Source organism: Ursus maritimus, unplaced genomic scaffold (assembly GCF_017311325.1).
Source record: "Ursus maritimus isolate PB19 unplaced genomic scaffold, ASM1731132v1 scaffold_4, whole genome shotgun sequence".
NCBI classification, from domain to species: domain Eukaryota; kingdom Metazoa; phylum Chordata; class Mammalia; order Carnivora; family Ursidae; genus Ursus; species Ursus maritimus.
The window spans coordinates 82,134,654-82,258,800 of record NW_024426552.1 but is presented as its reverse complement, the minus strand read 5'-3'; the positions used below and the strand labels follow the sequence as shown (position 1 = coordinate 82,258,800).

The 124,147-nt window shown below is 36.8% G+C and overlaps 2 protein-coding genes and 2 pseudogenes across 6 annotated transcripts; 1 reads left to right on the top strand and 3 right to left on the bottom strand.

Moving 5' to 3' along the window:
• Positions 1-14,419: 14,419 nt before the first annotated feature.
• FXR1 (FMR1 autosomal homolog 1) lies at positions 14,420-73,615 on the top strand. 4 transcript variants are annotated; one of them, XM_040621559.1, is made up of 18 exons: positions 14,420-14,488; positions 33,580-33,632; positions 35,367-35,460; positions 46,027-46,098; positions 46,513-46,661; positions 46,891-46,984; positions 47,436-47,552; positions 48,689-48,859; positions 50,885-50,963; positions 54,623-54,732; positions 59,554-59,640; positions 61,040-61,097; positions 61,185-61,247; positions 65,796-65,999; positions 67,798-67,998; positions 68,719-68,799; positions 72,331-72,422; positions 73,198-73,615. In XM_040621559.1, exons 1-18 carry the CDS (start codon positions 14,438-14,440, stop codon positions 73,366-73,368), a joined length of 1,947 nt encoding a protein of 648 aa, XP_040477493.1. In that variant the 5' UTR covers positions 14,420-14,437; the 3' UTR covers positions 73,369-73,615. The 4 variants fall into 4 exon arrangements, with proteins under 4 accessions (XP_040477493.1, XP_008703513.2, XP_008703512.2 ...); XM_008705291.2 differs by lacking the exon at positions 68,719-68,799; XM_008705290.2 differs by lacking the exon at positions 68,719-68,799 and having other exon boundaries at positions 61,040-61,247.
• An 8,738-nt stretch (positions 73,616-82,353) lies between these two features.
• DNAJC19 (DnaJ heat shock protein family (Hsp40) member C19) lies at positions 82,354-87,341 on the bottom strand. 2 transcript variants are annotated; one of them, XM_040621560.1, is made up of 7 exons: positions 87,171-87,341; positions 86,895-86,973; positions 86,283-86,334; positions 86,130-86,203; positions 84,842-84,921; positions 83,874-83,944; positions 82,354-82,503 (listed from the first exon to the last, which is right to left on the bottom strand). In XM_040621560.1, exons 4-7 carry the CDS (start codon positions 86,181-86,183, stop codon positions 82,433-82,435), a joined length of 276 nt encoding a protein of 91 aa, XP_040477494.1. In that variant the 5' UTR covers positions 86,184-86,203; positions 86,283-86,334; positions 86,895-86,973; positions 87,171-87,341; the 3' UTR covers positions 82,354-82,432. The 2 variants fall into 2 exon arrangements, with proteins under 2 accessions (XP_040477494.1, XP_008703507.2); XM_008705285.2 differs by lacking the exon at positions 86,895-86,973 and having other exon boundaries at positions 87,171-87,340.
• Positions 87,342-92,345: 5,004 nt separating this feature from the next.
• Positions 92,346-93,429, bottom strand: LOC103676107 (annotated as a pseudogene).
• A 775-nt stretch (positions 93,430-94,204) lies between these two features.
• LOC121100503 lies at positions 94,205-98,819 on the bottom strand (annotated as a pseudogene).
• Between the last annotated feature and the right edge of the window lie 25,328 nt (positions 98,820-124,147).

The window sequence follows — 124,147 nt, the reverse complement described above, 5'->3', positions numbered from 1 at the left end:
ATTTATTTATTTATTTATTTATTTATTTATTTTTTTATTTTTATTTATTTATTTTTTTTAAGATTTTATTTATTTGACAGAGATAGAGACAGCCAGCGAGAGAGGGAACACAAGCAGGGGGAGTGGGAGAGGAAGAAGCAGGCTTCTGGCGGAGGAGCCTGATGTGGGGCTCGATCCCAGAACGCCGGGATCACGCCCTGAGCCGAAGGCAGGGCTTAACCGCTGTGCCACCCAGGAGCCCCTCTCCTCAATTTTTTTAAAGATAATATTCTTCCTTGCTTCCTCAGAAAGAACATGGGGAAGTAGCATTTTTTATATTTTTCTGTATCTTAAGTATTTTTATTCTACTTCATAGGTGATGATAGTTTGGCTGGCTATGGAGTTCTAAGGAAATCATATTCCTTCAGACATTTAAAATGCACTTCTCAAGTATTTTCTTGTTTCTAATATTACTTTTAAAAAGCCTAAAGCAATCCTAATCTTCTCTCTTTTGTACGGGATCATTCTTATAGTTATGGAAGCTTGTAGTATCTTACTTTTGTCTCGAGTGTTCTGGAATGTCTTGATGTTGTGCTTTAGTGTGAGTCTATTTACATCTATGTTTGGGCAATAGGTAAGGTCTTTCAGTCTGGCACTGCATGTCTTCCTTTTGGGGCCACGCTCCAGAATTATTTCACTGATGATTTCTCCCGTTCCTTTTTCTTTTCTTGCTTTTTAAAGGGACTACTATTTAGTCATTACCAGTCATTCTGGTTTTCTTTTCTTTCTATCTTAGTGTTCATTTCTTAATCTTTTTGTTCTATTTCTGTGAATATTCCCTCAACTTTTCTACTGAGTTTATCATTTTTGCAATCATATATATTTTTAAAAGATTTCTGTATTTATTTGAGAGAGAGAGAGAGAGAGAGAAAGCACAAACACACAAGTGGGGTAGGGGGAGGGGATGAGGAAGAGGGAGAGAGAGAGAGAATCCCAGCAGGCTCCATGCTCAGTGTAGAACTCAATGCTGGACTGATCTCAAGACCCTGAGATCATGGAGTGCCTGGGTGGCTCAGTTGGTTAAGCATCTGCCTTTGGCTCAGGTCATGATCCTGGGGTCCTGGGATCAAGTCCCATGTCTGGCTCCCTGCTCAGTGGGGAGTCTGCTTCTCCCTCTTACCTCCCTACCTTGTATTCTCTCTGTCTCTTTCCCTCTCAGATAAATAAAATCTTTAAAAAAAAAAAAAAAAAGACCCTGAGATCATGACCTGACCAAAACCAAAAGTTAGTCCCTCAACTGTCTGTGCCACCCAGGTACCCCTAGAATCAGTATTTTAATTTAAGCATGAGACTAATTTATGTGAAATCACTATGGGCTCTTTGTGTTTTTTAAAACTGATTCATTATTGGATTATGGAATCAATTCGGTGAATCATTATCAACATTTAAAAACAAAAACAAAGTAGTAATTCATAAACCAGAGTACTTTGCACTAATAGGGTTTATTTAAATGTTTCAGAAACATGGGGTGTTGATGGGAGTGAAGAATGCTATTTGAAGGTAGTGGCGGTTCTCTCCTTTCAGGTAAAAGCACAGTCACAGAAAAATAGGTTAAAGGTGTTACAAATAATTGTGTTTTTTAAAGTTTTTGCTGCAATAGTAAGTTATAATAAAATCTAAAGTCAAGTCCAAAAGCTAACTCCTAGTTTTCAAAACTACCAAAGTCCAAAAAGGTGCTTTTTGGAGTCCATTGCATCCTAATTCATCTTGCATGCCTAAGAATAAAATTCTGACGTCTTATAAATAAATTTAGTTTATACAAGTGTCTTTGATAAAATTTCATATTTTAAAAGAAGCAGGTATATATTTATCATCCAGACCTTGGTTTCCAGATCCAATTCCACGATAAAAGAATCAGGGCTCTCTAGAGAAACGGCTATTTCCATACCAGAGGGTAGAAAAGTATAAAATGAACTTGGAACATACTGTTGTTCAAGAAAGTACATATTGTTTAAATAGTGATGAGCCATGTTAAAAGAACTTGCTAGCCAATTTGAAGAGATTCCTGCTGGCCAAATCTTTGACAAATTGTGAATCAAAAGAAATGTTTAGAAAAATATTGGGCTGAGGTAGGGAAAATACAAAATGAACCTGGGTCATCTTATAGTAACAGAAAACAAGTAAATACACACAAAAAATGAAACAATGGAAGTTTATCAAAAGACATAGAAGCTAACCTAAAGAGCTTCTAATGGCCAAAGCTGGAACAATTTGAACAAAATAAAGTAGTATTGGATTATATCCAAAGTATAAAATAAATAACCATGATTCCATACCTATATAATTAAGTGATTGAACAAATAAATAAATGAGAGTGAAGGAACAAATTTCCCTTACTAAAGGATTTCAAAAAACATAAGTAGATACTCTTTCCTTCTAGAAATGGCGCTTAATCCCATTTCCCCTCTCCATTCCCCACTACTCCTTGCCTTGAGTGTGGTTTGGATTTTTTTTTTAAAAGAGAGTGAGAGAGAGTGCCCATGCTTGCATGCACACACGTGGGGGTGGAGCGGTGGGCAGAGGGAGAGAGAGAATCTTAAGCTGGGCATGGAGCCCCATGTGGGGCTTGATCTCACAACCCTAAGATAATGACCTGAGCTGAAATCAAGAGTTGGACACTTAACCAATTGAGCCACCCAGGCACCGCAGTTTGGATTTGTCGACTTCCAAAGAATACAGTATAGGTAAGGAAAAATTGCAGTGGAAAGATCTGAAAGACACTAGCTTACCAAAGTGATCGAGGTTAATATCATTAATAACAAGTCATATCACCTCTGTGATATGATGTGATGAAGACACTTCACCTCTGTGGTATTCTTTTCCCAAATTCATAACTCCAGTCTAATCATGAGAAAACCATCAGATAACACAAAACTGAGGGACATTGTAAGAAATATCTGACCAGTATGTCCTAAAACCATCAAGGTCTTGAAAAACAAAGACTAAGAAACTGTCACAGACCAGAGGAAACAAGGAGACATGACAACTATATGCAGTCTGGTATCCAGAATTGGATCCTAGAACAGTGAAAGAGTATTAGTGGAAAAACTGTTGAAATTTAAGTAAAGTCTGGAGTTTAGTTAATACCAATATTCCAATGTCAGTCTTTTGGTTTTAACAAATCTATGATGATAACGTAAGATATTAACACTAGGGGGAAATCGATGAGGGATATATGGGAACTCTCTGTACTAACCTTGTCATTTATCTGTAAATTTAAAATTATTCCAGGGACACCTGGCTGTCTCAGTCAGTAGAGCATGCAACTCTTGATCTCAGGGTTGTAAGTTCAAGACCCACATTGGGTGTGGAGCCTACTGTAAAACAAACAAACAAAAAAATCATTCTAAAATAAAATGTTTTTAAAGAGAAGCAAATATAATTTAACAACAAATGTTAACAAAGAACTGAAAGCAAAGAACGCTAGTATAAGGAGGCACATAATGTTTCATGCAAGTTCGTGTAAAATATGCATAGAAAGGTGGAGGTGAGCAAGTTTTAAGAAGGTGATCACAGCCCCCAGATGATAAGAATTTGAAATCACCTATTTTCAGTCTTTCATATTTAGAGAGTTTGAGAATTTTCCTAAGGTTACCTGGCCCAGCAAGTCATGTGAAGAGCCATTTTGTGATAGTCTCTGCTCTAAGCTCCACGTTTTGATGAAACCATATTCTTTCTTGCATGAGCTTTCTGGCCTGGTAGAGCCACATCTTTGCTTTCTTTTACCTTTAGTGGGTTCCTGTTGTTCTCAGTATAAAATTTAAACCACTGGGTGCCTGGGTGGCTCAGTCAGTTAAGCATCTGCCTTGGGCTCAGGTCATGATCCTGGGGTCCTAGGATCACCCTGCATCAGGCTCCCTGCTCAGTGGGGAGTCTGCCTCTCCCTCTGCCTCTCCACCAGCTTGTGCTCTCTCTCTCTCCCTCTCTCTCAATCTCAAATAAATAAATATAATTTAAAAAATTTAAACCCCTTAATTGTTTGCCAAGAATCTCTAGTTAGGTTCATCTCTTGTCATATCTCCCCCATACTCTATGCTCCAGCCATTCTACCCTTTGGGAGCCTTCACGAAATCTTTTTCCTCTGACTAGAATATTGTGCCCTTTACTACTGTCCCCATTCTACATGGCTAAATCAGGAGTCATCTTTCTCACGTTTCTGCATAAAGGCGCTCCTTCAGAGAGGTGAACTGACTGCCCTAAGGTAACCACAATGGAATTGGGCCTGCCAAAGAAAGCAGTTCTCTCACCTTCTGGTCAAATATGCTTGAACATTAAATTACATTATGAATGGAACTCCAAATAAATGTGGGAAAAAAGCAGCATTCTAATCATACTAACAAATCAAATTTTTTTCAGTTGTCCAAGTGCTTATTCTTATCTATTTGCGGATGTAAATTTTACATAGTTATAATCATTATGCAGATTGACTTTCATATTCTGCTTTATTTTTTATTCACGTATTGTTAAGCATTTGCCATATTATTACATAGATTAGGTGGTTATTTTTATTATTCCTAGCTCATACATTCATTCATATTTAGAACTTACAATATTTGGAGTTCTAGGCAAGATAATGTTGTACAGAAGAAGAAATAAATCTTGGCTCTAGAGGAGTTTATATCTAGGTTACATTAGTCAACACTTTGTTTTCTATCTTTAATTAATATTGTTATTATTAAATGCTATAGCCTATATTAATAAGATAATATTATCTTGTGTTCTGTAAGTTATACTATGTACCCTCTTTTTCCAAATAGTCCCATCTATAAATTGCATTTGCTCTTATTTTAGTTTCTCCTCATAAGCTTTCCCCAGAAAATCTCGTCTGCTTTCTGGATCTTTTTTTTTAAAGATTTATTTATTTATTTATTTATTTGAGAGAGAGAGAACAGCAGGAAGGGCAAGGAGAGGAAGAAAGAATCCCAAGCAGACTCCACACTGAGTGCAGAACCCAATGGAGGGACCTGAGTTGAAACCAAGAGTCCGACGCTTAACCAACTGAGCCACCAGGTGCCCGTTTTCCTGATCTTAAATGCTAAATATTCACCATAGACTCCCAAAACTTCATCTCTACCCTATACCTCTACTAAAACTTCACAGAATGTTTTGAAAATATCTCAAAGGTAATATTCCCCAAATAGAACTTCTTATCTGCCCCCACTAATCTTCCTTTATGTTCTAAACTTACAGCGTCATTATGTGCCCAATTGCTCAAATAAAAGCTAACACTTATCCTTGAGTCTCTCATTTCTCATCATATCTCTAGCTATTAGATCCCATTGCCTCATCATTTTAAATATCTCAATTTTATCTCTTTTTCTTCATTCTTATTGCTTTTATTTGGGTTCTACTCATCTCTTATCTAGCTTGCAATAGACTTTTAACTGGTTTCTGTCTTCACTACTGTGATTTTAAAATCGTTCTTCCTCTCTACTGATAAAAATTCTCTTCCTTAAGACCCAAACGCAGTTGGGGTGCTGGGTGGCTCAGTCGTTAAGCATCTGCCTTTGGCTCAGGGTGTGATCCTGGAGTTCTGGGATCGAGCCCCACATCAGGCTCTTCCACTGGGAGCCTGCTTCTTTCTCTCCCACTCCTCCTGCTTGTGTTCCCTCTCTCACTGGCTGTCTCTCTCTCTGTCAAATGAATAAATAAAATCTTAAAAAAAAAAAAAAAGACCCAAACGCAGTTAAGTGATGTCCTTACTTCTGAACTGGTGATGGCTTGTTCATTATCTAACTCCATCCTCACCATTTATTGAACATCTAATTTATACCAGCCATTCTTCTAAGTTCTTTATACATATTATTTCATATAATCCTTACTCAAGGTTGCAGCTAGCAAGTGGCAGAGCCAGCACTTTGACTGTAGTGTTACTCTTGTATTACATTACAACTGCCTTTCAGAAATATAATAATTCTAAACCTCTTAACATGGCTTATAGTATTCATCCCAATTGGGTCCAAATTCCATCCATCCATTTACCAAATATTTACTAAATACCAAGTACAGTTGAGTACAAACAGAAACTTCTGGGGCACCTGGGTGGCTCAGTAGGTTAAGCATTTGCCTTCGGCTCAGGTCATGATCCCAGGGTCTTGGGATCAAGCCCCACTCCAGGCTCTCTGCTCTGCGGGTAGTCTTCTTTTCCCTCTCACTCCCCCTCTGTGCTCCCTCTCTCTCTCAAACAAGTAAATAAAAATCTTAAAAAACAAGAACAACAACAACCAGAAACTTCCTTCAAAGTGCTTATAGTTTGGTAGAAAATAATATGAGTGCAATATGTTTCAATTAAGTGGCATAATACAATAAGATAGAAATATTCCCAAATTCTATGTGAACAGACTAAAAACCTTCAGCTGGACTAAATTTTCCTATTTCATACATTTGGTCATTTTTCATGCTGTTCTGGGGTTTGGAATGTCTCCTTCCTTGACTACATGACAACTACAGTGTCTGCAAGGTGCCACTAAATAGTCTTTTGCTTTGTGGAGGCACACTGACTTCTCAGCACAGAATTGACATTTCTCCTTGGAATATCCATTTTACATGGAGCAAAGTTCTAATACAGTATGTTCTATTGAATTGTACTGCTTATTTATGGAGCTATCCTTTACTCGGCCCTAAACTATAAACAGAGATCCGACTGATTTTTCTTTATTTTTTTAAAAGATTTTATTAATTTGAGAAAGAGAGAGAGAGAGCATGAGCTGGGAGAGAGGGAGAGGAGAGGGAGAGGGAGATGGAGAGGCAGACTTCCCTGCTGAGCAGGGAGCCCAATGCAGGGCTTGATCCCAGGACCTGGGATCATGCCCTGAGCTGAAGGCAGACACTTAATTGACTGAGGCACCCAAGAGCCCCAGTCTGATTTTTCTGTATATTCCCTTCTATCACACACTTTGGTCATACACTATCAATAAGTGCTTAAAACTAAAAAATGTCACCACTTTACTGTTTACTATGTATTTGGCTTCCCTTTAAGTGTTTTAGATAAATCAGATGAATAAATTGATAAATGAACGAATGAATAAATAAGAGTCTAGAGAGAGGTTGGCTGGTTGAGGCTGTGCTTCACAGATTCTCAGAGTCACTGGTAAGTTCTGCTCTCTTTATACTGTGGTAGGTAGAATTCTAATATAGCTCTCCTGATGCTTGCTCCCTAGGTACCCATGTTTTTGTGTGGGAAGAATATGGAACTTGGTTCCAACCAATAGAATAGGGGAAGGTGAAGAAGTTTTAGTTCCTAATAAATTGATTCCAAGTTACTTAAAAAGGAGATGATCCTGGGTGGCACTGACCTAATCAGGTGAGACTTTAGAAGAGCGTCTAGAAGTCAGAGACCATGATGGTTAGTTTTGTCAGCTTGGCTAGGCTATTGTGCCCAGTTGTTTGGTCAGACACTACTGTAGATGTTGCTGTGAAGGTATTTTGAAGATGTATTAACTTTTACATCAGCAGCGTTTGTTTTGAGTAAAGTAGATTGCTCTCCCTTTTGTGTTTTTTCCAATACCACCCAACAATTCTCTAATTCTCAGCAGACACTAACTGGGTGTTCTACAAATTTAACTCAAATTTGACATTGTCTACCTAGAGATAGCATCAGATCCCACAATTTAAGGGACCAGTCCCATAAGACTTCACCTACTGCAGAGGCCAATAGCCAAGTCCAGGTTGTCCTGTGCTTCTGACTAGCCTACAAATTGGAGTTTTCCATGACCTCTCCCTTGGGTTTAACTAATTTGCTAGAGTAGTTCACAGAAACATTTACTTATGCTTACCGGTTAGTTATAACGAAATTATAAATGATACAGATGAAGTGGTGCATAGTGTGAGGTCAGGAAAGATAGTGAGCATAGGAGTTTCTGTCCCTAGAGAACTAGGCTGCATCACCCTCCCAATGTGTGGACGTGTCATCTTATCTCCTGGTTCAAGAGTTTTTACAGAGCTTTAATTTCCAGCCACTCACCCGTTTTCATTACTAGAGGTCAGGAGTGGGGCTGAAAGTTCCAACTCTCTAATCCCTTGGTTTTTCTGGTGACCAGCCCAATCCTGGCCCCACCCTAAAACACCTCATTAGCATAAACTCAAGAGTGTTCAAAAAGCCTCCATATGATTAACAAAAGACACTTCTATCACTTAGGAAATTCCAAGGGTGAGAGAGCCTAAAGGAATTGCCTCTTACAACTGTGAGGGCTGGCAAATCTGAAATCTTCAGAGTACGCCAACAGGGTGGAAGTTCTGCAACAGTTGTTGTAGTCTTGAGTCTAAAGTCCTTATCCCACTCCTTTCAGTGGGTATATATTATTCAATTTTATGGATAAGTTTGCGCTAATTACTGCTCCCTGAAGGGTTAAGTTAGGCTCTGATTTTTATTTTCTTTCCTCTTTTATTTTTTGTTCTTAATTGTGACTGTGAGTTCCTTCCACCAATAAAAAATCCTTATGAACAACCTTGGAAATTTCTTCAGTAGATCTGTAAAATAAAGTCCTACAATTTGAATTGCTGGCTTAAATAGTATGGTTAATGTAAACATTGATACCATTTAAAAATGTCTCCACGGAGGTTGAACCAATTTACACATTTGTGTACCAATATGACACTTTTCCAAATTTTTTCTAACACTTGTTTCATCAAACTTCATATATTTCTATATATTTATTATTTTTATATATCTATATTATTTATAAATCTTTATTTTTCAGAGAGGGAAAAAGGGGTATCTAGATGTATTTCTTTTGTTGAGACACATTTTAGTTGTGTTTTTAATATGTTTATTGACCACTTACATTTAGTATTATGTCAACTGTTCATGTTCTTTATCCATTTTTCTTTAGGATTATTTGTGTTTCCTTGTGATTTGCAAGAGATCTTTGTTTGGTAAAGAATATAGTAACCCCCACCCCCCGGGGGCTATCTTTTGAATTTCTTTATGGTAATTTTTTTCCTTTGAGAAGTTTTAAATGTTCATGTATTCAAATTTACAAGTCTTTCCCCATTGGCTTCTAGGTATTGTGTTTTGGCAGAATCAACGAAACATAATTTGAAAGGTATCCATACTTACCTGTATTATTTTCATGGTTATTTTTACACTTGGTTTTGTTTCAATAGGAATTTATTTTGAAGCAAGTAGTAAAAATTTTAGTAGCCTAAAATCATTGTCTTCACACTAATAAAATTTTCTTTCTCATTTACACATCATTCAAACTAGAAAATGACAGAGCTGAACTTGAAAAGGGCAATCCACGTTCAGAGCCCATGCTCTTAATTCTATTAATTATTCTCCAAGTGGACATATGATCTAGTCCTTTTTGCTTTAAGTTCAACTTCACATTTGGTTAGGGCCTTGGGGAGGAAGGAGATTCAATTTCTGGCTTGCAAAATAAAACGAATATGACTTCTTTATTCTTTCACCTTGATTTTCTGATGGCATAAGAAATAGATTGAGGGACTTACTATGATATGAAGATGACTAAACAGAATAGTTAGGTTTAATGTAGTTTTCTTTAATATTAATTCTTATACGCCATGTTTGATAATATCTAGTTATAAAAAAATATCAAAGATGCCTGTAGAACAAAAGCTGAAACATTTTAAACTATGACTCCTGAGTGTTTCATTAGCTGTTTAAAAAATAGGGTACAATTTGTTTTGGAAACTGTTGGTTGAAATATTAAAAGTTAGTTCACACTTTTTTTAAAGTTTATTATTCCTTTTAGTAATTCTACACCCAACATGGGGCTCACACTCACAACCTCAAGATCAAGAGTTACATGCTCTTCCAACTGAGCCAGCCAGTCATCCATATTTCACACTTTTTAAATCTTTGTTTCTTCAGGAAGGAAACTCATAGTCTCAATTTTGTCAAGTTAAATTTATTTTCTAAGGCAGTACTTTGAGAAGATTTAAAATGATGATAGCATGTTTTCATATCACATTTCATTAATAGGACTCAAACTAAATATAGTGCCACAAAATTGATAAAAATCTTGAATTCTTAGTGTTTCAGTAGCTGTGTATACAGTTTCATTACGCACATGTTTAATTCCATCTTTAAAGAACACTTCCTTTTTTTCTAAAGATTTATTTAGTTATTTTAGGAGGTAGGGAGGGGCAAAGAGAGAGGCAGTAAGAGAATCTCAAGCAGACTTCCCCTGAGCACCAAGCCCAATGTGGGGGCTTGATCTCATGACCCTGAGATCATGACCCCAGCTGAAATCAAATCAAGAGTCAGACACTTAACCAACAGAGCCACCCAGGCCCCCCAAGAACACTTTCTTATTTAATTTATAATTTTTAAAAATTAGAAATAGTACTATTTATCAAGGCAGAAAACTTAGAAAACAGAAAACAGGGAGAAAACTGATCATTCATAATGCTACTGCCTTAAGATAACCATTGTTAATATTTTGGTAGAAGTCTTTACAATGTATTTTCATGCAATATATGTATATATTTTCTGTACAAAATTGATTCCACATATAGTATTTAACCATCTTCTTTCTTTTTTTTTTTTTTTTAAAGATTTCATTTATTTGACAGAGACAGAGAAAGAGAGAGCGAGGGCATGCACAAGCAGGGGAATGGCAGGCAGAGGGAGAAGCAGGCTCCCCCATAGAGCAAGGAGCCCGGACTCGATCCCAGGACCCTGGGATCATGACCTAAGCCCACGGCAGATGCTTAACCAACTGAGCCACGCAGGCATCACAAACCATCTTCTTTTTATAGGTATATTATAAACATTTTCTCATATCAATAAATATTATTCTAAAACTTCATCTCTAATGACTGCAGAATAGTCCATGGCATAGCGTTTAAAACATGATAATACTTTTTAATGTGAGAATCAAGAGATTTGCTCATTCCAAAAAATCCAAACAGTGCAAAAAATGTAACAATTATAAAATTTATGTCAACCATAAGTCCCCCTTCTGGAACTATACACTATTAATACACACACTATTTTAAATGTGATTATGCATGCTGTTTTGTGCCTTTCTTTTCCTTTACAATTTTTTTTTACTTTTACTGTTTTCTAATTTTATTGAGATATAATTGACATTTTTTCTTTTTAATAACAAACATCTTTTCAAGATGATGAAAATAGATCTACATCAAAATTTTAAACTTTGTGTAATATTCCATTATGAATATAACAGGGTCATTGATGGGGGTTTTAGAAATGGAAAGGGGAGGTTCCAAAGGTGGCTCAGTTGGTTAAGTGTCCAACTTTTGATTTTGGCTCAGGTCATGATCTCTGGGTTGTGAGATCGAGCTGTATGGGTGGGGGGTGGGTGTCTGTGCTCAGCAGGGACCCTGTTGGCTGGAGATCCTCTCTCTCTCCTGCTCCCTCTGCCCCTCCTCCTGCTGGCGTATGCTCTTTATCTCTCTCTCAAATAAATAAATCTTAAAAAAAAAAAAGAAATGGAAAGGGGAAGACTTAAATCCTAGTCTGCTACTTAGAACTTGTGTGATCTTTGATAAATGACTGGTTGCTGTGACTCTCAATTGTTTAATGGAAATCATGAGGTCTACCTAGCAGTAGTAGTAAAGTGTTAGTGGGAACGGGTGGGGATGGGGGCAAACTCAAATGTTTTTAGCATGCAAGTCCTGAAGAGGACCAACTTTAATTCTTTGAAGTTTAGATAATATGGAATGCTTAAGTTTGTGTCCAAATGGATTTTTTGCAGCCCTACCCAAAGTCACTCACATTGGGAAGCAGAAGAAAACAATACACTGAAGGCCAAAACAACAAGACAGAAAGAAGGGAAGGAAGGAAGAAACAAAGAAGATGAGAGAAAGAGAGAAAGAGAGGGAAAGCAAGAGAGAGAGAAAGAAAAACCCATGAAGCAAACTAGACCCTTCATCCATTGCTGATGGAAATGCAAATGGTGCAGCCACTTTGGAAAAGAGTCTAGCAATTTCTCAAAAGATTAAATGGAGTTATTACCATATTGAGACAGGGAAACTGAAGGACTCCATAAAAATCTGTTTTTGCTCCTTTTTCCTGCTTCTTTTCTTGCTAGTACCTTCACCTCCACTCCATTTTACACATGCCTTGTAAATAGTGTCTATCCTCCTTGTAAGGGACAAGGAGTTAATGGTTCTCTAGAATAAATAACATCTAAAGAAGAACCAGGTGAGAATGACCAGGGAAGCTATCCTAATGCACATTCCAGACCACTGGAGCTAGATATCTGAACGCAAGATCCCCTGGTTCCAAGGAATGACACCTGGGCCCTTGTCTTTGTTCTGTTTCCTGGATGCCTGAGAGGACCATACACCAGAACTCCGCCCTCAATAAAAACCCCCAGACCCTGAAAAAAGATGAGGCTCCCTCCTTTCCTTTCTGAGTCTCATGGACACTCACTCTGTTAGTTGCTTTCTCTTTATCTTCAATAAATTCTGCTTTCATCTCTTGCTGGCTCACGTTTGATTTCCATCCTGTATGAAGCCAAGGACCCTCTTGGCTGGTCCCAGCCTGCTGGCACCAATATGAGCCAACAATTTCAATTTTAGGTATATACCTAAGAGAAATGAAAACATACATCTGTCTATACAATAACTTATACAGGAATCTTCATTGCAGCATTATTCCTAATAGGCAAAAAAAGTGTAAGCAACTCAAATGTCTATCAAAGGGTGAATGAATTAATACAATGATGTTATATATCCATGCAATGGTATATTTGACAATAAAAAGGAATGAGTAGTGATACATGCTACAACATGGATGAATCTTGAAAACACTATGCTAACTGAAAGAACTGTCATAAAAGACCACATACTGTATGATTTATTCACGTATATGGAATGTCTGGACTAAGCAAATCTATAGACAGAAAGTAGGTTAGTGATTGCATAGCGCTTAGGGCTTGGGTGAAATGGGGGGACTGCCCACAGATACAGGAATTCTTTTTGGGCTGATGAAAATGTTCTAAAATTGATTTTGATGGTAATTGCACAACTCTGTGAATGTACTAAAACCCATTGAATTAGACACTTTAAATGGATGAAATGCTTGGTATGTGAATTATATCTCAATAAAGCTGTTGGAATAAAAAGCAAACGAGGGCGTTGTAATTCTGAAGGATCACAATAAGATGGTATATAAAGTGTTGGACAGATTAAGCCCTTAATAAATGGTGGCCATAACTCATTGAAGGAATTTAGTTTGTTTACATTTTCCTCACCATAATCAACATTTTAAAAAGATCATTTTGTATATAGCAAAACAATAAGGAACACTGTTGCAGACTGTTTTCCTTCTGAACCTTTGGAGACGTAGCTGTGCTGATGAGACGGTATGTACACTATTTTTAGGACCCCCTGTCCTCAGAAGGGCTTGGGCCATGGGCATTTCTCTGAGAGTACAGAGTGCCAGCAAAGCATCCTTTTTAAAGCGTTTTTCTGTCAAAATGCTAATAAAACATACGCATAAAAGAGTCCTAGCATTTTTTCCAAGGGCCTTGCTTTGGGAAAAGGTTTGGTATTGTTAAAATAGATACTCGAACTATCTCCGACATAATGCTTGGTAGAAAGCCATACAAGATGACTCTGCTTTGATCCTTTTTGTGGAAGTTTGCAGGCATTGCCAAAGGGGAAAACGTGGTGTCCCGCTCAGTACCAAGTTTCCCTGACTACTTCTAACAATGGGTATTAACGTAAAGTCTCATGCAGGTTGTAAACACGTCCGACTCAAAATTAACTTCAATACTTAGCCTGACTTTTAACCAGTTGAAATGTTAACAGGTGGGGAGAGGGCTCCAGCGAACTGTGTGAGGAGGCGTGGGACTGTGAATTTGAAGAGAAGGCCACCGATTTAAATAAAAAAGAGCGAGGTAAAAGAATTTGGAGGACATAATATGTACATTTTTAGGCTCCCTCCCCCGCCCAAAGGTTGTGCCAGTGGGAAACTGGAGCCCCCCAAACTTGCTCTTCCCTAGATGAGGAAGCTAGTCCACGGTTACCAGCACTTGCAAGAAGTTTACGGGCTGAATGCCCGAGCCCCGCGGAAAGCAGATCCGTGGGGCAGGCGGCATCCGCGCAGGCAGTTCACGCCGGGGCGGCTGGGGGTACCCACCCGCTGGAGCGGGGAAGCTGTGGGCACTGGAGGGCGGGGACGTAGGGGAGGGTCAGCAAAGGTCTGACAATTGTGTCGGGAGGCGAACGGGGCGTTGGCAGCGGCGGGCGGAGCCCAGGACCAGTGATGTAAGGAGCGGAGGGATCCCGCTGGGAGAGTCAGGGTTGCGCTGTGAGACCCCAGGGGTGTGGGGCGGGGGATCCCAGTCCCCGCCCTGTTTTCCCCGCCCCCTCCCCCCGCCTCCTTTACGCCCCTCCCCCCTCCTCCCCTCTGGTTGGAAAGTTTCTAGAATCTCTTCCCAGCGGCCTTTGCGGTTCCAACATGGCGGAGCTGACGGTGGAGGTTCGCGGCTCCAACGGGGCTTTCTACAAGGTACTGACCCTCTTGCCGCTTTGTCGGGTGTTCTGGGAGCTAAGGCAGGTTTGGGGGAGGGCTGGTGGTCCCGGAGAGTGAGGTTTGGGGTCGAAAAGGGGGGCCAGGCCGAAGCCCGGGGCTGCTGGGTTCATCGCTTTTCCCCCCTCCACCCGCGGTTTAACGGTCTCGGGGGCCAGGGCTCCGTTATGTTTTGAAACAACACGTCGGACACCTCTTGCGTTTTCCTACTTATGAACCTTTTTCTTGGATGCTAGTGCGGCCCTTGGCGGGCCGGTGAGGAGAAGCCGAGTCGCTGCTGGGCGGCGGGGAGCTCCCTGGGAGCAGGCCTGAGCGCCGGGAGGTTGGGGAGTCGTGAAAGGAGGTGGTGGGATTGTGTGGTCACAGCCGCTTCCCCCGCTCCTCGGACTGGGCCGAGCGGGAGCGCATCGGCCCGCTGCTCCGACCCCTCCCCACCCCTTTGGGAGGGGGTTGCGTCGCGGAATCTTAAGAATTCACCTTTGTATTAGGGTCTGGGGCTAATAAACTTTAGTGTCTGACTAGGAAGCGGGTGCCGAATTGAGGGTTAGGATCGAAGAGAAAACTAGGAAACCTTGTAATGTGGCGGGTTGAAATATTTTTGCGGCCTGGGAAATTGGGCGGCGCCTTAGCCCCTTTATTACGGAAGAAAAGGCTAGAGTTACAGGCTTTAAAGTAAGATTGAAAAAATGAAATCGATCAGGGAGACTGGTGGGGAGGTGACTGATTTCTTTATGTTAGTTATCCAGTGTTTTTGGAAAGAACTGTTGATTTTTGTTTCTTCCCCACGAGGTTTTTTGTTTGCACCGGGAGATACATTATTATGAGATGGGGACTGGAAAACAGAAGAGGAATTCGAGAGTAGAGGAATTTAGTGGGGGCTTCCAGTGTAGGGGTCGCATAACTGAAAATGAAATCCTTACAGTTCAGTTTTGCCATTATAACGGTCCCTTGTCCCGATTCTTTCTCCAGAAGTATACCACGATGTTACAAGATCAATACAAAATCTCCCCAGCTGTGTCTGTCAGTCAATCTTACTAAGCCGGGATCTCAAATGTTTGAGAGTCCTGGCTATTTTTATGAAGGGCCTCCTCTTAATACAGGAGTATTGTGTGTACGCAGAATATATTCTCTCTGGGTTTCATTTCAGCGTACCTTTTGTTCCAGGGGATTTTGTTTTATTTGGTGGTCGTAATTTCCTCTGGTTAGCGTTGTTTTCCCTTTTGTAGTTTACTGACAAGCTAGGTGAATTTGGTTTAACTGTCACGTGGTAATAGCATGGTGGGGAATCGCAGTTGGCGTCTAAAGAATCTCCCTAAGCTTTTTACAAGTTTAAGTCGCTTTAGGTGGTCAGCATAAAGTAAAAACTGTGACTGCCCAGTGGAAAGGAGTCTTTTTGCTTGACTGATATATTAGAAGTCTAGATTTAACATTTGGTGTCAAACAAAAGATCTCATTGAAATTTGAGTAGATACTTCATTGACTTCTGTTATTGAAACCTAGTGGTTGCCTTCTCTGACCCCAGATACAGTTGTGGCACAGTGCACAAAGAATGGCCTTGCCATACTTAATCCGGTCAAGAGTAGGTAAGGTTCATCATTTTTGCACACTGCCCCCGTGGAAAAGTTTCACGTTGCCACTGTATGGTGATACAATTGTTGTGTAATGGAGGTATTTTTTTTCCCCCCTGGCAAATTGAAAAATAAAATTTTTTTGCCTTTATTTTGTAGCATGTGGTCGATAGAACATTACTTTTTTAGCTAAGTATTTGTGTTAATTGCTATAGAAAATATTTTTATTTTATAAGATTATGTAAGTTTATCAGTTTGAAAGTTTGAAGATTGTTTACAGTGTTGTTTTTTTTTTTTAAGATTTTATCTATTTTGAGAGCGAGAGAGCATGGGGGGGGGGCGGCAGAGGGAGAGGGAGAAGCAGAGTCCTTGCTGAGCAAGGAGGCTGGCTTGGGGCTCCATCCCAGGATCCTGGGATCTTGACCTAAGCCGAAGGCAGATGCTTAACGGACTGAGCCACCCAGGCGCCTCTGTAGTGTTCGTTTTTCATAGTTTTTTAAAAATCAAATTCACAGTGAATGTCCCCATTGTGGAACTCTGAAGTATTGTTGATCCTTATCCTTACTTTACAGGTCTGCTTGATTTTGCTTAGATTTTGAGTCCATTACTCATTTTTATTTCACAAAGGAAGGTGGTATTTAGGCAAAAGTTGGGAAATATCCTAGCCACAATGTGTGTACTAAAATAATTGCACTTGAACGTTTGGAATTTTATGCCCTACCATAATCCCCCATTGTGGAAACTGGGGTCTTCAGAACTCTGGAATAGAGAGAATGGTGAGGCGGGAGGAGCCTTGGATTTGAAGTTAGTTAATGGTAAACTGAAGTACAGACCTAGAATTCCCATGTGTTTACCCATCCGTGCACTTCTGAGCGTATCTTTTTTATAAAATGAAGGATTTGAGGTAGTTCATATCCCCAGTTTTTTAATCCCACGGAACTGCTCACTTGGAAAAAAATTGGTTTGCTGCACAGTTTATTATTTTTAACTACACGATTTTTTTAGATTACTTTGCATGTGGTAAAATTCACCTTTTCTGGTACATAATTACATGAGTTTTGGTAAATGTTGTGTAACAACTACCAACACGATGGTCTGAGTTCCACTGTTCCCCAAACTTCTCTTATGTGCCTTTGTAGTCACCTTCTCTTTTCACCCCCAGATCCTAGAGGGTTTTCCTGTCCCCATAGTTTTGCCTTTACCAGAATGTCCTATATGTAGATTCATCAGTATGCTAAGTGTTTTGAGTCCGGCTTCTTTCATTTAGCATAGCAGCAATTTAATTTTAAGTAAAATTTTCTAATTTAAACAATAATAGTGGTCAGTGAGGGCATTTTGGAAATAGAAGTTGTCTTCAGATAACAGCTGTTAACATTTTGGTTCTTTCCCTGGTGTTTTTTTCAGTGTGCAGGTGATTCTGGTTTTCCTTTTTCTTCCCTCCCCCCATATGCACACACAGCTGTAAATGCTCATCGCAGTAAATTTCAAAGTCTTGGGTTTAGTAGCCAGTATCATCATGCCTTGAGGCAGTGCTCTGTAGACATTTATTAAAGATTTTCTGGTGGAACTGAAACTTCATCTTACAAATTAATTGGAACCAGTGAAAAGCTAAAAGAAGATGTGACCTAAAATTAGGATCTTTTTTTAAAAAAAAAACACAAAACTATATTTTGCATCTTGCTTTTTTTTGTTTGTTTTTTTAACAACAGTGGATCTGTGGTTTGTTAAGGAGATAAGAACTTGATATGCTTCTCTGCCGCTCTGTAAATCTTTGGGGATTGGGAAGAGTGGGAGATATGTTAAGTACCTAATAGAGGGTATAATTTTATATAAAAATTTGTTCATAGCTTTTTCTACCTAGAGTGAGGCATCTTAGGCTTTATACAACTGGCCATTGAAGGTGCTTTTATTTAAGATAGAATTTACATTTTATGGTTGTTAGTGTATTTATAGAGTTGTGTAACCATTATTACAACCTCACTGTAGAACATTTCAGTTACCCCCCCCCCCAAAAAAAAACCCCTGTGCCCATTTGGAGTCATTAAAATGCTTAACAACTGATGTATATGATACTGAGCTTTGTAATAGCATTGTACCTTGCATAGCCGTAGGCAAAATATAATTTAAATAGAAGTTGAAAGTAAGTCCCTCAATTTCTGGCTGATGTAAAGGAAAGTTTCCATGGTGTTCCAAGGAAATGTGTAATCTCTAAGATGGCTGAATGAAATTTCAGGCCTTCTGTAGAAGACAGAATTACTTTTAGAGCTCTGCAATTTCTGGTTTGATTACAAACCAGAGTGCTATGATATTTCCGAAATTTGCTGTTACTTTACCTTAATATTAAAATGAAATTTGAGAGTAATTACATTTGCAGTAGGTTTATTAGCATTAATGATGACCTATAGAGTTTTAGTAGAGGAGTTTCTTGAGAGAGTACGGACTTCTCAAAGTTAGTATTGAATATTTCCTTGCAGATTAGTAATTGAGGAAAAGATAGATGGTGGCTGTCTTAATATTAGGGACACTGAAATTAAAAAAAACATTTCCAGATATTTTAAAGATAATTCTCAGTTGTACATTTTCTTATTGAAATTTTTTTAGCGAAAGATTTGACTTAATACTGTACATATGGGGAGTCCACACAGATGGAAATTCCAAAGATCCCCCTAATCATACAGGTTTTAAAATGTGTTTTTATAAAAACATAAAAATTAAGATTTAACATAATTTTTTTTTAAGATTTTGTTTATTTATTCAACAGAGATAGAGACAGCCAGCGAGAGAGGGAACACAAGCAGGGGGAGTGGGAGAGGAAGAAGCAGGCTCATAGCGGAGGAGCCTGATGTGGGGCTCGATCCCAGAACACCGGGATCACGCCCTGAGCCGAAGGCAGACGCTTAACTGCTGTGCCACCCAGATGCCCCAAGATTTAACATTATTTTTAATAATTAAATTTACATTTTTGTAAAGTTTTGTTTTTGTGTTACAAGAGCAATATGTAAGTATGAAAAATCTGAGAACAGAAAAGCAGAAAAAGAAAAATTTTTATCTACTTAGAGATACATTGTCAAGGCCTTAGCTTTAGGTACATACAGAAACATACTTTTCCCCATATTTTCACGAGCCTGTATGTTTCTTGTAACATCAGATATTTGTGTGCATTTTGTAAGGTAATAGTTTACTGTGTCTGCCATTTACTAGATAGTCTTTGAAGCTTATACTAGTGTTTTCTGATTTTGTTCCTTCAAAAACTCCATGAGATTTGTGTTTTTATTCCCATTTTATGCACTAGGAAACTGACAATTACAAGTAACTTGTCCATAAATACACTGTAGCTGAAATGAGATTTAACTCTAGGGCTTCTCACTTCCAATGCCTAATTTAGTATAGGTTCTTCAAAGGAAATATTAGAGTAGTGGGCTTTTACTTAAGTATTTTAGTTAGAAAGACAAGGCAGGCCCCCTGGGTTGCTCAGTCCGATAAGTACCTGCGGCTCAGGTCATGATCTCAGGGTCCTGGGATCCAGCCCCTAGTTGGGCTTCCTTCTCAATGGGGAGCCTGCTTCTGTCTCTCTGTCCCTCCCTGCTGCTTGTGCTCTATCTCAAATAAATTAATAAAATCTTAAAAAAAAAAACAAAAAACAACAAAAAACCCAGACAAGGCAAACACTTGATAATTCAAGAAGCAAGTTCTCTACCACAATGGTAAGGATGTAGCAAACTAGTTTTTTTTTTTTTAAGTTTTATTTATTTTTAGTAATCTCTGCACCCAATATGGGGCTCAAACTCATTACCCTGAGGTCAGGAGTTGCATGTTCTTCTGGGGCGCCTGGGTGGCTCAGTCATTAAACGTTTGCCTTTGGCTCAGGGCGTGATCCCGGCGTTCTGGGATTGAACCCCACATCAGGCTCCTTGCTGGGAGCCTGCTTCTTCCTCTCCCACTACCCCTGCTTGTGTTCCCTCTCTCGCTGGCTGTCTATCTCTGTCAAATAAATAAAGTCTTCAAAAAAAAAAAAAAAAAAAAGTTGCATGTTCTTCTGACTGAGCCAGCCAGGTACCCCAAGCTAGCTTGCCTTTTTTTTTTTTTTTTTTTTGGAAGATTTTATTTATTTTTTGAGAGAGAGCTTGTGAGAGAGCACGAGCGGGGAGAGGGAGAAGCAGGATCCCCATCCCAGGACCGTGGGATCATGACTTGAACCAAAGGCATACACTTAACTGACTGAGCCACCCAGGTGTCCTGCCTTTTTAAAATTTTTTTTTTAAATAGTGGGAAGATCGATAGGCATTCCATGAGTGATCCTAATTCTTGTACGAGGTGGTCTTAAGACCCTTTTTTCCCCCTTTCATCTGCAGTATAAGGCAGTTGGATTGCTTTTAACAGTTTATCAAGTGGTGGTCTATGCTAGGTTCTGTTCATTAAGGTCCTATCTAGTTCTAAGAAAGCTATTATTTATTGAACACTGAGGCTGTCTATCAGACTGTGCAGGTGCTTTGTATGAATTTATCTCATTTAGTCTTCTGAATCACAGTGAAGGGGAGATAATGTTAACAGCAACTGAGGAAACTGAGGCCAAGTGAATCTAGATTCATAAAATTAATAGGCTGATTCAGGGTTCAGATTGGTTTTTCAGACTTCAGTAAGGTATAAAAATATTTACAAAAATGAAAAAACAAAATGCAATATTCTAAAAAACTGAAAACTTACTACTGAAACTAATTTCTTCAAGTTTGCTGTGCTACATACAGTACACAAGGCAAGAAATTAAGAAAACTTATTTAGAAACATTTAGCATCAGAAGTGTTAAAATCTAACTGTATATAGGAGCCCTTCAAAAAGTTACAACCTGCATTTTTATTTTTGTTTTTTTGAAGATTTACTTATTTTAGAGAGGGCGTGAGCTATGCGGGAGTGGGAAGGGCAGAGGGAGAGAGAATCTCAAGTGGACTCCCTGCTGAGCAGAACTAGGGGCTAGATCCCAGGACCCTGAGAACGGGACCTGAGCTGAAGCCAAGAGTCAGATGCATAATGACTGCACCACCCAGGTGCCCCAACAACCTGGATTTTTAAAGTATTTTCTCTAAAAAGAATCTTATCAGCTATACAAAAATCTGAGCAGTTTTATACTGAAGCTAATACTGAGCTGTACTTGAATTCACCTTCTTAAAACAGTTGTCTAAGTACACACGCACATTCCTCACATTATTACAGAATACCATTCTTCATCTTCCTTATCATCCTTCTCCTCCTCCTCCTTTGAGCCTGTTGGCCTGACAGGGCCCTTTTTTCCTCCTTCAAAGTGATTTTTTTTTAAAAGTTCAAATATATGGCTTATCAAGTTATTAATTACATACTATTACTAACAAGGTGTTAATACAGTGGGAATCAGGAGAACTAATTGGGAAGATTCCTGGAGAAATGATTTGGTATGTGTCTTGATAAAAATCTGTTCTTTCTAATATGGCAGCCACTAGGAATGGGTGAAATGTGCTAGTGTGAATTGAGATGTGCTTTAATTGTAAAATCTATACCGGATTTCAAAGAATTAGTATGAAAAAAAGAATGTAATACATCGTAATTTTAAAATGGGATTACCTGTTAAAATATTTTGGATATGTTGGATTAAATAAAATTATTATTGAAGTTAATTTACCTGTTTGTTTTTTTTAATTTAAATACGGCTGCTAGAAATCTTAAAACTAGGTGTATGCTTCACATTATAATTTATGCTAGACAGTTTTTTAAATATACTATTCTCAGTTGCTAGTTTCATATTGCTCGTTGTATAAAGTATTTTGGGAAATATTTGAAATGCTTTATGCATATGCAGTTGACCCTTTAACATAGGTTTGAACTACATGCATCCACTTAACATGTATAAATGTATTTTTGTCATTTTTTAACATTTTTTCCAGCTGTATATAATATAAAATACGTGTTGGTAGGTTGTTTATGTAATTGGTAATGCTTCCGATCAACAGTAGGCTATTAGTTTTAAGTTTGGGGGAGGTCACATGTTATATGTGGATTTTCAGTTGTGTTGGGGTGAGTACCTCTATCTCCTGTGTTGTTCAAGTGTCAACTGTACATGAAACTTTTTCAGATTTTCTTACCATGAGGCACCTCTGGGTAATCTTGCCATGTAGTATAGAGTATTAAAGGTTTTGGAATATTATTTGGCAGATATTTATTAATAGTAAGTGACTTTGATCATTCTGTTAAATTTTTTAATATTGAGTCCTCATAAATACCTTGAGCAAAACAAAATGAATACAAAAGATTGCTTTGTTGATTTGAATGTATATATTTATACATACAAAGATGCTGAAAAAAAATGAAAAAAAAAATAAAAGATGCTGAAAGCAGTTGCAAAATTGAGCCAGCATTAAATCTCAGTTAAATATCTGTTATTTTAATTTGTTTCCTTCACTTTAGCCTCAGCATTTCTTGCTTAGCTTTTTTGGGAGAATGAGTAGAGGTCTCCTCCAGTAATAACTGATGAAGTTTGTGGTTATTTTTGGGAGATGAACATGGCATGCATTCCCTGTTGATTTCTTCAGGGTCAGGACTCGCAGGCTTTCTGTATCTCTGCATTTCTTTCAGTGGCTAATTAATCATAGTAAAACTTTTCTACTAAAAATTTTCTTTCCATTTTGTAACTTTCTGCTTTTGTAGTTTTTCAGATTGCAGGATTTTCTCAAGTCTTAAATTTTCCGGTGGCTTTTTAATGTGTGTTTGGTACATAGTAGGGCTTCTGTACGTGTTTGTTGAAGTGGACAGATGATCTCTTATTCTTGGCTTCAGGACACTCTGATTTGTTTTTAATTTTAAGGTAATATAATGGCATACATGCAAAATTAACTTCATTTCTGATTCTGATTCACTCAGTTGTAAATTTTTTAACTGTTACATGTTGATCCTGGTTCAGTTCTGATGTCACAGAACCTAATGGATACATAGAACTATGGGGAGCTTCAACTCTTTCCAACTGGAAAGTCATAATAGTTTCAGGTGGCTGTGGTAATTCCATTTCAAGGAGAACTGTTGGATATGTGAAATTAACAAGCCAAGAACATTGACAGACAAGTGTTAGTAGGTATTTATGCCTTCTAATGAAATCTTTATATCTTCATTGTCATTTTTAAAAACTCAGAATAGTTAAATGTTCAGTACTAATGAATGCTGAAAAGGTTTACTTGGAATAATTTTTTTTCCGTGTTAGAACTTACTTCATAATGCAGTAACTTTTCTAACATAATGTAATCAATGAATTTGTGGACTTTTTTTGTAGAACATGTGTCCATTGATTTGAAATGACTTCCGCTTGTGGATTTAGTTATGTAGGTCTTCAAAAAAAGTACTGCTTGAAGTTAAGAAATTTGATTGCAGTGTTAGTCTTAAATACTTGTGCTTGTTACTGGAATCAAATTACAATTCAAATCATTTAGGTGTTGTAGGCATCAAACCAGTTTATTAGGATCTAGCTTTGTGATCCCTAGGGATGGAAAATATATGTGCTGTATGGAAGAAGTGCTGGTTGACAAAGTGCTTTAGAATATATCTCAGTCCTTTAAAGAATATATATGCATACATATGTATAATTTTACATGTAGGCATTAAGTATTCACGAACTTGCTTTGTTGTAAATCCCCCCCCCTTTTTTTCTTGCTCCCCTTTGCCACATAATCTCCTCTCATTCCCGCTCCATTTCAGGTAGTGTTTATACCCAGGTATATTTCATACTAGATTTTTGTCTACACTCAATAGAATGGTACATAGATACATATACATATGCACCTGTAGGTTTTTTTCAGTATTGCTCTATAAAAATAGGATCCTCTGTATTTTGGCTGTTTTCCCTTGGAGTGTAATTTATTTTTAAATGGTTACATAATATTTCATGGCAAGAATTATGATATCCAGCCATTCCCCAGTTCATAGACACTCACACTTTGTTTTCAGTTTTTTGCACGCCACATACCTGTTTCCATTGGAGAGGTTTCAAAGAATGGGAAGCTTGGTGGAAGGGAACTTTTCTTTTTTTTAGCTCTAATAAATGTTAACATTACTTTCCAAAAGGCTTAACCCTTCCTATTTTCTCTGTTAGTAAATATAAAAGCTTTTCTGAACATCCTTGCCAGAAAGTGGGTTCTATAATCTTTAATTTTGGCCAGTCGTCTGGGTGTAAATGGTTATCTCAGTGGAACTTCTATTTGCAGATTCCCTCTTGTGAATTTTAATGTTTGTTGGGCATTTGGATTTGCTTTTCCATAAATTGTTGTTTGTCTTTTTTCCTATTGGATGTCTTTTGTCACTTTTTGAAATCTCTTATTGTGAGAGTGCCCCTTTCTCATTTAATACCTGTTGACTTTTTGGTATCTCTGGTTATAGAGAAGTTTTATTTTTTACATACTGAACTAATTTTTCCTTATCAGGGCTCCAGGGTTTCCAGTCCTGGTTAAACACAGCCTGTGTCATTTTATATATAGAACTTCTTAAATTTTCTTGTGTTTTTATTCATTTATTTTATCTTCACTACACCAGGAGTTATTTTTGAGTATTCATAGGCAAATGTGCTAGTGCTGTGTATTTTAAAAAAATCATCTGTTTTGGGGTTTTTTGTTTGTTTTTGCATGTGGGGGAATTAGGAGGAGGATGCCCAGCATCCAGGAGAGCTCAGTCTCATTCAGGGTTGCTAGAACCTCTTGAGAATTGCTCCAGAAAGTCTCTGGAGTGCTCCGGGAAGAATGTAAAGACTCCTTGAAGGAGAACATTGTGACTTGCTTTGTGGCAAAAATACAGTTGGGAGTCTTATTACCCTTATCTTACTGCCCTCAGCCCTCTTGTTTTACCTACTGCGGAGTAAAGTAAGTAGTGGATCTGAGACCCAATCTTAACAGTAAAACCATTGTGCTGTAGTGAGATTTTTTTTTTCCTTCCCTTATGAGTTCTTTTTATATCTGTTACCTGAATACACAGTCCTGAAACAAAATGTTTAATTGTAAATTATTTACATTTCTTGATATAAAAACGCCAGGAGGAAGATTTCTCATCGTATTTTTTTTTTAAAGATTTTATTTATTTGACAGCCAGCGAGAGAGGGAACACAAGCAGAGGGGGAGTGGGAGAGGAAGAAGCAGGCTCCCTGCTGGGATTCCAGGACCCTGGGATCACACCCTGAGCCGAAGACGCTTAACGACTGAGCCACCCAGGCGCCCCTCTCATGGTATTTTTGGGGAGAGGAGTAGCTTTAAGTACTTTGGGCACTTGAGTGCCTGGGAATACCTTAGTTTAAGAAGCTTCGATTCTTTGCAAATTGAGACGTGTAAAATTACTTAGGCAATGATGATCACCTGTGCTAGGAGCCTCTAAGTCAGTTTCTCACATAATAGATTGTCTCATCCAGATTATAATACAGAAGCACTATCTTCTTAGTTCTTGTAAGGGTAGTGTATAGCTAGTACCATTCTAGATGAACGGGAGAGAAGTTCAGTACCCATGGTGAATGCCTTAGTGATTGGGCTGTATTCTCTTAGAACCTTGGTTAAAAAATACTGTGTGCTGTATTCAATTTTATTTTATTTTTACTCTTGTAAAATGGATCATAGCATGTAGAGTGTAAAGCAGCACAAGAGATGATTCTGACTGTTGACATGTTGATTTGAGGTATGAAAGTGAGCCAACAGCGGAGGTGTCTGTACAGTTTAAATTAGGGTTTAGAGTCTAAGGAATAGGTTACTTTTTTTTTTTTTTTAAGATTTTATTTATTTATTCGACAGAGATAGAGACAGCCAGCGAGAGAGGGAACACAAGCAGGGGAAGTGGGAGAGGAAGAAGCAGGCTCATAGCGGAAGAGCCTGATGTGGGGCTCGATCCCATAACGCTAGGATCACGCCCTGAGCCGAAGGCAGATGCTTAACCGCTGTGCCACCCAGGCGCCCCAATACGTTACTTTTCTATACACAGATTTGGGAAGTTAGCGGAAGACCCGTATAATTTCATCTAAAATGAGTTGGTTCTGAGAGACACTAAGAAGTGTTGTCAGTTAATCTGTGAGTAGTAGTTCATACTTACTGAAAGATACCCTTATCTTTAAGATCTTTTGAGCGATCTCTACACTCAACGTGGGCTCAAATATACAACCCCGAGATTGAGTCACATGCTCCACCAACTGAGCCAGCCAGGCTCATCTGAAAGATGTCTTTAAATGCTTGCATGCATAAAATGGAAGATAAAAACAAAATAAATTGGTTAAAACATCTTCACAAGCAGGTGATGGTGTTTCTTCTTAAAATATCTTCCTCAGTGTCATGGAGAGCATTGATGTTGCAAGTATACTTTAAAAGAGCTCTCCTCTATTATCTCCAGGGTTTTCTTGAAGGAATTTTCATCCACTCTGCAAGTTTTGGTGCTGTCTTGATTTTATCAGAAGGTGTCAACAGAACAACCTTCTGGTAAGAAATCTTAATCTTTCCTAAAATTGGCCTTCATTGGTTTGCTGAATGAAAAATGTCAAGAGGTTGCAGTCAAGTGCTACAGAAAATTGCAAGCAAACCAGGTTTGAACATGCTCAGACGGTGACATTTATATCCTGATTGCCATGAGGTTATCTGCTAGTCTCTAAGATTTGCCATCAATTGGTAGGATGTATTCTGATTTCAGAGATAATAAATTGTTAGATATAGTATCTAACAAATTGGCCTGGGAAGATAGACTGGGGCCAAACGATGACATCAGTAAATAAACGGATAATTGATCAAAGGATAACAAATGATAATCAAATCTGCAGTGGCAGTTCTTGGGGGGGGGTGCATGGAAGGATCTGAGGTGAATTTTGCACAAACTGTGCTATTAACTTTTCCTTTCTCTTGGGTTGTGTTTTCATAATCATCTTTATCCACAGCAGTAACTGATGCAGCTGGGGAAAATGGAGAGTTAGCCCATTAGAGGAAACACAGAATCTAACAAACTGAGCCTGGTGTCTTTAACATATAATTTATTCTAATCGACGTATTTTTAGAAATACAGTATTTTATCACAAGTTTGCTTCAGTAATTAAGTCCTCAACTGTGATGTTTTAACACATTGGAAAAGGCATTAAAAATGTTATTTGACTGTTGTGGCCAAATAGAAAAATAAAATTTTAAAATTTCAGCAAAGTGGTCCTGAGAAAGACTTTAGAAAGAAAAGCTTTGATAGAAGTATTAAAGGTAGAGTGAATCTTGAATTATATAAGAATATTTTGAAGGAGGCAGTGATGTGAGTGTGAGAACTTTTTACCTTATGCTTAGGAGAATAAATGTGAACTAGAGATTTTTGATATTCCTTTGCTTTTTACCACTTGAGACTGGAGTCTCAAAAAACTTACCCTCCATTTAGGAAGATTGTATGGTTTCTTGCTAGCAGTTTTTGGCTCAGTCTGTTGGCAGTCAGTAAAGTCTTCTAACAAGAATTTTGAGGTTGGGGCGCTTGGGTGGCTCAGTCGATTAAGCGTCTGCCTTTGGCTCAGGTCATGATCCCAGGGTCCTGGGATCGAGTGCTGCATAGGGCTCCCTGCTCCACAGGGAATCTGCTTCCCCCCTCCTACTCTTCCCACCTGCTCGTGATCTCCCTCCCTCCCTCTCTCTGTCAAATAAATAAAATCTTAAAAAAAAAAAAAAAAGAATTTTGAGGTTTAAGAGTTACAACTTTAGGTTATAAATCTTAGGTTTTTGGATCTGGGTTTCCACTCTAAAACCTTACTTCAAATTGAGGATTCAAGTTGTCTGGTTTCTGGGTAGTTTGCTGAGTGTTAAGGTTTTTGAGTTTGTTTTCCCTTGGATAAGGAATGTAAATTTTGTGATGTAATGAGTTGCAATTACAGGCGGTTATGAATGGGTTTTTGAGAAATTTAAAAAAATGGCTGAATTTGAAAGGATAGTTACTTTGTAGTCAAAGGAATTTTTCTGAACTAGGATGTGTTCTTAGTGATTTGGTGGGAATGTTCTCTTAAGGGATTTGTGCGTCTTTTTAGATTTGTAAATCACAGTTGAAGCAAGCCTTTTGATAAATTGGTTTTAAACACTAAAATTTTGTTTTATTTCGAGCCTCTTTTGGGCAAGATAGCTTGCCTTTCCAGTTGTGAAGTATATATTGAGTCCCCCCCCCCCGGAACTTTGCCTTAAATAGGCTTTTTAGGAAAGGTGTTTTATTTCTTCAAATTAGTATTTCTACTAAACCTTTTGGAATTTAAAAATACAAATCAGGAAAAGCATTTTATCATGTGATTGAAGATGAGTTACTGAAAAGAGCTCCAGAGATGAGTGTTTAAATTTAGCATTTATAGCCTCCTAGGGAGTGAATTTTGGGGCTATGTAGCTATATGTGGTTTTAGCTTCCCTTTCACTAAAATGAGGGATCTGTAAGGTTTATAAATGAATTTTTTTTTTTTTTTTAGGTAAGCTTTAAGCCCAGTGTGGGGCTTGAACTCACAGTTCTGAGGTCTAAGAGTGAGTCCCATGCTCTACTGACTGAACCAACCATGTGCCCCAATAGAAATTTTATCTTCAGAATTAGGTAACTTTCCCACAGACAGAGACCCTGCTTTTTGTATTGATTTTTGACTATATTTATAATGTTGGTCTTCCAATTCCTGAAATAATTCATACCATGTTTCTTTCTGCTTAACCAGTAGGATTCCCCCCACCCATGACTGCCCTCATCAAGCTGAAAATCTGTTTTTCAGCTGTAGTATTCTCTGTCATCAAAAATTTATCTTTAAGTTAGGTAGGTAATTCTTTGCACTTTGTTCTTTCTGCAAGCAATTTAAGCTCCCACCTCAAAATTGCTAACCTTAAATGTGAATGTTAAAAAAAATGAGGTTGCTTTTTATATTCTGATAATGGAAGGATATGCAAAAAAGTGGGAGGAGAAAAGCAAAGTTCAGAACAAATAGCAGTAAACATAAGACTTTAAAAATGATTTATATAATTGAAACTACAACTTATTTTTTCTGTAACTATGCATTTACATAGTTCATACTCATTGTTACTTTCGCTTATTAGCTTGTTCACCTGTTAGCTCACCTGAGACAATGGGGATTTAACTCTGCTGTTTCATCTCCCTTTCCTTTCTTTATGTTATGATTATTAACTTTTAGCTTTTAAGTAGTATAAACTTGTCAAACATTTTGTGGCTTTTTTTTTTTTTTTAAGATTTATTTATTTTAAAGAGCATGTGTGCACACTCTTGGGGGGGGCAGAGGGAGAGAGAGATCCTCCAGCAGACTCCCTGCTGAGTGCGTGGAGCCTGATATGGGGCTGGATCTCACAACCCTGAGATCCTGACCTGCGTGGAAATCAAGAGTGAGATGCATAACTGACTGAGCCACCCAGGCGCCCTGTAGCTTTTGTGTTTTGTGTTTTTGGTTAGAAAGGTCTGCTTTAGTCTGAAGTTTTAAGTAACTTACGGTTTCTCTTGGAATCTTTATTGATTTAAAAAACTTTGAATCTTTCATCCATTGATTATATTTTTGGTGAAAATGCCTATTTTCATTTTATTTCAATAATTATTCAGATGTCCCAATACTGTTTAAAAACCATTCTTCCCCCTATTTGTAATTTCCTAAATGACTTAGACCTATTTTTGGAATCTGTTTTGTTCTCTTAAAATGTGTGTGTGTGTCTTGATTGTCGTAGCTTTAAAATAAGCTTTAATATTTGGTAGGGATAGTGTTTTCATTATTCTGTACTCCCACTTAAAGGTTTCGTTTTTGAGTGTTTTAACTTATTTTAAAAATAGACTTTGGTGTAATTTTATTTAAGATGAACCTCTTTTCCCCAAACAGAATCATACACTCCTAGTTATTTTAGTGGAGTCCTATTTAGGGGCATGTTAAATTTTTACAATATCAAGATGATTTAGGGATGTGATATGATTTAATTTTCTTGAATATTCTATATTCATTAGTCCAGTTTCAGATTTCCGCACATAGGTCCTGTACATATTTGTTGTACTTGTTGAGGGCATTCCTAAGATTTTAATTTTTCATTGCTGCTGCCATTAGATTATTTTTTGTCTGTTTTATTTTCAGCTGCTTATTGTTTTATCTAGAGAGCAAGCTGATTATTAATTTGCCACCTTATTCCATTATTGAATTTAAAAAATTTTAGGCTGTATTGCTTTTGAAAATTTCAGTTCTTCAAATAGTACTTCTACAGCTCAGGGATTTTTGCTGTTCTCTTCATCCCCTCCCTTATCTCCATTTTACACATAGTTTGTGGCATTCCTGGGTTTTTACTGTGTAATGTTCTATTTGTTGCTTTCTTGGGGACAACATTCTAAAGACATTTTGACCACATTTTTGATGGTTATACTGCCTTGTTGCTTATTGATGATGATACTTTATAGTTAAGAATTTCGCATATAAAGGGACCATTTTATAATGATGTTTTGGAATTTTCATGTTTGAATATATGTGGGAAGAGGAAAAAAATGTAACAGGTTTTGTTCTGAGAAATACAGGTCCTGGGCCAGATGAATGCTGAATAGGAAGAGAGACAAAATCCCCAAAGGTTGGATTAGAACACAAGGAGGTACAGAAGTTGTGGAGACATAAAGTCATAAGGCCCTGCTATTGTCTTGTGCAGACAGACATGACCATTGTTACTTACTCTCCCCTGACTCAGATTTTGGTAATGACCTAACCCTGCCATTTTGGGGCTTGAGTGTGTAGGGACCTAGCAGCATCATTGTGGTGGCTTCCAAGCATACAGAAATACCGTGAGAAGTGATGTCTGAGTCTTGCATCCAAAGGACACAATTTCTTAGAGATCTGGCCATTAGAAGCACCTTATTCCTAGAATCTGGGGTTTGGGGATTAGAACGTTTGCTAATTAACAGTTCATCCTTTATTTAACCTATGCTTGAAGGATGTTAGTAATTCAAGTAGGTGTCTGGAGTTGTGTTTTTTCTTAAAGTTTGTAGATGATGTGCTCCCAAACAAAGCTGATGGTGATGGTGGAAGTAGAGTGGGGATGAGTTGGAAAGCATTGAATAAACGTTGATTTTTAGGTAGAAAATAGATTTTTATTATAATGAAGGATAGAATTTCCCAGTAGCTTGCAACTCTGACCTGAAGGAACTCATTTTGTGAAGTATACAGAAATGGCAAAGATTTCTTAGCGAAACATTCTAGATAGACTCTGAAAGTTGTTTGTGAAGGACTAGAAAACTTCAGTGAAAGTCGAAAAGGACTAACCTCTAATGATAAGGTATGTTTTACTTCATATTCATGAACTTGGAAACTCTGTTTCTGAAATATTCCTTATAAATGCTAAGCGTATTAATAGAGATAGATTTGTTGGTAACATAACTCTGAAAGTACTGACCAGAATGCTTGCAGAAAGTGATGTGTGGCTGAACCTACTAGAAATAGAGAAACTGGACAGGTTGTCATTATTATACCATGGTCAGATAATCAGAACTGGAATGACAGCTCTTAATTTTTAGCTTTCGGAAAGAAAGGAATAACTAATGTCTCTGGAATTGCATGGCCGGAGCTGCTATAACACTCGTGAAAGGAATGTATCCTGAGTGTAGCCTCAGATGAGGACGTTTGTATTGAAATGTCCCATAGCACACAAATCAGATAATAGACACTTGAAGCTGATGTGAGATCAGGGCCAAATACAAAGTCATGCAAATGAGTAGCAAATGTGAGAGGAGTGCAGTGACTTTAGAATTATCAGTTAACTACGCTTTGTGATTGGTGAATCTGTATTATTAAGGAAAATGATTTTATATTTAGCCACATCTGTTATCCTCTCCTTTCCAAGAGTTTCTGTCTTCGGATTTTTCTGGGGTGATAGTAGTGATTTGCTTACTTTTCAGTTTTTCCACTGCCAGTTTGTTTCAGTTTTTGGTTTGCTGTTTGCTTAGAATACTGTCTGACATATAGTAAGTATTTCAATATTAGTAATTGTTTTTAAAATTACTGATACTTCTGTTTTGTAAATTTCCAAAATTTTGTTGCAAAGTTTTTCTTTTCTCTTTATTGTTTTTATTGTTGATTTATGCCTTAAAGCTCCTTCAGTATTACTAAATGGACTTTTGGGGGAGGAAGATGAGGTAAACCGGAAATGTTCATCCCTGCCTTGTTTTAACCAAGTACTGCAAGTGTGTTGTTTATTTCGCTAGTTTTTAAGGGGATATTATGGAGTCTAGTGTGATAAAGATGTTTTGGAAAGTTATTTACTGAGTATGCTCAGAGTGTGTGTAAGCATTTGTTAAGATTGAGAATTTTGCAGTTCTTCCTGACAGTAATATAAAGTGTCACTTAATGTCATTTGTAATCATACAAATGCCAAGTGGACTGCACTCCCAAGTTATGCAGTGGCAGAGCAAGTATTTGAACACCCTACACCCATGTCCTTTGGTCTTTCTTGAATGTCAGCTCCTACCGTTTCAGCTGTATCAGTCAAATGAAGATAGATTAAAAATACTAGTTTCAAAATTAATTTTAAGACAAGAAAATGACCATCGATGTTTATTGTGAATTTTTTTTTAAAGATTATATTTATTTATTTGATAGCGAGAGACAGCCAGTGAGAAAGGGAACACAAGCAGGGGGAGTGGGAAAGGAAGAAGCAGGCTCCCAGAGGAGAAGCCTGATGTGGGGCTCGATCCCAGTCCCAGAATGCTGGGATCGCACCCTGAGCCCAAGGCAGACGCTTAACGACTGCGCCACCCAGGCTCCCCTATTGTGAATCTTTATATTCATTCCAAAATGGTTTTGAGGCAGTGTACTTACTGTAGTTTAATTTTTTTGTTTTTAAGTGAAGAAGAGAAGTTGGTAGGAAAAATTAAATTAATGGAAGATTAGTATTCAAAATGTAGTTATGCTTTTTACTAATGGTGGAGTATAATATTTATGATATTTGTAGTTTCACCAAGTACTATGATGAACCTTAAATCTCTCAATTTTCATAATTCCATGAGGATGCTGTACTGAACCATTAGGTTAAAATTATGCCCAAGAATGTGTAAATGCTAGAGCTTGGGATATGAACCCTGGCAGCCTGATTCTAAGAGCCTGAATTCCTAGTCATAGTAGTAAAGACGGCCTTGCTCTGTTTGAGTATCGGCTAATACCTCTGATGTTTTAGGGATGTACATTCATTTTTTTCCTAATTCCGGGGTAGATGACACTATGTAGAAAGAGATTCAAAGAGGCTAAGTAACTTCTGAGGTTGTATAGCTCATAAATGGTGGAGATGGAAATCAAACCCACATCTGCCTAATTCCAAGCTTTGTGTTCTTTTAGGTGTTCCATATTTGTATATGTAATACAGGCTTTTGCAGTTAATGTAATTTTTTTTAAGTGTTCTCTCCGCCCAAAGTGGGGCTTGAACTCACAACCCTGGGATCAAAAGTTGCAGGCTCTACTGACCAAGCCAGCGAGGTGCCCCTAATGTAATGTTTAATTGGATATTGACATGGTTTTGATAATATTTTTGTTTTTTGCAGGGATTTATCAAAGATGTTCATGAAGACTCCCTCACAGTTGTTTTTGAGAACAAGTAAGTCATTTTTTATCAATAGATATCGGTTGATATTAAAGATTGGTTGTGCTAAATTCGTGTTTTTTTTCTGGGTGTTCCTATTGCCAGTGGAAAATGATTTTGCTTTTGGGTGGGGGGGGGGGTCTTTGGTTGTTTGAGCATCTTATGAGTTCAAGTAGTTCTAGTTTTGATAACTTTGTTCACCTCTTTTTCTGCCCACAATATACTTAACAAGTATATTTTTTCGTGACCTTTTTTTTTTTTTTGCCAAAACGTATGTGAACATGAATTAGTTAAGTATTTTTTTTTTTGCAAAAATAGATGGCAAAAATGGGATTATACTATGCCTAATTATTAAAATCCCAGAATCCTGAAACGGTGTTGTAGAAGGCCTTCCAAATGGCTACTGGTGTGTATTGGGCCGCCTTTAATTTAAACTTGATATTAATAAGGAATAATATCAGTTTTATAGTTGTTGTAGGGTGTACATCTTGTTTATAAAATGTGAAAGACAGGTGCACCTGGGTGGCTCATTCCGTTAAATGGCTGCCTTTGGCTGGGGTCATGATCCTGGGGTCCTGGGTTTTAGCCCGAGTTGGGATCCCCACTCAGCAGGGATCCTCCTCCTCCCTCTGCCCCTCCCCCTGCTCTCTCTCTCTCTCTCTCTCTCTCAAATAAAATCTTTAAAAAAAAACCGTGAAAGATAGTATGTTGGGCTTAGTTCGGAAGAGTTATAAAGGAGCACTGTATAATTGAAAGTCGGAAAAGAAGTTTTCATCTTTCACTTTTAAGCTGCTTCTGGAACGGCCTGAAGAGATCTGCCCAGCAGCTGTTTCATGTAGAAGCATGTGTTGGGATGATTCCTGTCTGAGCAGCTGCCATTTAGACAGTAATGGTGAAAAGAAAGCACTCAGAAATCTTACTTGTCTCCTGATGTTTTGCCCAGCATCTGCAGTTAGAAGCTGTAGGAATTTATTTGCTATTTGATTTGTTAGTGTACCTCCCAGGCATATGAATGACCTATTGGAACTTAGAATAGGGAAGAATTCTTAATTTTATCAACCCAGTTTATACAGTATGACACAAAAAATGTTATTTAAGTAAAAGCTAAGTTTGTTTTAATTTGGTCATATTTGCTGTAAAGATAAAAGTCAGCTTTTCCCAAGTTTTAATATTAATGTGTGTTGTATTCATTGCAGAAAATGTAAATCCTGTGTAAGAAAATTAAATCTTATAATCCAGCTATGCAAAATAACTGAGTAATTTTCTGCCTTTCTGTGAGCATGAACACAAAAAATTATGCAGTTAGTTTATAAGCTCTGAGATTATTTCTTTGATAGGTCATATAGTTGTAAAATTGTTTGAAATAAGTTGGTTGCACTACTGTTTATTGACAGTGTGTAAATGGGACATTATTTCAGGTCTAAATTATTACTATGAACTTAGCCTATTTCATTTTTAGAAAAATGTATGTACTGTTCCCTTAGGATGAGTAATTTCGATGGCAATACATACATAATTAGTATTAATTATGCTAATTTATAAACTATTAAGAGTCATGTGAAATCTGTTTTACCTCAACAGACTAATTACTTGAAAAAATATAATATGAATGAAACTTGCTTTTCATTAGGGGAAGCTAAATGATTAACTCAAAGTATACACCACTAAGCATAGACTGTATAGCTTCCATATTAGGGGCTTTTAGAATAATTTATTTCAAAATTGTTAATTTATTTTCTGATCTTTCAGCTGGCAGCCAGAACGCCAGGTTCCATTTAATGAAGTTAGATTACCACCACCACCTGACATAAAAAAAGAAATTAGTGAAGGTGATGAAGTAGAGGTATGTATTTTAAGTTTATTTTTTTGTATGACTTTTTTTGTTTTAAATAAATATTCTTTTAGGAAAATCTGTTTAGCTGATAGAGAATAAATCTAATTCCTTTTCTCTAGTCTTTTTGTTAATTGGTGGTATAATATATATAGCAGGGCTTGAGTTTTGGAATCAGAACTGGGATTCATGTCTTAGCTTCACCATTTTTAGCTTTGTGGCCTTGTGTCAAGTTTCTTTACCATGAAAAGGAAGATAATTTTGAAGTTAAGAATGGTAGTATATTTGAATTGGTTTGTATAGAATCTGGCACAGAGAGTTGTGTGGTGTTGGTTGCTGTTTTCTCTTTTGCCAATTACTTTAAAATTTTTCTTGTATTTTTTTTCTTAGTATTTTTGTAATATATTAATAGTTGTCCTTTATTATGGTGATCATTAATATAGTTGATACGTAAAAATGTGAAATATTGTAATTAGCTTACAGCGTTATTGAATAGTTTAGAAATGTCCAGAAAATTTTAAAAGTACAGGGAAAAAAATGACAAGGAATTACACAAGAGGAAAAAAAACCCACTATTCACCGTTTTTGTCATTTCCAGGCTCTCCCTCCCCTATTTTTAAAAATAAAAGTGGGATCATATGGTGCTTTTTTTCACACTTAGTAGAGTTTGGATGTCTATTTTCAATATGTTAGTGGTGTTAAATATACCTGATGTTATGTGAAATGGAACATGGAAATAATTGTCAAATAGAGGTGTTGTGAGTCTGTTGGAGATAGAAAATTCGATTTGTGATTTTCAAGAAATTGATGTAATTCCATCAAGGTGCTCTAATATGCTAAATATATTTTTCTAGTTTATGTAGGGTGAGGTTGGGGAACTGGAGGTATAGGAGAACCTATACGGATGAAATATCTGTTTAAATGTTTTTATAAGCACTTACCAGTACATACTCTGTGCCAGTTGGTGTTCTGAGTACTTGGCACATGAACTCAGTTATCTGCCTCCTTTATTTTTTTGTAATTTTTAATGATAAATTTTGTGTTCCCATTAATTGTAGATGTTATATGCTAGGAAACCAAAGAATGGTGGCTCTTTTAATTTCTGGCAGCCTAAACTCCTTTCCATTCTGAAATTTGGCCTAGATTTTAATTACTTGCTCTAAGTTCACTGGGCACCCTTTTGGTTTTGCTAAATCAAAGCATGTTATAACTTAATTGTGTCAGAGCACCATGAGACCATTCCCTAATGGTATAGCCTTCACTTTACTCACTTTTTTCTTTTATAGTTCACTTCCACCAAAAGTGGGAACTAAGAACTTTTTTCTAAGGATATCTGTAACTAGTCTAGGTGTGGTGTGTATTTGTGTCCTTCAGGGAAATGTCATAGATGGTATGGGAAGACACAGGGAAACAAAGTGGCAAAGTGTTTGCTGTAAATTAAGGAGTGTGAAATAGAGTACTGGTGGGTACTATGAACTGTACCTGTGATGCCGCTGATTAGTACTGTACTTGTTCACTTGGGACTTTAGACTCCAGTGAAAATGTTTTTCTCAATGTTAAATCCTTTTCTAATCAGCATCTTTTTTGTAGGGATGGGTAAAAGAGCTTGATTTGTTTTCATTTTTCAAAATTTATTTCTGTTTTAGAAGTTTTTTCTTCTGGAATTCTCATGATGGGTCAGGTCAAGCAAAGAATGACTTCGTTTTGGAAATGTAGAATTAGAAATGTGTGGTGGTCAATTTTGAGACTAGTGTTTTTCATACTTTTTAAATTGTCCAGATAATGATAGTGTAAAGTCTCAGATTAAAGGACAAACTTGGTGTGCTCATGGTGTTGTTACATTGTGCTTTCCCCTGTCTCAGACTAAGAAGTTCCTGGACCATCTTTTTGCCCTCTCCCCTAGCTGTGTACAAAATATTTGGTGTAAGAGATGGAATGATTTGAAAATTGATGATTGCAGAGTGTTATCTTTCACATTGTGTTTTATGGTTCAGTCTTGGTGAAATTTACTGCTTAAATTGTGAGAATCATTATCTGATATTAAGGTGTCATTTTTCCCCACTTTTGGAAGATTGGAAATTCACATTTAAGTTTCAAATTGAACTTGCTACCCACGGATTTACTGGCTTTTTTTGGGTCCTTTTTTCTTCTTTTGGCCACCGTTAGGAATCTGTATGACCTGGAATGTTTAGGAATTATGGTTGTTAAATTTTGAACCAAATAAATTTTTGAAAACTCCTTACCGTTTTTTAAAATTTAAAAATTTTTTAAAATGTTAATTCTACTGTAGTTAACACAGTGTTTGATTAGTTTCAAGTATACAATATAGTGATTGAATAGGTTCATACATATTCCTCAGTGCATTATCAAGATAAGTGTACTCAAAAATCCCCATCACCTATTTTATTTCACCCATTGCCCCCCCCCCCCAGTCAACCCCCACTTCCCGTCTGGTAACCATCTGTTCTCTGTAGTTAAGTTTGTACTTTGGTTTGTCTCTCTTTTTTCCCCTTTGTTTTATTTCTTAAATTCCACATGAGTGAAGTCATGGCATTTGCCTTTCTCGGACCAGCTTATTTTGCTTAACATTGTTCTCTCTAGCTCCATCCATGTCATTGCAAATGGCAAGATTTCATTCTTTTTTATGGCTGAATAATAATCCTTTGTGTGTGTGTGTGTGTGTGTGTGTGTGTGTGTGTATTCATTTATTAATGCACACTTGGGCTGCTTCCATAGTTTGGCTACTGTAAATAATCCTGCAGTAAACTAGGGGTGCATATATCCCTTCGAATTAGTGTTTTTGTATTCTTTGGGTAAATACCCAGTGGTGTGATTACTGGGTTTTAAGGTAGTTCTCTTTTTAATCTCCTCCCCCTTTAAATTCAAATAAAGTTCATTGTAAAAGATGAAATGATACAGAATTATATAAAATAAAAAGTGAACTTTCCCTCTTAGTGTAGGTATGCTTGTCTGTACACTCTAGCTTAAATCTCATTTCACCAGAGTTGTGGGGTTTTTTTGGATCTTTAAAGAATATTTTTTTTAAGTTACATAAATTGGGAATAGGTTACATATTTGTGATTTCTGTATTCAGTCTGTTGGGATATAATAGACATTTTCATGCTGCACATACAGATTTACCTGATTCTTTCTAACTACCCCATAATATTTTTTAGTACAGATGTATCATAATTAGAAATTAAAATTATTGGCAGATATTTTTTGCTATTGCCAAAAAATAAAACCCAGAGTTAATGTTCTTATGTAAACCATATTCTGGTAGTATGGAATCTAAGTGTTTCACTTGCTTAAATTGGAGGCATGTATATTTAAAATTTTGATGGTACCTAAATGTACCAATTTTGTCCTCCAAAAATGCATTTTGATTTACTACTTCATACTTCTAACACATGAAGGCGTTTGTTTTCTCATAGATTGGCTGGGTTATTAAGCTGTAAAGTTTTATAAACCTGACAAAAGGAAGCTGATGTCTTCGGAGTGTTTATTTCCTTGATCACTAGTGATATGGAGTATCTTTTAAATTAGTTTATTGGCTGTTAGCCCTTTGTTCTGTGAATTTTCTGAGTTTTTTTGGTCTGTGTAGATTTTGATGGAGGAAATCTTTGTATTTTATGGATAATTTTTTATCTGTTGTGCTTTCTCCTAGGCAATTAAAAAGTGTATTTAATGGCTTTTCCCATGAAGTTTAATTTATTCCAATCTGTTAGTTTTTTTTGGTGTGCTCTTCAAGATACTTTTTTCAGTATTTCTACAGGTGTGATCTTTTTTGTTTTAAGGAGTGTAGTTTTTTTTGTTGCTTTTTAAATTTTTTTAATTTTAATTTTTTTTTAAAAAAGATTTTATTTATTTATTCGACAGATAGAGACAGTCAGCGAGAGAGGGAACACAAGCATGGGGAGCGGGAGAGGAAGAAGCAGGCTCATAGCAGAGGAGCCCGATGTGGGACTCGATCCCATAACGCCGGGATCACGCCCTGAGCCGAAGGCAGATGCCTAACCGCTGTGCCACCCAGGCGCCCCTGTTGTTGCTTTTTTTTAAAGATTTATTTTTGAGAGAGAGAGTGGTGTGCATGTTGGTGAGGGGCAGAGGGAGAGTGGGACAGAGAGAATCCCAAACCGGCTCCCTGCTGAGCGTGGAGCCCGTTGTGGGGTTTCATTCCATGACAATGAGATGAGGACCTGAGTTGAAATCAAGAGCCAGACACTCAGCCACCTGAGTCGCCCAGGCACCCCTGAGTATTATGACTTGATACTTTAATGTAGAGTAATTCATTGCACAGTATGTTTTAGTATATTAATTAAGTCATCAGCCGCTGTTTCTGCCAGTCACATGCTATATAGCAGTAATAACAGCTGATGCTTGTATGGTACTAACATATATAATCTATAACTGGCTTTTTTAAAGATTTTATTTATTTGAGAGAGTATATGTGTGCAGGAGCCAGGAGGTGGTGTGGGTTGGGCGGGTAGGATCAGAGGAAAAGGGGCAAACAGACTTTCTACTTAGCGGAGAGCCAGACCCAAGGCTCGATCATAGGACCCATGGAACATGACCTGAGCCAAAGGCTCAATCATAGGACCCATGGAACATGCATGACCTGAGCCAAAGCCAACATGCTTAACCGACTGAGCCACCCAGGCATCCCCTAACTGGCTTTTTAAGCGGATTATCTCAGTTTGACCTAACAGTCTCTTCAGGGCCTCTTCTACAACTCTGTGACTTTATTAAGCTTTTCAAGGTCGTGTAGCCTGAAGGTTGGGAAGCTGAGAACCAGTTCTAGTTTTTGTCTTGAATGTGACTCTCTAATATATTATGCTGTATTCATAGGGTGTTGTCAGTTTTGTGCCATACTGACAACTCTTGTTCTTTTGCACCTCTAGGAACTCTGCCTCTTTTAAGAAGGGAAAGGTGACTTTGATTTGGGCATCAGTAATGGATATAGAACAAAAAAGATACAGGAGAGAGCTTTGTGGTCTAATGTCCTCAAGAAAATAATACATGACTTATCAGAGAAAGATGGGTTTTGAAAGGTTTAAAATTCAAAGCCTTATTTTTAAACCCTCTTAGTGGCTTTTTTTTTCCCTTAGTGGCTTTTTTGACTTTTTAAAAAAGTGGTATATGTTTTAAAATCTTTAACATTTAATGGAATTAAATTTTTTCAGTAAGTATTTGCTTGCTTGGTTGATTTTGCTAACTTTAGATTGCTAAGAAAATGCTTACCTTCTGAAATTGGAAGTAATGGGAAAATGATTTCTTTAGATTTTCTTAAGCCGGATATATAATATAGTATTCTGGGATATTGGAAGTTCAATAGAAAATATTTTTTCCCCCAGTGATTTCACATGTGAAGTGTTTTGTCTTTTATTATAGATAACTGCTTTGTTCAGCAAGTTAGTACATGGGGTCACACACAAACGTTCCATAGAAAGCCTGACATAGTAGCCAGTATATAATTTTAAAAGGTTTTCTAGGTTTTCCTCTTGGGTTTAATATATTAAAAAACTTTTTTTTTTTTTTAATTGTGATGCTTTCTGGTTGAGATAAGAATTGGCAAATTTCTGTTCTTGTGGTGTAATAAACCTTTTTTTTATCTTTTATGGTGGATTGTCAGACATATGTTTTATGTCTATATATTGTTATTATAATGTTGGGATAAATGCCTTGAGAGAAATAAGTGTGGTAATAATTTGAGATATGAGACTCCGTTCCCTGAAAATTTAAGAAAAACTTTTTATTTATCGAGAGGGGGAGAGTGGGAGAGGGAGAATGCTTGCGAGCACATGTAAATTGGGGGGCAGGGCATAGGCTGGAGGGAGAGAGACTCTCAAGCAGACTCCATGCTGAGCGTGGAGCCCAGTGCAGGGCTCAGTCTTATCATGATCTTGAGATCATGCATGACCTGAGCTGAAATCAAGAGTCAGATGCTTAGGGGCGCCTGGGGGGCTCCGTCAGTAAGTGTCTGCCTTCTGCTCAGGTCATGATCCCAGGGTCCTGGGATTGAGCCCTGCATTGGGCTCCCTGCTTAGCGGGGAACCTGTTTCTCCCTCTGCCTGCTGCTCCCCTTGCTTGTGTTCCTGCATGCTCTCTCTATCAAATAAATAAATTAAATCTTAAAAAAAAAAAAAAAAGTTGGATGCTTAACCAACTGAGCCACCCGGGCACCCACCCTTACCTTAAAATTTTTAAAATTCAGTATTTTTTTATACAAAAGTTGCAAGATACATGTAATTTCCATTCTACCTTTAAAATAAAGATTTTATTTGACAGCACAAGCAGGCAGAGTGGCAGGCAGAAGGAGAGGGGGAAGCAGGCTCCCCGCTGAGCAGAGAGCTTGATGCGGGGCTTGATCCCAGAATCCTGGGATCATGACCTGAGCTGAAGGCTGATGCTTACCGACTGGGCCACCCAGGCTTCCCTCCATTCTACCTTTAAAAAATGTCTCCATTTGATTCTTGGAACAAGTCTGAAAATTTTACATATCTGTAATTAGTCTTTCTTATAATGCCAAGTTTATTGTTAGTTCTTTGGGAAATTTGCATATGTTAAAGAAGAGGTAAACATTCTTGTTTATTATATGGGAAATGGCTATTTTCTAGACTGAAGAAACCCATTTGTTAAAAGTATCAGCAGCATACTTGAATGAGAAAATACTATTGTATAGGTAGATAAATCACATCAGTGTGTTTAGATGTTAAACTTGCTTTCCTAATGTACATTTTCCATTTCTTCATAATAAGTTATGATTGTAACAAGATGAAATAGTGAATGTAGAGGAATAGTACTTATAAAACTGGCTGTTATGATTAAGTATTCAGTTTAATGGTTAAAGTTATTTAGAAATTTTCTTTATAGTTAATTTGGTGAAAACTGGTAAAAAAAAAAAGAAATTATTTCTGGTGTTCATATTTGGTTGTGACTTTGAAAAGCATAGTTAAACATTATTAACTTGATTGAAAGGTTGATAACATTAGGATCCAGACTGGAATTCCATTTAAGTAATAGTTTGGTTGTGTGTTAGAATGTAGAGGCCATTTTGTTGTATGGTTTGACTTGGAGTTATTTGGCAGAAAGAGCTCTGAGATAGAATTCTGGAATTTGATTTTTCATGTTCCATCCTCCACTCCATGAAATGAGACTTCTTCAGACTGAGTACTGTTGTGCTTTTAGGTCTCTCACGGGTAGTTTTTTCGTCTTTTTATTTAAAGCTCTTCTTTGGATTTGTAGAATTTAGAATGTTAAAATAATGAGGGCTATTGCTTTAGAGTGTGATTTGCTCCTTGGGAATACTTTGGAAATTTAAAGTCTGAATAAAGGGAATTTTTGTGAGGTGCCCTGCTCCAGCGATGTAGTCATAAATACAGTAATCAACACAGTATACTAGGGCACAATTTTAATGCTGTGTCATTAAAGTGATTTTTTATGGTGTGAGATAAACTGTTCATTTTGGAAAGAATGTGATTTGACCGACTGCACTCAAGTGGAGCCAAATTCAGAGTGTTTGATTCAAGCTCAGGAACTTGGATTTAGTTGGCTTTATGAGAATGACTTTGTCTTTCAGCGGTACAGTTTTTAATGAAGCTTACAGAGGTAGGTGTGAGTATAAAATGGAATCGAGCATTTTAATATTCAGTGAGAGGATAAAGCCTCAAGGCAGTCCAGAATGGTTTATTCTCTTTTTTTGGTGGTAAGCCCACATAGGAAGCCACATTCCTAGAAGATTGTGTTTTGGTGAAAGTAGAATTAGAGCAAAGGGATTTAGATAATTTAAAGACGCACCCCCCCCCCCAGGAAACTTTTAGGCACCTATTCACTAGATCACCAAGAGATACTCCAGTCTGTTTAGCTGAACTGCCTTTCTGAGATAGTACTTGGGATGGGCCCTTTCCCTCCTGTTCTTCGTGTTTTCTTTTAATCTGCGTCATACTCAGAGAAAATGGTCATCAGCACTTACCATTTGGACCCAGTGGGCCATTTAAAAAAAATTTAAGTCTGTTTACATATAATTTCACAGAAGTTAAGAATAAAAGGATGCTGAAGGTCAATGTTAAGTATCCTAACGAGCATTTAAACATAGCAAATATAGGGATGCCTCGCTGGCGTAGTTGGTTAAACATCTGACTTAGTTTTTGCTTAGCTTGTGGTCTCGTGGTGGGATAGAGCCTGTGCTCAGAGCAGAGTCTACTTGAGTTTCTCCTCCCTCTACCCACCCCCCCACATGTGTTTTCTCTCTCCCTCTCTCTCTGGAATAAATATATCTTAAAAAAAAAAAAAGCATAGCAAATACAACTTTTTATTCCATATTTTCCTGGTTTTGATAATACATATACCCAAAATGAGTACAGGTCTCTAAACACTACTGCTCATCAGCTATCATGCATGAATGCAGAATAAATTCATCTTACAAATACTGATCTCAAATTTAAAACACATCTAGTAAGTTCTAGTTTATCATTTCATTCTGGTTCATCTTGTATTTGGATTATCAGAAATACAGTACTTCAAGAATATTTTGGAACTCTTAATGGCTTTTAATTTTATTGAACAGAGTGTAGTCATCTTTGTGCTATCCAGTTGCATTGACTAATCCACTGAATTTTTTGCATGTTTTCATCATGTTTCTTTCTAGTCATCTTTGCATACACAGCTGCCTTTGGCATTTGTCCATTTAGGAGCTGTATGGGGGTACTTTTTGGTGTACAGTCATAAAAGATGAAAGAATATGGTCACGTGACCTTTTAGAAAAACAGAATGGTCCCAAGTCTTGTTGCAGGATTTTGTATGATGAAGTCCCAGTTTGAATGATTAACTGGGTAAGGATACTAATTTCCCATTTCTCCTTAGAAGTATATTATTTGGGAATATTCATCATCTGAAGACTTCATGGTGGGAGATTCTGCTTATAATTTCACATTCATCATTAGAATCTAGAGTGCTGTTGTCTATCTCTGCATCAGTCCTGATTCCTCTAATAATTGTGAAAGCCCTTCCTCTGTAAATTTTGTCTTTGCGGTTATGGGTGGAAAATTAAAAATTCTCAATTCTTAACTGTTCAGTGAAAACCAAAAGCAGACTGCAAGAATGATGTCTCCAGTCTTTTTACACTTTCTTGAAAGACTATGCAGTAAATAAACTACAGGATGATGCAATAGTAATGCTTTATTTCACTGTTGTGTTCTTCCAGGTGATACCATCATTCTTCTCTCTTTTTTTTTTTTAGCCTTTTTTTAAAGCACAGTTGAGAATAATTGATGAATGATGATGAAATAGTAAAGTGTTTCAAGATACAGAAAAAAAACAAGATCACTAGATTTCCCCTTAGATTTATAAGAGGTTCCACTGGATACATAAAATAATTGCAAGATAGAATGAATTTTGTTTTATTCTAAAAAAAGGTAAAATTTATTGTTATTTTGGAGACTGTAAAAAGGATAAAAGTAATGAAATAGATTTGCTCATAAAGAAATACAGAGCTAAAATTGAGTCCACCGGAGCCTGACTGGTATGTAGGTCGTCTTTTTTTCTGATCATGGTGCACAGTGAAGTTGGTTATGATTTTGGCTTATTCAGTTACATTTCCAGTATTCCCCCACTTCCAAGATTACTCTCAGATCGCCTCAGTGAGGCTTCAGGCTTTCTAAAACTATTTGTTTATTATCAATAGTTGTTTGCATTTAACCCAAAGATAGGTGTTAACATATATTGGTAGATTTCTCTGTCGTCCTCTGCAGAGACATCCTCAGTTCATATAATAAAGATTTTTATGGGGTTCTTCTTGGTTGTCTCTTCCCAGAGCCCCTCCCCAATTTTCCACATATTGAAAATATATCAAGATGCTGTACCATAAGAAGTAACTAACCCCAAAGGAAACTTTCCTAATGTGTTACAAAATACCTGACAATTACAAATACAGAGCATATAAAAAAAATTTTTTTTACGGAAGAGGTTTGTAAGATTCTTATGTACCATACTAAATGGGTATAATTTAAATTTTTATTGTTCAGCTGAAAATTTCAGTGCATTTGATTTAGGTTCTTCAGGAAGGAATCTAAATATCATATCCTCGAAGGTTTTAAATTTGGGTTTCTTTTTGAAAACTGTTCTTGATTTCAACATCTTAAAAATATTGTTAACGAGATTTAAAATATGTCTTTAGTAATTTCTAGCTTATCCTTGTGTCTGTTACTTGAATCATGAGAATGCTGCGCTTAAAAATGAACAGTATTGACAGAAACTGTGAAAGAACTCAGTTTTATACTATGTTAAACTGCCTTGTAAAAAGCATTCTTTAAAATAATATTTATGTTTGGAAAACCTCATGAATTTGGAATTAGATTTCCAAAGAGCCAAATTGCCCAAAAAGGGTTCAGTTTTGTTTTTCAACAGTAAAATTTAAGCATGCACGACTCTGTTATTGAATTATTGTTAGCCCATCATTTTTAGTGCAGTGACATTTTTGATTCTAGAGTTTAATGGGATTCGGCATTCATAGTATGTCATTATTTATAATGTTGAAATCTTTTAGGATGAATGGATAAGGGCCTTTTTTTCTCTTCTCAGGTATATTCAAGAGCAAATGACCAAGAACCATGTGGATGGTGGTTGGCTAAAGTTCGAATGATGAAAGGAGAAGTAAGTGATGTTTACACTTGCCTTGTGACTAGTTTCCAAGGAAATACCTCAACTTTTGGCTTTTGTAAATGTTACTTCAATTCTTAGTTTTGTTTCTAACTGCCTAATTTGGAAATAGTTGATCATACATTTAAAAAATTCATTAGACCATTTATTTTTGTTTTCTGAATTTGCAAACCTCAAAGCTTCTCTTCAGGGATGCACTTCAAGCATGTGAGGACCACCAAGGTTCATGCTTGTAAGAGCCTATAATCTAGTTTAGGCAAATCAGATTGATATAACTAAGCTGTGCTTAGTATTTGTGCCACAAAGGGGAGGGTCTACTGGTTAAGCTGAGCAAGGCAATTAGAACTTCATTTAAAGCTCATTAATTTTGTTCAGATGGGATTTTTAAAGTATTTTGATGTCTTTTAGTTTTATGTCATTGAATATGCTGCTTGTGATGCCACTTACAATGAAATAGTCACATTTGAACGACTTCGGCCTGTCAATCAAAATAAAACTGTCAAAAAAAATACCTTCTTTAAATGCACAGTGGATGTTCCTGAGGATTTGAGAGAGGCGTGAGTAATTTTGTTTACTATTGAATTGCTTTGTGAATTAAGAGGATTTTTTAGTGCTACAAAAATCTTTTTTCCCAAACACCCAATCAAAAACTTCTGATAGAAAATCTTTTTAGTAAACAAAAGTTTTAATGGATAGTGTCAAAATGAAATACTTAGTTTGCATTATAATTGCCTTCTGAATTTAATCTATTATTTAGGTTTTAAATATGAATTAATTTCTCCCTAGGTGTGCTAATGAAAATGCACATAAAGATTTTAAGAAAGCAGTAGGAGCATGCAGAATTTTTTACCATCCAGAAACCACACAGCTAATGATACTGGTAAGATAACCACACATTTTAGGGTAGCCAATGGATATTTCACAGATTTTATAATTAAATATTTGAAAAGATAAAAGCTAACTTGGTATGCTGTGAATTTCTTAATACCTATGGAAGAAAAATTTTTTTACAGCTGTAAAATGTAAATTTCTATCTTTTGTGGAGTAAGGAGGAAAAAAACCCTTAATATGGCATTCATAACAACATGAAATTCTGAAGTTGTAGGATCCTGGATCCTCCCCTGCCCCCACCCCCAATCATAATTTGAATAGCAGAACTAAATAATATGGTAATTCAGAAAGGGGAGTGGGGATTACCTGTGGGAGGGGTAATTATGGGTGGGGAGAGAAGTGTAGGAGATGAGGATCAAGGAAGGCTTTATGTGGAAGGTTCCTGTTTGTATTTTCTTGAAAAATAAGATTTTTTGAGTGACTAACTTGTTTGTTTATAGTCTGCCAGCGAAGCAACTGTGAAGAGAGTAAATATTTTAAGTGACATGCATTTGCGAAGTATTCGTACAAAGTTGATGCTTATGTCCAGAAATGAAGAGGCCACTAAGCATTTAGAAGTAAGTGAGTTTATCAGAAGGTTTTTTGTGTGTCTCATTTAGTTTCATAAGTATATTATTCAAATTTCCTTGCTTAAACTACTTGAGTATTAGGTAAGGCAACTTGGGACCTGTTTTGTGGCTAATACCAGGAGTTATTGTGCCCTTCGAACTTATTTTTGTCTGTCACTTTCCCCAGACAGCCTTCGTTTGCTAAATGCCTGTTGAGTTTTTTGTTAGGACTTAGTAACAGGTGCCGAAGAACTTAGAAACTCATTAGGAGTATCCAGTAAAACTGTATTGCTAGTTTTTCTTTACTCTGTCCTTAACCTTTTTTACTACCCTGTCAGCTGTCATTCATGACACACTTCCATTAGTTAATTAGTTCACTATAATCTTACATAAGAGGAGAGGAAGACACATAGCATGTAGGTTTTTAAAAAGAGCCTGTTGTTGCTTTTCTATCCCATTCTAAGATACTCCTCTGTTTTCTCCTATTCTTCATTGCCACACTATTAGAGGAGACACCCCCCCCTCCCCATGCACCACATTCAGATCTTAAGAGAAATTGAGGTATGTTTATCTTTAGGACAAATTTGCAAGTACCGTTACTAATTTAAAAAGTTCCAAACAAGGGATATATCATAAGTGAGTTTTAAGAAACGAATCATCATTCAGATGATTCGTCATTCAGATGATGGAGAACTCCTTGTATCAGTAATTCCAGAAAATTGTTTTAGAATTAACTGTTTTCTGTGATCATGATTAAATAGACCTTATCATACTGTTTTTTTCTCCTTCTATTATATGATCCCAAATGAGTATCCTTTATTTTTTCTTAATTCTTTTTGTTTTTTTTTAAATTATGGTAAAATACAACATAAAATTTACCGCTTAATCATTTTTAAGTGTGCATTCCGTAGTGTTGTCTGTTCATGTTGTTAATCAGCCAATTTCCAGAACTTTTCATTTTGCAAAACTGAAAGTATATCCATAAGACAGCAACTTCCCAAAACCCCCACCCTCTCCCCACTTCAGGCAATCACCATTCTTCTTTTTGTTTCTATAAATTTGACTACGCTAGAAACATGGGTATATGAAAAACTTTTTGTTTTCGATCTTTTGTAATATAAATTCTAATTTATCTCTTTTACTAGTGCACAAAACAACTTGCAGCAGCTTTTCATGAGGAATTTGTTGTGAGAGAAGATTTGATGGGCCTGGCAATAGGAACACATGGTAGTAACATACAGCAAGCTAGGAAGGTTCCTGGAGTTACAGCTATTGAGCTAGATGAAGATACTGGAACATTTAGAATCTATGGAGAGGTAAGTTGTCTGTCCCTCATCTTAGTAACTTTATTTAAAAAAGTTTTTTTGCAGTAACTTTATTATAACTATTGTTCGATCATGTATTATTTGGAATTTCAATTTCCCGGTAAAATAGTTTTAATCAGTCAGCCCCAGTAACCATTACATGTATGCAGGTCGATTGAAGATAATATTGGGGCAATAAAAGATTGAGTATTTAATGTGTACTGTTCTCAGAAGTTTAACCAACTGCTTTGGATTGTAACTCAGTTTTATGTGCATTACAAATAATTTGCTTTTTTTTGAGTGCTTACTGTGTCAGGCACTGGTAGTTGTAAATAGCATATAATTGAGGAGCTTTTGAAGAGCTTGAATTTGGATAATATTTTGTCACTGGTTAATTGTGACATTTGTGTGGACTGGAAAATAACATCTGAAAAATAATTCAGACTTTTCATCAAGACCATGCCTCACATGAGAATAAATGGATGAGGTTTTTGGGGTGATTATTTCAAGTCTTGACTATTTTTTTTTTTTTTAAAGGTATTTATTAGAAGGGCTCCTGGGTGGCTCCTGGGATCAAGTCCCGCCTTGGGCTCTCTGCTTGGCAGGGTCTGCTTCTCCTTCTCACTCTCTCCCTGTGCTCTCCCTCTCTCTTTCTATCAAATAAATAAAAACAACTTTATTTATTTATTTTTTAAAGATTTTATATATTTACTTGACAGCCAGCCAGCGAGAGAGGGAACACAAGCAGAGGGAGTGGGAGAGGAAGAAGCAGGCTCCCAGTGGAGCAGGGAGCCTGATTCGAGGCTCGATCCCAGGACCCTGGGATCACGCCCTGAGCCAAAGGCAGAAGCCTCACGACTCAGCCACCCAGGCGCCCCAATAAAAACAACTTTAAATAAAACTATTTATTAGTGTGTGCGTGTGAGTTAAAGAGCACAAGTGAAGGGGAGAGGGGCAGATGGAGAGGGGCAAGCAGACTCCCTACTGAGCAGGGAGCCCAGTCTGTCGTAGGACCCTGGGATCATGACCTGAGCTGAAGGCCAACACTTAACTGACTGAGCCACCCGGGCGCCCAGTTTTGACTTTTCATATGTAATTCTTCCCATGAAAAGCTGGGTCATATAGTGAATCTGACTAGAAGCCTGATTTTCTTTTTTTTTTTTTTTAAATTTTATTTCTGAAACCTTTAGAAGTGGGCAGTATACAGTAGTTAAGACAAAAGGCTTTAGTGCCACACTGCCTGGATTGAAAACGTCTCTGCCACTTGGAGTGAGCTTTGGAGAAAGTTACTTAACTTCCCTGCATAATTTTCCTCATTTTAAAATGAAAATAGTAGTGCTTACGTTATAGTCTGTGAGTATTAAATACACTGAAAAATTTTCCGTGTTCTATGGTGAGCACACAATACACTTCATCTGTTGTTATAAAAGAACAAACAGTAAAAGTGGTAGGTAACTTCCTGAGAACTAGATTCCCGGTAGAGAGGCTCCCTTCCCCCGTCTTTCAGTCTTTTAAAATTATAACCATTAGAAGTTAGGAATTTTAATGATCTTATTGATAGGTACTTCAAAAAAAAAATGCATCTCCACAAAAACAGCTTTTAAAATAATTTTATGTTGAGAATGAAAATACAATTGCGGACAGTGTAGACAATATGAATAATTTGTATTTAACATTCAACTAGAGAAATTTAACATGGGACTATGAACTTAATATTTAGGATTGGGTTAAAATTTGGCTAACGTAAGTAAGCTAAATTCTTGGTATTTTCTCAACTTAGGGTCCCCCCCTTCCTTTAGACATGTTCTAGTAGTATGTTTTTTCCCTAGCCTTTTAATAATTCTTTTTTTTTTTTTAAGTACTTCATGAATTACTTGACTTGAAATGTCACTTTAGTGGACTGAGCAGAATCTTGTACTAGAGAATAATAATTCAGGATTTCTCATTTCTTGTGTGTGTGTGTGTGTGCGTGGCTTGTGTTTTTGGACTGGAGTTTTCTTCAGGGTTATATTTTACTTTTATTTTCTCCTTCTGTAGAGTGCCGATGCTGTAAAAAAGGCTAGAGGTTTCTTGGAATTTGTGGAGGATTTTATTCAGGTTCCTAGGAATCTTGTTGGTAGGTATTTCTACTAAATGTTAAATAAGTTAAATGTTATTAATTATACAGCAATTTAATTGAAATTTAATCTTGTCCAATACCATATCTTATTTATAGTTACGTGGAGCATTTGATAGCCATACTTGTTTTCATTTTTTAGTAATGTAGTATGTGACTTGTATCTGATTATTATTGTAGTAAAAAGTGAAGATATTTCCTTCTGTACAGGGTGACTCACTAATAAGACCCATGATTTTTATAACAGTTTGTCATTAACGTTTTTTAAAAGTCATTTCACCCCTTGGGCTTGCTCTTCTTATTCCCTTAATGTCTTTTTGTCACTCGTATGTCCATCAGAATTGTCATAGTATTTTTTGAGAAGGTGTTTTGTGATATTTTTTTCTTTAGTGCAGAAGAAAAAGTAAGAGTGGACTAACAATAGGGTAATAAACTTCTACACAGTAGGCCCTGAATAAATAATAATTGGTTGTTGCAAAGGCATAGAATAAGGTAGGAAGTCAAGGGCAGGAGAGAAGGATGGTGATGATGATAGGAGGGGAGGTTTCACTATTAAGTTTCTGACACCACTAACGGAAATTAACCCATAGGCTATAAGTTAAGTGACAGAATTTTGAGTTTGAAGCTGTAGTTAAAGGAGCTTTATAGCTTGGGTTGAATTGTTTAATAGCTTTGTTATTAATATTCTCTATGTTGGTGTAATCTGTCCTTTTATATGCTGTTTGAGACAAATGGAAAAATTTTGGTCATGTATTAAGTAAATAGTGATTATCCTAAACCTTTAATGTAAAAGTAAGCATTAACATAAAGCAGAGACATTTCAGAGGAGGGGCTTGAGTTTTTGTCCACTGCTGTGTCTCATGAGTTTCTTGACATTTTGAAACAGCACGTCTTGGGCTCCCATTTATATATAATTAGGCCTGTTTTGCCTTTTGGAAATGATTTTTTGCTATAGGTGTTCTATTTGTCAAATCCTGTTTAAAAAAAAAAATCATAGAAAAAACCCCAAAATTTCCACTTTAAAAAGATGTTTGTTTTGACCAGTAACAAGTTAGTATACTCTGGGACAATAATATACAGTACAAGAACTTGGACAGTTTCTTGGTTTTCAGCTGTTAGTTTGCCTCTTAACTTTGCCCAAGCATTTGGATAGGTATGACATACTGCCAGATAAGTAAGCTCCATTTTATTGTTTCTTGCTCACTATAGATTGAACTGCTGGAGAGATGTTAAAATTGAGTATAAGCTTGAAGAATTTTTGTATAATTCTAACAAACATTAAGATACAGAGTATTATCAAATGTCATTGTCAAATGAAGTCACCTTTGACAAGCTGTTTTTGAAAATGAATCTGTTATTTTCTTTAAATCACAGTTATTGACACCTGTTGTACTAACATTGTGGTTGCTGCTTTACAGAACGTAATTTAACTTAGGTTTCTTCACTTGTAAAACTGATTTGGAGATAAGAGTGTGAAAGGAAATTGGGGTTCTTTCCAACCCAACAATTCTATAGAAGATGGCCTTGGTCTTACAGAGTTTGTGGTAGTGTTAATTTTGAGTAAAAATTCCTGATATTTTAGAAATAAGGAAGTTGGATATGTTTGTAGTTCTCTGGTTCTTCTTTTTATTCATTTATCTGTGCATTGATGTGAGTACTTGTCGTGTCTCTTTTTTCCTATACTCTGTTTTGGTTTGCTTTGGTGATTGGGTTATTTGGGACTCTTCGGAAAATATACATTAGCAGCAACTATTATATGTTGGTGAAATACTCAGAGGTAGTGTAATGATTTCTTGGTTGTTGTATATAATAATACTACATTTCCCTCCAAAATGTTTTATGGGTGAAGCAGTCTTTTGAAAAATAGTACACTCTTAGTCCAAGTGAAAAAGAAAAAAGTGGACAGAGGAGTAAAAGGGAATGAGGACTACTTGGTGGGTAAGTTCAAGAGAATTCTCTTACACATTCAGGTTCTAAGAGTTGTAGACCCTGACCATTCCCATGCCTCCTAAGTCAAAAGAAAAATATTATGTGAACATTGATTTAAAAATGAATTGAAATTTTTTACCTCCTGGAAGCTTTCCTTAATCACTTCTTTACTCTGTCCCTTCAGCATTTATGCTCAGTGCTCAATTTATACTACAGGTCTGCTTCAGTTTGTCAATATGCTTTGGAATTTAATGGAAATGATCAGTTAAAATATTGACGGTCTCTGGTGGGACTAAATAAAACTTTCAGGTAGGTCCCTGCCACAGACCCCAGAAGGGTGATGGATGTACACTCACCACTGGTATAGTTCATAGAAGGAAGGGGCCAAGATTCTGGGGGAGGGATTATGATAATATCAGTCTGATTTTTGTTTTTTCGAAAAGACATTTGCTTATTTTTAGCAGGGTCAAGGATGGAGTTGCTGCTTGAGCTTCACTGTGTTAACAATGAAGGTTGCTTTTATATACTGCTGCTAGGGCTGCTCAGAGAAGACCTACATCATGTGAATTCCCTGGCCTCTATTTTTTTTTTTTTTTTTTTTACCTGTTCAATTGTGCTGCTTTTAAACAGGGTTATTAATAGGGAAGGAGGTTTGAGAATAGGAATAGAAAATCCTGTAATGGTGTCTTTGCTGTATTGACCCATTTACTCTTGCTGTTGTTCCCTTATTTATTCTTTAATGGAAACTGTTTTGTCAAGCATGTGATAGGAATAACATCCATTTTAACCCCTTTCAACTGAAATTAATTTATTCTGGAAATAGGTTGCTGACTTAGTTAAAAAAAGAATGAGGAATCTGGACTTAATAACCCTTATAAGGGATATGTTTGTCTCATACAGGGAAGGTTACCTGAGTATTTACTTCTGTTACCAGGTAACACCATCTAGTACTGCTTTGCTATTCTATGCATTTGCTGTCTTTGTAAGAAAAAGTTCCTAAGGGGAAGAGAATTTCCTACCCCCCTTTTAGTTTCTCTTTTAGTTATTGGATACTCAATAACTGTTGTTTGACACACTTAAATGTTAAGTGTGGAGAAAGTAAATAATTTGGATTTTATGTCAATATATCGTATTTCATATCTAGGAAGACAGCATACCATATATGTACTATATGTATTTGTATAGCTGTGAAGTACTTAAAAACTTGGTAAAAATGTTAAATGCAAACATTTTATTTCATTGAAGAGAGAGTATTCATTTTAAAAGTATCTTCAAGTTATAAGTGTGTTTTGGACAAATAGCAACTTGAATATGAAAGCAAGATTGAATTTGTTAACTTAAGAAAACAAATTGGTATGATTAGTGCCAAAATAAGCGTTTCTTTTGCCTTTATTTATATGTCCAAAGTTTTGGAATGGGTTGTATTGGTATTTTAAAAATACAGAAACCATGCAGAGCACCTTAAGAAATGTTTTGGACTTGGAAAATGACCTACCTGTGAGCAGCATTGTCAATCCTAGGTAATATGGCCTTAGGCATTCTGAAGAGAAGGAAGTTTAAGAACAAGGATAAAATTCCTCCATAGTCTTCAGGGTGAATATATTGAGAGTGAAAAGATGGAACTTTGCTTGGTTTTTTAATTTGATAACAAGTCAAATTATTTGGGCTGGTGTTGGAAGGATAGCAGTATTGGTTTTAACTTAATGTTTTATTTTTTTCTCTTATTAAAGGAAAAGTAATTGGAAAAAATGGCAAAGTTATTCAGGAAATAGTGGACAAATCTGGTGTGGTTCGGGTGAGAATTGAAGGAGACAATGAAAATAAACTACCTAGAGAAGATGTAAGTATTTAAAATGTAATTTAATTAGCCCTTTTTCTTTCGTTCATTCGTTCGTTCGTTCTTTTTTTAAAAAAACCGTGTTCTGTTCCTGGCTGACTTATATTGTTTTCTATTTTGGAAATCATTTTGGTGAGTTGTATCTAATGAACTACTTACAGTCTGAGGCAGTGGATTTTTTTTTCTTTTTTTAAAGTTTTTTTCCTTACACTGTTGCTTTCCATGCTTAAGAAAACAGTCATCTTTCAATTGTGGGCCTTGGGATCTTGGTTAGTTTTTCATCACTTAGTTAAAAGCCAATTTTTGGTAAAAATGGTTTCAGTTTGAGAATTTGTTAAGTTCTTTTTTGTACTCAACAAAACAGCTTATTATAAAGGAATTCTTAGTAAATAACCGTGTACTTAATCTTTTTTAGAATCTGAAAACACCGATCATTTCTTATTTGAAGTCTTTAACCTTTTATATTGCTATTAATTATGACATGAACTTTCTGAAATTTCTTTCTCCATCCCTTCTCACATGTTCATGTTTAGTCTACAATGCAGTTCTTTACTCCTCATACATAACTTTAAGGATCTCTTACTTTGGTGGCTGCAGTGGCTTAAACTTTGTGTGCCTGCATTCGAATGAATTTAAGGCAAGGATTTTCTCCCAAATTATCTCTCTGGAAACAGCTTCAGTTCTGCACAATAGATTATTGCTTGGAGAGCTCTTTAGCCTCTTGGAAAGAATGTGTCTTCTTTAAAAGAACAAAAGAAAACTGTAGTGAGATTAGCTCAGATAACCTCACATCAAGTATTGGATGTTATAAAGATGCCTGTTAAAGAGCCTCTTCCTTTATTCCTTTTAATTAGAATGTAGAGGCAAAAAACCAAAAAGCACATGACTTAGTATTACAGAAATGAGTATTTGTGGCTGAGATTGCTTTCATCCTGCATTGCTTCCAGAATTGCTATAAATCTCAAATAACTTTTACTTTTAAGCAACTCTCCCTCCCATTGCCTTTGAGAGGAGGATTAAAATGGAGATGTCATTAAAATTCAACTTTCCCCCTTTATACCCCCTAATTTTAATGTATAAAAGAATGTTGATCCATTTGAATACAACCACTCCATAAAATTGGTCTGGATATCAGGATGTTTATTGGTCAGGACCATTATCTGAGTCAACTATAAATTTCTTAGCTTGATACAAGTAACTGCTCTTCTCTTGGCTTGATTTATCCCTAATTGCTTTCCAGTATTTAACATCTTGTTGCAAAGCTTATTCTTCTAAGTCTTTCTTCATAAATAAGAACTTTACTGTACTTTACTATTTGTAGTTTTAGTTATTGTTACCCCTATTTCTGTGCCAGGGTTAAGAAATTTAAATGCTTATGGAAACCCAAGCAGATACTAAATGATGAAGCAGGTTGGAATATACAAGACAGGGACATGAGGGTACATGGTCTCTTTCTATTAAAGAAGCAGATGCTGCTTAGCTTTAATCTGGTTGCTATATCTTTTGATATTCGGAGAAGCTGGAAACCTGTAATAATATACAAAATTAAAAAATTGTCAGAACATTGAATGTTAAAACAAATTTGAAGGTTGGTATTTGCTTATTTGGGGCCACCATTTCATAATTTAAGCTGTCTAAATCCCCTGACAGACTCTTTATAACTTGTTTACTGGTCTTTGGTGACCCACCGTTAGCCTGAGATGACCTTTCCCACCTGTGTATCATAGGAATTACTGTCTATGTAGTTGCGTATTTAATGATTTTCTCTCAGCGGTATATTTTTTGTTATCTCACCAAGCCACATTATGAACTCTGAAATCAAGAAATAAAGTCTGATTTCCCATATTCTGTGTTTTTCTCTAGGCAATGAAGTGTACAGTTAGATGCTTGCTCAGTATTTTCACTCCGTTTTTAAGATTGGATTTGAATTTTTCACTGTAAAAAAAAAAATACTTATGTAAAAGAATAGCACAGAAGGGTATTGTGTGAACAGTAAATGTCCTGTCTGTATCTCTCCTCTCTCCATTGTGTCTAATAGATTTTAGACTGTTGTTGGTTGCCTTTTCATGTCTTTGTTTTGCTACTGAAAAGTGTTGTAGCAAATATCCCTTAACCACTGGAGAGTAAATTCCTGGAAGTAGGTTTTTTAGATCAAAGGGTAAAAGGCATTTAAATTTTTTAGATCTTAGTTTTCCTACACAGTCTTTCTACCAGTGTCGGAAATGGGTCTGTTTTCCACATACTTGCCAATACAGAGTTCTATCAAACTTTTAATTAGTGCCATTCCAGAAGGTGTATATGCTATCTCTCCATATGCTTAAAAGACATTTTAATTTTTCTGTTAAGCAGCTTGTCTTCTGTATATTTTTTGCCTTTATTACTAAGTAGTTAGAACTTTTGCATTTTAAGGAAGCTAGTCTTTTGTCTTTTTATATTTGTAGCAAATACTCTTTCCTTATTTCCCCCAATATAAATTTTGTATGTTGGTATTTTTTTTTTTTTTTTTTTTTTAAAATTTTTTTTTTTGTTTTTTTTTTTTTTTTTTTTTTTTTTAGACTTTTGCTTTATGACTTAAGACTTTTTCATTCTGTGTCCTGCTTGGCAAGATCTTTCCTACATGTAGATCATTTAAAGATCCCATTTATATTTCATTCTCCAGGTTTTTAAAAAGTGTGTAAATTTTTCACTCCAGTGGGAATTTTTTTGGGGGGTGGGTGTAAGGTATGAGAAAGCAGTGATCCGTCTTTATTTTTCCCAAGTGCTAGTTGGTAGTATCAGTGCAATCTACTAAATATAAGAAATCAGTTATTAGCATTTTTTAAAAATCTAGAAATTTCACTGAAATGACTCATAGAAATGAATTTGTATATTCAGTATTAATCATTTACTCTTAAGATTCTTTATTATGGCTGTATAGTAGCCATTAAAATATTTTGTAAAACATGTGTCTTTAAGGTTGTGTTCTTACCTGTCCTTTTCTTTGGAGGTAACTATTGGTGATAGCATCTCAAATTCAGGGTCAGGGCATTGTATATCTCTATATTCCTTGCAGATCATCTGTCTGGAATGACTTTCCCTTTACCTACTTGGTAAAATTCTAATTGTTTTTAACATTTACTTTAATATTCTTAGGGGTTCCCCTAAGTTTCCACATCAGGGGTGGCATACTAAGTTTCCACATCTGGGGTGCCATAATCCACATTCTACTTAATATTCCTGTGTTTTTCATTGATACCACTAATGCTTTGCAGTAGGATTATTGCAGGAATGTTTAGTATCTTTTCTGAAACTGTGATTGCCTGTAGAATACGGACTTTGTTTTACTTATCCTTTTTCATTAGTGTAGATTCGGGCATGTAACAAGTGGTTGTTACTTGGAATTAGGTAACTGGATATACAATTGGCTGGCTCATTTGCTAATTGTATGACTTTGGGCAAATTGCTTTCTCAGCTGAAATTGGAGTATTTTTTTAATTGGAGTATTTCTTAAAGTTACTTTTTAAGGAATATTAAATAAGATACAGGTGTAGAATAATATACTTCTAGAAATACGGGATGTGCTTAAAATACTTTAGATCTTTTTTCACCCCTCTTCCATCTTTTATTCACTTTGCATTCTTTGTTATCTGCCCATGAATTCCTGAGGTTAGGGGCAAGACTTCTTACTTCCTGAGCTTAAGTTATAGCCTTTTTTTTCGTGCCCTCTTAAGCCTATCTGTTTATTTATTCTTTTTTTTTTTTTTTTATAAAGATTTTATTTGTTTGACAGAGAGACAGCCAGCGAGAGAGGGAACACAAGCAGGGGGATGTGGAAGAGGAAGAAAAAGGCTCTCAGTGGAGCAGGGAGCCTGATGCGGGGCTCGATCCCCGGACCCTGGGATCATGCCCTGAGCCGAAGGCAGACCCTTAACGACTGAGCCACCCAGGTGCCCCAAGCCTGTCTGTTTAAAGAGCTGTTAGGAACTCATCTGTAGAATCAAGAAAATGAGAGACACTGAAACTGACTGGGGGAGTTTATTTATGCTTTACTAATTTTTCCTTAGCCAGTAAGAAGCTAGAAGTGTATTTCTTTGTAAATTCAGCAAAGTTAATCCTTTGATTTGCTTTAATATTGGTGACTAAATATTTGCCCATATCAGTAATTCCTTTATTTTACATTGCGTAAATGTTTGTACTCTGTACGTGACACTTCTGTTAATGGTCAGGAAGTACTGAGTCCAGTGCACAACATTGACAGTTCTGTTATGTGAGCACTTATTAAGGATAACCTACCCAATGTGCTTTACCTTTTTAAAGCTATCACTACCAATGTGATCTGTCTGGTCTATAAATTTATACCAGTTTGAAGGAAAATTTCTTTAAAAGGTGGTTTATATTTGGAGAAAGACTGAATTAGAAATTAGAAAATCTGGGGCACCTGGTGGCTCAGTTGTTAGGCGTCTGCCTTCAGCTCAGGTTATGATCCTGGCGTTCTAGGATCGAGCCCTGCATTGGGCTCCCTGCCCAGCGGAAAGCCTGCTTGTCCCTCTCCCACTCCCCTGCTTGTGTTCCCTTTCTCGCTGCCTCTCTCTCTCTCAAAGAAAATAAATAAAATCTTTAAAGAAAAAAAAAATCTGATATAAAAGTAATTTAAATTTTTAGCATACTTAAACTGTAGGGCAAATACAATGAGTTTTTGAAAACCTCAGTATTTAAATTTTGAATTTTAGTAGATGTAAATCGCTGTGTTTTAGAAAAGTTTTCCAAATTATATATTGGTATGTGAAATTTAGGTTGGAACTTTGTTAAAATATGAACTACTGAGGATGCTGTGTTTTCTTACAGGGTATGGTTCCATTTGTATTTGTTGGCACTAAAGAAAGCATCGGAAATGTGCAAGTTCTTTTAGAGTATCATATTGCTTATCTAAAGGTTTGTATACTGTTCACATTCATATTGTTGCTTCATATGTTAAACTTCAAATTACATCAATTTTATATTCATATTAAATTTCAAATCATTAAATATTTTTGTTGATTCAGCTTCAGATTTACCCTGTTTTCCTACATGAGAAGTTAGGAGTAAAAGGTCTGTTGCCGTAATAAAATGATTGGCCTTATGCACATTGTTTCTCTTTTTCTTTGAACTTTTTATATTCTTTCCGTACTGTTTAAGAAATGGTCACACTTGTGTTCCTGTAATTTGACTGTCACCACCTTATGTATATATATATATGTGCTATACTGAAACCATTGTGTTTTTACCTTGATGTTTTAAATGCAAATAGGGCAGGGAGTAAGATGGGCTTTCTTGGTAATTGTGGTATTTGAATCAGAGGCGATACCCCATAGACATCGTTTGATAATTCTTAACCATTGTTTTTCAGATAAACTATTTGAGTTGATAAATAAAGAGCAAAGATTTTAAAAAAGAAATGGGCCATAAATTATTAAAAGTTGCAATTGTCATTTTCTACTTCATCTTTTATTACTAAGTTTCTCTTCTAATACCCTCAACAGCTCTGTCTCTAGTAGGTTTTCCTTTTAGTCACTCATATCATTGCTGTTATGTTAATATTTTGAAAGCACACATGATGATGTCATTCTTTTAAAACTCATGTTTATAAATCTCAATTCAGTCTGGCATTTAAAAGCCCATGCTTTATCTTCCAGTACTCTACTACTGTTAGCCAGGAGCTTTGTCTGGTCACCTTACCTTCACATTCTGTAATGACCTTGGTTTCTGAATGCCTAAGTCTCCTAGTTCATCTAGGCTACAACTCAGGTGTCACCGTTTTGATGGAAAAGTAGGTTAATAGTCCCTCTAATACATGGCACCTGTATCTCACTTATTAGTTTTAATTCCTTGAGGGCTGAATCTGGTAATGTGTAATTATTTGCTATTTAACAAACAGATCGTTCGTTCGTTCGTTCATTCATTCATTCATTCTTAGTGCCAGGAACTAAAACTGTGACTATTGCTCTAGCATAAGAAACATTTATTTTGCCTTGTAAGCACCAACAGATAGTTTATTTTAATGCTTGTCTGTTAAACATACCCTTGAAGGTGGAGAGTCCTTGTCTTTTTCTATTTTGTATGCTTGTAGCACTAAGCATACTTGGTGCTCACTAAGGTATTGAGTAAATGTTCAGTGAATTGAGTGAGCAAATGATACTGTGAATTGTATTTACTAGGTACGCAGTTGTATTTTACCAAATAATTGGCCAAGATCACAGCTTTCATTGATAGGGTGTATAGCTTTAACTGTAGGCTTTAAGAAGGTAAAAATGGTACAACATAGAATATTTACCCTTTTTTGTTTGGCTTATAGGAAGTAGAACAGCTAAGAATGGAACGCCTACAGATTGATGAACAGCTTCGACAGATTGGTATGGGTTTCAGACCTTCTTCCACCAGAGGGCCTGAAAAAGAAAAAGGATATGCCACTGATGAAAGTACCGTCTCTTCTGTACAAGGTTCTAGGTCTTATAGTGGAAGAGGCAGAGGTCGTCGGGGCCCTAATTACACCTCCGGTTATGGTAAAAAAACAATTTTTTTTGTTAGTCATTTTAGTTTAGGCACTTCAAAACTTTTTGCTTAATATTATTCAGTTCATTGCTCTGTCCTGGCTTTGGGGGCAGGAGATAATTTTGAGCTATGTCTATGGTAGCAAAGGCATACTTTACATTAATGACAGTAAAAGGTATATGATGCTCCAGCAGCTATGTAATGAGATCAAACATGGTTTTGTTGAGTTGGCAGTTCATGATCATGTTTATTCTAAATGTTTAGAATAAAGGTAGGTGGCATTTGTATGTACATATTTGTAAACAAAAGTGTTGTATACATATCAAAACGTAGTAATGGTGATTATACTGCTAGGAAACATCTTTTGCCTACTCTCTAGGAAAGATAAAAATGAAAAATAATGCCAATCAGTGTGCCAAGGTTGTGTATAGTACATCTGTACTAGCTTTATAAAATATACTTTATTGGCTCACTTGGCAGTTTTGAATATAAATATTTCACATCTGGAATTATTTTATGAAATAACATTTCACTAAAATGAGGGCTTTAAAAAGCTAGAACCAAATTAACATTTTATAAATGATCATCATTTATTTAATCATGTATTTCAGTGTGAGGATGGGGCCCTAACCCATGTAGGAAGGGGCCAGTGGATGGTGGTGGTCAACAATTTTCTAATCCTAAATTTTCACTTATTCTTCTTCAGCTTTGGAGTTGTTCCATTTTTCTCCATTTGGACTTGGATCTTAGCAGTGATCTGATTTTTGTCTTCCCTCGTTCGCTTCCCTTTCCTTCTCTTTTCTCCATTCCTCTATGCTCACCCTAACTAACTGCTTTAGAAAAATAATTCATAAGCCTTTTCCAAAATAGAAGGCATTTAGGGAGAATGGATAAACATAAAAGTTTACAGTGTGCAGATTTCATGTTTGAAGGATCATCTAATGATGCCAGAATTATGTTAAATTTATCCTTTCGTTTGTTGTAGAGCTGTGAAAGGTTAATTATCCCTTCCCTTTCATATTTTTCCACGTTCTCATTTCTTGATAGTTTTTATTTAAAGTTAACTATTGGAACTTGAAAAGCAAAATTCTAGTAAAGTGAGTGTTTAGCATATGAAGGGCAGAAAATTGTGAAGTACTGTATTTCCTGAAAATACATTTAATACAAAGGACAATTAACCAGTAATTAAAGAGAAATTATATTGAATGATTCTAGAGGCACAGATTACTAGTACAGATAATCAGATTTGGCTTTTTGGATGATAGGATGATGAATTAGTTGAAGACTTTTATAAGTCTCTGTAGGAAGTCAACTAACTGATGAGGCCAGTCTTTTGCAAAATGCCTTTGTTGACAGATAAAATTTTTGTGAGTTAGTAAGTTTTTATGAGTGTTAGAGGAATATCCTCTGGATTGAAGAAAAGTTATGCAAGTTGTTCAGTAGATGGCACTCTTACCTCTGAAACTTTGCAGACTGGTAGTAGCATTGCATTTCTTGAAATAGCTATTGAATTTAAGTGGGCTTGAGAGAAAAAACATTTGAATTTGGTTATAGATACTCTCTTACCTACTTAATATCAGGATATTTAGGTGATAATATATAAGTTGTATAAGAAACATTTGCTCATAATGTCTCTGAAGTTGGTATGATCCTTAGAATGGATGATGTTTTAAAGCTAATGGGCAACATTTTCTTTAATGGCACACAAAATATGTCTTAAAATAAATGGGTGGCATGTTGGAATTGACAAAATATGGTACTTTAGCTATTAAGTTTAGCATACATGAACATTGGAAAGGATGTGAAGTATCTTCAGGAGTGATTTTAGAAGTGTTAGGGGAAAATCTGATTTATAACTCTGTTAAAAACAGGTTTTATTTGTTGGAGTCATTAAAAATCAGATTAGTTTCATGAATCATTTTTAGAGCTATTTAAAAAGTTTATTTGGATTCATGAACTTAATATTTTACAAAATTAAAAGAGTGATGTGCAGTGATTTCAGTGGTGTGCATTCATATGATTAGTAGTGTTAGTTTCCTTTTGATGCTTTAACGAATCTCAAACTTAAAGGCTTAACACAGATTTATTATCTTATAGTTTCCTAGGTCATAAGTCAAACATGAGTCTCAGTGGGCTAAGTTTTTTTTTTTTTTTTTTAAAGATTTTATTTATTTGAGAGAGAAAGTGAAAAGAGCACGAGAGGGGGAAGGGTCAGAGGGAGAAGCAGACTCCCTGCTGAGCAGGGAGCCTGATGCGGGGATTCGATCCTGGGACTCCGGGATCATGACTTGAGTTGAAGGCAGTCGCTTAACCAGCAGAGCCACCTAGGCACCTTCAGTGCGCTAAAATTGTCAGCAGGGCTGTGTGTCCTTTCTTGATGCTGTAACATTCCCAGCTTCTAGAGACGATCTTCATCCCTTTTGCATATGACTCCCTCTTTCAGTCTTCTAAAGCCAGTAGCTGCAGAGTTCTGCTATCTCTTTGGTTCTCTGCAGCTGAGATTCATATGATGAGTTTCGCCTCACCTGGATAATCCATGATAATCTCCCCACTTCAATATCCTTAACCTATCACATCTGCAAAGTCCCTTTTGCCATCCCAGAAACATTTAAGCTTTATTTAATATGACTAAAGCCCGAGCACTAGCCAGTTCATTAGCCCTTTTTCTTTTTGGCTTTAATATCTCTTATCTACTGAAATCTATGTTTTAGATCACCCCCTTTAAGTATTTAGAATACAAGATTAAGGTTCAAGTTTAGGAAGAATTTCCTTGCTTGTGATACTGAGTTAAATACTATGATGTATTTCTGGAGAAAATTCAATAGGGACTTAAGTAAAAATTTTTAAAATGAGATATTCACTTACCTTCAGATTTTGGTATTGTCTTCAGGCAGTGTATAGGCTTGTCAGTAAATTCAGAAATTCTTACACATTCCAAAAGATATTTGACTGATGAAATGATAAATTGCCATTATTCTAACAAACCATGACATCAGTTAGTATATTTTTTTGTTATTTGGAGAAATAAATGTTTAGGAGATTGATTCTCTTTTGTGGGATTCTCAGTCCTAATAAACACTTTTAAGTGTGAATACTAAAAACTTGGCTATAGTTTTTTCTAAAGGATAGTTCCAACGTTTTAATCCATTTTTATATAATTGAGTGGTTACATCAATATTTAAGGTCGTGGGAAAAAAAGGAAGAATTATCTGTAAAGGAGAAAGGAAGTTGTTAGGCTCCTTCATTTACCTTAATACATCTACTTTTGTACATCTGAAGAGTTCTTATGTTTTACTTTCATCATCAAATGACTGGAGTTAAAATGTAGGGAACTTGTAGTCTATAGAATCACTTTTATTTGGGAGATAAGCAAAGGAACTTCAAAATCATGCAACAGATTCATTTATCAAGAGAGAATTGTTATGCATATTGTTAGGTGTCTGGGGGCATTTAGAGGTAGAAGAAAGAGCTCTACCATTTAAATATATCATAGACCAAGTGGGATGTAAACCCAAAGGAGAAAAAATGGAAAAGAACACATGCCAACATTGCATGATAGACTCATATTGCTTTTAAGGAAATAAAAGGAGAAGTGAGGTCTGTTTAAAAGTTAAGTTGGTCTGGAACTAGAAATTGAACTGGGCTCTGAAGGAGATAGATTTGGACATACGATAAAAAGGAGCGGTGGAAGTGGCATCCCAGAATTAAAGAATAGAAGTGGGAGTGAGTATTGTAGTGATTGAGTCCTCTAAATCTGGCACTTCGTGATATGGTAATGATACTGCAAGTATTTTATAGAATATTTGCAGTGTTTAAATTTTTAAAAGGTCAGTATTAAAATAGGTCATTGAAACCTTAGAAATGGTCTGTCAACCTTTAGAATCTCAATGAATTTTTCTCGTCAGGTTAAAGTTGTCTTCTCAGCATTCTTAAAATTTGTTCTGTAATTTTACATAGTGTATTCTAATTTAAGCCACTATTGCTCGTAAAACATAATTATTTTAGGTACAGCTACTAAAAATGCACTCCCAATTTGTAAGAGACGATCAGTTATAAGAAAAAGTGCGATTTCAGAGATGTTAAAAGTGTGAAAAAATGTGCTTCCTAGAATCAATGAAATGGTAGAGTACACTATACTAATTAAACTACTCGTTTTTCTAAATATTAAATTTGCTTTTAAATATTGGATTGCAGTTATTTTTACTATACTAATTTGTTTTTAAAACAAAAATGGGCAATTTTTTTTATTTCCCTGTATTAACTGTTTTGCATATTGTATATGTAATGTCTTGTGTGTTTTCTGTAATATTTTATTGGCTCTATTTCTGCACATTCAAACCAATTTCTAATTTCCCACTAGTAGATCCTGTATTACTAGTCTAATATTAACGTGATTAATAAATTTCCGACTCATTTAATTTTTATGTAACTTTCTTTGAATCAGCCAATTAGGGTTATTAACGTAATGATTTGTAGGAAGTAATTTTGAAAGATTTCACTCCTTTTTTCCCTTTTTAAAAAAAATAGGAATCTAACTGGCTTATGTTCTCTTTCCCAAGGTACAAACTCTGAGCTGTCTAACCCCTCTGAAACAGAATCTGAGCGTAAAGATGAGCTGAGTGATTGGTCATTGGCAGGAGAAGATGATCGGGAGAGCCGACATCAGCGTGACAGCAGGAGACGCCCAGGAGGAAGAGGGAGAAGTGTTTCAGGGGGTCGAGGTCGTGGTGGACCACGTGGTGGCAAATCCTCCATCAGTTCTGGTAGTCTTTTATATACTATGTCAGAATCCTTACTTTGTGAACAGTATAACTTTATACAAGTTAATTCATTTCCCAAGGCCACCCATTCTGGGAAGTGTCTTCTCACTGAGGAAAATAGTGGAGTATATGGCAAGATAAGGAGAAGCCCTATAGGGTGTTTCTCAGTGAAGGTTTAGCTAGAATATTCAGGTCAGAGAAATTTTGGTTGGCCGATTCTCTGTTTTGATGGTCCAAGATTTCTCTCTCTGGTTTTTTGGGGGCTTATGTAATTAGAATGTTTTTTTCCTTAAAATATTTGGGTTATATATTTGTTTGCCAGACAGACCCAGAAAATTCTGATGCACAGAGAGATCTAAGTTACTTTACATACTTAATATTGAAAATTAACTGAGAAGAATTTTTGCTGCACTGTGTACTATTTTGGGAACGGAAAAATTGTGAAATCAAATTTTTTTTTTTTACTGTTTGAGGAATTGAGTTGTAAAGAAGGCTGTTTAGAAGACTGAGAACTGAGGAGCATAAGCAACTTTTTACTCATGTCTTTTTATAGGAGTTCCGAGAATGTTTTTGCTTAGCATAATGGACTAGGGGGGAGGATTGTCAGCAGTATGTGGACTAGATTATATCAGAGATATATAACCTTTACATATTTTTATTGTATACCACTTTAAGAAAGCCACTCTTAATGTTATACGCCCTATGAAAGTTTACATAGTATTTTAAATGTCATAGAACATACCTATATATAATTAAATGTATAGCAGACTTGTTTACAAACTACAAAAAGCTGGAACAAATTACACAATTTTAGGGGCTTTTAAAAAGGTACTCAAGTTCCAGTGATATTCTTTGAGCCCTAAGTTTAGTTTTATAGGCGTTTAGGGAAATAGTTTTTATATTTTACTACATTACATTGCTATTACCAAGGTTTATAAAATTGTAGTATGCTGAATTGCGCAATAAATGTACTTTACCTAGTGCTTATGATTAATGGATAAACTTAGTGTCTTTTGCAAAGATGCTAGCTTGCTAGCTGTTACCAAAGGAAACTTAGAAAGGAAAAATCGTGATTAGGTGAATTTCTTCTATAATTTGGTTGGTGGAGGCAGTAAATGCACATAGGTAAGATGGGTATTTTTTTTCTTATGAATTATATCTTAAAACTTTCCCTTTCCCACCCTCACCCCACCTTACCCCTCCTTTACTCTTTGTTTCTGGAGATGGGAGTACTAGTTAACATTCATTTCTGTATTTTCCTATAACCAGTTAGAATTTGAACCTTTATTTTAGTTTGCTTTTTTTTGTGTAGACTTGTTTTGATTGCTTCAGTTCAGTAACATTTCTACTATGCTGTGGAGTGCAGGTTTTGAGAGTTATTTGGTAATAGTCCATTAACATTAGCACAAAGCAGCAGCCAGCACCTTGAACTCCATAAAGGGGACAAAACTGAATATTTCTCTTCATTTTCATTTCTCTAGCCTCTGGGCGGATTAGCTCAGAATGTGAATATCAAAAATAGCATGTAAAAATATATTATTTTCTAATACATTTTCAAAACAAGTCCAAGAAATGGTAGGTAGCTGAGGGTATTTGCTCATTTTCTGCTTTAATTTTTCATTGCCATTTAAAGTTTTTCATGTTTGTTATTTTCCAGGGAAAATAGTGATACAGAAAACATTTGAATACAGGGTATGGGGGAGAATTGAAGTTTCTTTATCATTAATAGATATAGATCAAAACATTACTAATAACTGCAGCTCTCTTAAACAAATATTTCTTGCCTCTGACATGCATATAGTGCTCAAAGATCCAGACAGCAATCCATACAGCTTACTTGATAATACAGAATCTGATCAGACTGCAGACACTGATGCCAGCGAATCTCATCACAGTACTAACCGTCGTAGGCGGTCTCGTAGACGAAGGACTGATGAAGATGCTGTTCTCATGGATGGGATGACTGAATCTGATACAGCTTCAGTTAATGAAAATGGGCTAGGTATGTAAGCACTTAGGGAAAAGATATATTATTGTATAATAATGTATGACGCTTTTTTCAAAAAAAAAAAAAAAAAAAAAACAAACCCCCAAACGTAATGCAATTCGCATATTGAATTTTTCTTGGTGTTTACTTCAAACAAGATAGATAGCTTTGTGTCTGTCTGAAGTGTCTAGTTCTCAGATTTGTATAGCTAAATTATTTGAAACCAGAAAGGTTTATTAAAGTGCCCTTTGATGCCATTAAATCAGTACGAATATTCCAGCTGCAAGGTACTTAATACTCTTATTGTTCCTAAACCAAAATTGGGCTTTCAGCTTGCCTCTTTAAAATTTATTATAAATGACACTAGTGAAGGTATGTATATTGAGTAGGCGTTAACTTCCAAAGGGCTAAAGTGTTGTTAACTTTGCTTAAAAAAACTAAATTGTATTGGAAAGGAAGACTTTATTCCTGAATGATGGTAATTAAGTTGTTGAGTTTGTTCAGTTGAGAGTTTAAAACCCTCTTAATTTCCAAATGATAATTCCATTTTTAATCTATTTGAAATGCTCAAAACTACAAAATTATTTTCCTGTCTCAGTAATGTATGTTGTTTTATCTTCCTTGTTGAATTAAAAAGTTCTCTTTCCACATTCTTAAATCTTTGAAGGAAAGAAGTTTTTTTGTTCTGCCTTTTGTTTTTCTCGGAATAGTTCATGGTAAACTTTGCAATTACAGATGATAGTGAAAAAAAACCCCAGCGACGCAATCGTAGCCGCAGGCGTCGTTTCAGGGGTCAGGCAGAAGATAGACAGCCAGGTAACTTGAGTGGACCTGTTGACAACACCAGGTCACAAGCATGAAAAAATGTCATGTGTCTGCTTTCTAAATATATTATACTTACATGTACACATGTGTGCATATACATTCAAGATGTGCATTGCATAAATTGTTTACTCAACTAATACGACTACTACTCTTAAGAAAATGCATTCTTCCTTCACTCCGTAAATGTTTACCTAATCGAACTAATGTTGTGTCTTAATTTTTTTTTTACATGGAAATACTGTTGAGAAGACCATTATTTTGTCCACTTGGCAGATTTTTCATACTTGAGTTTGGGCCTGCCATCCCAGGGACTTTGTTGTAGATTGTGATTGAGGTTGATTGGCAAAACCAGGCAAACTTTTGCATGGTGCCACTTACTATATCTGAATTCAGCACCTCATTTTTGTGGGAATTCTAATACCCACAGTTAAAAAAAAAAAAAAAAGTATAAATGAGAAAAATACTTGAAAGTGTCTTTTTTCTAATAAGAGGAATGCATGTTATGTTTTGTTTGTTTATTGTAGTGTGATGCCTTTTCCCTTACACCTACTAACTATTCAGATTAATAGTACTTATTTATTAGTTTTAGAATGTTTATTTTAAGTAGTCATAATTTTTAGTAACTTCAAAGAAACTTGTTTGCTGTGTCTATATTATTTTGAACATAATTCCATATCCTGTATACAGAGTCACGTGTATATTCACAATGAAGAAATTGTGTGCACCAAAAATAAACCCCTTTTAAACTAATCAATTTCTGCATTCTTTCCAAAGCAAATTCTTGGATGTGTTTTCCCCAAATAAAGAATGTAAATTCAAGTATCTCTAATATTTTAAGTTTAGTGGTTGTAGAGACATTTGGGAAAACTGGTTAAAGGTGTTAGTTCCCATTCTTGAAGAAAAGTTCATGTTTTAAAGATAGTTGTAAATTTAAAAGGAATTAAATATTGTCAAAAATAGAAAGTTTCCAGAAAGTGTTTCTTACTGTTTTCCCTTCTCTTCCCTTTCTCTGTAGTGTTAGAAATGTTCTTTAGACCAAGAGGTCATATTTACATTGTTTGAAGTTGGCATGGCAATGAATACAATTTCTACCGCTCTTTATAAATAAGAAAATTCAAACTATTGTTGTGGGCTTACCATAGGGTAAATAACCTAGTTTGTTAACTAGGTGGATGGTGCTTTATTACCAAGTCAATGGACATAAAAAACATAGTGGTGTTAAAGAAGAGGCCGAGAGATTTCTGTATGATATTAAGTGAAACTTGAGTAATTTGGGGTGTCCAGTAATTTGATGATTTGTTCCATACTTGCATTTATTCCTGTTTTACCGTTCTTTGGAATTGCTGCTTTTCCTGTTTAGAAATCCTTGTCTTGCGTAGCCTGTCTTCCCTGTTCTTCCCCTAAAATCTTTTAAAAGCCCCCTAAGATAACATCGATGGAACAGACACATCATTTTCTCCTTACCCCTGCCAGTACTTGTAGAAAAGTAGCATCATCTAAAAATATCAACATTCCCTTATATACACAATCATTTCAGTTCTCATTTGCTCAAAATTTGTTGTCTTTAGTGTAAATTAAGCAGTGAATATTGCTTATTATACTTAGAAAGTGACTATACAATGTGTCCAGTTGATTTACTTGGGCCCCTTAGGAGGAAATTCTACAGTCCAAATTATGCTGCACAGATCGCTGTATTTTTCTTCTAGATATTATATTTATTAATCTTTAATGGCCTTTTAAGTGGCTAATATTATAAGGACTGGCTCTGAATAGGCTTTGAGTCACCTAAGGTGGTTTTTGGTTGTACTTCCCTTTATGGGGGAGGGGCACTGGTAAGTTTTTACCTTTCCAGCTAAGTGCCTCTTAATTTAGTTGATACCCTTATCAAAGTTTATTATTCTGTGAGTGTACATAGTGGATAAAGGGTTCTAAGTTGTCACATATTCAGATTTAGCCATATGTTTGTGCAGCATGGTTTCCAAGTAGCAGAGTTCTTCCAGGTGTCACTGAGGTCTGAACTGTGGAAACAGAATGAATTCATTAAGGTGCTCCCCAAACTAGAATCATTTCTAGAATGGTTTTGCCACCATGTATGTAGACTATATAATAATGAAATGGATTTGACAGTATTCTTCTCTTCAGTTTTGAAAACGATTACTAAATGTATTTATAAATGAAGGGTGAATTTAAATGATTTTTTAAAAGCTCCAAAATGAATACCCCAAGTTTCTTAGAATTTGGAAACAAGGCAGTTTTAGATAGGAAACATCTTTATTTAGTGCTGTTTCTTAGAAATGATATGTATTCTGAATTAAGTGGTTTCTTTGAGATTTAAGATTCATTTAGTAGTTTCAGAAAATTCTTGGCTCTTACAGAAGTACTATGTTAATTCGTGGACACAAAAGATAAATTGTAAATACTGTCCAGCTTCTTTATCAAAATGACTTATTTTCATATCATTTGAACCTGATGGACCATTTCTCCCCTAGTGACTTTTAATAAATAATTTAAAATTTACTTGAGTTTTCATTCTTTATATTAACTTGCTCTCATCCCGTAAATTAAAATACACTATATTTCATATAATCAGAGATTTTCCTCCCCAGTTTCTGGTAGAAAATGATTCTTTGAAAGAGAGCGATTATTTGGTATTTCTTCAAATCAATAAATTCTCCGTCGTAAGTCCTAAAGAGAAAGGATTGAGGTGTAAATTGAGGCCAGAGTACCTGTAGAACAGAGATGTTGCACTTGGGTTGGCAGAAGGGTGTTAGGTTGCTTTAGTCTTATTCTTATGTCACTATTGCCATCCACTTCCTTGCAAACACACATACACTTCAATCAGTCCCTTAAAAGATTGTCAAAGCGGGGAAGAGGTGGTTACTGGATTAGTGGTGGCCCTTTTCCCACCGTATCATTGTCCACATTTTTAGGGTGGTGTTCTGCCATCTTTAGTTGGCTTGTAGTTTTTTATTTTAGACCAGTCAGAATGGTTTGTGAAAAAGGAACCATAAAATACCACACTTGGATATCTTATTTGCGCTTAAAAAGAGAAAAAAAGAACGACAAAAACAAATATTTGAGTAAATCTTCTATATCTGATGAAATTTTCATATTGAAGTATATATAGCACACCGTGATTTGCACCAAATATGCCCCGTTTTTTCCCCAGAGAGTTGCAAACACTGGGCTTAGAATCCTGCATTTCCTATTCTTAGTTGTGGATTTCTGTATCAGACTTTATCCCACAACTATAGTCAGTCAGAAGCAGTGGCTGGATTCCTGTGAAAGCAGACTTAAATCTAGGCTTCCTTGGATCTCCAGCTTGGAATTTGTATTGTCCGCACTAAATCACAGGCACATTTTTCAAGTTTTGTTTTTGGTTGGAGGTGGTACCCAGCTTAAAATTTTGAAATTGGGTTACCTACCATCAGTTTATTTTAAAAGTAAAATTACTCTTTATCCATAATTAAACTTTAGAAATATTTTTTTCAACACCTGTAATTTTTTTCTCATCTTCAACAGTCACAGTTGCAGATTATATTTCTAGAGCTGAGTCTCAGAGCAGACAAAGAAACCTCCCAAGGGAAACTTTGGCTAAAAACAAGAAAGAAATGGTAAGGAGAATTTAACCTGTAGGTTTTGTTGTTTTTGTTTTTTGGGTTTTTTTTTTTTTTTTGGTTTTGTTTTGTTTTGTTTTTTTTGTTTTTTGTTTTTTTCTGTTTTGGTATGGTTTAGCTTTATTTTTACTTCTTAACTTACTGTATGATCGATCACTTGTTTCCCCAACTAGACAAATAATATTTTAAAGACTACTCTTGATTTTGTTCTTGGCACCAGGTAATTGAAGATATGCATGCTTGAGCCTGGAATACTTTTCATTTAGAATTCCAAATAGCATTTGTAAAATTCAGTCTGCCCAAAGATATTGGGCATGGAGATTGTTGGCTTAATTTGGGGAGCAGTAGGCTATATACCTCTTCTAAGTGATGGATGTAGACCTTTAAGTTTCAATTCTTTAAATGCTTTAAGGGATTTGAAATGTAAATGAGTTTCAAAAAAAAAGGTGAGTAAATTAGGTGTTTATTTGCTTGGGGTGTTAACTTTGTATCTTTTACATGGTGATCTTTCCAGTGGTTAAAATTAGGTTCAAGTTTTCAGATTCTAATGTGATATAGCACTGCTAGGTACTAGAGATAGATTTGAAAGACCAATAGAGGTGGAGTACATTGGTATATGCTTTGAAAACTTAAGAACATTTTAATTCTTTGATCCAATGTGGTTATAAAACTAAAATGATTTATTAGCTAATTAATGTTTATATAGCTGTTTTCCTCCTCAGCTGTAGATTTCATTTATAAAGAAGTTGAAAAAGTTGTCTCCCTTTGGCAGGCAAAAGATGTGATTGAAGAGCATGGTCCTTCAGAAAAGGCAATAAATGGCCCAACTAGTGCTTCTGGCGATGAAATTTCTAAGCTACAGCGTACTCCAGGAGAAGAAAAGATTAATACCTTAAAAGAAGAAAACACTCAAGAAGCAGCAGTCCTGAATGGTGTTTCATAAACTGAAGAAGTTCCTAGTTTACAGTTCTTTTACATTTTACAATAGTGCTTGTACAAGCTTGCCAAAGATAGAATATGGATCGCCAGTCTTTACATCGCACTTTCAGTTCCTCCATTTGGAATTCAGAAAGGGGAGGGATCCTGAAGAAACCATATGTTAAACATACTTTGACACCTACTGTGTTATAAAATATATCATCAGATGTGCCTTGAGAATAGTATATGTAACATTAAAAAAAGTTGCTGGCTATAGGAAATGTTATTTTGTTTTCAAAATATGGCAGAGATGGGGGGAGGTGGGTGGGGTGGGATCCCTAACGTAATATTCTTTATGAAAAGCATTAGCTGCTTTTGTTACATTTTTAATAATATGCAACCACTTCTTCACCTGAGGAAAACTAGAATGAAATGCAGTCTAAAATATTTTGCACTGAATTGTAATTTCTCCATTAGTTTAGTCTGGAAACTGGTCTGTTTTAATGTGTTTTTTAAATGCTGTATGTAGAGGAAAATCTGCAGACCACTGGAATACATTTTGTTAAACTCTCATCTGCAGGGACACTGGGTGATATTGGCAGTGACTGTTCTACATTGAGGCTTTGTTTGGTTTATTTATTAAAGTGTACAGTATTTAAAAATCAAACATAGCTTTAGTTAAAACACTAAGCTGAATTAGTCATGTCCATTTCAGACATAACCTGAACTACTGAAAAGATCAATTTCCAGGAGGTTTATTCTGTATAAAAGTACATGTAGTCTTCAGTAGAATCTCTTTCCTTTTTTCTTTTTTCTTTTTTTTTCTTTTCTTTTTTTTTTTTGATTTTGGTTGTTTGATGTGCAATATGTTTTTGTATGCAGGTAGTAAATAAACTTTGATCTTCCATTTGCTGATTTTTAACTTTCTACTTTTTATACCAATTGTAGCAAAGTAGTTGGAGCTAGTAATAGGCCTAGAATAGTTAACTTGATTGCTTTTTAAAAAGCATTTATATTTGCTCATAAATAGTATTAAAATATTAATTGGTTAATCATTTTGTAATGAATCCTCTGAAACCTTAGCACTTAAAATTTAGTCTGTTAGACTAGATTGGCTTAGGGAATTGATCATACATTTGATACTAGTAAAGTCTTTATATCAAAGGCAACTTTTGGAAGGCAATGGGGTAAAATCCAGAATTTTGCTTTGGCCTTTGAGAATTATTTTTATAAAGAAGTATGGTGAGCAATTTTTAAATAAGAAATAGACCATTAACTTGGTTTTTGATTCTCAAGGAAATAATTTTGAAGGTTGTCATTAATGATTGTATTCTTTTGTATGTACTTTAGCCACATGGCTTAATTTTAGGAAGATAAAGATTTCGCATTAAGTGTTCAAAGTAACAGTGATAAAATAATTATGCAGATATATGTGAGGTCATATCAAATGTGGATTTACTGGAGGTTCCCTGCCTCCCCCCAATAGAAGCACATAGACCACTGAACAAGAAAGACAGCCCTTTGTCATTTGGTGTTTGAAAAGTGTTTTTTATGTGCATAAAACTGTTAAGTGATTTTAGTTAATTTATAATGACTGAAAGACAATTCAAGGTACTGCTAAAAATGTAATATTTGTCAGGTGTCCATATAACCCCAGACCTCAAATTTATTACCACTGAAGTTAAGATGTGATGGTATTAAATGCTTTTTCCTAAAACCCTAGTAACAGAATTTATAAGTAAGATGTGGTATGAAGAGGGCAATCCTTGTATTTTAAGTATCAAATAATTTCATACCCAGATTTTTAAAAACTTAACCCACAAACATCTTTTTTAACCATCAAAGGTTAGAAAGATGTAAAATTGTTGGCATTTTTTTCTTTGCTCTCTTCAGTAACAGGGTTACAGATTAATTACAAGGTATGAGAATTTTCATTAATTCCCAAATTGGTAAATACGGTATAAATAAAAAATGATTTTTCGTTTTCTTTCATGTAGAATAGATTCACTAAGATCCTTCTTCCATAAAGATTGTTTCATTGAGAAAGTAACATAAAACCATCTTAATAGTGCAAGCATATGAATAACCATATTCTTGGAAATAAATATCAAGGTTTCATTATTTACAAGTGACTAAACCTAATGCCTTGTGTATTGTAGAACCATAAGGCCTTTTTTTTTTTTTTTCCTTGAGAGAGAGAGAGAAGGGGGGGAGGGTGGAGCAGAGAGAGAATGGAAGAGAGAATCTTAAGCAGGCTTCACACAGCACAGAGCCTAATGGTTTGATCTCATAATCTTCAGCTGAAATTGAGTCAGATGCTTAACTGAGCACCCAGACACCCCCATAATAGACTTTTGTTGGGGTAAATACAATATACTCTGATTTAGAAGTTAAAAGGCCCACTCCCCAAAGGTAGTAACCATGTTGATTCAGGTAGCCTTCCAAATTGTTTTGAGAGGGGTGCATCTTTTTTGGCTACTACCACACCAGTTAGATAAGATGTTGCTGTGGGAAAACTTAATGGTAAGTTAGGACATGCTGAAAGACACTCAAGCAAAAAAAAAGAAAGAAAAAAGAAAGAAAGGTCTTGTGCAGCCTTCACATTGTTTCAGTGTACTTATGTGAAATCACACAAGGAAGCTTATTAAGATTACATGGGGGCAAAAATAATCTTTTCCTGAAATCTTGGGAAGCTTAGTATTTATTTTTATAGATTTTATTTTTAAGTAGTGTCTGTACCCAATGTATAGACTCACTCTCAACTCTGAGATCGAGTCACATGTTCTGACTGAGCCAGCCAGGCACCCCTGGCATCACCTTTTTAAAGCCTTCAGTGGCCCTAAAACTTTTGCGGAATGGTGTAAATGGGTCTTTATTGATAGCTCAGTCACTATTGGTATAATTATAGTAGGGCTACACCAATTTTTAAGTAGTTGTTTATTTTAATGTAGAATTGAGAAGCAGCACATGAAACTGGTGAGTTCATGAAAACCTAACAGGCATTCTTAGAACCAGGCAGAGGGAGGTCACTTAAATGATTTTGCCAAAAAAAAAAAAAAAATGCGGGTATATGTAGTCAAGTAAAGTAACCTAAGGACAGATAACACTAAGCTAGTGAGGAAGAGGTAGTTGGTATTTTTTTCCAGGTCTCCATGTCAGCCATTCTTTTGTAGCTGGGATCCATCACCTTCATGCTAAGTCACAGGTGTTTTTTGTAGGTATTGTTTTCTGTGAGTCGAATGTGTAACTTGATAAGGGTCTCTGCAGAGTTGGCATATAAACTGAATGTTGCAGTTAGACTGGGAAATTGTACCATTTGTCTTCACACAGATTGCACTTTTTTGAGGTTGAAACCAGTCTAGTTTTCTCATAGGCTGTGCCTACAGTAAGCTTAGTCTTGGAAATGGAAAATCAGCTATACTGCAGTAAGTCCTGTGTTGGGTGGTGGTTATTGGAATGAGGGTAAAGGAAACTACACTTGGATTTCCTTCTAGAAAGCCTCAAGGAACTTTATTTGAACCGGATCTGTGTGTTTGACAAAATTCCAAAAGGCTGAAAGATGTTTGGTGAGAATCCTCACTCAGTTTCCTACCTTTTCTGTTATGGTTTGGATCCCCAATATCTTTTATGAGGATATCTGGTATAGTGAATTTGATGACTTTTTAAAAATTTTTCTTTATTAGAAGTGTTCTTGATAGTAGTTACCACCTTTGATAACATTTGGGTTTTATTTCAGGATCTGCAATAAAGCAACAATCACAGTCTGTAATAGTTAAACTTTGGCAAGTGGTATTAATTTGAAGTTGCACTCAACTGTTGACTGAAAATAGGTCAGTTACGTTGAGTCATATGAAATTGCCAATAGTTGACCATTTCTGACCCACAAAAGTGGCAGTTTCCTATGGCTCAACCTAAGTACATTTTTAAGTATGATCATTTACTCTAGAATCCAAGCAAGAGCCTAATCATCCAGAAAATCCCTTATGATTTTTCTCCATGAGGGATGTAAATAAGGAAATATATTAATTTTGTAAGAAGGGTTTATTATCAGATTCCTTTAGATTCAGAATCATCTGTACCTTCTATATTACTACTTCAAGTACTCAAATAAGATATAGGCTATAATGCAGGCTATAGTCTTCATAAGAGGATTTCTATCAGTCCATTTGGCTTGCTGCTTTCTTCCTTTGATAATTTGAAAATTATAGGTATAGGTGTACAGAATTGGGAGTTTCAGTGTACCTAACCCAGACATTTCCAGCTATGCTGTATGCAATCTAAAGACAGAAAAAAAGGGCAAGATTATTTTTCACTGACAGTCTTAAAGTCCCACTAGTGAATAGTTGCTGTTTTTTTTTTTAAGATTTTATTTATTTGACAGACAGCCACCGAGAGAGGGAACACAAGCAGGGGGAGTGGGAGAGGAAGAAGCGGATTCCCAGCAGAGGAGCCTGATGTGGGGCTCCATCCCAGAATGTCGGGATCATGCCCTGAGCCAAAGGCAGATGCCTAACGACTGAGCCACCCAGGCACCCCTAGTGAATAGCTTCTTAAATTTGTGTTTCAGTGACTGGTATGTTTTTCTTGGGGTGAAATTACAGGGATATTTTGTACCTCTTTTACTTGGACTGTCAAAAGCAGCTACTGATTTTTTTATTTGGGGGTTGGGGACTATTACAAAAAATTTCCCATCGTTTTTGTAGATAAACCAATTTGTCATGTTGCCTGGAGCTTACGTCTCAGCCTGGTTGAGTTTCATTTTTCTGGTTGTAAAGAAGAATGTAAACACGTTTGAAATTCCATGAATTTTAACTGTACTAAAGTAACAGCAAGTGCTAACATATTCCAGATTATACCTTCACACTAGACCGTGGACCTTGTCATTGGGTCAGGAATAATTGGTAACATTGGGTAGAAGCTCGCTCGCTCTTTTTTTTTTTTTTAAAGATTTATTTATCTGAGGGGGGGGTGAGACGGAGAGAATCTTTAACCAGACTCCCTGCTGAGCATGGGGTTTGACCCACAACCCATGAGATCATGACTTGAGCTGAAGCCAAGAGTCGGATGCCTAACTGAGCCACCCAGGGGCCCCTGGATAGAAGCTCTTCCTATATCCTGTTGCTAAGGCAAGAGTTAGCTGTAAGGAGGCACACTACCCAGAACAGTTCCAAAATCACAAAGTAGAGCTTAGGTCATTTAAGTTTCCTAGTACTCAAGGTTAAAATGATCTGCTTCAATGCTGTAAAATCATTAAGAAGCTATCATAGCATTAACCTTTTAAGTTAAAGGATATTAACCAACTGAGCTCCTTTTGACTTTGATAGTAAAATTACTTTAGTCCAATGAAATTTTTCAACCTGCCGTTTTCGGGTTGTAAAGAAGAATGTAAACATTATGTTTGAAATTCTGTTAATTGTAACTGTACTAAAGTAACAGCAAGTGCTAACATATTCCAGTTTATACCTTAACACTGGACTGTGGACCAATTCAGGATTCTTTTAATAACCAAAACCCACTCTAGCATTTTAAATAGTGTTTTTGTACTTTACCTCAAATTTTAATTTTTTTCTATCCTATTGTTCACGTTGAAACAATTCTGTATTCTAGCCAGAAGTGTGGAAACTTAAAACTTGACTTGTCAACTCTTTATGAAGCATTCTGCCTGAGTGAATTTTTTAAAGAATTATTTCTGATGCAAGGTTTTAAGGTAGGGCATACATTTTCAATATGCTGAATATAGCTTTTTAGTGTGGCACAGTTCAACATGCTTAGGGTTTTACTTGTGTTAAGATGTTAGTTAACTAATATTTTCCGATTAGTGGTTTTCTAGCTGCCTTTCACCCTTTTTGCTTTTGTTATAAATTAAGGTCAGCAGAGAAAACCTTATAATCAAGCTTCTAGAATTAGAATATATGAGTATTCCACCTGTTTTCATGCAAGTTCTCAATTGTTTCTTCAGTGGTTTGGGTGTTCTGGGATACTGATTTGTATCACTAGACTTTTTTTTTTTTTTTTTAATGCTTCCATAGGTATTCCCATCATTTGGAAAATACTTGAAGGCAAGCGAATTTTCCTAAAATTCTAAGAGTGGGAAAAGATTTAACTTCTAGGACCACTCATTATAGCCCACTTTTATCACCAGCAAAGCAGTTTTCACAAAGCAGCATAGGTCTCATAGTAATGTCAACCCAGAGGCAGTGAAGTCAGAATGGAAGGGACAAAGTAGGGGAACTAAATCTGTGGTATGCCAGATGTAACATTAAGGCTGTGCATAGGAATTCCCCATAACCTACCTATTCAGGACTAATAGAGAACCATGTTACAAATGAACACAGGAAATTGGAGAAGATCCCCCAGGGCTTGCTTACAGTTTCATTAGCTGTGTAACCTCTGAAGTAATTTGCTTTTTTTGTTTCCCTACCCATAAAATGTGGAGGAACCCTCACTTTTTTTTTCTTTTTTAAACAGATGGGGAGGCGTTAACCATGTAGGTAGTGTACTCAGAGTACACTGGCACAAAGTAAGTGCCTGGCTATTACTGCCCAAGTTTGACTCGAAACCTGCACCTCCTATCTCAGTGTTCATGCATACCTTCCTCCCCCTTGAAGAAGAAAGAAGTCTGAGTACCTGCTGATAAAAAGGCCCCACACTAAAGGTGTAATGACAACTCTCACTCAAATTTCATTACCACCAAGGAAAACATCCCTGGTTATCAAATTTGTGACAGGTATCAGTGCAGGTTAACATCATGGACTTTAAGTTTGAGAAAGATTAGCCTGCTCACCCAGAATACTGTTTTGGGCATTACTTAACTTCACTGTTGTTTCTGTACTTGTAAAACATACTTAAATACTTAGCACAATGCTAGTACACTGTGAGTAGTCAAGAAATGGTAACATTACACATCAAGTATTTTGTTAAACATTAAAAGATGGAAGGCGCTCATACACTTGTTACCAGTTACCCACTATGATCTGGAGCCCTCACACAGGTGACTTTTTCCCAAGAAAAATGGTAGGTCTGGTTCATAATCTACAATGAAATGTGGATTCTTAAACGGTAAGCCTAGAGGAAATAAAACTGATTACTATGAAAGAAAAACGTGCTCTGTTGTGCTCCTTAGTGTCATTTTAAAGCATTTTTCATTGTCTTAATAGTCACCTTAAAACAGGTGTGCCATTTGCATTAAACACTTGAAAGTATACCCACTACACAAAGTTTTCTCTTTTAGGGTCAGTGCTTGATTGTCTCTGGGCATATTAGCTCATATTTCCTATTTGTCCTTCAAAAATTTGCTTTTAAGTTTTAATTGATAATATCTCTTAAGGAAACTTTTGGTTAGTCCAAAAGACTGAAACAAAATGTTAGTAAAAATAGTTGATCCTCATTATTAGCAGATTCCTTGTTTGCAAATTCACCTACTTGCTAAAATTTATTTGTAACCCCAAAATCAATACTCAAGGTACTTCCTGCTCGTTCATGGACATGCAGAGTGGTGAAAAATTTAAATCACCCAGTGCCCAAAGTGATGCTTGCCTTGTTTCAGTTACCATACTGTAAACGTCCCTTCTGTGGTCCAGTTAATGCTAAGTTTTTCACATTTTTGTGCTTCTTGGTGATTTTCCTGTTTAAGATGACCCTCAAGCCTAGTGAAATGCTGCCTAATGCTCCTGAACACAAGAAGGCTGTGCTGTAACGACAGGAGTTAGTGTTGGCTGCAAACTTAACGTTAATGAATCAACAGCATAAGGTGTCTTTAAATAGAAACACACATAAAACAAGGTTATATATTGACTGGTTGATAAAAACATGACCCAGAGGTTCAGAGGAACCTTTATTTCCCCTATGAACACATGATTCCGTATTTGCGAATTTCAGTGTTCTCAGTAACTTCATAGCACATTACTACTTTGAATAACAAGTGTACCTTCATACCCCTTTTCCCCAGAAATAACTAAAGAGATTTATCCTACGTAAAACCCACGGCTGCCTTAAGCTGCTGCTTTCTCCTATTCTAAATCATAACAAGTAGACTTGATCAGATTTTAAGGAAATGGTGGAAAAATAAAAAGCAGATATAATCCAAATCTGAAGTGTCGGTAAACACATACCAACACCAAACAGGATCACCACCACTATTTGGATCTTAATTGACCTTGAAAGTCTTGTGTTCTCCATTAATAAGAACTTTTAGGATGATGTAAAGTTTAAATGATAGGTAGTATAATTTATCATCTTAGAGCTAATGATAATATTCCTGCTGGTGGCCACAGACTTCTACTTCAGGTGTTTTTACAGATCCTTGGGTTAAGATCCTTCTATATTTCATGTTCGACTACTAGCCATTTACCCATACATGTCATTTAAATATGAGTTCATAAATTCTCCAATAGTCCATGCTGAGTATTTTCCATAAATGAGAGCATTTCAGTTTTTAGTTTTGCTAACTGTGTTTTAAGCTTGGTCATAACAAATGCAAAAACTTATTACATAAAAACCCAGTAATTTATAAACTTTTCAGTTTCTTTCATTGGCTAGTTCAATACAGTGTAAATACTTCTTGATTAAAAACAAGACCTCTACTGTAAATCTTACACTGTCAACAGTTTCTAATGTATGAAATCTAAATTCTGTCAATTATATATATGTGTGTATATAGTTAGATGTTATTTCTTAGGTCAAAGTTGTGGCTAAACTCACTTTTAAAATTTAAGGTTCCAAGCAGTGGGGCTGGTTTTCTCAACTCTGAGCAGCCTTTCTCCCAGTAAGATGACTTCCTCCTATAACAACTTGTGCAAATTCCATCGTAATACCACATTGTATTTTAATTACCGATTTTTCAGTATCCCATTAGATTGTGGCCTATTTCTATTCAAGTGGTATCTACCTATAATTACTGATGCTAAATCTCAAAATATTCTATAATCTGATTAAAATCCTCACATTCAAAGAAGAAACTTCTACCAAAGCTTTGGTTTAGTTTGTGCTAAATCATTTTTAAAATTTGTAACTTTGAGGCATTTTATTATAAAAAGCTAGCACTTGTATACATAAACCAACAAGAACTTAAAATTCATCACACATTTACTTCATTTTTTAGCTTGACCTTCTAGTAAATCTTTAGCTTCATTGATTTTGGCTGCTATATAAGGAGATCCTCCTATAGGAAGAAAGAAAAAAGGAATAGTTATAATATGGCTTCTCAATTTGGGCTTGATGAAAACCTATTCTCTTGTTTCAGGGATCCCTATTGCTTATCTGAGAGGTGGAATTAGCAAAAACGGTATTTTGACTTTTTAAAATAACTTTGACACAGCAACCAGATAACCAAATGTAACATATTTGACCAAAGGGAAATAAAGTAATTCATATTAAGATTTCCACAAAAACAGCACCTTTAAAAACTTAAACTGGAGATTTGCCTATCGTTTTCCCCTTAGTTGTGGGTGCTGAATGCCATTCTCTGCGGTTCCTAAATGAACTTGTTTTTGCTGGTGGTGGGGGGGGGGGAACCTTAAACTGATAGAAATAGGATTAAAAAACCCCCCACATATGTGACCTTGAAATAGTATAAGTTACTATTTATGATGATTACAAGTCATAAATGAACATGAATTTATTGTACTATGTTACTTTGAAAACATGTGCTCAGAGGTTTCTGAGCTTTGTTGGAAAGACCCCACTATGATTTGTACTCTTTTTCTGTCCTCACAGTTTTTCTCTTTTCCTGTTATTTATTGTGCCTTCATGATAATTACCTAGGGGTGCTTTCCTCCTACGCTGGAGCACTGATTCTCAAAATGTAGTTCTCAGAGCTGCAAGCATCAACATCCCAATAAGAAAATACACCTTTATAAGCTCCATACTACGCTTAATGAATCAGAAGCCTTCCAATAATAGAAGCTAAATTTTGTAGAGGAGGCTACTGCAGTCAGATACCAAACAATCACAGACCTGTTTAAACTCAAAACATTCTTAATGAAGGGCCTATCCTGTTTTGAGCAGTGGAATGTGGATTTTGGGGTCTATATTTTGGTATTCCTCATAATTATTTGCTTTCAACACAGCCAACTCTGTTTAGAAATGTATCAGAAACAAATCTTACAGGTTTCTAACTAGGTAACCTCTAGTTCAAAGGTCTAAATGGATAGAAAAATTAAAATTTTTAATTTCCTTAACTGAAACTTAGCATTTCTTTTCATAATATAGACCCCTCCCCCACCAAAAACAGCAGTATTGATAGTATTTCGATTAGAAGTCACATTTTATCACTATTGCAGATCTGAAAATGGTAATGCTTATCACTTTCAAATTACAGTAGTTACTAGATAAGCTTATTCTATAAATTTTTCACTCAGGATTTATTCTTTGAAGATACTGGAAAATGGATGGATCCAGCCTGGGCAACAGTGCTCACACAAACATTTAGGCATCTCCCTTGAAACAGCCAAGAATTAAATATGAAATTATTCCACTAATAACAATTAGTCACTGAAAAATATGTACAAGAAGAATTTAATGACTACTTACCCTTGTCTGGGTGATTTAAAAGCATAATTCGTCGATGAGCATCTCTTATTTTTCCTTTATTGGCAGTAGGGCTAATTTAAAAAGAAAAAGGTAGTTTACTTCTAGATCACATCAAAAAATTGTAATAAAGCCCAATTAAAGATCTCGTGAAATGGGTCCAGTCAACACAACAATATGGAAAGTGGTTTAGGAACCTCTAACATACAAGGATGATGAATCTTCTGAATCAGAACTAAACAGCTCCTTAGGAAAACAGATTTTTTTTTTTTTTTAAGATTTTAATTTGTTTGAGAGCAAGAGAGAGCACAAGTGGGAGTGAGGGGGAGGAGCAGAGGAAGGAGGAGAAGCAGACTCCCCGCCGAGCCGGGAGCCTGACATGGGGCTTGATCCCAGGACCTAAGCCTCAGTCAGATGCTTAACCGACTGAGCTACCCAGGTGCCCCAGATCAGTCATTCTAAAAAAGTTAGTTGAGGCACACCCGGGTGGCTCAGTAGGTTAAGCATCTGACTCTTGATTTTGGTTCAGGTCACGATCTTGGGGTCCTAGGACAGAGCCTCACATTGGGCTCTGAGCTAAGCATGGTGTCTGCTTCTCCCTCTCCCTCTGCTCCTCCCCCCCAACCCATGCACGTGCTCTGTCTCAAATATTAAAAAATTAGTTGAACTTTATAATCATTATAAAAGTCCATTTATTGAAAGGGAAAGCATGTTTAAGTATCTAGAAATGAAGGGAGAATATCACTACAAAAAGTGTTACAGAGAACAACACTGAGCACTTCAATTGTTGGTTTAAAAGCCTATCTTTCAATGAATTAAAAAGTGCTTATGTGCTAGTGTGCCTTCTCACTGGACTTTTGCAGAGTGTTTAGATCTTAGAATGTATGTAACACTACTATATCTCTTAATAAAAGGTCTTTTTACATTTGTTCATAGCTCTAGAGTTGTAGAAAAATTTAGAAATTATTTACCTTACACCTAGTATTAATGCTGCTTCTCGTTTTGTCATTTTGGGTTCAAACCCACCTCTATAATAGCCACCACTGAAGGCCTGAAAGAGGAAATGCATTCATAAAAATAGATTAAAATAAACTGAAAATTGCTAAAAAAATGTTGAAAATTTTCCTAACAGAAAAGTTAAGACATTTCAGAGAACCTTAACTGCAACACTTACGACATTTTAGCTTTATGAGTAGCAACAAATATTTTAATGATCATTAAACATCCATTTTTCCCCCCCAGAAAAACTATCTTAAAAATATAAAAGAACAGTGCCTCAAAGCCAGTTCTTCTGGGAATAAAGGAAAGATTATTCCAAGTTAGTTGTGTTACAGATAAAAATTTGATCTAAGAGGTGCCTGGGTGGCTCAGTTGGTTAAGCATCTGCCTTCAGCTCAGGTCATGATCCCCGAGGCCCAGTACGGAGCCCTGCATCAGGCTCCCCGCTCAGCGGGGAGTCTGCTTCTCCCTCTGACCCTCCACCCCATCTTGTGTGCTCCCTCTCTCAAAGTATTTAAAGTATAATTTAAAAAAATTTGATCTAAGAATATGATTATATGTTAGAAAAACAGTGCTTTAAGAAAAAGATTTGGAGATCTTTTCAGGTTCAAGGGCATTTTGAGGGTAAAGGTAACTACTAAAACAAGACTTTAAGATATGTATTCAGAAAATCAGGCTTCCAGGTCCCCTGAACTTGTAAATCGGAGATCATATTGGTAAAATTTACCATCATCCTTTTGTGTCACATTCAATCACAACAATAAAAATAAGTACTGAACAAGCTGTCACAGCCAAACATCACATCCACTCATACTCTATAGCCTAATTAACTCCAGTGCTACCCAAGAATCTTACTAGGGCAATGCCAGGGCCACACAGTTAAGAATGGATCACTTCAGATCCCTAGATCTGTGTTTGTCATGCAGAGCAGATAAGGGAAGGCAAGAATTTGGACAAATGATGCTGAAGTTAATAGTATCTAAACAATAAAGTGCTATTAACTTTCATGATACTAGAATTGTGTTAATAATACGATTGTGTTAATACCCCAATTCTGTCATACAAAGCATTTGATTTTTTAGGGTAACAACATTACAAAGCTCAGAACTTCTAAACCCTCTTTGTGGGAAGAAAGACAAGGGGCCCAAAGCAAGCTCTTAGAACTTCACAGATGTTTGGAAATTAACCCTCTTCAAGTGTGACTCTAAGCTTCATACACAGGCAGCATAGAAATTAGCAAAAATGTTTAGCAAGTCTTACAGATTTTGGTAGACTCTGAAAAACTTGTTTTACTTGAGGCTCCATGTGTTTCATGGCTTGCAAAACATAACGGCCTAAAAATAAAAGCAACAGAATAATTAAAAAATCTCCAACCTCCCCTACTTCACTTCCACTCCCAAACCATAAACAAACCTGCAAATCCTGCAGCAGCAATGGTCAGTCCAACTGCTACCACTGTACTGGCCTGGTAAAGGGAAGCAGAGTAAAAAATTTACTTCTCGAATTCTCAACCTTCCCTATTGTACCCATTGTCCCATCCCAAACTCATTGCAAGTTTTACTTTCAAAGGAGAAGCAACTTTAGGAAGAAAATAGTCTGCCCATGATCCTTTAAAAGGACTTCAACTTTTATCTCCAATTCACTGTAAAAAGGTATGGGATTTTTACTGTGAAAGATAAGAGTGAGGGGATTTGCTTAATTTACAACAGTCAAAAAGATGATTACCCTCCCTTTGAAAACCTCTTTCACCTCCAGGCAAATAAAGCCACATTACTGTTCAATCAAGAACAATGAAAGTTTCTGCTAGAGAAAGAACTATTTAAAGTCTATAGAATTTTGACAACACGTTTCAACCGTAAACGTGGGCTTAACTAGAAGACTAGCTTTTCACAGCACCTTCGGCACTGTGGCGTCTCACGGTCACTCTACAGAGGCCCAAATATATTCAGGAATCGAGAAAAGATGTGTCGGCAAAAGCCAAGGGGGAGGATACAGCAAAGTAAAGAAGGTACTGTGAGGCTTTACCAGGGGAAGAGCAGGTATAATCAAATGCGTTTCCACTAATCACTGAGCCTCGGGGACGACGAACCAGGGACTGAAGACCCTGCAGAATGGCCATACGAGAACGTATGAGGGTTGAGCCAACAGCTTTGTGTCCTGGAGAGTGTGGCTCTCTGGGGCCTACATCTCCAGCCCAGAGTCGCAATGGGGAGACAACCTCGGCTCCCCTCCTCCGAGGTCGCCACTTGAGATTGCGGTCTGGGCCCGAGATCGCTAAGGAGACCAGAAGGCCGCACTCACCATGGCTCTGGCTTGGCTCCCCGGCCTCCACCGAGAGCGCGGTTCATACCAGCCCAAAGGCCGCAGCCACCAGTTCCCACTCCTCTCTACCAAACAGCGGCACGGCCACCACCGGCAGACACAAACGGCCCAGATACAGGCGCCCAAGGAAATACGGCGATAGCGGCCGCAAATAGGTCGGAAAACTGTCGTAAAAGGGGGACGCAGTGGGCCAGAGGGGAAAGGTCGCTCAAGCAGTGGGCAGGTGCACAACACGACTTCAGATTGGTTGGTGGGTGGGCGGATCTTCTCCTTGCTTGGGCTCAGAGCTGGGGCTTCTGTGTTTTGCCCTTCGCTACCGGGCAGAAGGTATTTGGAAATTCCCATGGGGAAAGGTACTGGTGCAGAAGGTCGAGAACAAAACTGTGTAGCCTTTCTCAGAACGCGCTCCCCCTGCCCCCCCCTTTTCAGCACGTGCATTCGCCTTTTGTTTTACCAGTCAAGAGTAATGAATATCCTTAGAAATGCCATAACAGTTTCACGGTGAAGCCAAATAAATATGTAGCAAGACAGGATGGCAAACGAGAATATGTCCCAGAAAACCAAAACAACAATTGTGTTTCAGGGGTGCTCGGTAGCATTCTCTTACTTAAAAGAATTTATTTATTTTTAAAAAGATGTTATTTATTTATTTGTCAGAGAGAGAGCAAGAGAGCGCATGCACAAGCAGGGGAAGCTGCAGGCAGAGGGAGAAGCAGGCTCCCCACTGAGCAAGGAGCCCCATGCGGGACTTGATTCCAGGACGCTGGTATCATAAACTGAACCAAAGGCAGCTGCTTAACTGACTGAGCCACCCAGGTATCCCTACTTCAGAATTTTAATTTGTGACTTGACCTTGTGAAAATATTTGGGGTTTTGTTTTGTGGAATGGAATAATCACTTCAAAGTCAGTTAATATTCTGATCATGGGACCCCCAAATCCCCACAACTGAAATATGCTACTTAAAATTTCTCTTCCTCTCCTCAAAAACTAGGGTTTGGTTTTGCCATTACAGGGCATCAGCTTCATATATCCCTCCATAAATGCTTGAGAAGAGGAAGGTAATGGAGACATTAATGGAAGTTTTACAATGTTTGGATGATCAAGTAAGTTTGGAGTTACTTTCCCCCTTAAAACTTATAAAGTATTAGAAATCGGTTTACATTGCAATGAAATTCTGGTTTGATGAGCTGGTTGCATATTAGACAAGTATGCAGATTTGTTGGCCTTGTTTTCCCCATCTGTAAAAAGATTCTGTGTTTGGATCTTTAAGAATTCTTCTAGTCCTGAGATTTTTGTAATGTAATATATTGTCAACCAAAATTTCTTACATGTTATGTAAGGAATTTTTTATTATTTGCATATTGCATATGTACAAACTAGAGCAAATAGCTTGCTTGAGGAACAGGTTAACATAGAGAGGCCCAGTCTCAGGAAAACAAGGATGGGTAATGTAGGGAGATATGAAGTGGACAAGGCTCTGTTTCTGGAGGCATGTCAAAGTCGATGTACAACCTCATTCTGTCACTAGCTGTATGACTTTGGATAAGTTATTTCTGACTCTGAGTTTTCTCATTTGTAAAACAAGGAGAACGATGACTACCTCACCAAATTTTTGTGAGGATAGAGAATTATGTACATGGTATGCTCTGCATGTAATTAGCGCTCAGTGTGTTGGCAATTATTATTATGAGGCATGTTGAAGTACAAATTGGTGTGCAGAGGCCCTCCCAATTCTCATGATACCTCACTCATGGATGTGAGTCTGGTAATCTTTTCCCTTCCCATTAAGGACATGGAAAGCAGCTCTAAAAGTAATCTTTTGAAATTTCCATCAACTGGTGAATGGATAATGATTCCTTGCTTCTTCTAGCTTCTGATGACTGTCAGCATTCCTTGACTTGTGACTGCATCACTTCAGTTTTCAAGGAAGGTCAGTATCTTGAAATCACTCTCTACTCTGTCTTCACATTGGATTTCTTTGTGTGTAGAATCTCTGCTTCCTCCCTTTTAAAGGATGCATATAATTGCATTTAGGGTCCAATCCTATAGTCCAGGATAATCTCCCCATCTCAAAATCCTTAACTTAATCATAGGTACAAAGACTTTGCTATATAAGGTACCATTTACAGGTTCCTGATTTTAGGGCCTGATATCTTTGGGGGCCATTATTTAGTCTATTAGAGTAAGAAAAGACAAAAGAGAGGACTTGTAGGGACAAGAGAACGGGAAAGGACTCTGCTCAATTTCTTCTCCCAAGTTTGCCCGTCAGGTAAGTCACTTATTGGGGAAGAATAAGTGAGTGAGAGAAGTGTTCTTGATTGTACCTTTCAAATACTTTTTAACTGTGACTCTTAGTAAGATATACATTTTACATTGTGATCCACAGAACAAATACATACTTGGACACATAGATACAGAAACACACACATATGCACACACAGATACACATTGAATTTAATGTGTATTTATTTATTTATTATTACTTTCTATGACTAGCACATTTTTTAAGTGCTTGAAAGGCAAACATAGTTTAGAGCATATAGCAGAGAAAGTGGTAAAGGTTCTACCATAGAGAAGCTACTACACCAGAGGTTTATAGTAATAGGTACAAACTTTTCAGACCTCTTAAATAGGAATATGAAAAAATCTTTGAAAGGAAAAAATCCTATATAATTTAGGGGCTAGATCAGCAGCCTCATCAGGTTAGGAAGACTTGACATTGCTGAGTCACTTTCTATATTGATGCTATATTGCCTTCTTCATCTTTCCTTCTCAGTAATCAGTTTATATTCTGGGACAGCTCAGTGGAGTAGCTCATTAATATGTACCCATAGAGCTCTGAATCTAAAGTGCTATGTTCTGTTACTAACAGGAATCCAAGTATCAGTGAGATCATTCTTAGGTGGGTAAAGCCATGAATTCCCACGTCCACTTACCCTGAAATAAAACGACACTCTCAAATTAGTTTAAAATGTTAATTCACAATCAAAAGTGATTGTTAGAGATGATCTCTCAGAGTGATGTAACCTGTCATTACTTCTAGATCTATATTAAAAAAGCAAATGAGGAGCGCCTGGGTGGTTCAGTCTGTTAAGTGCCTGTCTTCGGCTCAGGTCATGATCCTGGAGTTCTGGGATCCAGGGATCCAGCCCTGTGTCAGGCTCCCTGATCAGCGGGGAGTCTGCTTCTCTCCTTCTGCCACTTCCCCTGCTTGTACTTGCTCTCTCTCTCTCTGTCAAATAAAAAAAAAAATCTTAAAAAAAAATAAAAACAGCAAATGACTGGACTAGAACCTGAAAGAAAATGATATAGGACATGAAAAACTATGGCAATAGTTAGAATACCAGTAAAGCTGCAAACGTCTTCAGAGAAAAGCCTCCTTACGGACCATTTTGTTAAAACACACTCCTCTGCTCCATTCAGAGCTGAGGAGTTTGCTGAAACCAGAGGTGATTCAGGAAACTGGGTAGTCTCCTGCTTTCTGCCAGTCTAAAGCAAACTGCTCTGTCTGTCTGCATGTCTTACATCGTGAGCCCTCAAATAACTGCTCTGCAAAGTTAACAATGTCAGAATTCTAATTTGCATTTCTTGTTCTAAGATATTGTTGGCAGAATTGTTTGTGCTTTTCAAGAATATGAAATGAATGTTTAATTCAGCATAGGAAAAAACGGAACAAATGTTCAACAATAGAATAGTTACGTAATTTGTTTCCTCCTCTGTAAAGTCGACATAATATAGTACTTCATTGCATTGTTTTAAGAATTAAGTTAGATAATATATGTAAAGCATATAGTATATAAATAACTGCTCAGAGAGCATATTATTTTTACTTCAGCTTATCTCCTCAACCCTGCATTCTCTAATTTAACCCTTTCCAGCTCAGGTCAAAGTTCTCTAACCTGGCCCCACAATTCCAGAGAGTCTCATTAGTCTTTCAGTTTTTTTTTTTAAACCATGCATAGTTTTATTTGCTAATACATTTATGCTTCTAACTCTTTCTCTGTTATGCGTTAGACTCAGAAGGTCTAACATGGACGGCACTGGAGGAGATAATGCTAAGTGAAATAAGTCAAGCAGAGAAAGACAATTATATCGTTTCTCTCATCTATGGAACATAAGAACTAGGAAGATTGGTAGGAGAAGAAAGGGATAAAGAAAGGGGGGGTAATCAGAAGGGGGAATGAAGCATGAGAGACTATGGACTCTGAGAAACAAACTGAGGGCTTCAGAAGGGAGGGGATTGGGGGAATGGGATAGGCTGGTGATGGATATTAAGGAGGGCACGTATTGCATGGTGCACTGGGTGTTATACGCAAGTAATGAATCATCGAACTTTACATCAAAAACCAGGGATGTACTGTATGGTGACTAACATAATATAATAAAAAATATTTAAAAAAAAAAGGTCTAGAAGCTATTGAAATAAAGTCAATGTTTCAGTTGATAAAAATTAGTTTCCATTTTACTATCTTACCGTCAGCACTTTTACAATGTAGTTATTTTCTTTTAACACTGAGACTTGAGTATTTATATATATTCTTTATATAGCATTTCTTAATTTCTATTCACTGAGAATATAGGGCATGCTAGTCTTTCAGTTTTTAGGCTCCAATGAGATGAGGTTATTCTGTCAGCCATAGATACCAAGGAAATGTATTCCTCTGTGTCTTATTTCTCACAAAGATGAGTTCTGCTGCATTGTTTTGTAGGTGTTCGGTATGTCTCTCTGATGGCCCTAAATCCATCTTCAGCCACAAATTACCAACTCTCAAGAATTAGGGCTGCTTGGCCTACACCCCTGGTTTGTCCCTTTCTCTTTTGATGGCTACTTTGTTCAGTTTTCATTCACTTCCTCTCCCTTGGGATTGTGCTTTTCTTTTTTGTCCTTTCAGAGAATACTTAACATCAGAGTTTATTTTTCAAGGATTAAAAAAGCCAATTTTTCTCACAGATTGATAAATGATAATTTATCTTACCAATGACTAAACATTTAGATAACCAAGAGCCAAATTTCTTAAAACATGATATATTACAGATGCTTTCTTGCAGTTTTGAGATACAGCTTCTCAGATTCCATATTCAATCCAGTGGGTTCCAAACGGATCTAAAATGGTTCAGTTAATCGGAAATAGATGTTGGGTGCTACAGTCAGTTCTAAGATAACCAAATTGGAGAAAAATTATTAAAACTCTATGACTGGATCTGGTCTTAGACTTTTAGGTAAGTTCACTTTAAAATAATAGGATTGTTGCAGGTGGCAAGGAAACAGAACTTTGATAAGTTATATGTCAGAAATCTTGGATGGATTTGGGAAAAAAGCTGACTTAAAGGCCTGTGCATGGGCTTCATCTTATTCTCTTGCACATGCTGACTGGGTGAGAGGGTAAGGCCAACTTTCTGATGCCAATGAACAACCTCTTCCTCTTTTCTGTCTGGACTTGGATCGGTTCTGTGACCTTCTCTCTTGCCACAATATCTGCTTTCCTTGGGCCCTGGAAGCCATTGCCCTGCTCGTTTTGGAGTGTGTTCAACCGAGAATCAAGTTTCCTCTTTTTGAACATTAATCATTCATCTAAGGAAGCTTTTGGTGTATTCCTCTGTCTTTGTCATCAGCTCCCATTGCACTTGAGCAAGCTTTTCCTACCACGTCTTCCTTTAATTCCTTTCAAAGTTTCTTGATCTTTAGCTCTTCAAACATTGTATTCACAGAAACTGTCTGAAGGGTTTCTAGGTCTTTCCCACAGCCAGACTTGCTGGTCATTAGTTGATGAACTGTTTCTTCCATTTTGCTTATCCTTTTTACTGTCTCTCTCTCTCTTCTCAGATAAGCTAATTTACACCTCTTCCAGCATTCTTTGTTAAGTTTTTGTTGCTTGGAATTTTTCTCATGGAGTTGTATGATTTGTTCTTGTGGCCATCACAAGGAATGGTTAGAAAAGACCAAGGTTCCAGAAAGATCATTAGGTATTTCTCCAAATACTACGTGCTCTATCCGGTGGAGCTTGAGTGGAATCACAACCAGCTACTGGTTCATTCTGCTACTGCTGCGTCTCTCATTGGTAAACCTCTAGGGCCTCCTTCACTGAATTCAGGTTAATTGCCACAATTTTTACTTTTTTGGATAGTGTATCATATTCCTTTTTGAGGAATTTTCTTTTCTTCAACTAAGGCCTCCTCAATGTCCAGCCTTTTCTCCCAGAGTTGAAGGGCCAGTTCAAAAAGACCCATGTCATGCAAGGCAAGAAACAACAATTGTTGGAGAGGATGTGGAGAAAGGGGATCCCTCCTACATTGTTGGTGGGAATGCAAGTTGGTACAGCCACTCTGGAAAACAGTGTGGAGGTCCCTTAAAAAGTTAAAAATTGAGCTACCCTATGATCCAGCCATTGCACTACTGGGTATTTACCCCAAAGATACAGACGTAGTGAAGAGAAGGGCCATATGCACCCCAATGTTCATAGCAGCAATGTCCACAATAGCTAAATCGTGGAAGGAGCCGAGATGCCCTTCAACAGATGACTGGATTAAGAAGCTGTGGTCCATATATACAATGGAATATTACTCAGCTATCAGAAAGAACGAGTTCTCAACATTTGCTACAACATGGACAGCACTGGAGGAGATAATGCTAAGTGAAATAAGTCAAGCAGAGAAAGACAACTATCATATGATTTCTCTCATCTATGGAACATAAGAACTAGAATGATCAGTAGGGGAAGAAAGGGATAAAGAAAGGGGGGTAATCAGAAGGGGGAAGGAAAAAAAAAAAAAAAAAAAAAAAAAAAAAAAAAAAAAAAAAAAAAGACCCATGTCATGGGGTGCCTGGGTGGCACAGTGGTTGGGCGTCTGCCTTCAGCTCAGGACGTGATCCCGGCATTATGGGATCGAGCCTCACATCAGGCTCCTCTGCTATGAGCCTGCTTCTTCCTCTCCCACTCCCCCTGCTTGTGTTCCCTCTCTCGCTGGTTGTCTCTATCTCTATCAAATAAATAAATAAAACCTTTAAAAAAAAAAGACCCATGTCACAATCTGTTGGGCAAATATAATCATCAAAAACCTCATCATGAGATTCATATTCATCTTCATCACTCTCCCAGCAGATTCTTCTTCACTTGATTCATCACTATCCTCAACTTTATCAGCATCTCCTTCAAACTCCTTTTTCTTCATCCACTTAATACTTTTTCAGACCTTCATGAGGAAATTAGCAAATTTATTGTTTTCTCCAGTGGCAGCTTGGAAGCCCATATAGAGTGCCTTTTCTTGGTTCTGGAGCTTGGCAATTTCATTCTTTTTCTCTTCCATCTCTTTAAGAGTCTCATTTATTTTCCGTTGCATGTCTGGTTCTTCTCTGTCTAGTGAATTAACATGCTCTTGAAGTACGTTCTCCTATTTTTCAAAATTCTCAAGGAGAAGTGTTTCTTGAAATAATGTGACATGGTGCAGGTCAGATCATTTCATTTAAGTATCTAGTTTTAGTTTCTAATGTCTTGGGAGATAGCATCAAAAGCAACAGTTCTTTGACCCTGTTGGACAAATACTGTTGGCACATACAAGTGTTTAACCTCATCTCTTTTCGTAATCTCCAGCTTCACATCGGTTGGATCTGCTTTTTTAAATTCCATTAACTCTGGAGTACCTAGTCTGAGTGTCCTTTGATGATCTAGGTGATGAATCTCTTGTCGCCAGATCACTGTCCTTTCCAGAAGAGAGTCTGAGGAATCCTCCATCCGAGCCTGCAAGACCCTGCCTTTTCATCTGCTGTTGCTTAAAACTAGGAGAGTTTCTTCATCATACTGAAGTCTCTTTTCTGGCAATTCTCCTCGGTATATCTGGGGGATTTGGGGAATAGGGATATGCCTGGATATGTGAAGAATCAACTGAATGCTCTTCAGTCCTTGTACCAGGCACTGTGTTTCCTTGATGGCAGCCACTGTGAGGTCTTGAAGAGAGAGGATGCAACTGTTCATGTGCATTTTCTTTGAATGGGCCATGGGGTCTAGGTGTCCCAGTTTCTCTTTCTTCTTGGTAGCATTTATTCTCACATGCTGAGGTATCTTATAGTCTAAGGCTGTCTCAGATTGAAGTCTCCCATATACAACTGGGTCTCTTTGATGGCTTCAGCATCTTTGGGATCTTCATAGTCACCATCAGGTTTACTCTTGTACAGTTCCTTCCATTCTTTTTTTTTTTTTTTCCACTGCTGAATTTTAAGTTGGGCCCCTTTCAGCTTTTAATATGTTTCTTCCTTTTCTCAATTTGATTTTCCACCATAATTTCTCTTAGGGTTTTAAATTTCTCTTAGAAATTTAGGAAATTTCTTCCCTTTTTCTATAATTGATTCTTCTTCTTCCTACCTGTATCTTTCTTGCTATCCTTTCTTCCAGCTTCCTCTTTTTCAGTCCTCTCCAAATTGCTTGTTCTTCTCTCTGATTGACTTGCTCATTTGGACTTGGAGTACTTAGAGGGCTTCACAACCTTATAGGAGGGTATCTTGTGATCACTTTGGATGGCATGAACCACAACAGTATCACTTTCCAATGAATCATGAAATTTATTCTGTAGCTTCATGAGGCCTAGTTGATATTTCTCTTCTTCCCAAGCTAATTCCTTTTCTACTTGTTGAATTTTATAAGCTGTTTTTCTGCCAGCCAGAGCATGACTTTTGGAATCTAGATCAATATCTGTTCATTTAAACTGCATATGCTTTGGTAATTCTTCATTTCTAGAAGCTTCCAAAATTTATTTCATAAAGTTTTGACTTGTTCTCTCTTCCCAGCCTTTATTCTTCCACTTCTTTCATTAATTTATCACGTTCTCTTTTTCTTCTGGCATTGTCAATACTGTAGGCTTTGGGATCTTCCATATCTTCTGGAATTGGCTCTGCTTCAGTTACCATCTTGGGAGACAGCACTTTGACTTTGATGGCTTTGTTTAGCTCAAATTCAGAAAAAGTGTTGAAAACAAAATATTAATACCTGTTCCAGTAGTCACCAAGAAATGGTCATCAAAGCTAGGATAGATGCCTTTAATCCATCCATAATTATTGGCATGCATATTGAAGTGCCAGTAGTCTACCATATTCATCAATGAAGGATTACTCTGGCTTAGGATACTAAGACTGGAATTTCTCCATTTTGCATTCCGCAAAAGATCAGTCTTGGTTAATGCTGAAAGTGATAGTTTGGATGGGATTATCCTCTGTATCTTCAAGAGGAAAGTCAGAAGGTTCATCCTTCTTTTCTGTGATATCACTGCTTTTGTCATATGGGGGAACTCACAGTGATACAGAAAGCCAGAATCATAGCCACTGAAAGAAACCCAGAACTTCTTTGGCTCAGAATAAAATCCACAGAGGACATGACGGGGAACCGATGGAATAAAGATTTCCGGTAATGGCTCCTCTACCTCCTCTTCACCCTGGAATTCCTTTTCTCCATCTTCTCCCATCTCTGCTGCTAGCCTCTTCCTCCTGCCTTCTCCTTTGACTCCTTTTGTTTCTTTCTCTTTTCTATTTCTATTAATCTCAGAATCTTAGATTTGACACTTGAGAAATGGCAACATTTTATGCACATGTCTTTGATTTTATAGGAGACTACATCATGATCTTACTCTTCCTCCTTTGTTTTTTTTTTTTTTCCTTAAAGATTTTATTTATTTATTTGTGAGAGAGAGCAAGCCTGAGCAAGTGAGAGAGAGCATGAGCAGGGGGAAGGGGGAGGGGAAGGGAGAAGCAGACTCCCCACTGAGCAGGGAGTGGGACACAGGACTTGATCCCAACGGGACTCGATCCCAGGACCCCGGGATCATGACCTGAGCTAAAGGCAGACGCTTAACTGACTGAGCCACCCAGGCGCCCCCCTTTTGCTCCTTTATAGTTGGAAATGGAGTTTCAAGAACATAGCCATTCTCACAGATAATCAGTAATGTACTTTCAGGGTGGGAGATTGAAGACTATGTTAACTGGCAAACAGGTCCATATTATATAATATAGTCGATTGGCTTATAATCCTTTTCTACCTCAAAGAAGAAGATAGTTTGGTCTTTACTCCCTGTGGTTAGAATTTCTCCATCATGTTCCTAAGCTAAAACAGTAACACAAACAGTATGGGATTTGAAAACCTGTTTCAAATGACTATTTGCATTTGAAATTTTCTTCTGTCCTGCAAAATTATAAGCCCTTTTGGATCATAAAGCTCAAGAATTTGAACAACTCCATATTTGAATCCTACAATAATCTGTGTTCCAGTGTACCTACCAGTCCGGGGTCCCTAAGCAAGGGCAGTACCTCCTAGTTTGAATTTCATTTGAACCAAAGGAGTTTTGCTAGCAGAATCATAGATTAGAACAGAGCATTTCAAGGTAGTAGTAGCCACGAGTTACATGAGGGGAGAGATAGCCAAGGCTTCAGTAGCTCTGGAATAGAAGGAGAAGAGGCATTCTGGGTCTTGGGTCATATTTGAAGTTTGAATTTTATGTGTATTTAAATTGAATTTAATTGAAATGAATGTTTTTGAGACAATACTTGTCCTTACTTCATGAGACATATGCTGGTCATTCCTATTTCTTAAAAAAAATCCTGGGAAACCCACTAAAATTCACAGACCATTAATTAGTCATGACTGGAAGTATGGAAAGCATCATGCCATAAGATTCCACACTTGGAAATATGATGCCAGGCAAATCAGAGTTGTTTTTTTTCCCTAAAAATTATGTGCCAGACATTGTGCTGTATTCTTTATGTAGATTATTTCACTTTATTCCATGACAGTAATCCTTATTTCTTGTTTTGCAGATGAAGATATTTTGCTGGATGTATTTATTTTTCCCTCCAGATCCCTTCTCTGTCATTTTCCGTTCTGCTCTATATCCCAGAGGAACACACAAGGTTAGGAGCCCCTCTCTTCTTCTGGCTTGGGATTCAGTTATGTCCATGATCAGAAGATCAGAAGGTAGGAGGACAGTGAGTTAATGATGTTCATTTCTCCATCTTCATTCCTGGTGGTTGCCACAGGCCGATTGAGTTTGTCCATTGAAGAATACAGTTTCTGTTGCATGTGTGTTCAGGTAATTATTCCCACTCCTTGCTCCTTCAGGTCTAAGAATAGTAATGACTTCTTTGGCCCCAGCGGCCTTACCATACTCAGGACACTTGACCATCATTCGTGAATTTATCTCAATCTTGTGTGCCTTTGTAAATAGTCCCTTTATTAAATTCTCCTCAGTTATTCTATTTGGGTATAGTTTACATCTGTTTCTAGCATGGATGGTGACTATTGTAGGAAGGTACTGCAATAATTCAACTAGGAGTTGATGGTAACAGTGGAAATGGAAAGGAGGGCTGGATTCCTGCTTATGTGTTGAAAGAACCAATAGAATTTGCAGATGGACGAAATCAACTAGGAGTTGATGGTAACAGTGGAAATGGAAAGAAGGGCTGCACTCCTGCTTATGTGTTGAAGAAAGAACCAATAGAATTTACTGATGGACGAAATGTAGTGTGTGAGAAAAAGAGAAGATTCAAAAGTGACTCCAAAGCTGTAGGCTTGAGCAGCTGGAAGGATGGAGTTGCCACTTACTGGGACTGGAAGGACTTCAGGAAGAACAAGCTGGGGAACTTTCGTCATGTTAAATTTGAACTTAACTAGGTATCCAAAGAGCGTTTTCACATAAGCATTTGGATGTACAAGTCTGATGTCAAGAGAGAGGTCTGGGAGTCATCAGCCCAGAGATAGTCTTCAAGGCCATGGAACAGATGAAATCAACCACTGTCTGAGTGGAGAGAGAAAGAAAAGGAATAAGGGCTGTCTTGTGGACTCTTCCATATTTGGAATTCAGGGAGATAAGGAAGAACCAGAAAATTAGACTGAAAAGGGGTGACCAGAAACGAGGTGAGTGTGGTGTCCTGGAAGCCAAATGAAGAAAGTGTTCAGTGGAGAAACTGTGTAAAATGTTGGCTGATAGTCAAATAAAAGAACAACTGAGAATTGACTACTAGAGGTCACTGGTGACATTTATGTGAAGAGTTTCTGTTCTGTGATGGGGACAGAAGTTTGATTGGAGTGTATTTAAGAGAGGATGGGAATAGAAAGAGTAGAGATATGGATTATAAGACATCTCTTCCAAGGAATTTTGCTGAGAAAGGAATTTGAGAAATAGAACAGTACCCAGAGGGAGAAGCAATGTAAGGAGAAGGTTTTTTTTGTTTTTGTTTTAAGATGGAAGAAATAAAAGCCTATTATCTGCTCTAGGAATGACTTTAAAGAGGGGGGGATTTGACAAAATTCATTGAATCACATAATTTAATCATATAGTTAATATTAATACTTTAATTCAATAATTTTAATAATATTAATTAGGTAATATAATATTAATAAATTATATAATTTAAGAAAGAGAAGAAAGTGTAGAGACCTTTTCTCCCCAACAGCTTTGCTTTATTAATCAGAACACAGAGCTTCAGAGTGGTTGACCGACGACTTCTAAAGCCCTGGCAGAGTCCAGTACCTCTCACCCTTATTGTCCACTTTCCAGATGTATATAATGTTAGGATCATAAGATGAGAGATGAGGGGGTCCCAGAATTGCCTTTCCCTGTATTTCTTGACCATTGTTTTTCGGAATTATCTCAGATCTGGATTAATGGAGTTGAAGTTCCTGACTAGCAGCCATTTAGTCTAGGGAGTCTTTTCTGGGCAGGTGCTCACACATGCTGTATGTAAAACTAAATGGCACTCAGTAAATATTTTCTTCCTTTCCTTCTTCATTCCACCTCTGATTATCCTATTCCTTCTCTCCTTTCCTCCAATGGTCCTGCTATGACCTGATAATCTACCATTGGGAATTCATCCTGTTGTCTCCTGTTTGGGTATGAATATTCTTGGTAGATGATCACACTGAACTGTGGTCAAACAGCTCCTCTGTGAAGTGTTTTAAGAGATCCTTTTGGGGTTATAACTAGTAAAGGAATACTTTAATGGGGTACAGAAGGGAAGGAAGAAAGAAGAGACTTCGAGCAAGAGGGACCAAGGACAGGCCCAGGTAGGAATCATATGAAGACCTAGGGCAACAGGGAAGTGGAGGGAATTCTGCGAAGCCAGAAGGAAGGGCCCAAGGTCCAGCCACTCCACTCCAGTCAGCCTCATCTGCACCCAGTCAGCTGAGCCCACCCTGCCCCGTGGCTATTATAAAATAATTTATAACTATTTCTCCTGTGATTTTTCTCCCTCCTTTTCTCAAGTTATTTCATTTTTTCCTCACTGCATTTGTTTTTTGTTTTTTTGTTTTTTTTTTTAACTGAACATAATAAAAGAAAGAAAAGTGTGTTTATTTACAGGAAAGTCCTGAGAAGCAGGAGCAGACGCGGCTGCAGGGAGGTGGTGTGGCAGTGAGGTCGGGCGCCCCAGGGGACGGTCATGATGTGCTGGCTGTAGGGAGCACAGGGGCCAGCCCGTGGGGGTGGTTTCTTGTTCTGGCAGCTTCGGCTGAGGCCCCATGCCGGGTGTCAAGCGAAGACTGAGGAACTCCACCAGGCGTGGGTCCTTGTGGAGCTTTTCCTCCAGGGCCCGGTACTTGAGCGGGGCCAGCTCCTTGTGGCGGTTAAGCTGCTCCAGGATGTGGATTTCAGAGAACTGAAATATGCTTGACCCAAGTGACAGGACTGCATTTGTGGATAAAGGCTCCACTCTCAGTCTCTGAGGAAGGAAAATTGAGGCACTCAGGATTTCAGGGGACTTGGAAATTGGGGTAGCCGCCGCGCCTTTTTGCAAATGGAGATTTTCCAGTCAATCCTCCATTTCATTCCATCTTTGCATGTCTTTTTCTGTTGCATTTCTCCGTTCTTTTTCCCCCTTCCCTAGCCAGGGTTCCACTTGTATGTAGCAGCTTTACGCATTGAATAAATCGAGTCCTCCCTGCTGAGCTGTCTGCAAATGGAACTGACCAACAGAACAGCCTGTGTAAGTGCATCTTGTGCTCGGGCCAGACAGACAAGCACAATTATTTGATTGCAGGAGATTGCCTCTAAATGAGGGTGAAATAGTGGGTCTGAGACTTGTTGGTGAATATTATTAATAATATAGTGTCATGCATTAATAACATAGTGTCATGTGAAACAAAGCTATGCTCAAGGGTCTGTCTGAAGTCCCATTTTAAATCACATTTTCAGGGAGGTAGATGATGGAGGAGAGGAGATGTAATAAAGCAAGGTGTCTTTAGGCTTCTGTTTGGGAGTTTCAATTTGACCTAGGCTGAAGTTAGGAGAGTACATGTTGCCGTCTTATTTGGTGGCAAGAATGAAGCATAGGATTTGTTTCTGGCTAATTGTCATAAAAATCTCATTACTATAGTGCTCTATTGTGAAAAATCAGCTTTACTCTTATCATTAGAGTCCTCGAAGAGAGGCCATTCCAAAAACTCCATGATATATGGAGTGTGATGTCCTTGGTTACTGCATAGTCAACTTCCTCAGCCCACCCACCACAGACAGTCATTCCAGACTCTTCCACTTCTCCCTTCATAAACCTCATTGTCCTGCCAAATAGGATGCATCACCGTCATTCTCCAGATGTGCCTTGAAGTTCGCTGCCCCTGGGCTTTTACTCAAGTCATTCTCTCTATTCCAAGTGCCCTTTCCCAGTCTCATCTCTGTCCATCAGTTAAAGGCCCAGATCAAATGTACCTTCTGTGAAGCTGTCTTTGTTTGTTCTTCTTTGTTCATTGTGAACAGGTGTCTGCAAACGTTGTGTAAAGGAACAGATAGTAAAATTAGGCTTCGTGGGCCACATATAGTCTAGGTAGGTCTTCCACCTCTACTCTGAAGCTGGACCACCCTTAATAAGGCCACTGTGCATCATAAATACAACTGGTATTTAGACATAGAATATTGTTTTCATTTATTAGATATTGTATTCATTGAGCACTTATGTGCAAAGCTCTGAGAAAATATCAATGAACAAGATAGACGGCAACCTCAGCCCTGTGGTGCTTTTGCAGTCTCAGCTGGGAAGCGTGATCTCAATATGAGCTGCCTTCCTGACATATCTCAACTGCACTTTTCTGTTTTTCAGATCACGACTTAATATTTGCTACTTGGTTGGTTTACCAGGGTGGAAGAAATAATACAAATTATAATACTGGAAGCTGGCATTTAGTATATAGTTTAGGCAGTAATAGATATCCTCTTTAATATGTACAACCATAGGGACATTAAGGAATTTATCCGTAAGGAATCTTTCCATAAGGAATTTAATGAAGCAGTTAACCGTGTTCAGTTATTTTGTTGTCAATCTGGATGGGCTGGTGATCACAGCTGTCACTTAACCAGATTACAGGAGATAAATCAGTCTACTATAGGCAGTATCTCGATCACCCACTAAAGTAAGCAACATCAGTTAGCATAGGCACATAGTGCTTAGTAAGTGGTGGTTTAAAAAGATAACTTAGGCAGTAAGTGAAGGACTAGAGATTTGATTTGAGGTCTGTTTGAGTCCTAAGCCTGATATTTCCGGTGTAATCAAAGTAATGTTGGCTCATGTTGTTTCATTCTGAGCACAGATTTGCATTGATAGGTGCAACGGTAAAGCAAAACATACAAATAAGAAACAAAAATAAGTGCACATACAATTTGTTGAAAGAAATTAAGATATTTATGGCAATCTCTAAAGAAAATATTTAAAGAGGGACTAAGTTCTTAATAGAAGAATTTCCTAAGTCTTTTTTCGGTAGTATCTCTTCCTTACTGTCTGCCTTCCACAAAATCCATTGCCAGACAAAGCTCTTAGCTATCCCAGTTCCCCCCAGTGCTGTTTGCTCGGCTCTTTTTCATCTTGCCACCATTCCTCAATCTGTTTTATTCCCTTTTCCAGTTACTGTGTGCCCGTTCAAGGTTTTCCTATTCCTTTATATTCTCTGCCTCCCCACAGTCCTCACTGTGGTAAGTCAAATTATAAGATGGTTCCCAAGATTCCCAGGCGCTGGTGTTCACCTACTCTATGATTTTATCCCCATGGGTGTGGGCTGGACCTGTTAACACAGTGGGCTCATCACCCTGTGATTAGATTAGGTAATATGGCAAAGGTGATTAGATAGTCATTCCTGTGGTTATATTACTTTTTGTAAGAAAATGTCCTAGCAGACCAGAGTGAGATTCTCATGCTTGCTTTGAAGAAGTAAGCTGTTGTGTTTCAAAAGGCCTATGGTTAGGACCTAAAGGTGGCTTATGGGAGCTGAGAACAACCCGTAGGAGCTGACAGCCAGTGAGAAAATGGGGCTTTAGTTCTACACCTGCAAGAACTGAATTCTGCCAACAACTTCACTGAGTTGGGAAGAGGCCCCCAAGCCCCAGATGAGACTGCAGCCCAGGCTGATACCTTGGTTTCAGCATTGTGAGACCCTGAGCAAAGAATTTAGCTACAGTGTTCTTTTCTTATCTTCTTTTGGATTAGTCAAGTGCTTTGTTTTTTTTTCAATTCCATTTCTGGGGCTCCTGGGTGGCTCGGTTGGTTAAGTGTCTGCCTTTGGCTCAGGTCATGGTCTCAGGGTCTTGAAATTGAGCTCCGCATCTAGCTCCCTGCTCAGTGGGGAGTCTGCTTCTTCCTGTTTCTCTCCCTCTGCCTTCTTCCCCCCCCCCATGCTTGCTCTCTCTCAAATAAATAAATAGATAGATAAAAAGTCTTTAAAACATTTCATTTCTGCTCCTCCATTACTTGTTGGTTACATACTCTTTTACAATTCTTGTGGTGGCTACCCTTGATAGTACAGCATCAGTCTTCAACTTATTAGAATCTAATGTACGTTAATACTTATGCCATTTCTTTTCCCCTTCCTGCCTTTTGTATTGTGGTCATGTATTTTAATTATACATGTATTTTAAATATCGAAAACTTTATTTTTATTTTATACCATTAATATTCACTAAGATTTACCCATATAGTTATCATCTGTATTGTTCTTTATTTTTTTGTTTTTCTTTTCTTCATTTCCATGCGTCTTCCTGTGATCATATTCCTTCCACCTGAAGAAATACTTTTAGTATTTCTTTATTGCAGCCCTGTTGGTGACCTACAGTTTTTGTTTGCTTGGAAATATCTTTATTTTGTTTTATTTATTTAAGGATATATTCACTATGTATGTAATTGTAGATTAATACCTCATTTCTTTTATCACTTTAAATAGACCATTTCATTGTCTCCAGCTCCATTGTATTCTGGTGAGAAGATAGGTTTCAGTATAGTTTTGTACTTGTATCATTTTTGGAGGGATGTGCTTTTAAGTTTTTATCTTTTTTCCAGCAATTTAAATATAATATGCCTAGATATGGGTATTTTTAAAATTTGCATTTCTCGGGGACAGTTTTTCTTCATGAACCTATGGATTTTTGTTTTCAGTTTGAAAAATTCTCTACCATATTTCTTTAGGTATTATTTTTACCCTGTTTAATGTTTTCTCTTATTCTGAAAACTTAGTTAGATGCATGTAAAAACTTGCTGTATCTGCTTTCTTTTACTCTATGAATTTGTTATCTATGACTATCACCCCAAAATTTATAGTTTAAAGCAACAAATATTAGTTATTACACAGTTCCTTTAGATCAGGAATTGTGGAGCAACTGTCATTTTGGCCCAGGCTCTCTCATGAGGTTCCAGTTGAGATGTTGGCTAGAGCTGGAGTCATCTAAAGGTTTATGTGACCAAAGGGAACTCTTTTAAGATGGCTTACTCATATGGCTCTTGAAAGGAGGTCTCATTTCCTTACCACATGGATGGTATATTTCATAAGGCTGCTTGAGTGTCTTATAATATGACATCTGGCTATCCTGACATTAAGTGAAACAGGAAAGAGAATGCAAGGAAGAGACTGTAATGCCTTCTGTGACCTAATTTTGGAAGTCCTACACTGTTACTTCCACCTTATTCCATTTGTTAGAAGTGAATTATTAAGTCCAGTCCACAATCAAGAGGATAGGAATTAAGCTCTACCTTTTGAGAGGACAAATGCCAAATAATTTTTAAATATATCTTAAAACCACCACACTCTGTAAGAAGGACACTTGTTGTAATGAGCACTGGGTGTTATATGGAAGTGATAAATCACTGAATTCTACCCCTGAAACTAATACTACGTTACATGTTAACTAACTTGAATTTAAATAAATTTAAATAAAATCTTGAAAGAAAAAAAAAACCCTACCCTACCGTACACTCTGAATTCTGTTTTGTCCATTCTTTTCTATTTCTGTGCTTTATTCTTAAAGGATTTTTTCTGATCTATCTTTCAGTTTACAGATTCTCTCATTAGCTGAGTTTAATATGCTGTTAAACATATCAGTTGAGTTCTTAATTTTGGTTCTTTTTCAATTCTAGAATTTCTATTTGTCTTTTTATAAACTTTCTGGTCACTGGGTATAGTTTCTATCTCATCGACAAAATTTTTAATCTTTTCAGTGAAAAAAAAGCATGGCTATTTTAAGTTCATAGCTGATCAGTTCAAATCTGGAGGTGTTTGTTGTTTATACTTTTTCTTGTTTGTGTTGTCTTGAATTCTCATGTTTGCTTATACTTGATTTTCTGCTGGATATTTCATTTGAAAAATTATTTGTAGAAATTAGTTGGAACTTGAGAGATGTTAATTTCTTCCATAGGAGATTTTTTCCTCTTCTTCCAAGAGTCTACAAACTCCTACCTTTGGGATTACTTTAATCCAACTTATATTTTCTGAACCACTCAGATGACTTGAAGCTGGGGTTTCATTCTGGTTCTCCCAGATCACAGAGTACAGCTCTTTGGGAGTCCTAATATAAAGATGGATGGTTTGCTGGGGCTCCTGTCATTGGGAAGCCTGGAATCAATTTTGTCATCCTTCGGGCTAAAAAGTGTTCTTCAGTATCTTACTCACCTCACCCCAGATTGACAAAAGCCATCAAGGCAAAAGAGGCAATGTTAGGCTAACCTCCCTGAATCTCTGACTTCTCCAATATCTCAGATAAGTTATTCTTAAATTTTGTTAGCTCTCCTGACCCATCCAGGTCAATGTTTTATGTATGTTATCTATTCTTTCCAATTTTCCTTTGTAGGTAGGATGATCTGAATCACTTTGGCCACCATCACTGAAATCCAAAGTATCTCTGTTCTTTATAGCAATATAAGAAACTAGCAAGATCTGATTATAAACAAATAAAGGCTCTTAATAAAAAATATGAAGAAATTACAAGTTTTTTCCTTCATTGCAAAAATATTGCTCATCTTCTGGAAATGGACATAGAAAATCTTGCATACCTTGCGTGAAAGCACAAATGATAGTTATCCCATTTACTTCCAATGAGGAGGAACAGAGTTGAATGGTAGTGAGGGATCTCTGGCATCATGTATACAATTTTCCTTGGGAGCTCTTATAACATAGACTATAAATGGAACGGACAAGCTTATGTGGCATATTGAACTTAGTTGATAGGAGGGAGGAAAGAGATAGAGAGGGAGAGAGGAGGGTAGAGAGAGAAAGAGAGAGAACAAACTAGTTTGCAGTGATATTACTGCAAGCCTAAACAGATTAATATGTAGGCCCGTGGGATAAACTGTCATGGAGTTTAATTGCATAAGGATTGTGGTTGGATGTGACTGGAAATGGGGAGATGGAGAGCGGTGGTACTTTGGATTTGAGGCTGAGCCCTGCGGAGAGGGGAACTTCAGGCCGAAGCTGAAGTTGTTGCTTTAATGATGGGCTTATTGAAATGAGGGCATCAGCAAAGCTGTTCTAATTCCCAGTGACAACTGAGACACAGAATGGCCATGAGAGGGTTTGGCACTGGGAACTCTGTGGGAATCAAGTGCCATTTAAGTAGTTTGGTGCTGTGACAATGAGACATCTAATGAAAGTTCAATAGGCAACTGGAATTATGTTATGGAGTGTGAGTTAGAATTTAGTATGGAAAAATCAAATTTGGCAGTCATTAGCCTAGAGGTGAGATCAGTACTCTCAGAAACAAGGATATTGTTAAAAATAGTGATGCTATATAAACTGTAAAAAATTTTTATTTTAAAGACACAGTTCATTTATGCTTGCATTTCTTTATTCTTGACATATCCCTGAGTTGAGATGATTAGATCATTCAAAGTTGAAGGGTTTTGTAAAAGGAACATAAAGAACAGTGAAACAGTGATGCCATTGAAAGGAGTCTGTCAGTTAGCAGAGTAGGATTAGCTTGTAGATGAGGGCTTAGCGAGGGTTAAAGAAATGCACAGAAAAATGGAATTCAGAACAGAATCATTTATTCTCTATAAACTGGAATGTAGTTTATAATAAATTAACTGCCATAATTAGAAAGATGTAAGGGCTCAGTCTCAGATACCAGAAAGCATTCAGACAGAATTAAGGATAAATTTGGAGTTGAATGATATCTGTGAACTTCTCTTTTTTCCTCAGGTCACCTTTCAGACAGTTGAGAATTCACTACCTGGGGCACTAGGAAGTCTGTTTCCCTCTTTTTCTCCTGTCTTCTTCCCATTCTAGCCCTCCCTTTACCAGGCTCCTGGCTTGTCCTGGATGTTCACATTCTCCACACTGCAGACCTATAGAACAAACAAACCTTTCCTGGTACAGTTAATTTATTATTATGGTAAATTTCTCCTTTCCACTTGTTGTGAGCATGGGGTGGGATGAGAGAGATAAAGGGGAGAGAGAATCCTGTCCTACCCTTCTGGTGAAGATCAGGTGGGACAAAGGTAGGAAGGGGACAGAGTTTCCAGTCCTGTCTTATATGTGAATGGTGAAAATATATACTCTTTGCATGGAAATGCAGTAGTCAAGAAATGGTCATGTATTAGAGAAGGCTTTTAAATGTTTCAAATGCTGTTTTAAGATGATCAGAGTGGAGTCACTGAAGGGAAAGGTGTAGAGATATGCAGAGTCATACTTCCTTTTTAATGTAGGCATTTACAACTATAAATTTCCCTCTAAGTCATGCTTTGACTCAATTCCATGTTTTTATAAGTGGTATTTTTGTTTTTATTAATCTCACAGTATTTTCTCATTTCCTTTCTGATTTCTTTTGACCCATTGGTTGTTTGGGAGTATGTTATTTAATTTCCCTAATTTCCTTCTGTTATTGATTTCTAGTTTCCTTCCATTGTTGTCAGAGAATATACTTTGTATGATTTCAGTTCCTTAAATTAATGAGAAGTGTTCTATGGACTAACATGTGGTCTGTTTTAGAGAATATTCCATGTGTACTTGAGTGGAATATGTGTTTTTCTGTTACAGAATGGAGTATTCTATAGATGCCTGTTCGTTCTGGTTGGTCTATAGAGTTGTTTAAGGCTTCTGTTTCCTTACTGATTTTCTGTCTAGCTGTTCTGTCCATTATTGAGAATGAGGGTATTGGAATTTCCAACTGTTGCTGTTGAATTATCCGTTTCTTTATTTAATTCTGTCAGTTTTGCATTTTGGGGCTCTCTTGTTAGATGCTTATGGATTTACAAATGTTATATCCTCTCGGTTGACATTTTTTATTATTATAAAATGTCATTCTCTGTCTCTAATAATAATTTTTGTCTTAAATTCTGTTTTGTTTGATATTAATATTATTACTCCAGCTCTTTTCATTCCTTTTGCATGGTATATCTTTTTCCATTCTCTTTCAACCTATTTGTGTCTTTGAATCTGAAATGTGTCTATTGTATAAAGCATATAACTGGATCATGTTTCTTTGTTTGTTTTGACAATTTCTGCCTTCTAATTGGAGATTTTAATCTCTTTACATTTAATATAATTACTTTTTTTTTTTTTTAAAGATTTTATTTATTTATTTGACAGAGATAGAGACAGCCAGCGAGAGAGGGAACACAAGCAGGGGGAGTGGGAGAGGAAGAAGCAGGCTCATAGCGGAGGAGCCTGCTGTGGGGCTCGATCCCATAACGCCGGGATCACGCCCTGAGCCGAAGGCAGACGCTTAACTGCTGTGCCATCCAGGCGCCCCCACATTTAATATAATTACTAATAAGGTAGGAATTACATGTGCCATTTTGCTGTTTTTAATATATCTTATGTCTTTCTTTTGATCCTCCAATCCTCCATTATTCCTTTTTTGTGTGTTAAATAGAGATTTCTAGTACAGAAAATATCAGTTGTCAGTTCTTTTACTATGTATCTTAAAGTCATTTTCTTCAGTGGTTGATTTGGGGATTACCATTAACATTTTAATGTTAGTCTGTAAAACAATTCTCATTAATTTAAGGAATTGAAATCATACAAAGTATATTCTCTGATGACAATAGAATGAAACTAGAAATCAATAACAGAAGGAAATTAGGGAAATTATACAACATGCTCCAAAATAACCAACGGGTCAAAAGAAATCAGAAAGGAAATTAGAAAATACTGTGAGATTAATAAAAACAAAAATACCACTTATAAAATTTAAATAACTTAATAATTGTTATTTGATGATTTTGTAGAAGATTAACAAGTAAAGTTTCTTTGGGCCTGGTTTCTTTTTCCTTCTCTTTCTTTCATTCATTGGTGAAAACTGGAAATGTAGATCTTTGCCACTTCAATTTATTCTATTCAGTAGCTTACTTCTTTTTTAGTCACTTTTGTTAATTTTTTCTTTTATAACAATCAAACATGTCATCTAAATTTTTTAATAGTTTAGAGTTGAGTATAACAGCAGTCTTTAGAGGACTTTTATCTCTGAGGATATATAACAATGTTCCTAAGGGTCTGTAGGCCATGATTTTTTTATGAGAATTCAAGAAGAGCATAGCTTTTATCCACTCCAAATCTTATCATGGTGTATTGTTCCAAAGTGTCAAAGTGTATCAAAGAAGAGACAAGTTTAAAATATTTGGTTCAGCAAAGTCTACTTCAATCAGGGCATATTTTTAAAATTGTTTTCTTTGTTTCTCTGAATTCTTGCTTTTTCATCCAGAGGCAATTTTTCTCTTTCGTGCTGTAGATTTCTTGCAAATATCTGATGATTTTTACCTGCCTATACTTGGTTGGAAATGAAGGAAAATGGAGATTGACTGGGAGCTCAGTGTGAGGGGACCATACAATGTGTTAGAGGACCCTGAATACCTGGAATAAGAAAACATCATTATGTGGTACTGGCACTCACAAAATACTAGCAGACTGAATTTAACAGCATATTAAAAGGATTATACCCCATGGTCATGAAGGATTTATCCCTGAGATGCAAGGATGGTTCAACATACATACATTAATAAGTGTGATACATGTTAAAGGAATGAAGGATAAGAGTCATATGAATATCTCAATAGATGTAGACATAACATTTGATATAATTCAACATCCTTTCATGGTAAAAACTCAAACTGGGCATAGAGGAAATATACCTCAACGTAATAAACAGTTCATGTATGACATGGCCCACAGCATCACCCACACTAATAGCACTGGTTTTCCCCAATGGGTCATTCAGTTTTTTTAGAACAATTTTGGTGATGGAATGGTGGCACTGGTAGTAGAATATAGTCCATCAAAGAATCTCATGAGTCTCCTTATTTTTAGTTGTTATTTTTTACTGTTGAATTTAGGAATTCTTGGTATATGTTGGATAAAAGTCTTATTTCAAATATATGTTTTGCTGATATTTTCTTTAAGTCTTGGGCTTGTCTTGGGGTGCCTGGGTGGCTCAAATTGTTAAGAGTCTGCCTTTGGCTCAGGTTGTGATCCCAGGGTCCTGGGATTGAGCCCCGCATTGGGCTACCTGCTCAGTGGGGGCCTGCTTCTCCCTCTACTGTTCCCCCTGCTTGTGTGCTCTCTCTTCCTGTCAAATAAATAAATAAATCTTTAAAAAAATAAAAAGTCTTGGGCTTGTCTTTTCACTCTTTTAACAGCGTCCTTCACAGAGCAGAAGATTTAAATTTCAACGACATCCAACTTACTGATTTTTTCTTTCATGGATTTTGCTTTGGGTTTTGTATCTAAAAAATCAGTCAAACCCATGGTCACCTACCTTTTTTCCTATATTATATTCTCCTATATTATATTTTATATATCACTTTGTGTTTTACATTTAGGTCTATGAGCTGTTTTGAGTTAATTTTTTTTGAAAGGTGGAAAGTCTGTGTCTAGTTTTCTTTTTTCTTTTCTTTTGCATGTACAATTTTTTTTTTGATGTACGGTTATTCTCCCACCATTCCTCAAAAGGATATTCTTTCTTCATTGAATTGCCTTTGCTTTTTTGTTAAAATCAGTTAACTATATAAGTGTGGATATATTTCTGGGCTCTCTAATCTGTTCCATTGATCTACTTGTCTATTCTTTCACCAATAGTGCACTGTCTTAATTACTATAACTTTATTGTGAGTCTTGAAGTTAGGTAGTGTCAGTCCTTTGACTTTGCTCTTCTCTCTCTATTATTCATTATTGTATAAGGCTATTCTTGGTCTTTTGTGTTTCCTTATGAACTTTCAAATCAGTTTGTCAATATCCACGAAATAATTTTCTGTTATTTTGATTATGATTGCATTGGATTTATAGATCAAATTTGGAAGAATTGACAGCTTATCAATATTGAATTTTCCTATTCATGAGCATGAAATATCTACCCAGATATTTCATTTTTTAACTCAATGGTTTCTATTTGTTTCTTTTATATAGTTTTTATTTCTCTACTGACATTTATCATATTTTCATTTGTTACAAACATATTTTCCTTTGTGTCCTTAAGCATAGTTTTATAGCTGCTTTAAAATCATTGTCTGCTAATGTCCGGATCATCCTGAGGCCATACTTTCCTGTCCTTTCTTTTGAGTATAAATCATGTTTTTTTCTGTTTGTTCTTTTTTTTTCATATGTTAAGTGATTATGGATTGCATCCTGGACATTTTGAAAAATACTGGAGACTGGAGACTCTGGATTCCATTATACTTAAAAAAAATTTGTTTAAGGTAATTTTTAATTAAAGACTTTTTTTTTTTTTTTTTTTACCTTTTGACCCCATTCACCCATTTCTTTCACCCTCTACTTTTTGCCTCTGGCAACCACTAATCTGGTTTTTGTATCTATGATCTTGTTTTTTTTTTTTCTTTTTTAAAGATTGCAAATAAAGGTGAGATCATACATTCTTTGTTTTTCCATCTGTCTGACTTATTTCACTTAGCATAAAACCCTCAAGTCTTGAGGTCCACCCATGTTGTCGCAAATGACAAGATTTCATTCCTTGTTATATCTGAAGAATATTCCATGTATATATATACCATAATTTCATTACCCATTCATCTATCATTGGACACTTAGATTGTTTCCATATCTTTCCTGTTGTAAAGGGTGCTACAGTGAGTATGGGGATGCATAAATCTTTTCAAGTTAGTGTTTTCATTGTCTTCCTGTAAATACCCAGAAGTGAAATTGCTGAATCATACTGATAATTCTATTTTTAATTTTATGAGAGACCTCCATACTTTTTTCCGTGGTTGCTGCACCAATTTTCATTCCCACCAAAAGTGCACAAGGGTTCCTTTTTTTCCGACCCAAACTTTTTCTTGTCTTTTTGATATTATCCATTCTAGTAGCCTCACTAGGTGTGAGGTGATATCTCACTCTGGTGAGATTTTTCATTTTCCTGGAGATTTTTCATTTTCCTGAAAATTTTAAAAAAATATTGTATTTATTTATTTGACTGAGAGAGAGAGAGAGAGAGCGCAATCACAAACAGGGGGAGCAGCAGAGGGAGAGGGAAAAGTAGGCTCCCCACCAAGCAGGGTGCCTGATGTGGGGCTCAATCCCAAGACCCTGGGATCATGACCTGAGCCAAAGGCAGACGCTTAACCAACTGAGGTACCCAGGTGCCCCTCATTTTCCTGAAGATTAATGATGTTGAGCATCTTTTCATGTATTTGTTGGCCATTTGTATGTCTTCGGAAAAAGGTCTATTCAGATCTCTCAATTTTTAAATAAGATTATTTGTGTTTTTGCTATTGGATTGTATGACTTCTTTATATATTTTGGATATTAACCCTTTACCAGATCTATGATCTGCAAATGTCTTTTCCCATTCAGTAGATTAACTTTTTATCTTGTTGATTGTTTCCTATGTTGTGCAGAAGCTTTTTAGTTTCATATAGTCCTACTTGATATTTTTGCTTTTGTTTTTATTTTTAGTGTCAGATTCAAAAAATCATTGTCAAAACTTATGTTAAGGAGCTTACCGCCTATGTTTTCTTCTAGAACTTTTATGGTTTCAGGTATTACATTCATATCTTTAATCCATTTGAGTTAATTTTTATATATGGTATAAGAAAGCCCAGTTTCATTCTTTTGCATGTGCATGTCTAGTTTTCCCAGCACTGTGTATTGAAGAGACTGTCTTTCTTGTAAATATATGTAAGCATTTATTTCTGGGCTCACTATTCTTTTCCATTGATTAATTTGTGTGTTTTTATGCCAATACTATACTGTTTTTAATTATCATAGCTTTGTAATAGAGTTCGAAATCAGGGAATGTGATGTCTTCAGCTTTGTTCTTTTTTTCTCAAGATTGCTTTGGGAATTTGGGGTGTTTTGCGATTCCAGACAAATTTTAAGATTGTTTTTCTATTTCTGTGAAAAATACCATTGGAATTTTGATAAGGATTGCATTGAATCTGTAGAATGCTTTGGGTAGTATGGGTATTTTGACAATATTAATTTTTCCAATCCATGATCACAGAATATTTTTACATTTTTTTGTATCTACTTTAATTTCTTACCTTAATGTCTTGTAGTTTTCAGTATATAAGTCTTTCACCTCCCTGGTTAAATTTATTTCTAGGTATTTTATTCTTTTTAATGCAATTATAGGTGGATTATTTTCTTAGTTTCTCTTTCTGATAGTTTGTTATTAGGGTATAGAGATGCAGCAGATTTTTGTATAATGATTTTGTATCCTCCAACATTAGTTCTAATAAATGAATTATTAAATTCATAAAACATAAAATCCAACATTTTAACCATTTTAAAAGTGTACAGTTTACTAGCATTTAGTATATTCACAATATTGTGTTACTGTCACCACTATCTAGTCCCAGAACATTTTCATCTTCTAAAAGGAGACCTGTGCCAGTTGATTACTCACTTCTCATTCTCTCCTCGCCCACCCCCTGGAAATCACTAATCTGCATTCTTTCTTATGGATTTGCCTACTCTGTATATTTCATGTAAATATACATGTGTCTGGCTCCTTTCACTTAGCAGTATGTTTTTAAGGTTAATGCGTGTTGTTGTATGTTTTGAGTATTTCATTCCTTTTTATGGCTGTATAATATTCCGTCATATAGATATACTACAGATTTTTTATCCATTCACCAGTTGATGGACATTTGGGTTGTTTCTACCTTTTAGCTATTGTGAATAGTGCTGCTAGAAACATTCATATATAAGTTTTTATTTGAACACCTGTTTTTAATTCTTTTGTATATATACCTGTGATTGGAATTCTCTGCTTGAATTTTTGAGGAAACACTAAACTGTTTTCCAAAGAAACTGCACAGTTTTATATTCCTACCACCCCTTGGGCATGAGAAAGCTCCAAAGTGTGTGGGGATAGGGAGGGAGTAGAGAAGCTCCCGAGCTGATCCCTCAGTGGGCTTCCAGATAGGTCAAAAACACAACCACTGTTGTTTAAGAACAGGGTTCATATTGCTCACTCTTGTCACTAGCAAGCTGCATCAGGAATCTGGGCCACCATCTTCATGGTTGCCACCTGATCTGGAGGTGGATGGTGGGGAATTTTAAGTGCATAAGATAAATGCCACAGTCCTCTCTTACCAAAATTCAGTAGTTTCTTTCTTTTTTTTTTTTTTTTTTAAAGATTTTATTTATTTATTCGACAGGATAGAGATAGCCAGCGAGAGAGGGAACACAAGCAGGGGGAGTGGGAGAGGAAGAAGCAGGCTCATAGCAGAGGAGCCTGACGTGGGGCTCGATCCCGTAACGCCGGGATCACGCCCTGAGCCGAAGGCAGACGCTTAACCGCTGTGCCACCCAGGCGCCCCAGTAGTTTCTTTCTTTATTAAGTGTTCTCTTGGATGTTTTAAGTCTTTGATTTGATTCCAGAGTTCTGAAAAAGTTGATTCTGACTTTTTTTTGGTAAGCTTGTTGATTGCTTTAATGGGGGGATGAAGGTTTGGAGTTCTCTACTCTGCCATTTTTGGTAATGTCACTTGTTATTTTTTTGAAGATACTGATTTCTTTTGTCAGTTTGGCTGAGCTCAAATGGAAAATTTGGTTTTTCCCTTAAGAGAGCAGTAGCTGAAGTTTCATTTTATTTCCTTTAGACTTATCTAGGCTGATTGTAGTTTGCCCTGTGCAAACATGGTTCAAGAGTTAGCCAGAGATTTGAGCACAGATTATACACAGAACTTGGGACACTCTTTTCTGGCTCTCTTCTTCCTGGGGTGTCCTTTTTTCCCCCCCAGATGTGGTTACCTTGGAGTGTTTCCTTAACATGTCAAGCTTGTAAGACTGTGTTTCTATCTAGTTTTTAGTGTCCCAAATGTCATGTACTTGGTCCTTGGTTCTGAGCTTTTAAATAATTTAAGAGGACTATTTACGGTGAAGCTTCAGGCACCATGTAATAGGGGAAGTTATATTAGGGATTTGGTATCTGTATCAGTCTTCTAGATCTGCCATAACAAAATACCCCAGAATGGGCGACTTAACCAACAGAAATTTATTTCTTACTATTCTGAAACCTAAAAGTCTAACACCAGTGTGTGAGCAGGTTTGGTTGATGCCTTTCTTGTTTGGTTGCAGATGGCCACCTTTTTGGTGTATCCTCACATGGCTTTTTCTCTGTACATGCATAGAAGACCCCTGATACTTCTCCCTCTTTTTATAATGACACCTGTTTTACTGGATCAGGGCCTCACTTGTATAACCTCATTTATCCTTAATCACCTCTTTAAAGGTCCTATCTCCAAATGTAGCCACAGTGGCGGTTAGGGCTACAACATATAAATTTGGAGGGACACATTTCAGTCCATAGCAGCATCTTCTTAGTCTCATAACATAACTGAGATAAAGGAGAGCTGTGTTTGTTCCTCTGAGGCAAGCATATAAAATTTAAAAATAAAAAAGTGAAAAATTCAAAATCAGTTTTCCAAAGAAAATATCTGAATTGTGGTGTCACTGGCCACTCCTAGATGGCTGGGCAACAATTGAATACCAGAACATTCCTTTATTTTCCTGCTAGTGAAAACAAAAGCTTCTCTTATAGGAGGAATTATCTGAGTATTTCCAACTAATTACTAGTCCTATTTATTAACTTATTATGTTTTTAATTTTAATTCCAGTATAGTTAACATACAGTGTTATATTAATTTCAGGTGTACAGCATAGTGTATCATGTTGGTTGATTTGCAAATATTGAACCACTCTTGCGTCCTGGGAATAAATCCCACTTGATGTGGTGAATGATTTTTTTTAATGTATTGTTGAATTGAGTTTGCTAGTATTTTGTTGAGGATTTTTGCATCTGTGTTCATTAGAGATATTGGTTTGTAATTCTCTTTTTTTTGGTGTCTTTATCAGGTTTTGGTATCAGGATCATGCTGGCCTCATAAAATGAATTTGAAAGTTTTACTTCCTCTTCTATTTTTTGGAATAGTTTGAGAAGATAGGTATTACTCTTCTTTTTTTTCTTTCATTTTTTAAAATTTAAATTAAATTAACATATAGTGTTACATATAATAATACACATTACATATATATTACATATATAATAATTATATATTACACATATAGTACATATATAATATACACATGTATAATATATACATATATAATAATTGCATATATAGTAATACACATAACATATAATAATACACATTATTAGTTTCAGGAGTAGAGTTCAGTGATTCCTCAGTCTTACGTAATACCCAGTGCTCATTACATCACATGCCCTCCTTAATGCCCATCACCAGTTACCCCATCCCACCACCCCCCTCCCCTCTAGCAACCCTCCGTTTGTTTCCTATGATTAAGAGTCTCTTATGGTTTGTCTCCCTCTCTGATTTGGTCTTTGATAGGGATTCCATTGAATGTATAGATTGCTCTAGGTAGCATAGACATTTTAATAATATTTGTTTTTCCAATCCATGAGCATTGAATGTTATTCTGTTTCTTTGTGTCTTCCTCAATTTCTTTCACGAGTGTTCTATAGTTTTCTGAGTACAGTTCCTTTGCCTCTTTGGTTAGGTTTATTCCTAGGTATCTTACGAGTTTTGGTGCAATGGTAAATGGGATCAACTCCTTAATTTCTCTTTCTTGTGTCTCATTGTTAAGTGTATAGAAGTGCAACTGATTTCTGTGCATTGATTTTATATCCTGCCATTTTGCTGAATTCCTGTATGAATTCTAGCAATTTTGAGGTGGAGTCTTTTGGGGTTTCCACACAGAGTATCATGTCACCTGTGAAGAGTGACAGTTTGACTTCTTTGTCTATTCGGATGCCTTTTATTTCTTTTTGTTGTCCAATTGCTGAGGCTAGGACTTCTAATACTATGTTGAACAGCAGTGGTGAGAGTGAACATCCCTGTCATGTTCCTGACCTTAGGGGAAAAGTTCTCAGTTCTTCCCCATTGAGAATGGTATTCACTCTGGGCTTTTCGCATATGGCTTTTATGATGTTGGAGTATGTTCCCTCTATCCCTACACTGTGAAGATTTTTAGTCAAGAGCGGATGCTGTACTTTGTCAAATGCTTTTTCTGCATCTATTGAGAGGATCATATGGTTCTTGTCTTTTCTTGTACTAATGTAGTGTATCACATTGATTGATTTGCGAATGTTGAACCACCCTTTGCAGCTCAGGAATAAATCCCACTTTGTTGTGGTGAATAATCCTTTTAATGTACTGTTGGGTCCTATTGGCTAGTATCTTGGTGAGACTTTTTGCATCCGTGTTCATCAGGGATATTGGTCTGTAATTCTCCTTTCTGGTAGGGTCTTTATCTGGTTTTGGGATCAAGGTAATGTTGGCCTCATAGAAAGAGTTTGGAAGTTTTCCTTCCATTTCTATTTTTGAAACAGCTTCAGAAGAATAGGTATTAATTCTTCTTTAAATGTTTGGTAGAATTCCCCTAGGAAGCCATCTGGCCTTGGGCTCTTGTTTTTTGGAAGATGTTTGATTGCTGCTTCAATTTCCTTGCTGGTTATGGGTCTGTTCAGGTTTTCTATTTCTTTCTGGTTCAGTTTTGGTAGTTTATACATCTCTAGGAATTCATCTATTTCTTCCAGATTGTCTAATTTGTTGGCATATAGTTGCTCATAATATGTTCTTATAATTGTTTGTGTTTCTTTAATGTTGGTTATGATCTCTCCTCTTTCATTCATGATTTTATTTATTTGTGTCCTTTCTCTTTTCTTTTTCATAAATCTGGCCAGGGGTTTATCGATCTTATTAATTCTTTCAAAGAACCAGCTCCAAGTTTCATTGATCTAGTCTACTGTTCTTTTGGTTTCTATTTCATTGATTTCTGTTCTAATCTTTATTAAATTATTAATTCTTTATTAATTCTCTTAGGACCACCTTTGCTGCATCCCAAAGGTTTCGAATAGTTGTGTTTTCATTTTCATTTGTTTCCATGAATTTTTAAAATTCTTCTTTAATTTCCTGGTTGACCCATTCATTCTTTAGTAGGATGCTGTTTAACCTCCATGTATTTGAGTTCTTTCCAAATTTCCTCTTGTGATTGAGTTCCGGTTTCAGAGCATTGTCATCTGAAAAATATGCAGGTGCCCCAGGTGGAACTGCACTGCCCTTGGGGGTGGGGGTGGTGTAGGCTAAATAAGTGGGTCTAAAGCATGAGAATGAAACGGCAGCCTCCCAGTCTCCAGCCCCAGAGCCGAAAGCTTGCATCCCCCCCCCTCCTCAATGTGCCCTCAGGGAAAAGTAGTCCTTTCACTCCTGTCTCCCTGGTCTCCATCTGCACTCTGTACTCACTCAGCCTGTGATGGAGCGTTTCTATCTTAAGCATGTAACCCCGCTTCAAGTCTCCAAACCCTGCAGATTCCTGCAGCCTATACCCATGCCACTCCTCCTGGGGGAGGGAGTGGGGTCTCAATGTGGTTCTACCACTTGCTCGGCCCCTGCTTGGAGAGCAGTTCGTGGTTTATAGCAACACCAAACTGAAAGCCCACTCCTGGGCTTGCTGACTGCAACTGCTTCCCTGCTCTGATCCCTAGGAACTTTGCCGCACTCAGGCACCCCCATTCTTTCTGTGACCCCAGGTATCCTGAGACCACACTATCCCACCTAGGATTCTGCCCCGCTTCACCACGTGAGCATCTTTCAGGCAGGGACATCCCTCACCAGAGCAGACTTCTAAAAGTTCTGATTTTGCACTCGGCTGCTGTATCACTTTCTGGTAGCCAGTTTATGGAGGCTCCCTCCCCCGACAGTTTATTTTCCAATATATCGTCTTGGATTCACTTCTCTGCACCTCCTACCTTGCAGAAAGTGGTCACTTATCTATTTGTAGAATTGCAGCATTTCTTTTCTTAGATCTCTGGTTAAGTTCACAGGTGTTTAGAATGATTTGATAGCTATCCAGCTGAATTCCTGGGACCAGACAAAACTAAGGTCTCCTACTCCTCTGCCATCTTGGAAAATCTCTGGTATTACTCTTCTTTAAATGTTTGGTAGTTGGGGCACATGGGTGGCTCAGTCGTTAAGTGTCTGCCTTCAGCTCAGGTCATGATCCCAGGGTGCTGGGATTGAGCCCTGCATCGGGCTCCCTGCTCAGTGGGAAACCTGCTTCTCCCTCTCCCACTCTCCCTGCTTGTGTTCCCTTTCTCTCTCTCTCTGTCAAATAAAGAAATACAATCTTTAAAAGAAATAAATGTTTGGTAGAATTTGCTTGTGAAGCCAGCCATGTGGTCCTGGACTTTTGTTTTTTGAGGGTTTTTTGATTACTGATTCAGTTTTATTTCTGGTAATCAGTCCGCTTAAATTTTCCATTTCTTTCTGCTTCAGTTTTGGTGGGTTATATGTTTATGGGAAATTATCCATTTCTTCCAGGTTGTCCAATTTGTTGGCATATAATTTTTCATAATATTCTCTTACAATCTTTTGTATTTCTGTGATGTTGGTTGTTATTACTCCTCTTTCAATTCTGATTTTATTTGAGTCCTCTCTCTCTTTCTCTCTCTCTCTTTGTGAGTATTGCTAGAGGTTTACAAATTTTGTTGATCTTTCCAAAGAACCAGCTCCTGGTTTCATTGATCTGTTCTGTTGTTTTTCTTTTCTTTTGTTTTTGTTTTTATTTTTTTTTAGTCTCTACATTATTTATTTCTGTTCTAATCTTTATTATTTCCTTCCTTCTCCTGGGTTTTGGGTTTGTTTGTTCTTCTTTTTCTAGCTCCTTTAGGTCTAAAGGCAGGTTGTTTATTTGAAAATTTTCTTGCTTGTTGAGATAGGCCTGTATTGCTATAAACATTCCTCTTAGAACCACTTTTGCTGCATCCCAAAGATTTTGGACTGTTTTGTTTCATTTTCATTTGCTTCCATTAATTTAATTTTTGATTTCTTCTTTGATTTCTTGGTTGACCCATTCTTGTTTAGTAGCATGTTATTTAGCCTCTAAGTATTTATGCTCTTTCCAGATTGTTTCTTGTGGTTGACTTCTAGTTTCACAGCTTTGTGGTTGGAAAGCATGCATGGTAAGACTTTGGTCTTTTTGAATTTGTTGAGACTTGTTTTGTGGTAATATGTGATTTATTCTGGAGAGTGTTGCATGTACACTTGAAAAGAATGTGTATTCTGCTGTTTTAGGATGGAATTTTCTAAATATATCTGTTAAATCCATCTGGTCCAGTGTGTCATCCAAAGCCCCTGTTACCTTGTTGATTTTCTGTTTGGATGATCTGTCCATTGATGTAAGTGCAGTGTTAAAGTCCCTACTATTACTAAGTACTATTGATTAGTTCCTTTATGTTCCTTATGTTCCTTTATGTTTGTTATTAACTGTTTTATGTATTTGGATGCTCCCATGTTTGGTGCATAAATATTTACAATTGTTATATATTCTTATTAGATATTTCCCTTTATTATTAGTGGTAGTATTTGTAAAATATTTTAAAGTACATCCAGCATGGGGCTGGAACCCACAACCCTGAAATCAAGAGTTGCATGCTCCAACAACTGAGCCAGCCAAGTGCCCTGTCCCATTTGTTATTATATAGTGTCCTTTTTTGTCTCCTGTTACAATCTTTGTTTTAATATACCAATATAAGTATTGCTATGCTGGCTTTCTTTTGACATCCATTTGCATGATAAGAAAGTCTCCATCCCCTCAGTTTTAATCTGCAGGTGTCTTTAGTTCTGAAATGAATCCCTTTCAGCACTTTGAATATATCATTTCACTCCTTTCTGGCCTGTAAAGTTTCTGCTGAAAAATCTGTGGATAGCCTTATGGGAGTTTTCCTTGTATGGACACAATTTCCTTGACAAATGGACACAATGGTCTTCTTTTCTTTTCTCTTGCTGTTTTAAAATATTTTTCTTTGTCACTTTTTTTTAAAACCATTTTAATTACTATGTGTCTTGGTGTGGACCTCCTTGGGTTGATTTTTTTGTGGTAATCATTGTGCCTCCTGGATCTGAATATCTGTTTCCTTCCCCAAGTTAGGGAAGTTTGCAGCTATTATTGCTTCAAATAAATTTTCTGCCCCCTTTGCTCTCTCTTCTTCTGGAATCCCTATAATGTGAATACTGTTATGCTTGGTGGAGTCACGGAGTTCCCTAAGTCTGTTCTCATTTTGCAAATTTTTTTCCCTCATTTGTTAAGCTTGATTACTTTCCATTACTCTGTCTTCCAGGTCATTAATTAGTTCTTCTGCTTCATCTGGCCTACTATTTATTCTATCTAGTGTATTTTAAAATTCATTTATTGTGTTCCTCATCTTTGGTAACTTTTTTATTTCTTTGTTAATGGTCTCATTGATGTCATCCACTCTTTTCTCAAGTCCAGTGAGTATATTTATGACCATTACTTTAAATTCTCTATTAGGCATATTACTCAATCCATTTTGCCTAGGTCTCTTGCTGTGGTTTTGTCCTATTCTTTCATGTGGGACATATTCCTGTGTCTCTTCATTTTGTCTAACTCTCTGTGTCTATTTCTGTTAGGAAAGTCAGTTACATCTCCTGCTCTTGAAGGCAATGGCTTTATGAAGAAGAGGCCCTGTAGTGTCCTGCAGTGCAGTGTCTCCTGTTCCCTAGGACCTGGCACCTCAGGTGCCTGCCTCCTATATGTGTGCTGCGTGTGTCTTACTGTTGTATCCTGGCTGCTTTTTCCTTCAATCCAGGTGTCTGCAAGGCTCTCTTTGCCTTTTATAGCCATGGTTGGTCCCCAGCTATGTGGGGCATATTTTAACAAATTCTGGTCTACTTATGAAATGAGCAGCTTCCTCTGTAACCAATGCCCCGGGTTGGGAGACGCCATGTTGGTGGGGTTTGTGGCAGTCTTCTGGGCAAGGGGACCTGCAGCACCAGGATTGAGGCAAGCATGACTGAAATGGGCAGATCCACTGAAGCATGTGGGGGCAGGGTTGATATAAGCAAGTTAGGGAGAGAGTCTTGGTGTGGTGCTGGTCCCTGCAGATGGTTGCATGTTTATGTTGTGGGGTAGGGAAGGGAAATTGCACCGGCCATCTTCTTTGTTCCTGGAAAGGTCTCCCTGGGATCTCTGCATCTTGGTCCATGCTCCGAAATGAGTTTATACCTCCCTCCCATGTGCCCCAGGCATTTTTTCAAACTGGGGCTTCTATGCTGTAACTCTGCTATGTCTTTATGGGTGTGAACTCAGCTTCCTAATGCTGTCTGGGCTCTCCCAGTGTTGAGCCCACTGATTTTTAAAATTCCAGGCTTTAAGTTCTGCTGTTTTTTTTTTTTTTTTTTTATTTTTTTTTTATTTGACAGAGAGAGAGAGAGAGCAAGCACAAACAGGGGAAGTGGGAGAGGGGGAAGCAAGCTTCCTGCTGAGCAGGAAACCTGATACGGGGCATGATCCCAGGATCCAGGGATCATGACCTGAGCTGAAGGCAACTGCTTAACTGAATGAGCCACCCAGGTGCCCCTAAATTCTGCTGGTTTTAAGAGCTCATGAAATTTTGCCCCTCTTGCTTTTAAAGCCAAATGCTATGGGGATTTGTCTTCTCCATGTGGGCTCCCTGGTATGATAGTTTATTTCTCACCCTTCTCTGCTTCCTCTTGACCCTGGATGACCACAGTCCATTTTGCTCCTAAACCACATCTCCACCCTTCCTATCTTCTTAGATGTACCCTCTTCTCTACCTTTAATTGTGGACTTTTTCCCTGCCAGTCTTCAGGTTGTTTTGTGGGTTATTTACAGTGACGTGAGTGTTATTTAGTTGTATTCATGGACCAAAGCAAACTTAGTGTACTATTCTGCCATCTTCCCAGCCTCCCATGAGTCCTCTTTAAAAGCAAAGGAGAAATAACAAAAGTTAAAGTTCACAGATACTTTTTCCTCTCTCCCTAAGTAGAACAAATAAAAGTTCTGTTAGCAATGCAGAATCCAGAATGCTTAGGAGTTATTTTATAAAGAGAATTTAAATTGTTCTATAAATACCAGTTTTCTTTTAGTTGGTGCTTCTGGATGCACATAGTGCCTCAGTTGGAGAATGTTCTTTGAACACAAATATTTCAGACAGTGGTTTGAGCAGTGTCATGTTGTGGCTGGTATATGTAGTTATATAAATATTTTCAGAATGGGAGTATACTCTTGACTTACCAGTCCATGGTCACTAAATTCATAGCAAAATGCTATCTGAACTGTCCATTGGTCCTGTTTTATTTATGGACCACAACTTTCTTTTTTTAATGATTTTTTATTATATTATGTTAGTCACCATACAGTACATCCCCGGTTTCGGATGTAAGGCTCGATGATTCATTAGTTGTGTATAACACTCAGTGCACCATGCAATACGTGCC

Bases quoted from the DNA above. Each gene is read 5' to 3' on its own strand.
- FXR1 (XM_008705290.2), top strand. From the start codon at position 14,438: ATGGCGGAGCTGACGGTGGAGGTTCGCGGCTCCAACGGGGCTTTCTAC. The intron at 59,641-61,039 runs GTTTGTATACTG...TTTGGCTTATAG, and splicing joins ATCATATTGCTTATCTAAAG to GAAGTAGAACAGCTAAGAAT. The intron at 66,000-67,797 runs GTAGTCTTTTAT...ACATGCATATAG, and splicing joins CAAATCCTCCATCAGTTCTG to TGCTCAAAGATCCAGACAGC.
- DNAJC19 (XM_008705285.2), bottom strand. The intron at 84,922-86,129 runs GTAAGACTTGCT...TTCCTCTTTCAG, and splicing joins TTCAGAGTCTACCAAAATCT to GCCTTCAGTGGTGGCTATTA. The intron at 83,945-84,841 runs GTAAATAATTTC...TTTTTAAATTAG, and splicing joins GCATTAATACTAGGTGTAAG to CCCTACTGCCAATAAAGGAA.